Source organism: Eumetopias jubatus, unplaced genomic scaffold (genome assembly GCF_037043125.1).
Source record: "Eumetopias jubatus isolate StellerSeaLion01/CBP00866 unplaced genomic scaffold, mEumJub1_p1.0 scaffold_8, whole genome shotgun sequence".
Taxonomy (NCBI): Eukaryota; Metazoa; Chordata; class Mammalia; order Carnivora; family Otariidae; genus Eumetopias; species Eumetopias jubatus.
In genome coordinates, this window is record NW_028274814.1 from 52675476 (window position 1) to 52819654 (window position 144179).

Below are 144179 nucleotides of genomic sequence, written 5' to 3' on the forward strand. Positions count from 1 at the left end.
TTTCCACTCTCCTATTCCTGAAGTGGGAATGGAGGGAAGAGAATGAGGGCCCTTCCGAGAAACCTTGCAAGAGTAATTCTAGATCTCCAAGGACTCTGGGTATCAGTGTAGTCACTTGAGGAGGCTGCCAAGTGTCCCACCTTATTTGGTTAAATTATACTTATCTTTTAGGGTCTAGATGAGACCTGCCCTTAATTCTCCTCTGGACGGCGTGCTCCATGAGGAGTCTTCTCTGTTTTCATCACTTTTGTACTACCAGGTACTCTGCTTGACATATAGGCAGCCAATAGGGATCTTTGAAATAATTAATGTGAATGTGAATAACTGCACTATTTGAACCAGTATATTTGGACATTTCAGAGGGTTACTGGTATTTTCTAGATTTTGGTAGTTCAGTTATCTCAGAAGACTGGAGTTCTTGTCTTAGTCCTAGCTGCATCTTTACAAATCTGGAGATAGTGGGTTAGGAGGGAAATGTTACTATGCCCAAGTTAATACCCCTTACTGGGCCCAAAATTCAGGGACACGATCCGGTTTTAAGATACAATTTATTTAACTTTTCAGAGAGTTAGTTAAAAATTATTTTTGCACACATTTAAGGTCCTATTAGAGTGCTTTGGGACAACTTGAGATTTGACAAAGTCAGTAATCATATGTAAATTTTTGGTTATATAACCAACAATCCATTTCTTACACTCCAGATTCCTCAGTGACCATAAATGACTTTGAAAGGAAGAGTAATCCTCACCACCCAGTACAAGGAAATCTCCAATGGACACTTTGCACAGTGAAGATTAGGAATGGCTGGTAAATCTTTAATGGACAATTGGCTCCACTCTTCATGGGTTTATGAGAACAGCTGCACCAAGCTCACTAAATTGAAATGTTCTGCCTTCTGCTAAGAAGGGTCAACTTCTGTCTTTCTTCCTTCCTCTCTTCCTCCCTCCTTCCATTTCTTCTTTTGTTTGTTCCCTCCTTCTTTATTTTTATTTTCCTTACTACACTTCTACCCATCCTGTCTTTAACCTAGTTAACTAGATTTACACAGAGGTAATTCTACTTAGGATTGGCACATGTGGGGAAGGGAATAGTGCTTATTTCCTTTTATATAAAGTGTGTCCATATCCAACTCAGCAGTATGTAGGAGCTAAAACTTTTTAAGGTTAAAGAATACATTTCAAGAAAAATACCAGTTGTCTGGGATTTCCTCTGGACATACACCATCCTTTTATCAGTTACCAAAGACAGAGTTATTATGCATCCTGAGTCAAGAGAAAAATTTATCATGTGCATGCAATATTCCATCTTTATTAACTTGGGTTGATCACAATGAGACAGCACAGCCAATATGAAATGTGGGAGTTAGAATATGTCAGTCCTTTATCTTCGATTTGGGAAAGATTATTGAACTATGGTTTGAAATCTGGAGCTTCTTTCCCTGGGGAACACATGCATTCAGTTTTTTTTTTTTTTTCTTATTTCCTTTCCCTTAGTTTTGACAGTGGATCCTCCAAAGAGATGAAAAAACTGGATTATCAAGATACATTTCTTAAGCAAATAATTGTATATGTCACTGACATACTGATAGCATTTGTAGCACACTTAAAACAAAAGTTTTTAGTGTGGAATATTTTAAACACACACAAAAATAGTGAGGATGGTATATGCACCCAATATGCACTTTATGCACCCAATCCCAGCTCTAGTATTTATTAACTCACAGCCAAATTTGATTGATTTCAATTTTTACCATTTCTCCTCACCTTAAATTATTTTGAAGAAAATATTAGATGTCACAGCATTTCATCCACCTGTATTTTTATGCAGATATTCAAAATGATATGCATTATTTAAAAAAACCATAACATCATGTCATTATTATACCTAAAAATTAATAATAATTCCTAGATTATTAAATATTGTCAGTGTTCAATTTACCTCATTTTCCCCCCACAGTTGTGTATTGAATCAGGATCTAAATAAGTCCAAACATTGGAATTGATATGATTTTTAACTTTCCTTTTTTATTATGTTATGTTAATCACCAAATATTACATCATTAGTTTTTGAAGTAGTGTTCCATGACTCATTGTTTGCGTATAACACCCAGTGCTCCATTCAGTACGTGCCCTCTTTAATATCCATCACCAGACTAACCCATCCTCCACCCCCACCCCTCTAAAACCCTCAGTTTGTTTCTCAGGGTCCATAGTCTCTCATGGTTCGTCTCCCCCTCCGGTTTCCCCCTCTTCATTCTTCCCTTCCTGCTATTTTCTTCTTCTTTTTCTTCTTTTTTTTTTTTTAACATATAATGTATTATTTGTTTCAGAGGTACAGATCTGTGATTCAACAGTCTTACACAATTCACAGTGCTCACCATAGCACATACTCTCCCCACTGTCTATCACCCAGTCACCTCAACCCTCTCACCCCCCACCACTCCAGCAACCCTGTTTGTTTCCTGAGATTAAGAATTCCTCATATCAGTGAGATCATATGATACATGTCTTTCTCTGATTGACTTATTTTGCTCAGCATAACACCCTCCAGTTCTATCCACGTCATTGCAAATGGCAAGATCTCATTTCTTTTGATGGCTGCATAATATTCCATTGTATATATATACCACCTCTTCTTTATCCATTCATCTGTCGATGGGCATCTTGGCTCTTTCCACAGTTTGGCTATTGTGGACATTGCTGCTATAAACATCGGGGTGCATGTACCCCTTCGGATCCCTACATTTGTATCTTTGGGGTAAATACCCAGTAGTGCAATTGCTGGATCATATGGTAGCTCTATTTTCAGCTTTTTGAGGAACCTCCATACTGTTTTCCAGAGTGGTTGCACCAGCTTGCATTCCACCAACAGTGTAGGAGGGTTTCCCTTTCTCCGCATTCCTGCCAACATCTGTCATTTCCTGACTTGTTAATTTAGCCATTCTGACTGATGTGAGGTGGTATCTCCTTGAGGTTTTGATTTGGATTTCCCTGACGCCGAGTGATGTTGAGCACTTTTTCATGTGTCTGTTGGCCATTTGGATGTCTTCTTTGGAGAAATGTCTGTTCATGTCTTCTGCCCATTTCTTAATTGGATCATTTGTTCTTTGGGTGTTGAGTTTAATAAGTTCTTTATAGATTTTGGATACTAGCCCTTTAACTGATATGTCATTTGCAAATATCTTCTCTCATTCTGTTGGTTGTCTTGTGGTTTTGTTGACTGTTTTTGTTTTGCTGTGCAAAAGCTTTTTATCTTGATGAAGTCCCAATAGTTCATTTTTGCCCTTGCTTCCCTTGCCTTTGGCGATGTTTCTAGGAAGAAGTTGTTGCGGCTGAGGTCGAAGAGGTTGCTGCCTGTGTTCTCCTTTAGGATTTTGATGGACTCCTGTCTCACATTTAGGTCTTTCAACCATTTGGAGTCTATTTTTGTGTGTGGTGTAAGGAAATGGTCCAGTTTCATTCTTCTGCATGTGGCTGTCCAATTTTCCCAACACCACTTGTTGAAGACACTGTCTTTTTTCCACTGGACATTCTTTCCTGCTTTGTAGAAGATTAGTTGACCATAGAGTTGAGGGTCCATTTCTGGGCTCTCGATTCTGTTCCATTGATCTATGTGTCTGTTTTTGTGCCAGTACCATACTGTCTTGATGATGACAGCTTTGTAATAGAGCTTGAAGTCTGGAATTGTGATGCCACCAGCTTTTCTTTTCTTTTTCAACATTCCTCTGGTTATTCAGGGTCTTTTATGGTTCCATACAAATTTTAGGATTATTTGTTCCATTTCTTTGAAAAAAGTGGATGGTATTTTGATGGGGATTCCATTGAATGTGTAGATTGCTCTAGGTAGCATTGACATCTTCACAATATTTGTTCTTCCAATCCATGAGCATGGAACATTTTTCCATTTCTTTGTGTCTTCCTCAATTTCTTTCATGAGTATTTTATAGTTTTCCGCGTACAGATTCTTTGCCTTTTCGGTTAGATTTATTCTTAGGTATCTTATGGTTTTGGGTGCCATTGTAAATGGGATCAACTCCTTAATTTCTCTTTCTTCTGTCTTGTTGGTGTATAGGAATGCCACTGATTTCTCTGCATTGATTTTATATCCTGCCACTTTACTGAATTCCTGTATGAGTTCTAGCCATTTTGGGGTGGAGTCTTTTGGGTTTTCCACATACAGTATCATATCATCTGCAAGCAGTGAGAGTCTGACTTCTTCTTTGCTGATTTGGATGCCTGTGAATTCTTTTTGTTGTCCGATTGCTGTGGCTAGGACTTCTAATACTATGTTGAATAGCAGTGGTGAGAGTGGACATCCCTGCTGTGTTCCTGACCTTAGGGGGAAAGCTCTCAGTTTTTTCCCATTGAGAATGATATTTGCTGTGGGTTTTTCATAGATGGCTTTTATGATATTGAGGTGTGTACCCTCTATCCCTATACGCTGAAGAGTTTTGATCAAGAAAGGATGCTGTACTTTGTCAAATGCTTTTTCTGCATCTATTGAGAGGATCATATCAATCTATCACATTGATTGATTTGTGGATGTTGAACCAACCTTGCAGCCCAGGGTAAATCCCACTTGGTCATGGTGAATAATGCTTTTAATGTACTGTTGGATCCTATTGGCTAGGATTTTGGTGAGAATTTTTGCATCCATGTTCATCAAGGATATTGGTCTGTAATTCTCCTTTTTGATGGGGTCTTTGGTTTTGGGATCAAGGTAATGGTGGTCTCATAAAACAAGTTTGGAAGTTTTCCTTCCATTTCTATTTTTTGGAACAGTTTCAGGAGAATAGGTATTAATTCTTTTTTAAATGTTTGGTAGAATTCCCCAGGGAAGCCATCTGGCCCTGGGCTTTTGTTTGTTGGGAGATTTTCGATGACTGCTTCAATTTTCTTAGTGGTTGTAGGTCTGTTCAGGTTTTCTATTTCTTCCCGGTTCAGTTTTGGTAGTTGATACATCTCTAGGAATGCATCCATTTCTTCCAGGTTATCTAATTTGCTGGCATAGGGTTGCTCATAATATGTTCTTATAATTGTTTGTATTTCTTTGGTGTTGGTTGTGATCTCTCCTCTTTCATTCATGATTTTTTTTATTTGAGTCATTTCTCTTTTCTTTTTGTTAAGTTTGTCCAGGGGTTTATCAATCTTGTTAATTCTTTCAAAGAACCAGCTCCTAGTTTCGTTGATCTGTTCTACTGTTCTTTTGGTGTCTATTTCATTGATTTCTGCTCTGATCTTTATTATTTATCTTCTCCTGCTGGGCTTAAGCTTTATTTGCTATTCTTTCTCCAGCTCCTTTAGGTGTAGGGTTAGGTTGTGTATTTGAGACCTTTTTTGTTTCTTGAGAAAGGCTTGTATTGCTATATACTTTCCTCTTAGAACTGTCTTTGCTGCATCCCAAAGATTTTGAACAGTTGTGTTTTTATTTGTTTATTTATTTACTTATTTATTTATTTTTAAGATTTTATTTATTTATTTGACAGAGAGAGAGAGAGTGAGAGCAGGAACATAAGCAAGGGGAATGGAAGAGGGAGAAGCAGGCTTCTTGCTGAGCAGGGAGCCCGATGTGGGACTTGATCCCAGGACTCTGGGAACATGACCTGAGCCAAAGGTAGATGCTTAATGACTGAGCCACCCAGGCACCCAACAGTCGGGTTTTCATTTTCATTTGTTTCCGTGAATTTTTTAAATTCTTCTTTAATTTCCTGGTTGACCCATTCATTCTTTAGTAGGATGCTCTTTAGCCTCCATGTATTTGAGTTCTTTCCGACTTTCCTCTTGTGATTGAGTTCTATTTTCAAAGCATTGTGGTCTGAATATATGCAGGGAATGATCCCAACCTTTTGTACCAGTTGAGACCTGATTTGTGACCTAGGATGTGATCTATTTTGGAGAATGTTCCATGGGCACTAGAGAAGAATGTGTATTCTGTTGCTTTGGGATGGAATGTTCTGAATATATCTGTGAAGTCCATTTGGTCCAGTGTGTCACTGAAAGTCTTTATTTCCTTGTTGATCTTTTGCTTAGATGATCTGTCCATTTCAGTCAGGGGGGTGTTAAAGTCCCCCACTATTATTGTATTGCTGCCCATGTGTTTCTTTGCTTTTGTTATTAATTGCCTTAGATAATTGGCTGCTCCCATGTTAGGGGCATAGATATTTACAATTGTTAGATCTTCTTGTTGGATAGACCCTGTAAGTAGGATATAGTGTCCTTCCTCATCTCTTATTACAGTCTTTGGTTTAAAATCTAATTTGTCTGATATAAGGATTGCCACCCCAGCTTTCTTTTGGTGTCCATTAGCATGGTAAATGGTTTTCCACCCCCTCACTTTCAATCTGGGGGTGTCTTTGGGTCTAAAATGAGTCTCTTGCAGACAGCATATCGATGGATCTTGTTTTTTGAATCCAATCTGATAGCCTGTGTCTTTTGATTGGGGCATTGAGCCCATTTACATTCAGGGTAACTATTGAAAGATATGAATTTAGTGCCATTGTATTGCCTGTAAGGTGACTGTTACTGTATACTGTCTGTGTTCCTTTCTGGTCTATGCTGCTTTTAGGCTCTCTCTTTGCTTAGAGGACCCCTTTCAATATTTCTTGGAGGGCTGGTTTTGTGTTTGCAAATTCCTTTAGTTTTTATTGGTCCTGGAAGCTTTTTGTCTGTCCTTCTATTTTCAATGACAGCCTAGCTGGATATAGTATTCTTGGCTGCATATTTTTCTCGTTTAGTGCTCTGAAGATATCATGCCAGTCCTTTCTGGCCTGCCAGGTCTCTGTGGATAGGTCTGTTGCCAATCTAATGTTTCTACCATTGTAGATTACAGATCTCTTTTCCCGAGGAGATTTTTAACTTTCTTTTTAAAACTTTTACTCTGGGGCACCTGGGTGGCTCAGTTGGTTAAGAGACAGTCTTTACCTCAGGTCATGATCCTGGAGTCCCAGGATGGAGTCCTGCATCGGACTCCTTGCTCAGAAGTCTGCTTCTCCCTCTGACCCTCCCCACTCTCATGCTCTCTCTATCTCATTCTCTCTCTCAAATAAATAACATCTTTAAAATAAAATAAAACTTTTACTTTGTTTAGTAAGAAAACTTAACATGAGACTGACCCTGTTAACAAAATTTTAAGTGTTCAGTACATAATTGTTGAATATAGGTGCAATGTCTTACAGTAGATCTCTAGAGCATATTCATGTGTTTAACTGAAAGCTTGTGCTGATTAGTAACTTCCTATTTCCCCTTCCCTCAGCCCCTGGTAATCACCATTCCATTCTTTGAGTCCATGAGTTTGACTATTTTTGTTTTTTTCTCCCATTCTGTAGGTTTCCTTTTCATTCTGTTGATTGTTTCCTTTGCTGTGTAGAAAGCTTTTTAGTTTAATGTGGTCCCACTTGTTTATTTTTGTTTTTGTTGCCTGGTATTTATGCCATATCCATAAAATCATTACCCAAACAAATGTCATTAAACTGTTCACCTGTTTTCTCGTAGGAGTTTCACAGATCCAGGTCTTACATTTAAGTGTTTATCCATTTTGAGCTGATTTTTATGTATGGTGTAAGAAAAGGACTAACTTCATTCTTTTGCATGTAGATACCCAGTTTTCCTAACACCATTTATTGAAGACACTATCCTTTTTCCATCGTGTGTTATTGGCACCCTTGTCAAGGATCAGTTGATCCTAGATGTGTGGATTTATTTCAGGCCTCTCTATTCAACTTCATCGGTGGGAATACTGTAGTTTTGTGATATATTATGAAATCAGGAAGTGTGATGCCTCCAGCTTTGTTCTATTTCAAGTTTGTTTTGGCTATTTGTGGTCTTTTGTATCAGTAAATTTTATAATTTTTTCCCTATATCTGTAAAAGATTGCCATTGGTATTTTGGTGGATGTTAACGATTGATAATAATAAGCCTTCCAATCCATGAATATGGCATTTCTTTCCATTTGTTTATGTTTTATTTAATTTCTTTCATCAATGTCATGTTTCTAGTATACACGTCTTTCACTCCTTAATTAAGTTTTTTACTAAGTATCTTATTCTTTTTGTTCTTGTAAATGAGATTGTTTTTCTAATTTCCTTTTCAGATAGTTTGTTGTTAGTATATGAAACAGAACTAATTTTTATTTGATGATTTTGTATCCTGCAACTTTACTGAATTGGTTCATTAGTTCTAAAAAATTTTTTTACGGAGTTTTGGGGTTTTCCATATATAAGATCATGCCATCTACAAACAAAAACAATTTTACATCTTCCTTTCTGATTTAGATGACTTTTATTTCTTTTTCTTGCCTATTTGGTGTTGCTATGATTTCCAATACTATGTTGAATAGAAGTGGTGAGAGCGGGCATCCTTGGCTTGTTCCTGATCTTCGAGGAAAAGTTTTCAGTGCTTCACCATGGAGTTGGACTTTTCATACATGGATTTTATTTTGTTGAAATATTTCCTTTCTACTTCTAGTTTGTTTAGAATTTTTATTATGAAAGGATGTGTTGAATTTTGTCAGATGCTTTTACTGCATCTTTTGAGATAATCATGTAATTTTTATCCTTTATTATGTTAATGTGGTGTATCAAATTAATTCACTTTCATATGTTGAACTGTCCTTGTATCCCAGGGATAAATACCACTTGGTTATGGTGATCTTTTCAGTGCGGTATGGTGGATTTGGTTGGCTAGTTTTTTACTGAGGATTTTTGCATCTACATTTATCTGGAATATTGGCCTGGAATAATTTTTTTTTTTTTGGTACTCTTTGTCTGGCTTTGCTGGCAGGGTAATTTGGCTTCATGAAATGAGTCTGAACTGTTCTCTACCCTTCAAGGGTTTGAAAGAGTATGAGAAGCATTGGTATTAATTTTTCTTTAAGTGTTTGGTGGAATTTGCCAGTGAAGCCATCTGGTCCTGAGCTTTTCTTTGTTGGGAGGTTTTTGATTATTGATTCAACCTCCACACTAGTTATAGGTCCCTTCAGACTTTCTGTTTCTGTATGACTCAGTCTTGGTGGGTTGTATATTTCTAGAAATTGATCCATTTTCTCTAGGTTATCCAGTTTGTCGGTGTCTAATTATACATAGTGTTCTCTAACTTCCTTCCTATTTCTGTGGCATCAGTTGTAATGTCTCCTTATTTCTTTCCCAGGCAAGTGGCATCTACTTTACTGTGGAATTTATTGCTATGAACTCCCCTAAGTACTGCTTTTGCTGCATTCTCTAAGTTTGGGTATATTGTGTTTTCACTTTTGTTTGTCTTGATGTATTTTATAATTTTCTTTTTAAATTTTTTTTTGACCCAATGGTTGTGAAAGAGTGTGTTGTTTGTGTAGCATAATGTATAAAATTGTTGCATCACTACATTGTATGTCTGAAACTAATGTAACATTGTGTGTCAACTATACTTCAACAACAAAAAAGACCACGTTGCTTATTTCTTTAAATTTAAAAAAAATTTATATTATTATTATTTATTAGAGAGAGAGAAAGAGAGAGCACGAGAGTGGGGAGGGTCAGAGGGAGAAGCAGACTCCCCGCTGAATGGGGAGCCTGATGCAGAACTCAATCCTGGGACTCCAGGATTATGACCTGAGCCGAAGGCAGTAACTTAACCAATAGAGCCTCCCAGGTGCCTCATGTTGCTTAATTTTTACATATTTGTGAGTTTTCCAGTTTTCCTTCAGCTGTTGATATCTAGTTTAGTTCCATGTGGTCAGAAAAGATGTATGGCAAAACAGTAATCTTCTTAAATGTGTTAAGACTTATTTTCTGACTTAACATGAGATCTATCTTAGAAAAAGTCCCAAGTGCACTTGAGAAAAATAGTTTTTTTGCTGCTGTTGAGTACAATGTTCTGTATAGGTCCATTTGTCTACAGGTTAGTCAAGTACTTTATTCCTTATTGATCTTCTGTATGGATGTTCTATCCATTATTGGAATTAAGGTATTGAAGTATCCTACTATTACTGTATTGATGTCTATTTCTCTTTTCAGTTTTGTCATTATTTGTTTTATATATTTAGGTGCTCTGATGTTGGGTGCATAGATACTTATAACTCTTATATCTTTCTGTTGAATTGACCCTTTTGTGACAGTTTTTGCCTTAAAGTCTATTTTGACTGATATAAGTATAACAATCCTTCCTTTATTTTGGTTACCATTTGCATGGAATTTCTTTTTCTAATAGACAGCATATAGTTGGATTTTGTTGTTCTTTATCCATTCGGCTATTCTATGTGTTTTGTTTGGGGAATTTAATCTATTTGCACTTAAAGTAATTATTGTTTAGGAAAGATTTATTATTGTCATTTTGTCATTTGTTTTCTGTTCGTCTTTTAGTTCTTTATTTTTTCTTCTCCTGTTATCCTCCTTTGTGTTTTGTTGATTTCTGTATTGATACCTGTCTTTTGCTCAGGAAAAATAGAAGAGTTGAGTGAGGATGTGGTGGGAATCACCACACTGTCTTTCAAGTTCTTGATAGTGACACTAATTTCTGCAATTCCTTCAGGAATGTAGTATTGCTTTTGGTTTACTATTTGCCTCCATAGAGGCCATTCTAATGGATTCCATTTGGCCTTTCTCACCATAATAACCCTTATTCTATAGGTCACGGAGCTAATGTGGGCATTATGCCAGCTGCTAAGTATGTCTGTTCCAATTATTCATTCTGGAACTGGAGAAATAATCGCAGAATGGGCTTGGGGACCCACTGACACACTGTGAGATAGACCTAAGACTCCATTGATCATCTGGCACCTGTTAGTCCCTACTTTGTCTTGTGGGCCACAGTGATATTTTGGGTCTCCTGGAATGAGTGACGGTTCAAAGCCAGTATCCAGTAGTCTGCCTGATGTCTGATTATTTCCTTTCCCCCCATGTACAGGCACCCTGGTAAAAGGCAGTAGATCCCTTTTGGAGAAAGCTGGGAGGAAAATTAACAGTATTGCTTTTCTGTAGTGTACTGTGGTTCTTTCTCAAGGGGACCTGGACTCCCCTTCATCCAGGTGCTCTGGGTCTATAAACTGGCTCAAGCCTGAAAATTGACCAAATGGCTATGACTCTCTGTTTGATGATCCAAGTTAGATTTTTGTTCATTTGACCTAGAATTTTTCTGCTTATACAGAGTGAATAAAATTTGGTATTTCATGTCTAGGAATATCAATTCAAACCTCTTAGCTCATCTTTTTCTTGCACTACTTTGCCCAGCAACATTAGGAATAACCAGCCAATGTCATTTTATTCATTAGTTTTAAAAAATACTCAAAAATATCATTACAGAGTTACCTAGTTTCTTGATTCTTGTAAGTGGTTGATTAGGAATATCCCATGCAGATGTTTTGGCTAGGTCATGCTGTGTTCTCTTTACTATTGGAAACAGAGTCATTAGCATCTTTACATCTAGTCAGGTTAGAGAGCCAATTCCAGAAACTCTGGAACCAATTCAGAAAACTCATTCTTAACATCCTGTTCCTCTAGAACCACTTTTAGTACCAAAATCTGTATTAGTCAGGGTTCTCTAGAGAAACAACCAATAGGATGTACATATGGAGATTTATTATGAAGACTGGCTCACACAATTATGGAAGCTGAGAAATCTCACAACTTGTTGTCTGTAAGTTGGAGACCCAGGAAAGCCAGAAGCCAGTGGTATGATTCTAGTCCAAGTCCAAAGGCCTGGGAACCAGAGGTGCAATGGTATAAATTTCAGTCTGAGGGCAGGAGACCAATGTCCCAGCTCTAGACCGGTAGGAAGGGAATGAATCCTCCCTTCCTTCACTTTTTGTTTTATGCAAGCCCTCAATGGATTGAATGATGTCTATTCACATCGGAGAAGACAAACTACTTTACTGAGTCCAGTGATTTAAATGCTAATCTCCTCTGGAAACACCTTCATAGACAAACCTAGAAATAATGTTTAATCTGGGTACTTTGGAGCCCAGTCAAGTTGACACATAAAATTAACCATCACAGTTTCTTTCCATCTTATATACTGATTATCTGTGTGAATTTCTAACTCCATTTGTAATTCAGTTATGAGTACCAAGGAAGTGAAGACTTGCTAATTGTGCATCTGGAGAAATTCCAAATTCCATGAAGTGAAGACTTGTTATGATGAATCAACAGGGACTTTTTGTTCTGATAAATGAGATTTCTACTTCTCCATCTCTTCTAGCTCTCAAATTGGAAGAGTTCAGGGTCTGGTATCAAGGTGATTAGTATTAATAGGTAACAATTTTATTTGGAGTAAAATAAGTAGGAAAGACAGAATCTTTTTAGTTTTCCTGAAATAATGGTGAGGAAAATCATATTAATTAAAATATGTCTGTGACTGGTTTGGGGAGTATAGAAGATACCCAGTGAATAATTGCTGATTAAAGAGGAGGAAAAAATAGTAGCTGATTCATTTTTACTGATCATCTCTATGTCTGAGGGTCTTTGCCACATGCATTATACATGTTGACATACAAAGTATTGTGAAGAATATGTTCTTACCCTATTTTGCAGATGTGGAAACTAAGGCTCAGAGAGATTAAATGACTCATCAAAGGCTGTCCTGCTATTAGCATGTGGAGACTTAATTCAATTCCAGTCCTGATTTCAAAGCCTATGTATTTTTTACCCGACCAGCATTTCCAATGTATAACAAAGAAGATCAATGCTGAGAAGTAGTCTCTGAGTAAAAGATTGTGTGACTACATGAATTTAGAAAACTCTGGATAGGAAATTTGTTTCTTAGCAATTCCCAATGTATGTAATAAAGCTTCTGAGAAGTCCCGAGGAAATCAAACTAAATTGTTTGCTAAATCTAGCATTTGACTATGGACACTTTTGTTCTTTCATATTAATTCTTTGGAAAATCCATGGTTTACTGAGCTAGGCTAAGAGTCAAAAGTCATGGAAGCTTCAGTAGCTAAACAGGTGTTTATCTATGGGTAAGTTGGATCACCTCCTTCAGCCTGGATTTCCTCATTTATGAAATAAAAAATTGGCCAGCTATTTCATAACATCTTTTTTAAGTATAAATGATTGATGACTCGGATTCTATTTTTTTTTAAAGATTTTATTTATTTATTTGACAGAGAGAGACACAGCGAGAGAGGGAACACAAGCAGGGGGAGTGGGAGAGGGAGAAGCAGGCTTCCCGCCGAGCAGGGAGCCTGATGCGGGGCTCGATCCCAGGACCCCGGGACCATGACCTGAGCTGAAGGCAGACGCTTAACGACTGAGCCACCCAGGCGCCCCAGACTCTAATTCTTTTTTAACATTAACAAAATCCATTGTGCCTTGTATAGATCACCAGCAAGGTGTCTGAAATCTCCGTTCAGTTTCCTACAGGACACCTAAAATTCACTATGTACAAACATATTCATATCCTGTCCCCCCACCCTCTTGTATTTCTTTATTTCTCCATATATTAAGTGGCATTAATAGTCACTTAATTGCTTGTCAGGAACCTGTTGATGATCCTGGACTCCTTTCCCTTTGTCATTACAGATCCAATCAGTATTAAATGTGGTAATTAAATGTGTGGGTTTCAGTGTGAGACTCTAGAACTCCCAGTTCTAGTTGTAGGAAAATGGGCATGTAGCTTTACTTCTCTGTGTCTCAGTTTTCTTATGTAAAAAATGAACAAAATAATTCCAAGTTCATAGAGTTTTTGTCAAAAATACATGAGATAATTAAATGCACAGTAGAGATCCAATAAATGGGTTCTTCTTATTATTCTGCCTTTGAATTTCTTCTGTTCTTCTCCCCTTTCCCATCCCCAGTACTGCCACCATAACCTCAGACCTCATTATCATACCAATATTCACTTATAGGTGGTCATCAACCTGGGCTAACTCTTGTCTGGCTCCCACCAATTTAGCCTCTATATTTCTGATGAGCATTTTTTTTTTTTTGATTTACAAATCTGTCATATTATTCTGCTCTTGAGACTTGCACTCCAGTCCAACAACTGTCCCAGTCAAAAGTCCAAATGACTTGTAGTTCTCAGAATAAGTTGTGATGTTTCACACTTTGGTAATTTGCTTGTGCCACTTTCTAATGTTACCTGAAATGCTCCTGGCACTGCCCTTTGTTTGTCTAACACATATCTGTTCATCTTTAAACTAAAAATGTCCACACTGACGTTTCTGGTCCCAGATGAATTTCTAGGATCTTGCTACTTCTCATGCAGAGATGGAGACTATTACTTTTCTTTTTAAATCTAGGCAACACTTTCTGACATCCTCAACAAACAAAATCAGCATGGGCGATGCTGTGTAGCCCCTGAGGTCATAAAAGGCAATAGGGCTTATTCTTGGCTTTTTTTGTGTGTATGTGTGTGTGTGTGTGGGGGGGAATACTTGCTCTTGGATATCAGCCACCAAGTTCCAAAGCCCAAAGTAGTCCATGTAGAGAGATAACATGAAGAAGTCCACATGGAGAGGAAGAGAGGCTCCTAGCCAATAGCCAGCATCAACTGAGGGCTGGATCTCAATCTCTCTTTCTCTCTCCATATGTATGTGTGTGTGTGATATATATATATATGTATGTGTATATATATATATATATATATATCTCACACACACATACATTTTATATATATATGTGGTCTCTATATTCTCTCTATATATACATATGTATATAGCAAGATCAAGATACAATATATAGAGATATGATGTGTGTATATATATATATCATTTATATGTATATATATGTTTATCATATAAATGTATGCATGTATGTTTGTATATATGTGGAGACAATATATCTCCACAAAATATATCTGCACAAAAATCTCTGCCTTCATGGACCATATATTCTCTATAGCCTGTGGCCATGTGTAGGAAATAAGGATACTGTCGTAAAAGAGATGTCCTCAATGAAGCAAGAAGAGAGGAAACTATCCTTTTAGAGAGATTTACTCATTAATGTGAAAAATCATTTACAATTTAGCATGAATTAGAAGAGCAGGCTGGAAGGAGAGAAGCCCTTGGATTTTTTCCACCTGCTCATCTAGCCAGTGAACTTCATGGACAGTTATGCATTCAGGCTTCTTTGTAATTTAAGCCTTCTCTTGTGTGCTGCATATGGCGATCTGGGCTAGCCGTATGGGATGTGACTCCTGCTTCAAGAGTAATGCTGAAGTTTGTCGCACTCACTGCCGTGGTGGGAAGCAGACTGTTGTTGAAGCGTTATTATTAATGAGGATTACTGCTGGACAGCTTGAACTAGAGGATAATTTATTCTCCGTGAACTTCTAATTGCAGTAAAATGGTTCGTTCACTGCCACACTTGTCCATCTTGTTGGCTCCTGTCTTTCAGGCATGGTTGGCTGTAGTGAAGTAAGGCAGAGCTGCACAAGAAACAAAAGTCTGCATTTCTGGAGACACCGTGGAAACCGGTCAGAGAGCTTTAACTTGTGTAAGAGAGGCTTGGGAAAACGATGCAAAGCATTCTGGCATTCTCACGGGGGTGATAATCAATTCACAGGAACCGAGGCACCTACTACGCGCGATACATTGTGCCGAAATGGGAAATGAGTTTCCAGATGGCCTCTCACTGCTCTCGCTTTTGAAGCTCACACTTTCTCTCTGGCATTTCCGCGACAGAGCTCTTTCTCTTCTTTTAAAATGTAGCATACCCTTTCCTTTCTCTCATTTTGCTTCCAGAGATTGCTTTGCGAAAATGAAAACTGCCCATGATAATGACGTGTATACTTTCTCGGTGGTATCTTTGATGTTATGGTGGTTTCCTCCTGATTTTTGCCAAATTTCTGCCTCTCATCGTTTCCAGTTTTCTCCAGTTTTTATCCCTGGTAGAACGACTGCCTTGCTGTTTGCATAAATGTCATTAAATGTGCTCCTGACTTGCTGTTACCGTGGAAATAGAGGCTTGTCATAGACTCATTACTATATTTATAAAAGATTTGGTCACTTGTGGTTTCTAAGGCTTAAGAAACAACTGGATTCCCAGCCAATAAAATGATCCAAACCTGTCTAAGATGGATGGTAGATTAGGGTTTGGGTGCTATTATTATTTAATAGTAAGGTCTCTGAGTGGACTGTTGACAGGGTATCACCTGGGGAAGTGATCTTGGCTGTCAAATAGCATCCATTCTACTGTAGACCATCTTAATGGGACACTCAGCCAGAGGGGGGTGGGGGCAGAAAGAGACAGAGAGAGAAAGAGAGAACAAGAGAAAGAAAAAGACAAAGAGAGAGGGATAGGCAGAGAAAGACAGAGAGATTGAGTCTTGCCATCACTATCATTGATTATCTTTGACAGTTTCACACTTACTGGATAACAGGCCTGGAGGAATCCCAGGAAATGTCTGTAGAGATGCTAAGGAAGTAGAGAGCCTAGTTGACCTCAGGCTCCCATCTTGATCTAGCAACTAGTGCTTTATGTGAGGAACAGATGGCTTACATTGTGATTTAAGGACCACTGGGAAAGTAGCCATACAATAGTTATTGGATAGATGTACCTATTTACTGCCACAGAGCCTGAAATTCTGGCCTTGGAGTCATGCCTTTGGCTTTAAGCAGGAGACAGTAATTATTCCCAGAAGGGGAGGGTAGGAAGCACAAGTTAGGGGTGTTAAGAATTGCTCGTTGAGAATCATTCTAGCCATTACTTATGGAAGAAGTCATATTCTTACATGTCAGGACAGAAAAAGATTGGAATCCATTGGGCTAAGGCATTGCCTTCCCTGGAATCCCCCTGAGATTATATAAAAATCTACTGTAGAGAACAGCCTACTGGGAGGCAGTGTATCGAGAGGGCTAGACCTTGGATTTTGTAGCCAGACTCCCTAGGTCTAAATTTTTGCCCTGTCCATAGTGCCTGTATAATCTCTGGAAAGTCATTACCTTCTCTAGGCTTCATATTTTTTATCTGTAAAATGGATTAACAATTGTACTTAGCTCATAGGGTTATTGTGATGATTAAATGAGCTAATACATCAAACTGTTCACTTAAAGCAGTGTCTTACACTGAGCAAGTACTACAGGAGTCTACAGTTATTAATATTTTGGGGGGTAAATTTGTTTTTTTCCAATTGTTGTTTTCCAAGGCAGTTTGGAATTGACTGGAGCACATCCAGAGCATTTTGACGAAAGGAGAAGGAAAAGATGTTTTGAGCCCAAGATCCCCACCCCCCCACCCCAGTCACTCTGGGTGGCTCTTTTCAGTGGGGTGCTTCTGACAGCCTAACGGCCACGTAGGACCGTGCATGACCCCACAAAACCTGAGTGAGGGAGAAGAGATGTGAGAAAGAGCCCTGTTTTTTGTTAACCATTTTGTCAGGATCTCTAAGCCCGCCATAATCTCTCTTCTCGTTCTGTGTTTCCTTTTAGATGACGTAGAGAGCGATTAGTCTAAGCGGTTGGTGATGAGCCTGTGTTGGTGACATTGTGAGTGCTGTTTATAGAAGTTGCTGGCACTTTAGAGACAGAAAGACCAAGGTTCAAGTTCCGTCTGTGACGTCTACTCTCTCTGTGAGTCTTGATAAACCACTTAACGTGGTTAAGTTAAATTATCAAATGAGCTGCAATCCCTCATTTACCAAACGGGCTGCAATCCCTCATTTACCAAACGGGCATGCCAAAATGTGCCTACCTCCCAGAGGGGTGGCACTAATCAAATGTGATGATATGTGTGACAGCAACCTGTAAACTGTAAAGGGTGACATAGATGTGAGTTGTTATTATTCGTGGTTCCTTTAGTTTCCCTGTTCTCTACAAGCGGCCCTGCCTTTTAGCAGCACCTGTGTGCTGTCATCACTTGGCTGTTGATTTTATTTGAGGGCTTCACTCGTAAGCCTGTAACTGGTAATTGTACTCCGGCTTCTCTTGCCGTGGAGATGGTACATGCCCGTTGCTGGACTGGTTCAGGGAACCAATGCTGAAGCTCTGTTTCCATAAGACAAGGAATCCTGACAGTGCTCGGGAGGGGTGATGCTCTCTCCTCCAACTGTGAATCACGCCGTATTAAAAGGAAACTTTTTGGAATCATGAGCTGTTTTGGGGTGATACCGTTTCTCTGATGGTCGATAAAACAATTTCAGAAACCAAGAGAATTAGAGGTTGGCCAGGGTGGAATGAATGCTATAAATCAAGATTACCCGAGGGGATAGGAGAGATGAGGGGTTAGGTTGAGTAAGGGGATAACAAGGGGAAAATATCCAAGGAGCTTGGAAAAATTTACCAACGGGCAACAGCCGATTTTTGAGTACCATGGAAGAAAAATCATTCTGATGGAAACATTTTCACTAGCAGATTCATGTACTAAGATTATGGTTTTCTTAATTTTGCATACCGGCTCAATGCAGTGACATTTGGCTGCCTTGGATTGAAGTGTTACAAGAAAAAAAAGGAAGAGGAAAGAGATGTCACTGTCAGTTGTGGACAGAATCAGATGGGGTCAGATCTGTGCTCTGTGGGTCACAGAAAACATTTTCAAATACCTTGCCTTTCAGGTCTCGATCATGGACAAAAATAGAGCACAGAAGGTGCTTCTTAGGGAAGACTTCATTTTCCCGATCTTTCACAACTGAAAAGTGGAGCAAATGAGTATCTGGGTACAGACCCTTGGCACCAAGTGACTGGGAGTAAATGGGACACTGCAGGGACACAGAACTTTGCCCGCCACTGAGCATATTACCCGAGAAATACAGTACAGACCCAGCAGGCTTCTGCAAACAGCACATCCCTTTAAGTTAATTGGTGTTATATAGAAGCTGAAATGCTCCGCTTATTTACAAAGCTACAGATTTATGTAAAGCAAAACCAATTACACTTAATGCCTAAACTATTCCAGGTGCTCAATGATAATGTTGCTAGGCTCTAGAGAAGAGACTGCGGTGTGAATGCATCCTGTTCCGAATGGAGGCATGTGTAGTTACTGCAATTCAGCTAATCACAAGTGTCAAGCCCAATGTGAGAATTCTAAGCTCTTTTGGTGTTTGCTTTGGGTCAACTTTATAATTCTGTAGATCTCCTTTCATCTCTAAGGACGAGTGAAAGCATAATGAGCACTTTTTTTCCTGTTATCATGTAGAAATTAGGGAGATGAAGGCAAATAAAAAAAAAAAAACTACACACGCATCAAAATAAAACAGACCCTTATTCTAATGTTGAGAGAGATTGCCAGAGCTCCTCACTTGGATTAAGGTGAGGTGGTTAAAGGTTTCTTGATATTTTGGATGTTCACAAAACCCAAACTGCAAACGTGGCATTTGACATTTTGCCGCAAAGAAAACCTCTAAGACATATCCAGAGGTTGGCCTCACCATTTTGCCAGAGAACAAATACAAAAAAAGAAAGATTTGGAAAAGTTACAGGGCAAGAATTCATGTGTGCACGAGCTAGTCTTTTTATTTGTCTGCAAAATGAACAAGCAAACAAAAATTTGTTTGAGTAAGAGAAACACCTGGTGCTTTACAGCTGCTCTTTTGCAATTAAAAATGCATATCATATCTAATCAAGATGAATAAATCTTTTATTCTACAGATCTAAAATATTTTAGGTATACCCAAGGGAGGTGCTTAATTGCAGAACCATTTGCAATCAGGAAACCCACCTATCCTATCCACTATGAACTGTCCTAGAAAGCAGTGGTGCTTATACTTTAGGCAGTACAAGAATGATTTGGCTGTGTATGTTAAAACCACTGATTCCTGGAAAAAGAGTTGGTTAAAGCAGTCTTTGGGAGGGGCCAGAAAATTTTCCTAAAGCAGGTGACTCTCAACCAAACGTTGACAAGCACTGCTGCAAAGGCATGGGGCATAAGTTTATTTTATATTAGTTTATTATTATTATTTATTTTTATTTTATTTTTTTAGAGAGGGAGAGACAGGGAGTTGGGGAGGGACCGAGGGAGAGAGAGAGAGAGAATCTTAAGCAGGCTCCACACCCAGTACGGAATCGGACGCGGGGCTTGATCTCACGATCTTGAGACCATGACCTGAGCCGAGACCAAGAGTTAGACGCTTAACCGACTGCGCCACCCAGGCGCCCCAGTTCATTATATTTCATATGAGTTTCCACATTTCTTTGTTTATACAGAAAGAATTTCTTTTGGAAGATGATTTTGTGAATGGTTCTGAATTGGTAGCACTGCAGACCAAGAATGTCAATTAGGTTAGGGAAATGCTTTAAGCGTCTCTATTTGATTTATCACTTACCCTCTTAACACTCATTTCCCCTTCTCCAATTTTCCTTTTTCCTTTAATCATTCCTTCATTTACCTTTATTTTATAACTTCTTCAGTATGTGAATATTCTTTCTTTGTTAAGGACCTCAATTTTAGTTAACATTGCTTTTCAATTCGGAGAAAATTTCCTTAGTTCATATCCATAATGTAACATCAAGATCAGATACAGTAAAATGATGTATAGACTTATTATTTAGTCAGACATAGACAGTATATGCTCCCAAGGCCTGGCATGTAATAAGTGCTCAATAAATGTATAGAAAGGAGGAATGTTAACATACGATTATTTTGATTCTATTAGCACATTAGAACTAACAGTTATAATTTATATTGCTCTTAGTGGCTGAACCAGTATTGTAAGAAGTTGTAAAATATTGTAACATACATGAAATTGTCATTTTGTTGTCATGGAGTAATCACAGGCTTTGAAATTAACTGTAATGTATAATCTGTTAATGCAAAAGCATTAATAGGCACAATAGTTTACTAGAGGAGTCATATTAGTCTTTATAAATAAAGTACACAGGTAATACTTGTGAAGTCACGCCCATACATATTAGTTCTTAAACTAAAACGCATAAGATGTTCAGCTGAAGAAAACAATGAATACTTTGCTCATAAGACAGGTAGAGTCAAATATAGTTTCATAGGGCTGTCTCCCAAAGATCAATACTTGAAGAAAATTCCTGCGTACTGCCATAAAATTTCAGAGACTTTTCATGGAGGAGAAGTGTTTCTTCAAGATTACTTCCACTCATGTTCTGGGCATTAAAATGATTTAGATTACAATACCTAAAAAAGAAAGAAAGAAAGCTTTTTTTAGGACCAGATGTAGATGACTTGATAAATCATTTGCTTTCTTCCTGTGCTTGTCTACCTTTTATTATGGGTCCATAGATACTCGCACAACAGTGATGATTATTTAAGAGCGCTGCTCACCAGAACAGTCTTTACAGAACGACAAAAGGAGTTTTAGGACATGTTAAGGTGTCTCATAAGGACCTTTAGATGGCGCTCTTTTACAACCTGCAATGAGTGGGACAAAGAAACAGACTGGAAAGTCTGAAACCCTATCAACTTGACAGAGTTCATGGAGGCCTGGACTCATGAAATGCTCATCAGATGTACGAGGGATTTGTAAATTCAGTGTTGAACCTATGTGGAAAACACCATGGTCAAAGAAGAAATCCATGACTACATTTCTAGAATGCGTACTCTTTACTCCTGACCCGAGGAACACCTGGTCTTCCCGAGTGTCCTCTAAGGGCCAGGCACCAGGCTAGGCACTATCCCCGCCCTAACTTACTGAATGAATTCTCACGCTAACCCCGGAGGATGAAATTATCCCCATTTCACAGATAGGGAAACTAAACGTCTAAGAGGGTAAACAACTCCCTTGGGGTTCATATGAATAGTAGTCGCAGAGCCTCGGTTTGGAATCAGAGCTCCTTATCCAGAATCCTAGCCTTTTGGCCCTAAAAACATGACTCCTAAAGACGCACATTGTCTTAAACACCTTTGAGTCAGCTTCTGGAGGATTTGAATTTCAGACTGCTTTCCTCCCTGCTGTGTTCCTAGTGCCTTGACCAGTGCCTCATACACAGCAGATGCTCAAAAATATTTGTTGAACAAATGAATATGGGCTACAAGTTCAATTTTATCAAATACACGTAAGCCTCTGAGGTCAGACATCTATTTCTGATGTGTAAAAGTTTCCAAAGTTCAGTTTACCTTCTTTTCTCTCTCAGTATATTGCGCTAAAAGTATCTGTAAGAGAAGAACATGCTTGAATAACTGGTCTTTTGTCTCTGATTTATGTTGCTTTCAATAATTGTTACAGGTTATGCACAAAAGATTACTGGTATCACTGACAATATTAGTGCAATGATATCAACTTTAAGACGTGTTTTACAACATTGGGGGAACAGTGGTGTTACAAAAACGAACACCCCTTTGCTCTCCCTCCTTAAAACATCTGTAACATCTTTTTATTTTAGCATCTAATGTGGGATACATATTTATATTCAGCACTATAGAGATGTTTATATAATACTTTTCAGCTAGGGAAGCCATTTCATCTACCCACTTCCTTCACCCCCAACCTGGAGACCCTCAAGTATGACATGTTACCCTGGCCCTATTTCAGATTTGATGGAGGAGGACTCTCATAAAGACAGAGTCAGAGGTCTGTGTTTTGTTTGTTTGTTTGTTTGTTTGTTTGTTTTGGGGTATGTGTGTGTGCGTGTGTGTGTGTGTGTGTGTGTGTGTGTGTGTGTACAAATGAAAAATAAGTCTGGTCTGACATTAATAGATAATTCCTAACCATACTCTGTTAGATGATATCCCAGTGACCCTGACAAGATTTGTTTGGTTCTATGACCCACACTAAGATTGCATCACACTAATATAAAATTCATGGTGGAGCTGCCCTCAGGTGCCAACACAGACCAAAGGCCGCCTGTATATTGGTGAGGATGCTGTTTCACAATTAATATGCTGTTCTCAAAATTTTAGGGACAAGAATGACTTGGGATTGTCCTGCTCTTGATAGATTTGCCACTGTTATGTGGCTCTGAACACCACTGGGTTTGGTCAAAATTGGATGGTGACTGGATGTTTATCGTAATCAAGTGCTATCTGACTCCGAAATATGTTTCAATAATACTGATCCTAGAATACCTGTGTTTTCTCCTGTTTCTTTGACTACTTATTGTTTGTTAGTGTTTGACAATCACAATCAGAACAGAAATAAATCAGAATCATTCACTCCTCACTACAGACCCTGATGCCCTGCTACTGTAAGTTCCATATGATTTCTTGCCCTTCTGGCTTGGCCTGTCCCACCCTAATGGCCAAGAGATACCCAAGGTAATGTGTGTCTTTCTGTCAAATTTTTCAGACTCTCTTTTCTTCTGATATGTGACACCCGTTCTTTCCCTACGGAGTGGCTGATCAACAGGTGACAGTGGGTATGGTTACTTTAACTGAAGGGACTGGTTTCTTTCCTACCCACCAGAGTCAAGGGGTTGTCACAGAGCAGGTAGACAGCTCCTCTAAGGCACTTAGAAATAGCACGCTATACGAGAAAGTGTTCATAAACAAACACACATGGGTTTGAATCCTAGGTGTGTGAACCTAATCAACTTACTTGCCTAGATTCTTACTTTGGTTTTCTTATTTATAAAGTAAAGTGATAAGATTTAGGTAGCAGGGAGATGGTGGAGATTAAATGTCATTTGTGTGTCTTGCAGGCTGCGCAAGATACAGAAGTGCTCAATACTCGGAAAATTAATTTTCTCCCTTCTGCTTTGTTTTATCCTTTCTCTCTTTTTCCCCCCTTTCTTCAAAAAGTATACAGAAAAAGGGGGGAAAGCATAGGGAACTAGAGAAGATATACTAAGAATCAGATTTATTTCTAAATAAATCTACTATTACTTAGTCCCTTCTCATCTTTGGCTCCTCCAGTATTTGGTGCTTTGTACAATTTTATTCTTGCCTCCTTCTCTGCACCCCACTCCACCATCTTTCACTTCATTATAGTAATTCACATGTTCAACAATCACAGAGAAAAAATCACACTTAAATAATTTAACTTGAGCACCAGATATTAGCTCCATGTAGACAGGTACTCTACCCTCTTTGGTTCTATTTTTTCTAGTGCCTAGAACAATGCTTAATATATTGGTTGAATGAATGAATGAATGAATGAATGAGTAAATCCCTGAGCTCATAGTTTCTGGGTCCAGTGCTAGTTCGTCCATGAATTCAGCCCATAATCCTGGTCATCTTGGCCACACCTCTGCATGAGTCTAGAAGAATTAAAAGGAGGAAGCAGGGGGCATAAGGCAAAAAATGAGGTCATTGTTATTACTGTAGCTAAGATTTTTGAGCATTTTCTCATCCTCACAACAACTTTATGGCACAATTACTATTCTTATTATTATTTCATTTTACAAATGAAGAAATGGGCTTAGCAAGTTTGAGTATCTTGCTTACGTTTGTACAGCTAAATTGTAGAACTGGATTCACCTAGGCTAACTTGAAAGATTGCTTTTTAAACTACTTTGTGAAAAGACAAGGGCCCAATCTTACAGTGGGAGAAAAAGTAAAAGTTGAGAAACTGCAGGTTTATGAGAATTGGTAGATGGTCACCACTTATGTGTTTGGAGGCAATGGGTGGAGGGGAAAGATGCTTTGCCTTCACCTTCAGTTTTCATTGATGACTCTATTTTGCTACAAAGCTGAGGACATTCCTGTTGGATTCTTCTGCAAGACTCTCTGATTTGGTTTTCAATCCAAGAATGAGATAGGTATTTTAGAGAAACTATACGTTGTGGGGGATTAATTCACTAACTTATACACTTTGGAAGGTAAGAGATTTGAAAATTCCAGGGAGCCATTAAAACTTTTGATTTTGGGGGCACCTGGGTGGCTCAGTCGTTAAGCGTCTGCCTTCGGCTCAGGTCATGATCCCAGGGTCCTGGGATCAAGCCCTGTATCGGGATCCTTGCTCCACGGGAAGCCTGCTTCTCCCTCTCCCACTCCCCCTGTTTGTGTTCCCTCTCTCGCTGTGTCTCTCTCTGTCAAATAAATAAATAAAATCTTTAAAAATAAAACACTTTTGATTTTGTCATAATGGGATTTAAGCACCTCTCTCCTACACTGGACCCAAAAGCTCCAAGAGAGCAGGAGCATAGTAGCACTAAACATTTACTGACTTACTGACTTCTGGTCCTTCTAGTTTACTGCAGTACCCATCACACGACGGTGTTCCAGCAGAGATTTAGTCAATGAATAAAAGAATGATTTAGGCAAGGGAGAAGTGACAATGGTGGGATAAAATATGACTAAATAGATAAACGAATGGAGGAAAATGAGAAAAATAAATATGTCTGTAGTTTCCACAATGTGGTAGACATTGTGCTCGGCCCTTTACCAAAATTCATATCCCTAAAGCCCGCAGGATGTTGGTATTCTTGATTTTATTTTACAAGTATAAAAACAGAGGCTCAGAGAGGTTAGACAATTTGCTCAAAAGTACACAGCTATCCAAGAATATGTCAGTGAGAGAGAGAGGTAGGCTGGTGATGGATGGATGGTAGATGATACATATTAAGCCACGGAATGGTCTCAGGTGACTGACTAAATGATTTTGCAGTTTGTTATTGACCTTGAAATGGTCACTGCTAATTTAAAGGCCTGAATGGAATCCAAATCTTAAGCATCATTAGATTTCTAGCTATTTGTTTAATGGTATTTGCTTTTAATGATAATGACTCATTCATTCTTATTATCAATATGGTTATTTCTAATTCAAAAGTGGTACCATACAGTGGAGAAAAAATATCTTCCTTCAGAACATGTTTTAGAATCAAGTAAAGCACAATTTTATTATAAGGATCAATGGCAAAAGTGAAGTCTAAATTGAAATTTCTTGCTCTGAATAATCTGTTAAATTTCTCTAATATGCTAATTTGTCCAGTCATGGCATACAGGATTCCCTTTGGCTCAGTGATGGTTCCCAGATCAATATTTCATGGACTCAGAAATTGCTTGTCTTACCACACACTTACCTTTGTGAAACACTCCAGAATCCCAGGACGTTCAACAACGTTAATGATGCCAAAAAGAAGAAGAAGCTTTCTAAATTGCCTTTGTTTAATGTGTTTGGAAACCAATTGCCTGTTTGGAACAAATGTAATTGTTATTCAACTGCAGAGCTGTTAAGTTTCTGTGAATGTTTTATCATTCCGTTATTCATAGAGATTTATTTGCTTCAATAATATCTACAAAGCAAAAAAGCTCATCTTAAACTCATTGTCAAAATTCATTTAATTCTGTAATTAACAGTAAAACAAACAAAGCACCCCAAATATTTTGAAGGTCACAAAACCTGAATTTGCATAACACAATATGGGTTCAGAGGAACTGAGCTATAAAAGTAACCCTGATTATGCTAATTTACCAGAACCATGTATATATATCTTATTCATCCTTATATATCTAGTATCTAGAACAGTACCTGACACCATAGGAATTGTTCAGTAAATATACACTGAATGAATGAAAACTATTTATCACAGCCAGATAGTCTGTTGCATATTCTAATTGTAAGGTTAGTGACATAATAAACGTAGATGCCAGATGTTACATTATTTTGACAACTTAGATAAATCCAATATCACCTCATTATAATATCACAGACCCCACAGGTCAAATTACTTGCAATCTCTGGTTGACATGAATGTATTTTTTTGACCTGATAAGTAATGCCTTCAAATGAATACTTCTAAATAAGATACCCCCACTTTTTTATGATGTCAAACTGCTATATACAAAACTATTACATGAGTATATATGAAACTATTTAGGATTCAAAGTAATTGCTTTTATTTTGCTGCTAAATTTTGACTTTTGCTTTGGATCTTTGCTATAATTCTCTCTTTCCATATCCAAATCCATATCTATATATATCATCTCTATTTCTACACACACTCCATTTTCCTTTGGTGGGTTTGAGATATTATTATTTAATACATTATATGAGATAATGTATTATATATGCAACACTTATTTTTATGCAGTACTTTTAAAACAACAATGGGATCTTAGTATTAACAAATACAGATACATAGTATCACAGAATGTTAAAAAGATTGTTCAAAAGGCAAAATCTATCTTAAAGTTCTCTTAAGAGAACTTAAATTCAATTGCAGTTCTGAGTGGGCAGAATATTTCCAAAAACAAGTTATGCATCATGAGAACAAGAATTAATCTTCTTTGAGCAGTCAGATGCCAAAATTCTGGCATTTTTTTGCTTTTTGTAGGAGAAGATCCTACAGTGGGTTGTGAAGAGAGGTGAGAGACTAGAGCAATCAGTCTATGTGCCAATAGACTTGATCTTCAGTGCTATCTTTGGTACATGGGTTGTGAGTTGCTTCCTGAACTAGAAAATGGTTCTTGGCCTTTCCCTTGACAGTGCATACTTTTAAATGAGATTTGAATTAAATGCTCTGTTCAGGGTTGATCGTCAGCAAGTACATAAGTATGACAGCTGTGATTCATTGTGCCACTTCCCATTTAAAGCTGCTTCTCTTCTGTCATTTAACAATGATGATTATTATGGACCAACCATGAAAATTAGCTTGTTTTTGGACATATAATTGAAGTCTGGTATTGAGTTGAAAGCTATGTGGTAAGTTCTACTTCCCCATTTTATTAATTTATGTTCCATTACAATAGAAATGTATGGTGTTATTGCTATATTGACATAATGCCTTCATTTGATAGGAGTAGTTTCATAGAATGTTTCCCTCTGTGTCTGTGTATTGGGTCTCTGTAGCCTGCTGTGTGTGTGTGTGTCTCTCTGTGTGTGTGTGTGTAGAAACTACACATTTGATTGTACTTGAATGGGGGGAGTTGGGGGCAAGTCAAGATAAGGTGAGATAACATCACACATATTTTAAGGAAGAACTAAACCACCTTGCTAAGCTTATTTAAACAGTCTTATTTCCTTATTTCTCTTGAATTAATATCACAATCATATTTCTGTACTTTTCATTTCACATCTGCACTTTGCATGTGATGTGATTAGACCATTTTATCACCATGTTTCTCTGGCTAGACTAAGAGGAGTTTGTACAGAGTATGCGAAGCCTCAGAATTAACACAACACTAATCTTTCTTGGAGCATGAATTTTGGTCCACAATAAGTAATTGAAAAGGCTATCTTTATATTATAATAAAGTCAGATGAGGGAGAAGAATATAAATTTTGTAAGATCTTTAAAGGTAAAACAATATTTCTAAAAAAAAAAAAAAAAGTGCAATTACAGCAAATACCGGCCTATCCGGACACGGCCCCCGCTCGCCCTGCGCATGCCCGTGTGCTTAGAACTGTCACTGGGGGTATTGCGGTGGGCACAAATGAGAAGCGCTGTGACTTGGAACTAGGGGCGTGTGGGGTGATGGGAGGATGTCGTGCTGGAAAGGTTAAGGAGAAGCAGTGGGAATTTACAAGTAATACAAAACATTTTGTGAGTGGAGTTATTTAAAAAAATAAAATGAAATATTGCCATATCACCTATTCAAACTCCTGATAACATTTCTATAGTCTTGGATACCATTTTTAGTGTTCAGCTTCCTTCCTCATGCCAATCTTCATGCTATCCCATATTTTTGCCTTACTTAGCTATAATTTTACATTCCCTATGTAGCTAATGTACATGGTGAGTTCCAAGGTAAGGAGAACAATGACCTGAATTGAAAACATGGAATACACACTAGCATCAAGTTGGACAGAGAGATACTTCATGAAACCTAAAATTTGTTCTATTAATATAGAGATTATCAGTCTATGTAAAGAGATAGCTTTGGGTGTGAAGAGACATAGAAAGAGCATGGGATTTGGAGGCAGAGAGACTTTTGAAGTCAAATATTGTCTCTGTTATTTAATCGTTTTGTTTTGGGGCATTTGCCCAATCGGACCACTTCAGCCTCGGTTTCTCCTCTCTAAAATGACAACACAACCTTTCTCACAGAGCTGTTATGAGAAGTAAAAGAGATAATAGTTGTCAAGGGTTGGACACAGAGGAGGCACTCCATAAACTCTAGATTATCACCACCCCCCATGCCTTAGAAGTGGCTCATACAAAATCATGTAGCCTGAGCTTGATCTTGGACCCATTTCCTCTCAGATATTTCTTCATGTGCCAATTTTTTTTTAAATCATTATCCCAGGACTGGTTGTAAAATGTTCCATTTAACATTGTCAGTTGACTCAGCTCTTAGGTTCTATAACTTTATTTTAGTAGCTTATAAACTTTTATTGTCATAATTCACATTTGTGCATTTTTCATCTGACATTTCTAGTAGCTGATTGAAATCTGGGGCATCCTTGCAAAAAGAGACAAAGAGAAGACATCAGGTCTAGAATGGGATGAACTAAACTTCTCCAGATCTTAGCTTGGATGGGTAGGAAGGTTAACAACACGAGAAAAAGTGCACCACGTAAACAGTGGGGAACAGTAAGTGCCATATGTTAATACTCACAGTGAACCCTAGTCAAGTACTTTAATAGTATAATCAGCCTAGTTAGTAATGAGTTTTGGACCACTGAGCAATAGAACATTCACAAAATATTTTGCATGGCTCAGAAGTTCTCCAAATATTTCTTGTTCAGTTAGATCTATTTGTTCATTTGAAAATCATTTGTTAAGAAGTTTTCATGTACCAGGAAACAGGCATTCCAAGTTGCTTAAGAAAAGGAGCTCATAGATTAGTAGGGGAGACATGCAAACAGATAATTTTACTCTGGAGTATTAGACTTTATAGATACTAAGTAAAATGTTCCTATTTATTTTAAATTATCATGGTCATCTTAGAAACAAAGGGACAGTGGAATTATCTAAACTAGTTCTTGTATTTTACAGATTAAAGAGAGAAGGCTCGGAGAGGTAAATAGAGGCATTGCTCAGTAGAACCTTCATCTTCTTACAACTGTGTTGCTAAAGCCCCCACTGATGCTAATAGAACTATGTTACTACAAACAACACAATGTTGCTAGTATGAAAGAGGAATATACTTTATTCTTGTCCCATATTATGCCTTACATTGTAAGGCCCCAAATTTCATGTGCTGCCCTCATGTCTTTGAGCTTCACAAAGCCCCAAAGTCCTAACGACATGGTTCTCTGCTCTTTCAGATGCACTCCCCACCCAATGGGAAGTCCTCCCCACCTGGCTAGCTCCCCTGTTAGCCAGACCACCTGCCTGCTCCTGGTCCTCACCCTAAAGTTTTCAAACAGGCAACCACATCCTCCTGCAGGACCCAGGAGTTGCCTCCCTGTTTTGTTCCTACCAAGCCTGCTCTCCACAGTCCCTTGTTTACTCTACTCCCAAGTGCAGCCCCCAGACGGCCCTGCATGGCACGTTATCTTGCCCTGGGCTGTGAGTATATGTGACTAATAAACTGCTGTCAGTACATCGCTCGTGTCAGGTGTCGTATTTTCAGCCATCTTTTCTTATTTAGGTTGAGGATCCCTTCCACACCAAACAGGTGAATAGGGGGTGATCAGAACATGCCCCCACACAGAAATCAAGGTCAGTTCTAAGCAGAATACTGGCAGCTGCTGTTACTCTAATTCATAATTACTGCTTTGAGGAGGAGAAGTAGCAATTCCATATTCCATTCTAATCAGTACCCAACACCAAGTACCTCTGCTTCTAGTACCGCCTTAAACCATAAGACAGGAAGTAGGGGGAGTGTGACCATCAAGGTGCACTGCATTCAGGTAGCATAGCTCCCAAAGAAAAGCATCATGGGACACTACATCAAAAACTATTGGTGTAATGTATGGTGATTAACATAACATAATAATAATAAAAAAAAGCATCATAGATGAATGTGAGTTTTAGGGAGCACCCGATAGTCATGTATGCTTGAGACCAGTTTACAATCACATCATTTGATTAGATTGTTGGACAACCAGGAAACAGTGTAAAATTCTCACTCCAGCCCAGCAGTCTGCTCATGATAGTAACTTGGGGTTTTAATGGGTGCACTTTCACAGAAGACTTTATTAAAAGAAAGGAAAGTGACAGAGGCTAAGGGAATCCACATACATTCTTTATTGCTAAATACTGCCTCCCAGTAAATCTCTTCTTTCAAAGACGACTAAATACAAAAACTACCCTGCAATCCAGTAATCACACTACTGGGTATTTACACAAAAAATACAAGAGACACTAATTCAAAGGGATACATGTACCCCCATTTTATAGCGGCATTATTTGCAATAGCCAAACTATGGAAGCAGCCCAAGTGCCCACCAATAGATGAATGGATAGAGAAGATGGTGTGTGTGTGTGTGTGTGTGTGTGTGTATGAACATTACTCAGCCTTAAAAAAGAATGAAATCTTGCCATTTGCAATGATATGGGTGGAGTTAGAGAGTATAATGCTAAGTGAAATCAGTCAGTCAGAGAAAGACAAATGATTTCATAGACATATGATTTCACTCATATGTGGAATTTAAGAAACAAAACAAGTGAATAAGGAAAGAGACAAACTAAAAAACAGACTCAACTCTAGAGAACAAACTGGTGGTTACCAGAGGGGAGGTGGGGGCATGGGTGAGACAGATAAAGGGGATTAAGACTACACCGATAGAGAATATCCTTTGATATTATCTTTATAAACCTACAAATATGCTTAGTAAAAAATAAGAGAGATTCATATGAAGATTATGAACAAGATAAAATATGACTGTCTTCTGGTGTTAACATTGCTCTGAAGTTCTATGTCCTGGTAAGATGCAAAACATAGGAGTTAATATTGGAAAAAAGGATTTTAAAAAAATATATTTAAGATTTGATAATTTTGCTGTAAACTGAAAAAGATAAACTAAAATGCTCTCATAAATTTACTAAGAAAGTTTAAGAAGTTGAATGCAAGGCACAGACATAAATATTAATAATCCCCCTATATAATAGTGATTATGTCAATGAGTTGTAATGAGGGAAAAGGAGTCGCTTCATAACAGCAAAAAGAAAAAGAGCATAAAACACCTACAATAAGTCCAACAAGAAATGTTCAGGATATATACGAAGAAAAGAAAATCTTACTGAACCGAATTATTTAACATTGAATAAATAAAAATTTATGTTATATACTTAGGTGGAACACTAAAGATTATAAAAGCTTTATTTTTTAAATTAAGTAACAAGTTTTACTTATTAAAGTAAAAATGAGATTTGGGGAAAACTGATAAAATGATTCTAAAATTCATCTGGAAATATACACTCTAGGAAATAAGATTTTTACAAATGAAGACTAACCATAAGGAGAAGTATGATTAGCAATAGTTGATATGTAATACATCTCATAAAGTTGTAATAATTAAAAACAGGGTGATGCTAAGCTAAAATCAAGAGGCAGCTGAAAGGTAGCCCTGAAACAGCCCTAGAATCTCCTAAGAATGAAGAATATATTAAAGTATATATTACTGATTAGTTTCATTCTGCTTATCCTATGGCAGTGGAGTATTTATGGCTTAACTAACTTTCACAACAAATATCAAGTTATGCCCTGAAATTTGGTTATTTGAAGGAAGTAAGTGTTTACCTAACACATAAATAAAGTTCACATGGATGAGACTATTATATTCAAAATACGAAACTACTGGAATTTTCACAACCACAGATAAACGCAATGACCTGAATCACAACGAAAAAGGTTGATAGATTTGATTACATGTATCAGCAAAACTTGTGCAAAACAAACTCATCTATGAAATTAAAATGCTAACTTAAAACTAGGAAAATATTAGCAATATATCTGACTAAATGATAATATCCCTAAAGTTAAAAAACCATTTAAAATCAAAAAGAAAAAAAGACAAATAGACCAAAAGAAAAATGGGCAAAGAATATGATCAAGCATTTCATGAATGAGAGAAGATAAAAGTGTTCATAACATGAGAAACTTCAATTTTCCATTTTGAAAAATACTAATTAAAGTAATAATGCAATGTAATTTTTGCCACTCATATTAACAAAAATCAAAATATGATTATACTCAGGGCTGCAAGTAACACATTGAGACAAGTATTATTCTACTGCAGTGGTGGCATAATTGATGCAGACTTTTAGAAAACAATTTCTCTTTACTTCCCAATAGTCTTTAAAATGTTTATCCTTGTTGAACAAGTAATCCCATTTCCAGGATTTAGAAATCTTTGAATTTGAAATGACATGGAAATATGCTCACGATACTTTTAAGGGGAAAAAAGTGGGAACTTGTTACAATTTTTTTATTGAGCATTCAGCAGGGCTTATTCAGAACCCAATTTTGTATAAAATCTCTCTACAAATTTAATACCCATGCACACATGCACACAAATAAAAAAAATATTGGGAAAGAATTTACCCAAATAATAATTGCCATCATCTTGTTGGTCTTCCCACCCCCCCCCTTTAGAGTTTGGATTTATTTCATCATATATTACCCTTACAACAAAAAATAATCTTTTAAAAACATTTCATCAAGCACACTTTTGTAAAACTCTGACTTCTCCAAATCATTTCTGGTTTATGATAAAACAACGGAAAAGGGTGGTTTTCTATCACAACCTACTCTTCTTCAGCAATTGAAGTATTGAATAGCAGCCTTGATGCTGTAACTCGGAAGTTACGTGCTATTTATAAAACCGTCCTAAGATACTATTTTGGAAGTCATAACATCCCAAGTAACAATAACCAGTCTATTCTGAAACCTAAGATTCACTCCCTTCAGTGATATGTCACTATATTCCATACTGAAACCCTAGATTTACCGAATATCTCAAATATACATGCATTATTTTAAGTGCTACATCATATTGCTTTCGATTAGAGGCAGGTTTCTGCTCTTTTTGGAGGAAGATTCAGTAGTTCCCCTTTTTACTAACACTGTTTTATTTTGAATGTAATGGAACTTCGAAAATATTAAAATGTGCCTTTCGGAATTTCTTCAAATGATAGGTGGGCACAGTGAGCCATTATTTCCCCTCGGACTTCGTTAGATCTATTTTTTTTAAGTTATTTTTTGTAATGCTGGTGATCTCGCAAACGTCCAAAATTGTTGAGACAGAACTGAAATGGGTTTTATACCTTACTTTATCCCTCGCTTCACTATGTGCGAAGTATGTAATTAAAAACGTGTAACAGCCATTCTCCAGGATGGACGTGCCTCTGTGCCACGGGAAATAAACTCTGGTGCAGCAAAAGGAAATTGGGAACCAGGAATCCACCCCTGCTGTAAGATTTGGGCAACTTCTATAACTTTCTCTGATCATTTTCCTCTTACTAGTGACGGGGCTACAAACATCTACCCCCGAAGAACTGTTGTGAAGATTTAATGAAATAATATCTTTGCGAAATACATATAGCAAGATCTGCATATAACTGACACTTAAAATATGTTAATTTCTTTCCTTCCTCCTTTCAGTAACCTGATTTAAATGCTTCATTTGAGATTCACAGCTCTCCTACCTGAGTTAATTTTTAAAACACAATAATTTTCATGATACTGGAAGGAAATAATATCTAACAACTATACGATAACTTTGGCTTTTCTACCTCTTTTTTGTATTTGTCTAATAAGTGCCAAATTACGATTACCCTCAATTTACAGATGAGGAAACAGAGGCACAGAGAGGCTGAACTGTTTGCCTAAACTCAGGCAAAGGAGACAGAATAATTATTTGTTGATTGAATGGGTGAACTGAAGTTGGGCCCCAAATCTGCACATGCTTGATACCTTGCTCTCATAACAATGTCTGCATCGAGACTTTAATTTGCATTTGTATTTCCTGGGAATTGTGGACAAAAATGAAGTTAGGTTGCTGTTTCCAGGAAGGGACACTGTGTCTTTCAAAAACTGTAGAGAAATCTCCATGCATTCTTCACCTGAACTGCAGAAAGAACAAGCATGGGTGATATTTGGGATAACAGGCTTTCTTGAAAGGGTGAGTTCATTCTCTTGAAGAGCGCTGGGAGGTAAAAACCCATCAAGATAGTGTGTTCTCGTGATGATTTCAATGAATTATCATGTAAATGAGTTTTAGAAGAGAGGTAATGCTTTGTGATAATAGCCCGATAATGCCATTAGCTATGAACTGTAATTGTAATAGCATTAGTCAAATGAATATATCTGATATTAATTTTAGTGTCAAATATTTCTATAAGGTTCTTCTTGTTAATTAAACATCAGCCTTGGTATTATTAATTCACTATCTGGCCATCATTGACACATAGTAGGAACCCAATATATATTTGTGAACTGAATTTATAAACCAACCTCGAAGTGGAGCTATTTAAAATAGTAAAATACTGAGTTTAAATAATATCATGGATATAGCAGGAACTGATTTTGCCCAAAATTTGCTTATTTGTACAATCTGTTCTCTAATTTGTAACTCTAGTTAGCTAATATTGTAGACTTGTTTATTTCAGAATTTGAAAAGATATCAGCCCCCCTCTCTTTTGCATATTTGCAGGGAAAGTGCATAGAAGATTTGCTTCACATTACTTTAATTCAAGAGCAGAGTTTGTGCCTTTCTTCTTGTGGTCTTAAAACCATTTAAAAAATCTACTGGACAGGGGGCGGAGCAAGATGGCAGAGGAGTAGGAGACCTACATTTCGTCTGGTCTCAGGAATTCAGCTGAATAGGGATCAAACCATTCTGAACACCTACGAACTCAACAGGAGATCAAAGAGGAGAGTAGCAACAACTATCTGAACAGAGAAGCGACCACTTACTGGAAGGTAGGACGTGCGGAGAAGTGAATCCGAGGCGATATTCGGGAGGATAGACGGCGGGGGACGGGCCTCCGTCGGCCGCTTCTGGCAAGTGATAGAGTCGCAGAGCACAAAATCGCAACTGTTAGAAGTCGGCTCCGCTGAGGGACGTCGCTGCAGTGGCTAAGCTGGGGGTGGAATCCTCCCGGGACAGTGTGGTCTCAGGACCCTTGGGGTCACAGAAAGACCGGGGGTGCCTGAGTGCGCCAGAGCTCCCAGGTATCGGAGCAGGGAAGCCGCTGCAGAGATGGAGCTGAGGCACGGGCTCTCAGCTTGGGGTTGCCATAAACTGTGATCCGCGGCCCAGTCGGGCCAAGGCTCCTGCAGCAGGGACCCAACAGGCGGCAGATACGGGGAGACTCCCCTCTTGCCCTGGGAGGAGTGGTGCGGGAGCGCACCGCAGGCATCTGCTGGGTTTGGAGACTCCACACGGGGTCGGGTGCCAGAGATAGCAACGCTCGGACACAGGCCGGGTGAGCACGGAGAGTGGCCGGAGACCGGGGACAAGGGAGTGACTGCTTTTCTCTGGGGGCGCACTGAGGAGCGGGGCCCCGAGTTCTCAGCTCCTCTGGGTGGAGATTGGGAGGCCACCATTTTTGCCCTGGTCCTCCAAGTCTGTACGGAGAGCTTGCAGGGAACAAAAACTCCTGAGATCAAACCCGAGCAGCTTGCTTAGCCCGGACCGACAAGGGCGGGGCAATTCAGCCTCCGGCAAAGACATTTGGAAACCACAGCAACAGGCCCCTCCCCCAGAAGATCAGCACGAACAGCCAGCAAGCCAAGACCAAGTTTACCGATCAAGGAGAACGGGAGAACTCCAGCGCTAGGGGAATACTGCACATAGAATTCATGGCTTTTTTTTACCATGATTCATCAAAGTTAATTTTTGTTAACTGTTTTTTTTTCTTTTTCACTTTTTCAACCAACATCTTATCAATCTCTTTTTAAAAAAAAAACATTTTTTATTTTTCATTTTTAGAGTCATATTTTATCCCTTCATAGTAGTTACCCTAATTTTTGGCATATATATATAAGTTGTTCTCTCTTTAAAATTTTGAGATACAGTTTCTTCTAACAGATAAAAATATACCCTAAATCACTAGTGTATGGCTCTGTTCTAGTCTCCTGCCTGATCACATTCTCTCCCTTTTTTCTTTTTTCTTTTTTAAATCTTCTTTCTTTTTTCAAACAACTTCTGATCTTATCAAGTCCTTTTATAAAATCTTTTATAATTTTCATCTTTACAGTCATCTTCTATCCCTTCATTGTATCAACCCTTATTTTGTACATATATGTCTTTCTTCCTTTAAAATTTTAGGAGGTACTTTTTTCTAACAGACCAAAATACGCCCAAAATCTAGTGTGTGGCACTGATCTGTGCACTAGCCTGATCATATCTGATCACATTCTGCTTTTTTTGTATTGTTCTGTTTTTGTTTTTATCTTTTTTTTTTCTCTTTCTTTTTTCTTTCTTTCCCTTTCTTTTCCCCTGGTTTCAGGTCTTTTCTGATTTGTATACAGTATATTTGCTGGGGACATTGTAAACCTGTTAGCATTTTGTTCTCTCATTCATCTATTCTCCTCTGGACAAAATGACAAGACGAAAAAAATCACCTCAGCAAAAAGAACAAGAGGTAGTGCCGTCAGCCAGGGACCTACACAATATGGACATTAGTACGATGTCGGACCTAGAGTTCAGAATCATGACTTTAAAGATACTAGCTGGGCTTGAAAAAAGCATGGAAGTTATTAGAGAAACCCTTTCTGGAGAAATAAAAGAACTAAAATCTAACCAAGTCAAAATCAAAAAGGCTATTGATGAGGTGCAATAAAAAATGGGGGCACTGCTAGGATAAATGAGGCAGAAGAGAGAATCAGTGATATAGAAGACCAAATGATGGAAAATAAAGAGGCTGAGAAAAAGAGGGAGAAACAACTACAGGATCACGAGGGCAGAATTCGAGAGATAAGTGATACGATAAGATGAAACAACATTAGAATAATTGGGATCCCAGAAGAAGAAGAAAGAGAGAGAGGGGCAGAAGGTATATCGGAGCAAATAATAGCAGAGAACTTCCCTAATGTGAGGAAGGAAACAGGCATCAAAATCCAGGAGGCACAGAGAACCCCTCTCAAAATCAATAATAATAGGTCAACACCCCAACATCTAATAGTCAAACTTACAAGTCTCAGAGACAAAGAGAAAATCCTGAAAGCAGCTCAGGAGAAGAGATATGTAACCTACAATGGTAAAAATATTAGATTGGCAACAGACCTATCCACAGAGACCTGGCAGGCCAGAAAGGACTGGCAAGATATCTTCAGAGCACTAAACGAGAAAAATATGCAGCCAAGATCACTATATCCAGCTAGGCTGTCATTGAAAATAGAAGGAGAGATAAAAAGCTTCCAGAACAAACAAAAACTAAAGGAATTTGCAAACACGAAACCAGCCCTCCAAGAAATATTGAAAGGGGTCCTCTAAGCAAAGAGAGAGCCTAAAAGCAGCAAAGATCAGAAAGGAACACAGACAACACACAGTAACAGTCACCTTACAGGCAATACAATGGCACTAAATTCATACCTTTCAATAGTTACCCTGAATGTAAATGGGCTCAATGCCCCAATCAAAAGACACAGGCTATCAGATTGGATTCAAAAAACAAGACCCATCAATATGCTGTCTGCAAGAGACTCATTTTAGACCCAAAGACACCCCCAGATTGAAAGGGAGGGGTGGAAAACCATTTACCATGCTAATGGACACCAAAAGAAAGCTGGGGTGGCAATCCTTATATCAGACAAACTAGATTTTAAAACAAAGACTGTAATAAGAGATGAGGAAGGACACTATATCCTACTTAAAGGGTTTATCCAACAAGAAGATCTAACAATTGTAAATATCTATGCCCCGAACATGGGAGCAGCCAATTATATAAGGCAATTAATAACAAAAGAAAAGAAACACATTGACAACAATACAATAATAGTGGGGGACTTTAACACCCCCCCCTCACTGAAATGGACAGATCATCTAAGCAAAAGATCAACAAGGAAATAAAGACTTTAAATGACACACTGGACCAAAAAGACTTCACAGACATATTCAGAACATTCCATCCCAAAGCAACGGAATACACATTCTTCTCTAGTGCCCATGGAACATTCTCCAGAATTGATCACATCCTAGGTCACAAATCAGGTCTCAACCAGTACCAAAAGTTTGGGATCATTCCCTGCATATTTTCAGACCACAATGCTTTGAAACTAGAACTCAATCACAAGAGGAAAGTCGGAAAGAACTCAAATACATGGAGGCTAAAGAGCATCCTACTAAAGAATGAATGGGTCAACCAGGAAATCAAAGAAGAATTTAAAAAATTCATGGAAACCAATGAAAATGAAAACACAACTGTCCAAAATCTTTGGGATACAGCAAAGGCAGTCCTGAGAGGAAAGTATATAGCAATAGAAGCCTTTCTCAAGAAACAAGAAAGGTCTCAAATACACAACCTAACCCTACACCTAAAGGAGCTGGAGAAAGAACAGCAAATAAAGCCTAAACCCAGCAGGAGAAGAGAAATAATAAAGATCAGAGCAGAAATCAATGAACTAGAAACCAAAAGAACAGTAGAACCGATCAACGAAACTAGGAGCTGGTTCTTTGAAAGAATTAACAAGATTGATAAACCCCTGGCCAGACTTATCAAAAAGAAAAGAGAAAGGACCCAAATCAACAAAATCATGAATGAAAGAGGAGAGATCACAACCAACACCAAAGAAATACAAACAATTATAAGAACATATTATGAGCAACTCTATGCCAGCAAATTAGATAACCTGGAAGAAATGGGTGCATTCCTAGAGATGTATCAACTACCCAAACTGAACCAGGAAGAAATAGAAAACCTGAACAGACCTATAACCACTAAGGAAATTGAAGCAGTCATCAAAAATCTCCCAAGAAACAATAGCCCAGGGCCAGATGGCTTCCCAGGGGAATTCTATCAGACATTTAAAGAAGAATTAATACCTATTCTCCTGAAACTGTTCCAAAAAATAGAAATGGAAGGAAAACTTCCAAATTCATTTTATGAGGCCACCATTACCTTGATCCCCAAACCAGACAAAGATCCCATCAAAAAGGAGAATTACAGACCAATATCCTTGATGAACATGGATGCAAAAATTCTCACCAAAATACTAGCCAATAGGATCCAACAGTACATTAAAAGGATTATTCACCACGATCAAGTGGGATTTATCCCTGGGCTGCAAGGCTGGTTCAACATCCGCAAATCAATCAACGTGATACAATACATTAACAAAAGAAAGAACAAGAATCATATGATCCTCTCAATAGATGCAGAAAAAGCATTTGACAAAGTACAGCATCCTTTCTTGATCAAAACTCTTCAGAGTATAGGGATAGAGGGTACATACCTCAATATCATAAAAGCCATCTACGAAAAACCTACAGCAAATATCATTCTCAATGGGGAAAAGCTGAGAGCTTTTCCCCTAAGGTCAGGAACACAGCAGGGATGTCCACTGTCACCACTGCTATTCAACATAGTATTAGAAGTCCTAGCCACAGCAATCAGACAACAAAAAGAAATCAAAGGCATCCAAATCGGCAAAGAGGAAGTCAAACTCTCACTGTTTGCAGATGATATGATACTTTATGTGGAAAACCCAAAAGACTCCACCCCAAAACTGCTAGAACTCATACAGGAATTCAGTCAGGTAGCAGGCTATAAAATCAATGCACAGAAATCAGTGGCATTCCTATACACCAACAACAAGACAGAAGAGAGACAAATCAAGGAGTCGATCCCATTCACAATTGCACCCAAAACCATAAGATACCTAGGAATAAATCTAACCAAAGAGGCAAAGGATCTGTACTCAGGAAACTATAAAATACTCATGAAAGAAATTGAGGAAGACACAAAGAAATGGAAAAACGTTCCATGCTCATGTATTGGGAGAACCAACATTGTGAAGATGTGAATGCTACCTAGAGCAATCTACACATTCAATGGAATCCCCATCAAAATACCATGCACTTTTTTCAAAGAAATGGAACAAATAATCCTAAAATTTGTATGGAACCAGAAGAGACCCCGAATAGCCAGAGGAATATTGAAAAAGAAAAGCAAAGCTGGCGGCATTACAATTCCGGACTTCTAGCTCTATTACAAAGCTGTCATCATCAAGACAGTATGGTACTGGCACAAAAACAGACACATAGATCAATGGAACAGAATCGAGAGCCCAGAAATGGACCCTCCACTCTATGGTCAACTCATCTTTGACAAAGCAGGAAAGAATGTCCAATGTAAAAAAGACAGTCTCTTCAACAAATGGTGTTGTGAAAATTGGACAGCCACATGCAGAAGAATGAAACTGGACCATTTCCTTACACCACACACAAAAATAGACTCCAAATGGTTGAAAGACCTAAACGTGAGACAGGAGTCCATCAAAATCCTAAAGGAGAACACAGGTAGCAACCTCTTCGACCTCAGCCACAGCAACGTCTTCCTAGAAACATCACCAAAGGCACGGGAAGCCAGGGCAAAAATGAACTATTGGGATTTCATCAAGATAAGAAGCTTTTGCACAGCAAAAGAAACAGTCCACAAAACCAAAAGACAACCGACAGAATGAGAGAAAATATTTGCAAATGACATATCAGATAAAGGGCTAGTATCCAAAATCTATAAAGAACTTATCAAACTCAACACCCAAAGAACAAATAATCCAATCAAGAAATGGACAGAAGACATGAACATTTTTCCAAAGAAGACATCCAAATGGCCAACAGGCACATGAAAAAGTGCTCAACATCCCTCAGCATCAGGGAAATCCAAATCAAAACCTCAATGAGATACCACCTCACACCCGTCAGAATGGCTAAAATTAATGTCAGGGAATGACAGATGTTGGCGGGGATGTGGAGAAGGGGGAACCCTCCTACACTTTTGGTGGGAATGCAAGCTGGTGCAACCCCTCTGGAAAACAGTATGGAGGTTCCTCAAACAGTTGAAATTAGAGCTACCATTCGATCCAGCAATTGCATTACTGGGTATTTACCCCATAGATACAAATGTAGGGACCCGAAGGGGTACGTGCACCCCAATGTTTATAGCAGCAAGGTCCACAATAGCCAAACTGTGGAAAGAGCCAAGATGTCCATCGACAGATGAATGGATAAAGAAGTGGTGGTATATATACACAATGGAATATTATGCAGCCATCAAAAGGAATGAGATCTTGCCATTTGCAACGACGTGGATGGAACTGGAGGGTGTTATGCTTAGTGAAATAAGTCAATCAGCGAAAGACATGTATCATATGACCTCACTGATATGAGGAATTCTTAATCTCAGGAACAAACTGAGGGTTGCTGGAGTGGTCGGGGGTGGGAGGGATGGGGTGGCTGGGTGATAGACTTTGGGGAGGGTATGTGCTACGGTGAGCGCTGTGAATTGTGTAAGACTGTTGAATCACAGATCTGTACTTCTGAAACAAATAACGGAACATATGCTAAGAAAAAAGAAAATGAAGAAGATAGCAGGAGAGGAAGTATGAAGAGGAGTAAGTCAGAGGGGGAGAGGAACCAGGAGAGATGATGGACTCTGAAAAACAAACTGAGGGTTCTAGAGGGGAGGAGGGTTGGGGGATGGGTTAGCCTGGTGATGGGTATTAAAGAGGGCACATTCTGCATGGAGCACTGGGTGTTATGAACAAACAATGAATCATGGAACACTACACCAAAAGAAATGATGTAATATATGGTGATTAACATAACAATAAAAAATTTAAAAAAAATCTACCGGACAGCTTCATCACCTCACTGGACATCTGAATACCACTGGACAAAATCATGCTTTCAGTTATTTGGTGTCACTCTTCATGACTACCAATATCAACTGGGCCTTCAACACTGCCAGCAATCTTTTTTTTATTATTATTAACATAATGTATTATTTGTTTCAGGTGTACAGGTCTGTGATTCATCAGTCTTACACAATTCACAGTACTTACCATAGCACATACCCTGCCCTATGTCCATCACCCAGCCACCCCATCCCTCCCACCCCTTCCACTCCAGTAACCCTCAGTTTGTTTCCTGAGATTAAGAGTCTCTTACGGTTTGTCTCCCTCTCTGGTTTCACCTTGTTTCATTTTTCCCTCCCTTCCCCTACAATCCTCTGTCTTGTTTCTCAAAATCCTCATATCAGTGAGATCATATGATACTTATCTTTCTCTGATTGACTTATTTCGCTTAGCATAATACCCTCTAGTTCCATCCATGAAATGAAATGGCAAGATTTCATTTTTTTGATGGCTGCCCAATATTCCATTGTGTCTATATACATATATATCTGACATCTTCTTTATCCATTCATCTGTTGATGGACATCTAGGCTCTTTCCATAGTTTGGCTATTGTGGACATTGCTAACACTGTCAGCAATCTTAATGACTTCTCTTCTAAATCATCTTTTCTTTCTCTTGCGATAACACTGCTCTTCCCATTCCTCATTTTCATCCGAACTCCCTTTTGCTCTCATGAATGGCTCGCTGCCTACTTCATAAAGAAAACTGAGAGTTTTGAAAGGTAACTGCCAGTATCTTTCCAATACCAGAACCACACCTCTGTTTGCCTGGGCACCCATCCCTCCCATTCTCTCTTCTGCATGAGTGCAAGAAAGAAGCATCCGCCCCCCCAGTAAGAAGTCAATCTCCCTTCTTTCTCTTGCATTTTTATCTTCTCCATCTACACCAGATGTTTTCGTCAGTTAAATATGCTCAGTAGCTCTCAAAATAAAAATGTATCTCGAACTCACACCTAACCTCCCAGATAAAATATAGGACTCACCATTGAATTTGAATTTCAGAACAACAGTGAATTATTTTTTTAGGATAACCATGTCTTAAACATTGCACAAATCATTTTTTTGGTGTAAAGTGTGTTCACAATATTGCACGGGCCATGCTTGTACTAAAAAAAGTATTCATTGTTTACCTGAAATCCAAATGTAACTGGGTGTCCTGTACTTCTATTTGCTAAATCTGTCAAATCGACCCAGATTCCCATCTAGCCCCCACTTTATCTCTTAAATCTTCTTCATTGCCAAGGTCCTTTAAAAAGCTGTTTGAATGTGATACCTTTATTTACTCACTTCCTAGATGTTCTTTACCTGGTTTTCATTCCCTTCTCACCACTGAAATGACTCTTGGTAAAGTTGTCAGTGATCATACTGTTTCTAAATCTACAGATATTTTCCATTCTTCATTTTACTTGATCTCACAGTAGGATTTTACCTAGTTTATCGTTTCCTATTTGAAACAATCCTCTCTTTTATCTTTACTAAATAGATATATGCTTATCCTTGGCACAAAAATAGCATTGGAACCCACAGAAGTGAATTGAATTACCTAGTGTGAATATTGAGAATGAGGACAAAAAGGAGCCCAGTACTTAGACTGGAAAAACCCCATGTTAGGGGCGCCTGGGTGGCTCAGTCGTTAAGTGTCTGCCTTCGACTCAGGTCATGAACTCAGGGTTCTGGGATTGAGCCCCACATCAGGCTCCCTGCTTGCCAGGAAGCCTGCTTCTCCCCTTCCCACTCCCCCTGCTTGTGTTCCTGCTCTTGCTGTTTCTCTGTCAAGTAAATAAAATCTTTAAAAAAAAATTTATTTTTAAAGAAAAACCCCATGTTAGAGTTTAGATGGAGGACGAATGGCCTGCCAAAGAAAGAAAAGTAACAGCCAGAGAAGTGGGAGAGAACACACACACACACACACACACACACACAAACACACACGTGTGTGTGTTTCTGTGTGTATGCATATCTAATTCTATCTAGAATTGTATGTTTTCAATACAAAGGAAGCTCCACTAAAGACATGGGTCCATGAGGCCAAGAAGAATCTCAGAGTACTGCTTTATTTCATCTCATCCCAATCCAGACCTGGAATTAAAGCTGAATAGGATACCTGATGTCCTCATTTATGGAACACATTCTTTTTTGAAGAATATTAAAGTGCTACACCAGATCATCATATCCATGATAATCCTAGCCCACTTGGAAAAAGTTGAGATCCCACTCAATTTACAATAACAACACAAATCATTATTTCTATGCACTTTTATTAACCTGATGCTTTATATCTATTTCCTCTAGTCCTTATAGAAATCTTAGAAGTTATCAGTGACACCATTTTAGAAAAGGAGAAATTGAGACTCAGAAATTTTAAGTAATGTGCTCAAGATCTCACAGCTTGTTAAGGGCTGAGTTGAATTTGAATTCAGGTTTGTCTGACTCAAAAATCTGCCCTTTCTACGTCTTGTGAGCCAACAGCAGTGGATAGTTGCTTTCCATAGTCTAAGGGGTATTTTGAATTCTGCTGTTATGAACCCTGAGGCCTCTGAGCAGCTCCAAGGGTCTGTGTGGGGCCAAAGTTGGGCCAAAGACATTTTGCTTTGGATCTTTCAATTACCTGCACATCCATAACTAAGATGTCACTTTCTACTGAATTCTGTTTTGTCATTTTCGTCAAAAGGTAAACTGTGTAGAATGAATTATATCTGAGATTCATAACCTCATTGCACAAGGAACATTCTGAATCTACTTCTGACTGAAGACCGTGAGCAGGATTTGCCTTCGAGAGTTGGTGGGGGCCTGTCAAGTAAGCTCCAGAAACACTGGCATTAGACCAGTTGATAGGCAAATAGAGTATGGCCTGGCTGAAAGTAAATGATGGGGTAGCAGGCTACTTTCCCCACTTAGGTCTAAAAATCTCCTCTCAAAACCCAGATGAGCCTGAACCTGAGGCACTGGTGTAAATTTGAAGAAAATATCTCTGAAAAAATAGGCATGGACCCATGGAATCCGGTTAAATAGCTTTTCAGGTGCATAAATATTTTCTTTCAAGTTTACTGCAACTGTAAATTCCTCCTTCAAGAGCAACTCGGTGATTCATGCTGGCATGGTTGTCAGTGGTCTCAATAATCACAGATATTCAAATGAGGAATGTAAAAGATCACATTTTTAATTTAAAATGATCTTGATGGGAATCAAACAGCTAAATTCTTTGCTCCTTTCCTGAATTCTGGGAGGAAGGACTAACAGGGACAAGAAGATGTATTCCTTCACTTCTTGATTCTGCCCAATTATCCTTTTTCCCTCAGACATTTTGCTTTGGATCTTTCAATCACCTGCACGTCCATAACTAAGATGTCACTTTCCACTGAATTCTGTTTTGTTATTTTTGTCAAAAGGTAAGCTGGAACCCATGAGTGTGAAAAAATTGATCTGGTTGCTAATGGGATATAGTGGAAATAAGCAGTTTGACTGACTTCTTCACTCCCTCATATTAGCATTGCTACTTTTAGAGAAACTATTCCTGAAATGATTAGTGTAGGAGGATGGGTTTAGTCTTGTATCTTCTCCTTTAAAGCACTCAGAGTTAGAGATCCCAGAAGGATCAGTTTTCTCACTTGTACTGAAAATGTCACTCTAACAGTTATTTGTCTGCACAGTGAAGTTTTGAGAAATCTTTTGAATTTACCGCATTCACACCATTCTCCATCATGGTGCTAAAAATGACTAATGCGGCTTGGAGACTGGGAGACTGTGAGAGCCGATCATCTATCCCAATCATACACCAACACTCTCACACACTCACATACACACATGCTCAGCTGACGTGAATCCTTAAAGTTTTAAAATATCTTATATGCTAAATGGAATGTGGAGGCGTGTGGGATGCTTAAGTACATAGTTACAGTGTTGGTGTCACTCTGGTTGATTCTGCCAAAAAAAATTGGTCCGGTTGTTTGACTAAAAGACTCTTCTTGTTTTTAACCAAAGGGGCCACTATAATATGTGACTTAATTTTCTATTTAAAAGAATCTCTGGTATGAAAATGATCAAATACATTATTTAATTTTATCTTCTCATCATCTCTGAGAAAAGTGGAGTACAGCATTCCCCCCCTTTTTTTTTAAAGATTATTTATTTATTTATTTGACAGAGAGAGACACAGCAAGAGAGGGAACACGAGTAGGGGGCGTGGGAGAGGGAGTGGGAGAGGGAGAAGCAGACTCCCCGCTGAGCAGGGAGCCCGATGTGGGGCTCGATCCCAGGACCCTGGGGTCATGACCTGAGCTGAAGGCAGACGTTTACAACTGCGCCACCCAGGTGCCCCTAGCATTCCCTTTTTCAAATAAGAGGAAACAGTCTTAGGGAAGATGGTGATCTACCGAATGTCATGTATACAAAGGATCACTCTTTTTTAGGGGCCCTAATTAGTCACATAAGCCAAGTTAGGGTCACAAGAACCAAATCCCTTAAATAAATGTCATTTCCTTTCTTGATGAATGCTATTCTGATGGCTAAAGGGATTTTCACAAACACAGATATATCCTTCTCCCAGAAAAACATATGACAAAGTCTCCTGTGACATCATTCAGGGAGTGATGGAGAAGTGCATGGGCTGAATGATGGTAATTAGATGAAGTGGGAGCTGATTACATCCAAAAGGGGAAGATTAGTTGATAACTGGCAGTGAGTGAGTTCTCTAGGAACTTTCCACAAGGCTCTATTTTTGGTCCTGTCCAATTCACCAATTTTGTCAATTACCTGGAAGAAGTCTAGGAACTTGCTTACTAAGTTTGCAGATGACACAAAGCTAGTAAAGAAGTAAAGATTAGTAATTCACTGGGTGACAGAATCAAGTTTTAAAAATGTCTGTTATTTAAGATGATAAGTTGACATTTATCAAGGATAAAGATAAAGCCTTGCATTTAATTAGAAAAAAATTGTGATAGGATGAGTGAAACTGAATTGAGAGCAACTGTTAAAAACAAAATAATAATAATAAAGCCTCAGGTTTTAATTGACCATAAGCACAATGCAACTACTGAAAAAGTCAACACAATCTCTCAGAGAGAGAGAGAAAGAGAGGGAGAGAGACATCAGGTTGATAAAAGTAACATCTTGAGTATTGTGTTTAATCCTAGAAGCCATACTATTGGACCATAGCCATCTCTACTGAGCACTTACTGTGTGTCTTAATTACTTAATTCTCATAACAGCATGATGAACTATATATTGTTATTGGCATAGAAACTGAGAACACATACCTAGACTGTCTGGATTTGAACATTGTACCTCACTGTTTCTCTGAATATTTCTCACATGTTGCAAAGTTGATATGTGAAGAAAATTAGACTTATTCTGTGGAACATAATTATCAGCATATGGGCAGACACAGGTTACATTCAAAGCGGAGAATTTTTCTGGGTGTTAGGTGATGCTGGTACATCTAGTTTTGGGTACAATGTTAGACTAGATGGCTTCTGCCGTTAACATCCAATTGTAAGATTCTAATTTATTGGGTGTTTGCTTTGGCAGCACATATAATAAAATTGGAACGATCCAGAGAAGATTAGCATGGCCCCAGCTTAAGGATGTCACTCAAATTTGTGAAGTGTTCCATAATTTTGAGCACTGGGCGTTATAGGCAACTGATGAATTATTGAACTCTACATCTGAAACTAATGATCTACTATATGTTGGCTAATTGAATTTGAATTAAAAAAAAGATTCTAATTTATTGGGAGAAGACTTAATGTAACACAGTATTATAAACATCAGCAACAACAAAAATCTTTTCTTAAAAATTTTTTATTGTTATGTTAATCACCATACATTATATCATTAGTTATTGATGTAGTGTTCCATGATTCATTGTTTGTATATAACACCCAGTGCTCCATGCAGAACGTGCCCTCTTTAATACCCATCACCAAGCTAACCCATCCCCCCACGCCCCTCCCCTCCAGAACCCTCAGTTTGTTTTTCAGAGTCCATCCTGTCTCCTGGTTCGTCTCCACCTCCGATTTCTCCCCCTTCATTCTTCCCCTCCTGCTATCGTCTTCTTCTTCTTCTTTTTTTTCTTAACATATATTGCATTATTTGTTTCAGAGGTACAGATCTGTGATTCAACAGTCTTGCACAATTCACAGCGCTCACCATAGCACATACCCTCCCCAATGTCTATCACCCAGCCACCCCATCCCTCCCACCCCCCCCAACTCCAGCAAACCTCAGTTTGATTCCTGAGATTAAAAATTCCGCATAAAAGTGAGGTAATACGATACATCTCTTTCTCTGACTGACTTATTTCGCTCAGCATAACACCCTCCAGTTCAATCCACATCATTGCAAATGGCAAGATCTCATTCCTTTTGATGGCTGCATAAAATTCCATTGTATATATATACACCTCCTCTTCTTTATCCATTCATCTGTCAATGGACATCTTGGCTCTTTCCACAGTTTGGCTATTGTGGACATTGCCGCTATAGACATCGGGATGCATGTACCTCTTTGGATCCCTACATTTGTATCTTTGGGGTAAATACCCAGTAGTGCAACTGCTGGATCGTATAGTAGCTCTATTTTCAGCTTTTTGAGGAACCTCCATACTGTTTTCCAGAGTGGCTGCACCAGTTTGCATTCCCACCAAAAGTGTAGGAGGGTCCCCCTTTCTCCGCATCCCTGCCAACATCTGTCATTTCCTGCCTTGTTAATTTTAGCCATTCTGACTGGTGTGAGGTGGTATCTCATTGAGGTTTTGATTTGGATTTCCTGGATGCCGAGCGATGTTGAGCACTTTTTCATGTGTCTGTTGGCCATTTGGATGTCTTCTTTGGAGAAATGTCTGTTCATGTCTTCTGTCCATTTCTTGATTGGATCGTTTGTTCTTTGGGTGTTGAGTTTGATAAGTTCTTTATAGATTTTGGATACTAGCCCTTTAACTGGTAATGTCATTTGCAAATATCTTCTCCCATTCTGTTGGTTGTCTTTTGGTTTTGTGGACTGTTTCTTTTGCTGTGCAAAAGTTTTTTATCTTGATGAAATCCCAATAGTTCATTTTTGCCCTTGCTTCCCGTGCCTTTGGCGATGTTTCTAGGAAGAAGTTGCTGTGGCTGAGGTCGAAGAGGTTGCTGCCTGTGTTCTCCTTTAGGATATTGATGGATTCCTGTCTCACATTTAGGTCTTTCAACCATTTGGAGTCTATTTTTGTGTGTGGTGTAAGGAAATGGTCCAGTTTCATTCTTCTGCATGTGGCTGTCCAATTTTCCCAACACCATTTGTTGAGGACACTGTCTTTTTTCCACTGGACATTCTTTCCTGCTTTGTCAAAGATGAGTTGACCATAGAGTGGAGGGTCCATTTCTGGGCTCTCGATTCTGTTCCATTGATCTATGTGTCTGTTTTTGTGCCAGTACCATACTGTTTTGATGGTGACAGCTTTTAATAGAGCTTGAAGTCTGGAATTGTGATGCCACCAGCTTTTCTTTTCTTTTTCAACATTCCTCTGGCTATTCGGGGTCTTTTCTGGTTCCATACAAATTTTAGGATTATTTGTCCCATTTCTTTGAAAAAAGTGTATGGTATTTTGATGGGGATTGCATTGAATGTGTAAATTGCTCTAGGTAGCATTGACATCTTCACAATGTTTGTTCTTCCAATCCATGAGCATGGAACGTTTTTCCATTTCTTTGTGTCTTCCTCAATTTCTTTCATGAGTATTTTGTAGTTTTCTGAGTACAGATCCTTTGCCTCTTTGGTTAGATTTATTCCTAGGTATCTTATGTTTGGGGGTGCCATAATAAATGGGATCGACTCTTTAATTTCTCTCTCTCTCTTGTTGTTGTTGTATAGGAATGCCACTGATTTCTGTGCATTGATTTTATAGCCTGCTACTTGACTGAATTCCTGTATGAGTTCTGGCCATTTTGGGGTGGAGTCTTTTGGGTTTTCCACATAAAGTATCATATCATCTGCAAACAGTGAGAGTTTGACTTCCTCTTTGCTGATTTGGATGCCTGTGATTTCTTTTTGTTGTCTGATTGCTGTGGCTAGGACTTCTAATACTATGTTGAATAGCAGTGGTGATAGTGGACATCCCTGCCGCGTTCCTGACCTCAGGGGGAAAGCTCTCAGTTTTTCCCCATTGAGAATGATATTCGCTGTGGGTTTTTCATAGATGGCTTTTATGATATCGAGGTGTGTACCCGCTATGCCTATACTCTGAAGAGTTTTGATCAAGAAAGGATGCTGTCCTTTGTCAAATGCTTTTTCTGCATCTATTGAGAGGATCATATGATTCTTGTTCTTTCTTTTGTTAATGTATTGTATCATGTTGATTGATTTGCGGATGTTGAACCAGCCTTGCAGCCCAGGGATAAATCCCACTTGGTCGTGGTAAATAATCCTTTTAATGTACTGTTGGATCCTATTGGCTAGGATTTTGGTGAAAATTTCTGCATCCATGTTCATCAAGGATATTGGTCTGTAATTCTCCTTTTTGATGGGGTCATTGTCTGGTTTGGGGATCAAGGGAATGGTGGCCTCATAAAACGAGTTTGGAAGTTTTCCTTCCATTTCTATTTTTTGGAACAGTTTCAGAAGAATAGGTGTTAATTCTTCTGTAAATGTTTGGTAGAATTCCCCTGGGAAGCCATCTGGCCCTGGGTTTTTGTTTGTTGAGAGATTTTTGATGACTGCTTCAATTTCCTTAGTAGTTGTAGGTCTGTTCAGGTTTTCTATTTCTTCCTGGCTCAATTTTGGTAGTTGATACATCTCTAGGAATGCATCCATTTCTTCCAGGTTATCTAATTTGCTGGCATAGAGTTGCTCATAATATGTTCTTATAATTGTTTGTATTTCTTTGGTGTTGGTTGTGATCTCTCCTCTTTCATTCATGATTTTGTTGATTTGGGTCCTTTCTCTTTTCTTTTTGATCAGTCTGGCCAGGGGTTTATCAATCTTGTTAATTCTTTCAAAGAACCAGCTCGTAGTTTTGTTGATCTGTTCTACTGTTCTTTTGGTTTCTATTTCACTGATTTCTGCTCTGATCTTTATTATTTCTCTTCTCCTACTGGCTTTAGGCTTTATTGTTGTTTTTTCTCTAGCTCCTTTAGGTGTAGGGTTAGGCTGTGTACCTGAGACCTTTCTTGTTTCTTGAGAAAGGCTTGTATTGCTATATACTTTCCTCTTGGGACTGCCTTTGCTGCGTCCAAAAGATTTTGGACAGTTGTATTTTCATTTTCATTGGTTTCCATGAATTTTTAGTTCTTCTTTAATTTCCTGGTTGACCCATCATTCTTTTGTAGGATGCTTTTTAGCCTTCATGTACTTGAGTTCTTTCTGACTTTCCTCTTTTGATTAAGTTCTAGTTTCAAAGCATTGTGGTCTGAAAATATGCAGGGAATAATGCCAGTCTTTTGGTACCGGTTGAGACCTGATTTGTGACTTAGGATGTGACCTATTCTGGAGAATGTTCCATGGGCACTGGAGGAGAATGTGTATTCCGTTGCTTTGGGATGGAATGTTCTGAATATGTCTGTGAAGTCCATTTGGTCCAGTGTGTCACTGAAAGTCTTTATTTCCTTGTTGATCTTTTGCTTAGATGATCTGTCCATTTCAGTCAGGGGGGGTGTTAAAGTCCCCCACTATTATTGTATTGTTGTCAATGTGTTTCTTCACTTTTGTTATTAATTGCCTTATATAATTGGCTGCTCCTATGTTAGGGGCATAGATATTTACAATTGTTAGATCTTCTTGTTGGATAGATCCTTTAAGTAGGATATAGTGTCCTTCCTCATCTCTTATTACAGTCTTTGGTTTAAAATCTAATTTGTCTGATATAAGGATTGTCACCCCAGCTTTCTTTTGGTGTCCATTAGCATGGTAAATGGTTTTCCACCCCCTCACTTTCAATCTGGGGGTGTCTTTGGGTCTAAAATGAGTCTCTTGCAGACAGCATATCGATTGGTCTTGTTTTTAAATCCAATCTGATAGTCTGTGTCTTTTGATTGGGGCATTTAGCCCATTTACATTCAGGGTAACTATTGAAAGATATGAATTTAGTGCCATTGTATTGCCTGTAAGGTGACTATTACTGTATACTGTCTGTGTTCCTTTCTGGTCTATGCTGCTTTTAGGCTCTCTCTTTGCTTAGAGGACCCCTTTCAATATTTCTTGGAGGGCTGGTTTCGTGTTTGCAAATTCCTTTAGTTTTTGTTGGTCCTGGAAGCTTTTTATCTCTCCTTCTATTTTCAATGACAGCCTAGCTGGATATAGTATTCTTGGCTGCATATTTTTCTCGTTTAGTGCTCTGAAGATATCATGCCAGTCCTTTCTGGCCTGCCACATCTCTGTGGATAGGTCTGTTGCCAGTTAATGTTTCTACCATTATAGGTTACATATCTCTTCTCCCGAGCTGCTTTCAGGATTTTCTCTTTGTCTCTGAGACTCGTATGTTTTACTCTGAGGGGTGTTGACCTATTTTTATTGATTTTGAGAGGGGTTCTCTGGACCTCCTGGATTTTGATGCCTGTTTCCTTCCCCAAATTAGGGAAGTTCTCTGCTATAATTTGCTCCAATATACCTTCTGCCTCCCTCTCTCTTTCTTCTTCTTCTGGGATCCCAATTATTCTAATGTTGTTTCGTCTTATGGTATTGCTTATCTCTCGAATTCCACCCTCTTGGTCCAGTAGTTGTTTATCTCTCTTTTTAACAGCTTCTTTATTTTCCATCATTTGGTCTTCTATATCACTGATTCTCTCTTCTGCCTCATTTATCCTATCAGTTAGCACCCCCATTTTTGATTGCACCTCAATAGCCTTTTTGATTTCCACTTGGTTAGATTTTAGTTCTTTTATTTCTCCAGAAAGTGTTTCTCTAGTAACTTCCATGGTTTTTTCAAGCCCAGCTAGTATCTTTAAAATCATGTTTCTGAACTCTAGGTCTAACATCATACTAATGTCCGTATTGAGTAGGTTCCTGGCAGTCGGTCCTACCTCTTGTTCTTTTTGTTGAGGTGATTTTTTTCCATCTTGTCATTTTGTCCAGAGGAGAATAGATGAATGAGAGAAGAAAATGCTAACAGTGTAACAACGTCCCCAGAAAATATACTCTAAACAAATCAGAAAACACCCGAAGCTGGGGGAAAAGAAAGGGAAAGAAAGAAAAAAGAAAAAGAAAAAGATAAAAACAAACAAAAATGGAACAAAACAAAGAAACCAGAATATGATCAAATATGATCAGGCTGGTGCATAGATCAGTGCCACACACTAGAGTTTGGGTGTATTTTGGTCTGTTAGAAGAAAGTGCCTCCCAAAATTTTAAGGAAAGAAAAACTTATATATGTACAAAAATAAGGGTTGATATGATGAAGGGATGGAATATGAAGGTAAAGATGAAAATTATAAAAAAAAATTATAAAAGGAATTGATAAGATAAGCAGTTGTTTGAAAAAAGAAAGAAGAGGATTTTAAAAAAAAGAAAAAAAAGGGAGAGAATGTGATCAGGGAGGAGACTAGAACAAAGCCATGCACTAGAGATTTTGGGTATATTTTGATCTGTTAGAAGAAACTGTATCTCAAAATTTTAAAGAGAGAACAACTTATATATATGCTAAAAATAAGGGTAACTACTATGAAGGGATAGAATACAACTCTAAAAATGAAAATTAAAAATGTTTTTTAAAAAAGGCATTGATAAAATGTTGGTTGAAAAAGGGAAAAAGAAAAATTAAAGAAAGAAAAGACAGTTAAAAAAATTAACTTTGAAAGACTAAAAAATCATGGTAAAAAAACCATGGATTCCTTGTGCAGTATTCCCCTAGCTCTGGAGTTCTGCCATTCTCATTTGTCAGTAAACTTGGTCTTGGCTTGCTGGCTGTTCTTGCTGATCTTCTGGGGGAGGGGCCTGTTGACGTGGTTTCCAAATGTCTTTGCCGGAGGCGGAATTGCCCCGCCCTTGTCGGTCCGAGCTAAGCAAGCTGCTCAGGTTTGCTCTCAGGAGTTTTGTTCCCTGCAAGCTCTCCATACAGCTTTGGAGGACCAGGGTGAAAATGGTGGCCTCCCAATCTCCACTCGGAGGAGCCGAGAACTTGGGGCCCCGCTCCTCAGTGAGCCCCCAGAGAAAAGCAGTCAGTCACTCCCGTCTCCCCAGCCTCTGGCCGCACTCCGTGCTCACCTGGCCTGTGACCGAGCATTTCTATCTCTGGCACCTGACCCGGTGTGGAGTCTCCAAACCCAGCAGATCCCTGCGGTGCACTCCCGCACCGCTCCTCCTGGGGGAGGAAGGGGAGTCTCCCCGGATCTGCCGCTTGTTGGGTCCCTGCTGGAGGAGCAGTGGCCTGACTGTGCCACGGATCACAGTTTATGGCAACCCTGGGCTGAGAGCCCACGCCTCGGCTCTGTCTCTGCAGCCAGCTTCCCCGCTCCGATACCTGGGAACTCTGCCGCACTCAGGCACCCCCGGTCTTTCTGTGACCCCGAGGGTCCTGAGATCACACTGTCCCGCGAGGGTTCCACCCCCAGCTTAGCCACTGGAGCGATGTCCCTTAGCGGAGAAGGCTTCTAAAAGTTCTGATTTTGTGCTCTATCACTTGCCAGAAGCGGCCGACGGGGGGGCCCCCTCCCCCGCCGTCTATCCTCCCGAATATCGCCTCGGATTCACTTCTCCGCACGTCCTACCTTCCAGAAAGCAGTCGCTTTTCTGTTCAGAGAGTCATTGCTCTTCTTTTCTTCAATCTCCTGTTGAGTTCGTAGGTGTTCAGAATGGTCTGATCCCTATCCAGTTGAATTCCTGGGACCAGACGAAATCCAGGTCTCCTCTCCTCTGCCATCTTGCTCCCCCTCCCTCAACAAAAATCTTTAAAAGAATAAGCAAGTTGAAATAATTAGTGGTAATTTAAATGGTGTTCTCTTGAATACAAGGTTAGAGAGCACCCCACTCACATCCATGTGGCTAAGATGTCCTCGCCATTTGTCTTTGGTAAAGTCTGCCAAAATCATATAGACTTTGGTTTGTCCATCTTTTATTATATCTAGAATATTATCAATAATATCCAACATGCAGACCCCCATCCGAGGAGGTTGTTTTTCAGAACTAACAAGTGTCATTAAAAGGTCCTCACCCTGGGTGACTCCTAAGAGCTGTTTGGTGTATTAAAAGCAATACTAATGTTGATTTCAAAACACCAAAAGGGTGAGATCTCTGTCAGATACTAGTTGTGATGACTCAACCACTTTGCTTTCTTTTTTCTGTTTTAATTATTACATTTCAAAAATAAGGATAACATTGCCTTTATATGATTGTTGCAATAAATGCAATGATGTAAGTAAGAGTTCCTACCATATTATTCAGATTCTCAAGAAAAATGTAGGTTTTCAAGGAAATGGATTGCAAGAATAATTGTGTGTAATAGACAATTTGCCTGGCCTCTGTCCTGGGTCCTGTTTGGTAAACACTAAACCCTTTGAGTTTCCTGAGTAATTGGAATGTCTTTGTTATTCATGGTGGGCCTCTCCAGCCCCACCTGATGGTTATACTAATGAGATGACACAGAAGGGGCTGGCCAGGCAGGAAGACCAAGCAAGTGATTAGAGGGTCGAGGCTTTGAGCCATATGATAGCCCAACCTCCGGAGGGAAGAGGCTGGAGACCGTGTTTAATCACATGGCCAATGGTTCAATTAACCCTGGTATATTATATATATTATAAAATTTATTTTATATATATATATATATATATATATATACACCTTTTTTTAGGTATATTATAATTCTGCACCCTGAAGTTCAAGTAAACTTCCCTAGTTGGCCATATTCTGAGTATTGTCACACATTGTTGTGCCAGTTGGCCACTGCATCCCTGAGGATGAAAGTTTACTTTTGGAACCCTTTATATCTTGTTCTGATTTGTATTTTTTTGCTACTATAAAGCTTTAATCATAAGTACTGTGCTTTCCTGAGTTCTGTGAGTCATTCTAGCAAATTGTTAAACCGAAGCGGGTCTGTGGGGACCTCCACATTTATAGTCAGCTTATCAAAAGTGACAGCATTCCTGGGGAACCTCTGAACTTGTGGCTAATGACTAAAGTGAGCACAGTCTTGTGATGCTTGGCCTAACTGGATACGTTCCCCAAACATACATAGGGAAAATTTAGATTTATATAAAAGATGAACTGATAGTAATATTTGACTTCATTGTTCTTCTAGAATATATCAAATGTGGTTTGATTATAGACATTTTTAAAAGCAAATTTTCAGGGCACCTGGGTGGCTCAGTTGGTTAAGCGTCTGCCTTCAGCTCAGGTCATGATATCAGGGTTCTGGGATTGAGGCCCAGCATCAGGATCCCTGTTCAGCGGGGAGCCTGCTTCTCCCTCTGCCTCTCCCCCCTGCTTGTGCTCTCTCTCTCTCTCTCTGACAAATAAATAAATAAAATCTTTCAAAAAAAAGAAAGCAGGTTTTCAGAAACATCTTCACTGGGTAACATTGAAGAAAATAAACATATGCTGAACACATAAGATGTTTAAGTAGAGATGTAGGTAAGACTTTTCCAGGTTACTTTATAAAACTCTAATACCAGTGCTTTGTTCCTTTTTTATACATAAAGAATCTAACCACCAGAGCAGTCAGCAACTTGCTGCCGTTCACACAGTTGTTATGACGGTTTGAATTTTCGTCCTTTGAGAAATGGAACCATATCTCACAAATTCCATGCAGTACAGAGCCTGGCACACAGTAAGTATTCAATACACACTTATTTTGCTTTCTCAGTTAACTAAGACAAGGGCAATAATTTATCTTATTAATGACCATTAATCATTATAATGATTAATCATTAATCAATCAAGGATTGTACATTTGTTCTCTAGAACTCTACTCCACCTATCATCAAATTTATCATTCTTAATTTTATTGCTTCCCTACACCCCTGGAAATTTTGTGAGGATTTGGAAGTGTTTATTTCCTTGTCATGGTATCCCCAGTGTCCAGTGTGGTGCCTGGAATGGAGTGGGTCATCCACAAATATTTTTTGCATGAAGATAGTGTTAAAAAGAGTTTCTCACTCATAGAAGTTAATTTTTCCGTAGTTTGAAAGTAAGTAAATTAAATCTATTACAGGAGAACACAAACCAACACTTCCTTTACATTATTTTAAGTGCACAACTGTAAGTACCTTTGAAAGTAGAGAATAAGCTTGTAGTATTTTCATAAAATAAGCAAAAGTAAATTTAGAAAAAAAAAGTTAAGCCATGTTAACATCTTAGAACAAATAAAGGAAAAAGCCTGTAGATCTAAAATACAGCCAAAGACATTTCACCATGACATCTAATCATTGTCATCTGTCAATTTTTCTGTCAGCACATGTGTGAGTACTACTTTTTTGTTGCACGTGAATTTTTCAGATGGGGTGTTTCTCCTGATCAGTTTCTATGGGAAAAATTTTCCAAGACGATTTGCTATTCAATTCACAGTCTCTTTTTGATTACATAGACATGATTTCTGGAAAATCACAGGGAAAAAAGATCATCTACATACCCCATTCTCCTACATTTCCACAGGACTTACCTTTTCTGAGGATTATCTATGCCAACTATGAGGCATTGTTGAATATGACCTCACTGAAAGATCTAATAAAAATATAATGACCGATTTGTTTTAAAATACCCTAAAGAAAGACAGCAGACAGGGTCTCATGAGAAGTGACATTCTGTAATTACCTCTTCCTATCAAAAGAAAAACAATTCCCAGAAATTAATGAATACAGCAAGAGTCTATTTCCTATCTTAATTCTATCTTAATTGCAAAAGTGGATCAATTAAAAAAAGACTACACTGGCAAAGCCCTTCTTTTAAGATTTTGTCTACCAATTCTCTAGTCATCAAATCAATATATATACATATATATATACACATACACACACACACACACATATATATAAACATACCATGAACCTATTTTTTACCTTCTGAGATGAGATATACCAACTCCACCAGCAATGCCCCCATGAAACAACCAAATCCATTGAACAGTGTCAAAAAATTCATAGAGGTTCCTCTGATGGTATTCGGAACAAATCTATGTATTACAGAGACTGAAAGGAAAAGAGGAAGTCAAAATTTAGAACATTCTCTGTAAAATACTTCCATAGATGTTATTCAAATTAGTGTTGATCATACCTCAAAGAAAGTTTACTGATAAAGGCAAAATTTGGGTTGGACTTCGTTAAAGTTACTATAATAGGACATACTATGATGTTACAATTTACATATGTCTCAAAGGAGTAAAATAGGGGCGCCTGGGTGGCTCAGTTGTTAAGCGTCTGCCTTCGGTTCAGGTCATGATCCCAGGGTCCTGGGATCGAGCCCTGCATCGGGCTCCCTGCCCCACGGGAAGCCTGCTTCTCCCCCTCCCACTCCCCCTGCTTGTGTTCCCTCTCTCGCTGTGTTTCTCTCTGTCAAATAAATAAATAAAATCTTAAAAAAATAAAATAAAAGGAGTAAAATATGGCAAAACATACTCTAGTACAGCTACGGGGAAAATTTAATTACTTGGTGGTTTGTGTGTCCCAACATAATTCATCCAAATTTCACCCCCATTTGAATATTTCTTATTAGTTTTGGGTTAGGGTGAGGCTTGTACTAGGTAATATGACAATCTAGTAATATGGTCTATGATTCTGTGATTCTATGTAAATCATTAGTTTCCCCATAGAAAACTTGAATTTATCATATAAAATTAACATGGAGGTTAAGAGGATGTGTTCTGGAGTTAGACAAGATTTTGCTAAAATCTCAGGTCAACTATTTACTACTTCTGTAATTTTAAGTAAGTTACTTAAACTTTCCAAGCCTCAGTGTTCCTCTCTGTAAAATGGGAATAATATCATCACTCACTTGCAGAGGTGCTGTGGCTCTTACTTGCTATAATGTATGTATAATACTATAAAATATGTAAAATGCTGACTTGTAGGAACTGAATCAGGTTGGCTATTTTTTTTTAAAGATTTTACTTATTTATTTGACAGAGAGAGACACAGTGAGAGCAGGAACACAAGCAGGGGAATCGGAGAGGGAGAAGCAGGCTTCGCATGGAGCAGGGAGCCCGATGCGGGGCTCTATCCCAGGACCCGGGATCATGACCTGAGCTGAAGGCAGACGCTTAATGACTGAGCCCAGGCGCCCCATGGTTGGCTATTTTTAACAGTATTAATCTTACCAAGTCAAATGGCTCCTACTTGTGCAAAGTCCCTTACATGCATTTAAATTATCCTATTTAAGGAGAGCTTACCTAAAGAGAGACTATAGTTTAAGCTTTGGGTCTCCAAAAAGGTTATCTTCCTTCCCCCAAGTCATTGTTGGGGTAAGGGTGGCAAGAGGTTGAAAAAAAATCATGGAGGAAAAAATCTTTTTTTAAAAATTTCAATTACAAATAATTTTTTTGAACAGACTCTTAATTATAGAGAACAAACTGATGATTACCAGAGGGGAGGGGTTGGCGGGATGGGTGAAATAGGTGATGGGGATTAGGGAGAGCACCTGTGATGAGCACCAGGTGATGTATGGACTCGCTGAATCGTACACCTGAAACTAATATAACACTGTGTGTTAACTAACTGAAATTCAAATAAAAACTTAAAAAGCCCCTCCCCCAAATTTTTCTGGTATCAGACATAGATGAAAATGAGTATATCCGATTTTGTACATATGATACTAACTGTATTAAAATATGCATGGCAACCTTAGGAGTACATGCTAAACTATTTACAACATTTATCATGATATGATATCTGGGATTTGCTTCAAAATCATACAATGAGGAGAAAGAGTGTGTGCAAGTGAGGGTAGAGATGAGACAAGTTTGGCGGGCTTGAAAATTATTGAAGCAGGAACATGAATACACAGCAGTTTATTGCACTAATCTCTGTCTTTTGTATTATGTGCGGTGAAAAATTAGAAGGAAATCCATAAAATAACAGGAACAGTGTTAGCTTTGAGTGGTTGAATTATTGGATTTTTAATTTTCCTTCTCCTTACTCTTTTGTACTTTGCAAATTTGTCTACAGTGAGAGATCATAAATAAACATTAAAGTTCATTTAAAAAAGAAAAGCGGTGATAGAAAACCAATATACCAGAGAGGCTAAACCTTTAGTTTCCTTTTCTTTTTTTTTTTTTTAGACAAGGGGGGACAGAGGGAGAGGGAGAGAGAGAGAGAGAATCTCAAGCAGGCTCCACGCCCAGCACTGAGCCCAACTCAGGGCTCGATCTCATGACACTGAGATCATGAGGTGCGCTGCAATCAAGAGTTGGATTCTTCGGGCGCCCGGGTGGCTCAGTTGGTTAAGCGACTGCCTTGGGCTCAGGTCGGGCTCCCTGCTCAGCGGGGAGTCTGCTTCTCCCTCTGACCCTCTTCCCTCTCGTGCTCGCTATCTCTCATTCTCTCTCTCAAATAAATAAATAAAATCTTTAAAAAAAAAAAGAGTTGGATGCTTAATGGACCGAGCCACCCAGGTGTCCCTTAGTTTCCTTTTCTAGAAAGAGATCTTAATATCACCTCCCTTCTCTCAGGAAAACGTCACCCCTGGTTTACCTGCCCTTTACCCCAGAAAAACTGCATTTGTTCAGCCCTTTTAAATAAACTTACTAATACGTGATGTAAAGGTATTCATGTGCCTTCCTAGCATTCATTTAACATTTCTATTTTGGTTTCTGCATGTCCTCCACGTGTTTTTATTTATCATCCAATAAACATTCAAAGGAGTCCCTATCTGTGCTCCAGGAAAGGGGCTGCATGCTGAGGCTGAGGCTGAGGCCACCCTCCGCTCAGGTACTGGGGCATCTGTCTTAGATTTTCCACTCTGGGCAGGCGGAGAGCAGAGACATGCACGGCGTTAAGGGCAGTGCTAAACAGACAGTTAATACCATTAATACCATAAATACTTATTGGAGGTGAAGATAATGATGGAGATAAATAAAATACTGTGGTGAAGGGCTTCAAATATCGGCGGCAAGGGGCCATGGGTACCACAACTCTCTTGTGGAGTGCAAATCACCCACAGGAGCCCGAGGCCAAGCTCACAAGTTTTTTTTTCAGGGAGATCTGGAGGACAATATGAGGGAAACGCTGAGGAGGTTTTGGGAAGAAATGATTCACTGTTATAAAAAGGATTTGGCTTATGAACTTACCTTTCTATAAATATGAGGAGACAAACAATGGGCAGAAAGACTAAGTAGGCCGATTTCTTTCACTGAGAAAAAGCAGAACGTACAAGCCCATTATTACTCTGCTAGTTAATTATTAATCCTATGCTTTTCTCTTGCTAGAACTTCTGGTGCGGTATATAATTCATGAATGCACTTTGCCAGCTCTCTGCCTGCTGGTTAATCTCTCTTTGGTGTCGTTTTAGTCGTTTTGAAAGCTTCTGTTTCCCTTTTAGAGGACTTAGCTTTTCAAGTCCTTGGATCTCCATGTTCAGGCACCGGCTTGCATGTTCCTATCTCTTTCGACTTTAGTGATCATCAACCTGATTTTTTAGGCTCTGTGGTACTTCTTTTTGCACATAATAGCATAGATAGTATCCACAAGTCTGCCACTATTCCAAAATTCTCATTTTACCATGAAGACACAGTAAAAAATATTCAGTGTGTGTGAAAGCTGGTCTTGCCAAGGAGAGCAGAAATGTGCCTCCAGGTGGAGGCTGGTTAGTGTTTGCAAAGATGCCCCATCACAGCATCTGTGGAATCTACAGACCATGGGGCTATAACCACCTTCCTGAGGCCCCTGGTACTGGGGACTCATCGCTGAAATTTCTTTTTCTCCAACTGTTCTTAAACTGTTAGATGTGCTTATTATGTTTGGTGAGAAGTTATTTCGAACACGTGTAAGAGAAGTACCTCAGTCCCAGAAAACGGAACTTTATCCTATTAGCCATTTTCAGGTCATCATTCCTTCCTCATCCCTAAAAGCTTCAGCTTATTGTTTCTGATTATATCAATATTTTTCGATGGTATCACCTAATACTTCTCTTTTGGGCAGGCATCTGTTAATCTCCAGGACATTTTCCTCTGTTATTCAAAGTCATCAGCTCGTCTCTCCTCGTCACAGTCTCCAGTTCTATTCCTGCCTCAGTTCCTGGCAATTTTATCATATATAGAGATCACCCTTCGAAACTTCCACTCTGCTAGATCTTGGTTTCTCAGTTCCTTGACCTTCTTTCTAATGCCCTCATCTGCCACTCTACCTTAGCCACTCATTACCATGGTCACACCCTGAACCTTGTCCCTCAGACCAGGACTTGGTGAACTACCATCAGGTAAGGTTCAGCCTGCCACCTATTTATAAATAAAGTTCTACTGGAACACAGCCACACCCATTCATTAGATATGCCTATGACGGCTCATATACCACAATGACAGAGTTGAGTAGTTGTAACAGAGACTGGTGTGAAAAGCCTATTTACTATCTGACGCTTTTCAGAAAAAGTTTGCCAACCCTTGCGCTAGGCCAGGAATTGTAAGCACTCCATAATCTCAACTTTGTGCATCCCCCTCTGACTACACCTTCCTGTCTTCCCAGTTTACCGCCTGCTACTCAACCACAAGAATGTTTTGACTCCTTCAGGACCCTCCACTCTATCGCTCCTTTCATTATTCCTCTTTCATGAAGAACATAAAGGTATGCTCCTACTACTCTTTTTAGCCAAGTTAAGTTCCATAGTCAATTGTTATGATCATATTCTTTCACATACCCTCATTCCCTTGCCTTTCTCCTGCTTTCTGGAAATTGATTGACCCGACAATTCACTCTCTGCCATCTCTGCTCCTAGATCCCTGCAGCCTAATATTCCTGGAAGAAACACACATAACCATGTTGACCAACTCATTTTAAATTCCTGACCACACACCTCAAATGGTCTCCTAATGCGCCCTGGCGATGTTCTATATCTCCCTAGTGCGTTCACTCTCTCATTGTCTTAGACAACAATTTCATACCTCTCCCCTCTCCTCAAACCCCCCAACTATACTCTCCCATCCTCACTCAGAGCTCATGGCCTGACATCCTACTTCACTGAAGAAAAATCAATCAGCCAGAAGAGAATTTCCACAGGAATCTTCTTGCCTATTTATGCACTCATGAGTTTCTGCCCTCCAAACTGTTACCATTGATAAATCATCCTTGCTACTATCTAAAGCCACATTCTCAACTTGTAAATTAGATCTCAAACTCTCTTCTTGCAGTAATTTCCCCCTCCCTAATACCATCAACTTTCTCTCTCTCTCTTTGTTTAAATTTTCCCTCTTTTTGAATCATTCCCACCAACATGCTGTATGTGCCATTACCTTCCTTTCTCAAACACAAATAAAAACTTGTTCTTAACTCTATTCCTTTGTCGGCTACTGTCCCATTTCTTTGTTCTCTTTTGCAGCAAAATTCTTACGATAAATTATCTGTAGTTCTTCTCTTTCCATTATCCCTTAAACTCATTCTAACAGGCTTTAGAGCATTCCCACATCCCACATAAGAAAGCTCTTTTCCAAACCGCCAATAACTGCCAAATTGCTCAATCCGATGGTCAATTCTCAGTCCTCATCTTGTTTGACGGTATTAGCAACACTTGACGCAGATGAACACTCCTTCTCCTTGATACCATTTTTTCATATGACTTCTAAGATATTGCTCTTTTGGTTTTGCTTTTTCTTGCTTGTCACTTCTTCTCTCTCTTTGTAGATATCTCATCTTCTTTTAATGTCTTAATGATGATGTGCTTCTGGGTTGAGTTCCTGAATCCTCTTCTTTGTCTACACTGACTCCCAATGTGCCCCAACTCCCTTGGTGATCTCAATTAGTCCCGTTGCTTTAAATACCAATGATATGGTTATGACTCTCAAGTTTGCTATATCCCCTAGTTCAATATGAAAATACATACTTGGATATCCAATTCCCTATTTGTCACTTCAATCTGACACATTATTCATGTCCAGAACTAAACTGGTGATTTTCTCCCCAAAGCTTGTTCCACCTGTAGCCTTTTGTCTCTCTGTAGGTGGCAACTCCATCCTTCCAGGTGCCCAGGTCATAAACTTTGATGTCAGCACTAATTCTTCTCTTTTTCTCATATCCTATTGTTCCTTCTTCAACATATAACTAAGCTTGGATTATTTCTCACCACGCACACTGCTGCTCTCCTGGTCTGAGGCGCTCATTTCTTCCCTTAATTCATCAATCTTCTGTCCTTGTCCTCATTGTAGTATAGTCTTAATCTATTCTTTGCCTCAGGGTAGTATGTTCTCCACAGCAGAGAGACGGGTTCTTTAAAAGTGTAAGTAATATTGTGTCATTCCTTTTCCCATTTCTCTCAGAGCCCAAGTCAGAGTCTTTACAAGGGCCACTCTGACTCATCTCTTACTAGTTTCTCTCTTCCTCACTCTCCTCCAACTTTGTGAGACCCCTTCCACTTCATTGCCAGATATACTCCCATCTTTGCATTTAAGGACTCCATTGCTAACAGCAATGTGTGGCTGACTCCCTCAAGTGTTTCAAGTCCTTGCATATTACCTCTCACTGAGGTCTATCCTGATCTATCTCTTAATGCTGCAACCTGCTGCCTCCTATGCTTGGCACTCCTGAACCCCTTACCCTGCTCTATCTTTTCCTTTTCTCTGGTACTTATCATCCAACATGTTCTGTAAGTTATGTATTACATTTATTGTTTATTATCTTTCTCCTTTTGCTAGAATGTAGGTTCTACAATGGCAGAAATTTTCGTCTTTTTTTTTAAATTGATTTGCCGTAAGGTTCTAGAGTAGTGTTAAGCATATTGTAGATACCAACACAGTATTTTTTGAATAAATAAAACAAACACAAGTTATGAGATAGCTGGAGTATACAATGCTATAATTAAGACATAATTTGAAAAGTTTTCTGTGTGTGCGTGTTTTTTTCTCTTTCTTATAGATCATCTCCAAGGTATAACATGACTTAGTATGGTCAACAATGTCCACTGAAATTTGGGGAGTAATCCACTGTGCTTCCTTGCTCGATGCCATTAGTGTAGGACATTGTCAGTAATTTCAGTGATATATTTTTATTGTATGCACATAGAAATAGCTATAGATTTTATTCATTCGTTTATTCAGTATATTTATTAGTCATCTGCTCCGTACCTGCACTTTTAAGGAAGGAAGTACATTAGAACATAAGGATGGACAATAAGAATAAGAATCTTGACTTAAAGATTGCACATTCTCACTGTAAGAAGCAGGCAGTAAACATACACATATAAATAAGATAATTGCAGGTCCTGACAAGTGCTATTAGAAAAAATGGAACAGGGCAATGGAGCGAAAGTGATAGGTTCACCTGGACACCCTCTCTGAAGAGATAATCTTTGAGAAAATTTGATGCTGAGAAGAAGCCAGACACTTGAAATCAGAGGAAAGGGGATTCTAGGTAGAGCGAAGAGCAAACACAAACTCCTTGGGATGAAAATAAGTTTGACCCTTTAGAAACACAGAATGAAGATCATTTAATTTCTAGTGGAGTGGTCAGAGGGAATAATGGTATAAAACGTAGTTGGAGGCCAAACCATGTACAGTCTTATTCACCATCTAAGGAATTTGTCTCCAAAATCCTATTGAGAAATCAGAAATTTCTTTTGGAAAGAGCATGATGGCTGCTTTGAAGAATGGACTCCTGGGGCAGGAGAATAAGCAGGGAGACAAGTTAGGAGGCTCTGACAGAATTGGTGTGATAATGGTGACCACGTAGACTGGCAGAGAGCAGAGAAGATAGTGGGACACAGCCAGATTGAGATTACATTTCAGAATAACGACTAAGTCTTGCTGTTGTGTTGGAGGTGAGAAGTAAGGGGAACAAAGGGATTTAGGATGACTCATGTGAGAAAGACACAGTTTCCCTCACACTACCAGGCCCCTGGTGTTCAGCTTGTGGTAGGTGTGGTAGAAAGAGCTATGAGCAGTACCTCTGTGCTTGAGTCCTGAGTCTTGCCCTATTCACTCATGTGAAAGATTTGAATACTAATAATAGCAGCACACATTATAGTTACTAATTATTGAGTGATGTCTATATACTAGATACTCTGCTTTTTCCTCTACATAAAATATTTAACTTAGTCCTGACAACAATCATTCCCCATTTTATAGATGATGAGAAAGGCTCAGAAATGCAGAATAATTTATCTAGAGTCACACATTTAGTCAATGGCAGAACTGGGGTTAAAGCCCTGGGTTTAAACTCGTATTTGTCTGATTTTAAGACCATAGATATTAACCACTGTGCTGTACTGTCTCTCGGAAGAGTAATTCTTTTTTTTTTTTGTCTATTTGTTTGTTGGTTTAGTAATTCTTCAGTTTACAGTTCAAAACACGCTTCACATGTTGTCATTTAATTCTCAAAGAGTAGTCCCCATTCTGATTGATTCTTACACTGCTGCTGTGATATAAGGAAGAATTTTAATTATTTCCATTTTAAAAGATCAGAAAGGTGAAGCTTAGAGGTTACATGAATTCTCAAGGTCACAAATGTAGTAAGTGACAAAGCTGGGAATCAAAACAAAGTCTTCTGGTCCCTACCCCATGATAAATAGCAGATAAGACAATTGACTTAGTTGGATGTTGGTTTCCTGATGGGTAAGTCAGGGAAGGGTAGACCAAGTGGTTTATATTACATGATCTGCCTTTTTAATAGTCTATGGTTTTAAGTACCACCCTGGCTTTTGTATGTTGAACCACTATTGCTAGGCTGGCTGGGAATTTCCTGACTGCATTCATTCATCACCTGCATTCATTACCTTGCTTCACTTCTAGCCTACACAATTTTGGCTACTTCCAACAATTTTTGGGAAATCACATCAGGGAAGTCACAAACATTTGTGTAGTGACATTCTTTTATAGTTCTTTTGTATTTCTTGTAGTGTCAAACATTGATAGCCACATCTTAGAATCTCATAAAACAATTTATTTATATAAAATGTATTGAGTGGAATGATTTAAAATTATAAAAAGAAGTCTAATACAGGGGCGCCTCTTTGGCTCAGTCAGTTAAGCGTCAGACTCTTGATTTTGGCTCAGATCATGATTGCAGGGTCAGGAGATTGAGCCCTGAGTCAGGCTCCTCACTCAGTGGGAAGTCTGCTTCAGATTCTCTCTCTCTCCCTCTCCCTCTGCCCCTCAACCCCGCTCTCTCTCTCTCTAAAAAAAATAAATAAGTCTCTTTTTAAAGTTTTTTTTAAAGATTTTATTGATTTATTTTAGAGAGAGAGAGAGAGAGAGAGAACACGAGAGCATATGGAGCAAGAGAAGCAGACTCCCCGTCAAGCAGGGAGCCCATTGTGGGACTCCATCCCGGGACCCCAGGATCATGACCTGAGCCGAAGGCAGACGCTTAATCAACTGAGCCACCCAGGCACCCCAAATAAATAAATCTTCTTAAAAAAGAGGTCCGGGGCGCCTGGGTGGCTCAGTTGGTTAAGTGACTGCCTTCGGCTCAGGTCATGATCCTAGAGTCCTGGGATCGAGTCCCACATCAGGCTCCCTGCTCGGCAGGGAGTCTGCTTCTTCCTCTGACCCTCTTCCCTCTCGTGCTCTCTATTTCTCATTCTCTCTCTCTCAAATAAATAAATAAAATCTTTAAAAAAAAAAAAGAGGTCCAATAGACATATCTGATTATAATTCCATAAACTTTCTTTTTCTTGTCTTTTTTTTTTTTTCATTTTTGAAAGGCGGACTGCCACATGCAGCACCTCATTTGGATGTGTCTGGAATCTTGGAAACTTGGCTACCCTACATTCTCCTACAAATGGATGCTGAGAGCTTGTTTGGAGGTTCTAGCATTGGAATGCAGCTACTCATATACCCTTGACTGAAGAATGTTCCTCTTCTATGGGGTAAGTCATCTTTTTCCACCTAGTGTGCAGCTTTGGGAGGGATGCACATTTGGTGGTGAGGGAGGAAGGGGACACCTGCCTAGCCAACCAGATTAGCTGAATCAACCCTGAAGATCAATGGGGTGACAGATGTCACAGTCAGATCACATTCACATCCTACACAGACTTTATTAATTGCTTTTATTTTTACCTTTTCCAATGAATTGCTTTGGTATCATATGTGTATATATATGTATGCATATATATGTATATCCTTATTAAATATGTATATTTAAGGAATTTGGAAATAACTGAAGATAATAGAATAACTGAAGATTTTGGACAAGTGAAATTATCAGAACTGTCATTTAAGAGGATTACTCTAAAGGTCATGTGCTGGTTGATAGGGTGGGAGAGAGAGCGGAGGTAAGAAGATAGGAAGTTAAAAAATAATCTTGGTAAAGTATAAAGAGTTACAAGCAGGGCTCCCACTGCAGGGAAATATAAAGAAAGTGAAAAATAAGATGCAATAGATTACACTGATAAATACACACGCGCGCGCGCACACACACACACACACACACACACACACACTGTTGTATTGCAAGAGTCATTAAACTATCTTGATGAATTTTAAAGTGGCTAGTTTAATTAATATCAGCAATCTAGATGATCCAGAAAACCCTTGATATTTAATAAAGTTATTTTGAACCTGTCTTATGAAACACTAGTGATCACACTTAATTTAGTATAACTTAATTTAAAGACATCGAGTGATCTGGAAAATTGACTCAAATTTTCATTTCATTTGCATGTTTATACACTCTCATAGTACGTTATAAATGTCATTTTTGGAGGGAGTGTATATGTGAGTTTATCTATGAGTGAGAGGGCGGGAGGTGGGAAGAAGAAAGAGAGGAGAGTTTTCATCTTAGTGTATTGGACTTGTCTTCTCGGTTTTAGCAGTTTTTTCCTCCTGTTGTGTATTTGACCAAATAGTTACTGCCTTTAACTAAGTTCGTAAATCTTTCCTTCCGTCTACATTCAGGTAGAATTAATAATTGTTCTGTATCTGGCAGAGGAATGAAGAGAAATTAAACATTTTTTTTTTTTTTAATGAGGGTGATAAATAGGCTTGTTTTGAAGCATTGTGGGAAATCTCCAGGGAGTGAATAGGTCACCAACGGCTTGAGGTGATGTGTTCTGTGTAAAGACTCAATGTGTTCTTACATGCGGTGATGAAATCGTTTACTCACAGGCTGGGTTGACCAGTGTTTCAGCCACTCCAAGCAAAACATACTGAAGAACCAGGTGGAAACAGGGCATGGAAGAAACGGTGAGGACTTTGCCTGAAAGAGGCTGCTCCACTGGAGGGAAGTGTTTTCTGTGTATTTCAAAGAAGCCAGCTACCATCACAGACAACGCAGCAGAAAGATTTCCAGCGACTGCAGGAAAATAATGCAGACAAAAAAGAAAGAAAGAGAAAAAGTAAAAGCCCCAAATCAGTGTAATAGGCCATAGCATTTCTTATACATTGACACTGGGGGATGTTTCCTCAGTGTTTTTTGCCCTGGGAATATTCAGGTGCCAGCTAACTCTGTTATCTGACTATCCTGTGCTTTGACTCTGGTCTCTCAGAAACAGCTGTACTGATGCCTTATTTCCCAACTTACTGCATAGAGGGCCTCTGGAAAGTTAGTTAACCTCATGATCACTTTCCTCAGCTCCAAGATGGGGTTAATGATGCTTACCTTTGTAGGGCGACTATGAGACTTCAATAAGTTACTGTCCTGGTATTATTATAACAGCTCCTGGTGGCAATAGGGAGCAATTATTGAAGATAAAGCAATAGTTTTTAATTTTTGTCCTCAGATAAGATATATTATTTTTGATAACTTTTTAAGATTTATATGGCTCAAAAATAGTTTGGGGGAAATGTAAAACAAAGCGATCTCTTCACAAGGTTTTAATCATTTAAAAATGGTTTGACCTCAGTGAGATACCACCCCCTCACACCAGTTGGAATGGCCAAAATTAACAAGTCAGGAAACGACAGATGTTGGCGGGGATGCGGAGAAAAGGGCACCCTCCTACACTGTTGGTGGGAATGCAAGCTGGTGCAACCACTCTGGAACACAGTATGGAGGTTCCTCAAACAGTTGAAAATAGAGCTACCCTATGACCCAGCAATTGCACTACTGGGTATTTATCCCAAAATACAAATGTAGGGATCCGAATGGGTACGTGCACCCCAATGTTTATAGCAGCAATGTCCATAATAGCCGAACTGTGGAAAGAGCCAAGATGTCCATTGACAGATGAATGGATAAAGAAGAGGTGGTATATATATAATGGAATATTATGCAGCCATCAAAAGGAATGAAAGCTTGCCATTTGCAACGATGTGGATGGAACTGGAGGGTATTATGCTGAGTGAAATAAGTCAATCAGAGAAAGACATGTATCATATGATCTCACTGATATGAGGAATTCTTAATCTGAGGAAACAAACTGAGGGTTGCTGGAGTGGTGGGGGGTGGGAGGGATGGGGTGGCTGGCTGATAGACATTGGGGAGGGTATGGGCTATGGTGAGCGCTGTGAATTGTGCAAGACTGTTGAATCACAGACCTGTACCTCTGAAACAAATAATACATTATATGTTAAAAAAAAAAAAAGAAGAAGATAGCAGGAAAGGAAGAATGAAGGGGGGGGATCGGAGGGGGAGATGAACCATGAGAGACAATGGACTCTGAGAAACAAACTGAGGGTGGGGCGCCTGGGTGGCTCATTTGGTTAAGTGACTGACTTTGGCTCAGGTCATGATCCTGGAGTCCCGGGATCAAGTCCCGCATCGGGCTCCCTGCTCAGCAGGGAGTCTGCTTCTCACTCTGACCCTCTTCCTTCTCGTGCTCTCTATCTCTCATTCTCTCCTTCTCAAATAAATAAATAAAATCTTAAAAAAAAAAAGAAACAAATTGAGGGTTCTAGAGGGGAGGGGGGTGGGGGATGGGTTAGCCTGGTGATGGGTATTAAAGAGGGCATGTACTGCATGGAGCACTGGGCATTTTGGCAAACAATGAATCATGGAACACCACATCAAAAATTAATGATGTAATGTATGGTGATTAACATAACATAATAATAATAAAAAAATAAAAATGGTTTGAAATAATTTGTATTATCAGTCCTCAGTTTTCTGACATTTCTCTGATCTTTGCCGAGAAATATAGACTAGAAGCTTCTGTCTAGAAAAAAAAATAGTAAAGGTGAATTAGCTAGATAAAGAATATAAATGGAAACAATTATTCAAAAAGTCATCTCACTCTTCTTTTCATTTTACTCTTGAGAAATTATCTAGAAAATTTTGGTTGAAAATGAGTAGGGATTTTGTTATGATTTTGTTACAGTTTATATCCACTGCAACATTCCATTTCTCAGTTTATCATTCATATTATTGGACTTAATCCCATCGCTAGAGCAGAGGCAAACTTGAGCTTGATGGAATTTACTTGAAATTTAGAGATAGTCACATTTTGCTAACTTGCATAAAATTTCAGATAAGGCAAAGCTTTCAATTCAAAAAAATCAATCTAATGTTTAAATAGCTTAGTGTTTGTTTTGGTTGATAGAGAAACTGGTAGGTAAATTTTTTGATTCTATCTCAGTATTTAAATGTATCTGTAAAGTCTGCTCTTTACTGAGTCTCTAAGAAATAGAAGTTGTAAAGAAAAGGGTGGAAATCTGAATAACAGAAAATTTGAGGAATTTTTTAATTTATTTTTATTTGAAATTAGGTTCCATAAAGGCTCATTCAGAGTGGGGTCGAGATTTTGGTTCTTTAAACAGCTCATATAAAAAATTTGAGTTTCAATATTATCTACTTTTAAGATCATATTCATAACATAATTGCATTTATTTAGATTACTTGGCACATTATAGGCTCATCAGAAAAAGAGCTAATATGTCAATTCAATTTAGTATTTACTCTCTTCCTGCTCTATGCAAGGCAGTCTGTTAGGCACATTTGGAGATATAAGATTAAAAAAATATCTGTTCTCAGTCATTGCAGACTCCTATTGTATTGGGGAATCTAAGAAGAAGAACTTTCTAGCTGGGGAGGTGAGAGAAATAATTTTATGCTTTAAAGAAAGAAGGGTGTCCATATGAAGAGGTGAAGGCAACATCATTGGCATGAGCAAAAGCACAGAGTTGTGAAAGAATCAGACATTTTCAGAATAGTGAGAAACAAGTTATTTGGGCATCGGGGGACAAGATAGATTGGGGCCAGATCATAAGAGCCATTTAATATATTTTTAGGAATTTGTAAATTGCTCTGAAGATAATGGATTCACTGAAGATGTGAGACACAAGTGAAATGATTAGAACTGTTATTTGGGATGATTATTCTAAAGGCCATGTGCTGGTTGATAGAACGGGAGAGATAGTGGTGGTGGGAAGATAGGAAGTTAAAAAATAATCTTGGGGTGCCTGGGTGGCTCAGTCATTAAGCATCTGCCTTCGGCTCAGGTCATGATCCCAGAGTCCTAGGATCGCACCCCGCATCGGGCTCCCTGCTCGGCAGGAGGCCTGCTTCTCCCTCTCCCACTCCCCCTGCTTGTATTCCTGCTCTCGCTCTCTCTCTCTCTCTCTGTTAAATAAATAAATAAAACCTTTTTAAAAAAAATCTTGATAAAGTATAATGGGGGCCTAAGTTATAGTCATGGCTCCCAATTCCAGGAAACATAAAGAATAGGAACTTAAGATGCAATAGATTCCACTGATAAAAGCATAGCAAGAGCAAGAAGGAAGCAGATATTAATGTTGAATATAAGTCCAGGTGACTGGAAAGATGGTAGTGGCAATAATATAAATAAGACCCAGTGAATCATGGAACACTACATCAAAAACTAATGATATGATGTATGGTGATTAACATAACATTAAAAAAAAAGACGCATGATAGGGAGAAAATCAATTTGATTTTGAGTTGAGGTAGAGGCACAAAGAGATAATTTAAAGAGAAGTACTCAGAAAACAATTGAAAATGTGAATCATAGGTCAGAAGATGGGTTGAGTCAAGAGATAAAGGTTAATGAATCACCCATGGAATAGAAATTTAAGGACAGGTGAAATTAAAAAATGATGGAGAGCGAGGGAAGAGAACATCTAAGCAACGCTTTTAAACATATTTGCATTTAGGGGCAAGAAAAAGAGCTAAAACCATGAAAGAAAGGTCAGAAAGATAAATAATCTCTAAGGGAGGTTTCCAAAGAGGTGGTTACACAAAACAGAACTTTTGATCTTTCCCATAGTTCTTCTTCACTCTTCCCCATCTCCTCCAGTACCTTCGCATACTCAAGGCAGAAATCTGGGGTCCTCTGTCTTTCCCCCATCTCCAAATATATTCTTAAGTTATCCAGATTCTATTTCAAAATATATTGTGAATTAACCTGCTTCATTTTATAGCCACTGCCATCGTTCTAGTCCAAGTCATTATTATTTTTAACCCAGACTATGTGCAATAACATATTTAATGGTCTTCCTGTTTTCACACTTGCCCACCTGTACCCTAGTAAGCATCTAACAGTCAGGGAGATCTTGTATAAATGCAAATTCAGTGTTACTCTTCTGCTTAAATTCCTTCTATAGGTTGGCATACAGTTAAGATGAAATCCCAAATCTTTACCATGGCCTTTATGATCTTATCTGTCCTTATCATCTCACTCTAATTGCTTGCTACTTTCTCCTCTCTGACCATTTTTCAGCCATATTATTTTGTTTTTTCCTGACTATCTTAAATTCATTCCCACCTTAGAGCCTTTGCTTTGCTCTTCTGAAACATTTTTCCCTACTCTTTACCCACCCACACTCGCCATTGATAGTCAACATATTACTGGAAGTCCTAGCCAGAACAGTTAGGCAAGAAGAATAAAAGGTATCCAAACTCATCAAGTTGTGTACATTAAATATGCACAGCTTTTGTAGATCAATCATACCTCAATAGAGTTCTTTTCATTATTTTTTAAAAATATTTTATTTATTTATTTGCCGGAGAGAGAGAGAGAGGGAGAGTACAAGCAGGGGGAGTGGCAGGCAGAGGGAGAAGCAGGCTCCCTGCTAGGCAAGGAGCCCAATGTGGCATTCAATCCCAGGACCCTGAGAATAGAGTTGTTTTTTTTTTTTTTAAGAGACTTATTTTGGGGACACCTGGGTGGCTTAGTTGGTTAAGCGACCAACTCTTGATTTCGGCTCAGGTCAAGATCTAAGGGTGGTGGTATTGAACCCCGTGGCGGGCTCCATGCTGTGGGTGGAGCCTGCTTGGGATTCTGTCTCTCCCTCTGCCTCTCCACTCCAACTTGCTTGCATGCAAGCGTGCTCTCTCTCTCTCTCCCAAAAAAAATTTTTTAAAGAGACTTATTTGGATTATTTTAGGAGTTGAATTGTAATCAATAGGAGTTGAAATACACAGAAAATTGAGAGGAAGTTATATTTAAAAAATAAAAGAAAATTTCTCTGATTGAGAGAACAGTGAGAATACCTTTGAAGAGTGCAATGGTTGAAAAGACATTTACTAGGGCACAATAAAATGGCACCTTAGAATATCACTGATAGAGAGACTGCTCCAGTTAGGAAAAGAAGTCATAAATGGGAAAGAGCATCAGAAAGGCACTGGGCTTTTCAACAGTTTTCAAGTCTGTGGATTTTATTTTATTTTATTTAAAGATTTTATTTATTTATTTGACAGAGAAGGACACAGCGAGAGAGGGAACGTAAGCGGGGGTAGCGAGAGAGGGAGAAGCAGGCTTCCCACTGAGCAGGGAGCCCGATGCGGGGCTTGATCCCAGGACCCTGGGATCATGACCTGAGCTGAAGGCAGACGCTTAACGACTGAGCCACCCAGCGCCCCAGTCTGTGGATTTTAATCAGAGCAATAGCTTCAAAATTATGAAGAAAAAATATTTTCAACCTAGAATTCTATGTACAATCAAATAATCATGTGTAAGGGTAAAAAGACTTTCAATCATATAAATTCTTGGAAAATTTTACTTCCCATATACCCGTTCTTAGGAAGTCGCTAAAAAATAAATGATAATGAAAGAGGAAGTCAAGAAAGAAGAAGAGGTAATTAGAGATCTAACAAAAAAGAGCACCAGGCAGCCAATCTAGAGGACCATCATGAAGACAGAGAACAAGGGCATAGAAGTCTGCAAGAAAATCTCCAGACGAAGAGGAGCCTCCAAAACATTATCTTATGTGTTTTAGCATTGGGACAAAACTAGGGATAGTATGGTGAGACTGGTAGAGCAGTTTGAAACTTAAAAAATAAACAATTTTTTAATTAAATAATTGAGAAAAACCACATACTTTTTAAGTACAGAAAATAAATTTTTATATGAAAAAATTGAATCAAATTCTTTGGTTTTGCCATGAGTGTGTGTGTGTGTGTGTGTGTGTGTGTGTGTGTGTGAAACTGATTGCCAATTTAAATAAAAATATTTCTATAATCATATTATTATTATTTTTTAAAGATTTTATTTATTTATTTGACAGAGAGAGACACAGTGAGAGCAGGAACACAAGCAGGGGGAGTGGGAGAGGGAGAAGCAGGCTTCCTGCTGAGCAGGGAGCCCAATGCGGGGCTGGATCCCAGGACCCTGAGATCATGACCTGAGCCAAAGGCAGACGCTTAATGACTGAGCCACCCAGGTGCCCCTATAATCATACTATTTAATAGTATTAGACAAACAACATTTAAAATTTGAAAATGATTTGCCTCTGGGAACTATGACTGGATGGTGGAGAAAGCCAGAGCTGGAGACCATTACTTACTATTGAAAGGCTTTCAGCATTTTTTGTTTGCTAACCTGTTTCCTGAATCTAAGATGAATTCAACTATAAGAAGAAACATGTTTTTATGTATCACCGAGAAAGGAAAAAAGGGCTGCCAATCCATTATAACATGTAACCCAATTTCAGAGATGAATTTCTACATACTTATAGGGTTGCTATGGACTGAGTTATGTTCCTTTAAAATCGTATGTTGAAGTCTTAACTCCCAATGTGACTATTTGAAGACAGGGGTTTTAGAGAGGTAATTAAGGTTAAATGAGGGCGTAAGGGTGGGGCCCTAATTCAACTGGACTAGTGTTCTTAGAAGAAGAGGAAAAGACACCATGTCTGTGCATGCACAGAGGAAAAGCCCTGTGAGGATCTAGCAAGAAGATGGTCATCTTCAAGCCAAGAAGAAAAGCCTTAGGGAAAACCTAGTCTTCCTACGCCTTGACCTTGGGCTTATACCATCCAGAACTGTGAGAAAACAATTTCTGTTGTTTAAGTCACCTAGTCTGTGGTATTTTGTTATGGCTGCCTGAGCAGACTGATGCAGGTATGTTCAGGCATTACATAAAAATTAAATTGTACAGGGGCTCCTGGGTGGCTCAGTCGGTTGGGTGTCTGCCTTCGGCTTGGGTCGTGATCCCGGGCTCCTGGGACCGAGCCCTGAGTCAGGCTCCCTGCTCGGTGGGAAGCCTGCTTCTCCCTCTCCCACTCCCCCTGCTTGTGTTCCCTCTCTCGCTGTGTCTCTCTCTGTCAAATAAATAAATCAAATCTTTAAAAAAAATTAAGTTGTACAAATCGCACAAACTATATTGTCCACGATAATCATATGAACTGTAAAGAAAGTGTTGAGGTAGGTAAGAATAAGTTTTCAAACTTTCTCGTTTTAGAATTTGAATTCTATGAGAGTGTTCTAATATGTCCTTCATCCTAACTAATTTAGGGTAATCTAGATAAAAAAATCAAGTCCACCGCCTCACCCCCCTTTTTTTGGTTATCACCTTGTACTATGTAAACAAGGTTATATTTTATTCAGAGAAGTTTATATCATTAGAGGAAGTAGCTTAGACAAGATATCACAATTTCTTTTTCTGTAAAAACCCAATAATAAACATTTTTGATTTTGTGGGACAAAAGGGAAAAATTTTGAAGATACAAAGATAATTCATGCAATAAGAGATAGAATATGTTTTTTATGGATGAAATTCAAAATAATAATACTTTTGGGGAGGTGATGGAATTTCACTTAACTGGTGTTTAAAGTTACTCCTTCTTATCATCAGATCAAGAGCAAACGTTCATCTGTGAAAATAATTCTTAGTTTGCCGGCCGTGTAAAAACAAATGGTGGGCCAGATTTGGCCCTGGCTTAGCCATCAGCTTTTATTGCATACTCCTGAATTTTAGCTCTGAATGGATGAGAAATAGTGGCAGTTTTTCCTGGGCTCCTGCTACCCATACACAGCATGAAACATGACAGAGCAGTCTCAATGGCCTCTTTCTCTGTCCTTGATACTCAGACGGTAGTCCCTGACCAGCAGCATAGGTATCACCTGGGAGCTTGCTAGCCCTGCAGAATCTCAGGCTCCACCCTAGAAGCCCTGAATCAGATCTGCATTTAAACAAGAAGCATCGGAGATTCCTGTACACATAAAACTTTGAGAAGGACCACTCTGGCATAAAGCACTATGAGACCTAATCTAGCAAAATCCAGTGCAAGACGGTTCTCCAGACAAATTCAAGCGAAGCGCAAATATTTAACTCACTTACCCAGATCTTTTAGGGCAAAGCATATTTTTACCTGAAGGATCTAGATAACTACATTTGCTTTTTATTTGCTACTGCACTCTGATGCTAGTGAAAAATGACTTTCTTAAAATTCAAAACAAAGTTTGATTCCAACCTAAATTTAATCCATTCCATTTTTATTCTTAACTTCTATGAGATCATAACTTGTCCAAAGCAGAGCGCAGTTTATCAGAAGGTACACATTTTAAACTTCTAGCAGATTTGTATTTACAAGATAAAGCACATGGTTCCAAAGGAGATATATTCGGATAAATAATGTATGTTTTAATATTGGCTGTGCGGTTGTAGACAAGTCCGTAAGAGTCTTGAAGCTCTTACCATTTATTCTATTACCCTGCTGTGTAATAATTTTCCAAATTAGACCACAATGAAATAAAGGAAAGTCAGAATTTATTCAAACATTGCCATTCCATATTGAAGCAAAATATAATACTAAAAAACAGATATGTTAAGATTCTTCAGTTATTGGTTAAATTTACTGACTGAGAAAACTATGTTTTTTTTTTTTTACGGGTAGTCTGATGTATGAGTCTCTGGTATGTAACACAACTGTGAGTATGAAATTCTGTTGAGCCATGATCCATGATTTTGGCCAATTCCCAGAATAGGAAATTTGCTCATGTGAGAACATACGGGTGTCCATAAACCACTTTCACAGAGACAGCTATGATTTTATTGTCATATGTATCTGCTGCCTTTGCAGAAGATATTACTTACCCACTACTAGAATGGCATGTTTTTTACTTTCATTGTTCCTATTAGTGGTATGTTCCTATATTTGAACTGAGCTATACATATTCTGTCTTTTGTTTCTCTTTAGACCACTGGAACTCATTTCAGGAGAGTCAACTTCAGTTGGTGTTTTAATTTCTAAATATGGAGCAGGTAACTCATTTACATAGAGATCAGATACACAAGTGTATCTATAAGATATCAATTATTGCTTCAGTTGGTGTACTAGTTGGTCTACTTTACCTCAAATTTAATCCATTGTTGATGTCCACTTTAAAAATAAGAACTTGAGGGCGCCTGGGTGGCTCAGTCGTTAAGCGTCTGCATTTGGCTCAGGTCATGATCCCAGGGTCCTGGGATCGAGTCCCACATCGGGCTCCCTGCTCTGCGGGAAGCCTGCTTCTCCCTCTCCCACTCCCCCTGCTTGTGTTCCTGCTCTCGCTGTCTCTCTCTCTGTCAAATAAATAAATAAAATCTTTAAAAAAAAAATAAGAGCTTGGGAACACTAATGTGCTTTTATGAAACAAATGAACAATCAAATGAATGAATGGTTCAGGCTAGATATTTACACATTGCTTCTTTAATATTTACAGTTCCTTCGATCAGATATTTTCAATGGGTATGCACTGTGATTTTTTTTGGAAAAAAAATGCGTCAGTTCTAAAACTGTAATGACCAAAGAAGCGGTTTTGCTAAAATAATTCTTTTCTTTCTTTTTAAAAATTTTTACTTATTCATTTGACAGAGAGAGAGAGAGAGAGAGCATGAGCAGGAGGAGGAGCAGAGAGAGAGGGAGAAGTGGACTCCCCACTGAGCAGGGAACCTGATGCGAGACTTGATCCCAGGACCCTGGGATCATGACCTGAACTGAAGGCAGACGCTTAACCGGCTGAGCCACCCAGATGCCCTAAAATAATCCTATTTTCAATGAAGGTGATTGGACCCTTGACTCAATTTTTAATTTATTAAGCACTTTGGCTCCAATCAAAAAAGGAACCTTTTTTTTAAGATTTATTTATTTATTCTAGAGAGATAGAGAGAGAGCTTGTGCGAAAGGGGGGGTAGGGGCAGCGGGAGAGAATCTTCAAGCAGACTCTATGGTGAGGGTGGAGCCCCAGGCGGGGCTCATTCTCATGTCCCATGAGATCATGATCTGAGCCAAACCAGGAGTTGGCTGCTTAGCCGTCTGAGCCACCCAGGCGCCCTCAGAAAGGAACCTTTTATCAATGCCAATTATTAGAACAAGTATAGTTACTGGTTACGTAAAAAGTTACCAACACCTTGGTTGTCCCTTTATCATAAAGGACTTGGGGTTACAATTTGAATTTTCAAGTTTTTATTTTAAAGAGGAAGGCTTGGGAGATATTTGAATATACTTCATCCACATTTCAATTTAAATGTTATTTAAAAACCAAGATAATTGCTACCTACTGTGATATACACTTCTGCTTTATGCAAGACTTAATAACAATCTTAATTAGGCTAATTTTAGTCAGATTAATACTTGTGTATGTCAGCAGTAACTACTAAATACCACATACTGCAGGATTTTAATTAACATTAAGGAAAGGCAATACTCCTAGTATAAACATTTTTGAACTGAAAAAGGCTAAAATGAAGTATGTCCAATTATGACAGGATAAATCGCAATATCACTGATTTTACATTTTAGGTGAATTAAGGTTGACTTTTAAACAGATAAATCTGCTCACATGTAATGTTAGGAAAATACAGTCTTGATACAACTCTGAGCATAGCAAGCCTTTGCCTTTCACAGTTCTGGAAGGTTTGGAGATTCTTTATAGTTGGTACTGTGTTATACTCTTTGATTTCTTTAGGCGATAAAGTCAAGACTGTCCTATCTTGAATCAGAAACCCTTCTCTCGTTGCATTGTTTATGAGCTAGACAGAAAAAGTAAGTTTATTTTTTCCTTTATTAAATTTCTAGTTTGACCAACTGAGTAAGATTTCCCCATCCCTCACTCTTGGCCTGGGCTGTGATTATCCATGTCAAACACTAGGCATTGGCACTGTCTGCACCATCTGCCTCCTGAAACATGACAGTCCCTGGAAGGGGGATGATGAATGTGGAAGAAAGTGGGGGGTCTAAGCAGTAACTGCCTGTTGTAGCAACGAAAGGATTTTTTTTTTTTTATTCATTGCAGAGCCTTAATTAGAAATAGTAGTAAGGGGGCATCTGGGTGGCTTGGTCAGTTAAGCATCTGCCTTTGGCTCAGGTCATGATTCCCAGGGTCCTGAGATCCAGCCCTACATTGAGCCCCAAATTGGGCTCTCTGCTCAGGGGGGAGTCCGCTTCTCCCTCTCCCTCTGTGCTCTTTCTCACTGTCTCTCAAGTAAATAAATACAATCTTAACAAAAAAATAAAAGAAATAGCAGTAAGGATTCCAAATTATAATGATAATTTATTTACCTACTATCATCTAACAATTACTTTTCGCTGGTAAGTGGAATAATAATAATAATAATAATAATAATAATGCAATGGTCTTAGAATGAGAAGACCTGAATTCAAATGGCATTTATTCTCTTTTAGACCCTTGACCTATTAAATGACAGTTTATTATGATGCTAAATGGGATCTGTATAAGAAGGCGCCTAGGTTCAAGTTAGGAACTCATAAATATTTGTTCAAAATTTATGTACTTATATACGCCACTCACATTTTCAAGGCACTTGGGTTCAAAGTGAAAGGAGATTTTAATATTGGACTAATTCAGTTATGTAAATTACTACCAAAAAATACCCTAAGTCTGTGCTTGTATGTCCTGATGAAACTTGTTAATCTTCCATAATCATAAACGGAATATGAAGAACTGAAGCAAACATCTAGTTTTAAAAGATGCATATCATCACACTTTTTTTATATTCCCATAGCAAAATATTATGCAAATAAATGAACAAGTATGTAAATGAACAAATGAATGGAGTCTGGCTTAGAAACAACTGAATTCAGTATTCTGTACTCAGAGGAACATAGCTCAGTTTTTTTTTTTTTTAATGAGTCTAGATTTTTCTTTTTCCTGTCCAACAAGTCTGTTATCATTCTTGAAGGGGAATATTTAGTTCATATATATGAGATATGTTAGGTAACTCTGCCTAACTTTCCTCCATCCAGAAAAAACATACCCCTTTTAAAGAATAGAAAGGATTTTAAATATGTAAGAGTGGAGAATTGTCCAAGAAAAAGTTGCCCATATTTAAAATGAATTTCAGATATCTTATTCTCAGGGAAGACTTCTAATGGAGTTCTTTCAGCAATGCTGTAGAGCATATTTTCCTAAAATGGCCCAATTTAAAAAAAATAGTAATTAAGCATAATTTGGGAGCCCAGACTGGATTTCCATTATACTGTACAAGACTGCTGAAGTTTTTGGCATTTTGCAATATAAATTACCCCCATTTTGTCCTGCATTCATTCTGTTTTAATAGTGTACTTGCTGGGGGTGCCTGGGTGGCTCAATTGGTTAAGCCTCGACTCTTGGTTTCAGCTCAAGTCATAGTTTCAGGGTTGTGAGACTGAGCCCTGCATCAGGCTCCACACTCAGCACAGAGCCTGCATGAGATTCTCTCCCTCTCCCTCTGCCCCTCCCCATGTGGGCACTCTCTCTTTTTCAAATAAATAAATAAATAAAATCTTTAAAAATATAGTGTGCTTGCTGAGGGCATGTATGATGTCTTGCTTTTTGTTTATTCTTGAAATAGTGTTGGGCATTCACTAAATATTGGTTTTAGAATTTTTACACTGGCAGACCAAAAAGCACTTTTTAAGACTTAAGGATTGTCAAAACCTAGTAAGATTTATAGTTTGCCTAAACCAATTACGATAAATAATGTTGGGGTCAGAGGCTTAAGAACTCAATCAAAAAAGGTTATTTGCTAAAGACCTCTGTAATTGGAGATAACAACATACACTGAGGTAAGTTTAGTCACTTTGAGTTCTTTCCAAAAACAAATCTACCCTGTGATGTGATCTGAGGTGATCTGGTTGATGGCTTTGGTAACAAGAAGCATGCTCCCTAAAAATAACTTCTACAGAGAAACAGCCCCAAAAATGTAATAATGGGTTACTAAAAGGCCGTGTGGTCTCCACCGATCTCTAAAAGAGACGAATTAAGTGTAAGAACAGGTTAAATAAGAGAAGAGAATCTTCTAGATGTCTGACCCTATTTCAACAGAGTTATTTCTCAAGAAGACCATAAGACATTAGGTTATCATAATATGATATTTCTAAAGTGTTTCAAATTCCCTTTGCTTTCTGTTTATGTCCACCAATTAGACCTGTTCCCTACACTTGATGGCTCAATACTAGTTAACATTTATTAGAGCTTTCACTATGTGTCTGGATTATGCTCCAGTCACGGATGTCATCCGGAGTGATTTTGAAAGTCTTCCAGAACAGCGGGACCCCAAATTGGTCGAGGGTATGCCCCTAGTGAACAAAATAAGTGAATTAGAAGACGAGGAAGGTTAGGCTGCTTTTCAGGGTCATGCAGCAGGAGCTCAGCAACAGAGCAGAGGCTGAGGCCCAGATCTCTGACTCAGGTTGAGCGTGGTTTGGCTGTACCAGCACTTGTCCCCTGGTCCATGGCGGTGCCTGAGGGACCTCGTCCAGGCAGAGGCAGAGTGTGAGCAGAATGGACTTCAGTTCCTTCTCTCCCATTGCAATTGGAGAAATTTTATTTTATGGTCTATTGCTTGTGTTCTGAGTACGGTGACCTAATTTCTTTCCCTTTCAAAAATGAGAGTAGAGCTTTAGTGGTCCCACCATAATAAGAAAGCAGCAATTATGTGAGGTAGAGGATGTGTTGACTAATCTTATTGTGGTAAACACTTTGCAATGTATACTTGTATCAAATCATCACACCATACACCTCAGATTTCCACAATGTTAGATGTTAATTAAGCTGGAAAAGCAATAAAGCTGGGAAAAAATGCTTTAAATTACTGCTATATACCTTACTTTATGAATAAGTATTATATAGAAACTCTGAATCACAGTACTAATTTTTGGTAAATTTGCTACTGGTTCAGAAGTTAATCCCTCCCAAGCATTATTTTCTGGGTTCATTAACCTGTGTTAATTCTTTTTAAAGATTTTATTTATTTATTTCAGACAGAGAGAGAGAGAGAAAGAGAGAGCATGAGCACAAGTGGTGGGGGAGGGACAGAGGGAGAGGCAGACTCCCGGCTGAGCAGGGAGTCTGACACGGGGCTTGATCCTAGGGCCCTGGAATCATGACCTGAGCCAAAGGCAGCCGCTTAACCGACTGAGCCACCCAGGCACCCCAACCTCTGTTAATTTTTAAGAACACACTCAGCATTGTCTTAGGAGTAAGGGAAGATAGGCTGCTTGGTAGTACCAGAAATTTCACCGGGTCTTTACATCAGCTGTGTCCTCTGAGGAAGCATAAAAGGATGGGAAGAAAATGGGCTGCTGATATCTGCGTAGAGACTTGAGGAACTGGATGTTATTCTGCTCAAATTCATTTTCTTCCCAATTTGTCAAAATGGGTCTCTACTCCAGAACATACAGCTAGCTTAGATCTTAGCAGACTTTTTTTTTATTTTAAAATGTTGCAAACAATTCACTTGAGATGCTAAGTTGTACTTACTAATGCATGCCAACAGAAATGATCCATCTCTCTTCGAGGGAAAGAGGCAAGTGCTGAAATACTCTATACAAGGCGCCAGAATTAATAGTGGTAGGGTGCTGACGACATTCATTACTGCAACTGGCAGAAGAAATCCATCCAAATTCCGGTTGGAATTCATGGTCTGCACATAATATCCTGAAGGAATCTGTATTTGAGGGGGAAGGCAGCCAGGCATTAAGAGAGTGGCTTAACTCTGGAGAAAGAGTTGTAGCAGACGCTTCGCCCCGTGCAAGTACTCTGTGACAGATGATCAGAATGCTCCCCAGATCTTCAACATCCCAATTATGAGCTGACAAAGGGCAGTATGAGCTCTGTTCAGTCTATTGACAATACTGCTGATTCTTTATGGAGGAATCTTTTGTCATCCCGTCTAACTTCTTAATTTTCCTATGGAAAGTAAAGGTGACCCTAATTTTGTGCTTAGGATGACACATAAGAAATCAAATAACTGACTAAAAAAGTACAACTTTGTATCTAAGCAAACAGACTTTTCCCTGAAACAATAAGTTGAAAACCAGTAGAAAGTATTAAGGATGTTTGTTTTTACCCTGATGAAAATCATTGGGGGCTAGAAAAAATCCTTTGTATAGCATTTAGTTTGGTGGCAAAACAGGTAGGAATGATTTTTACTAAGAAGAGGGGCCCAATGTAGCTACATAGTACTTGTCATAGGTTGTCTTTGTTGGCTCCTTGGATAGGCTTCACTTCTAAAATGAGACAAATAACACGAAAGAAGAAAAACAAAATATACTTGTGTTTACACTCTTGTTTTAAACTAAGTGTGTGACACTAGTGGACCATCAAGGAAACTGTGTGAAAAACGTTTGCATAATAAACTAACAGATAAGAAATGAAAACCTAACAAACAAAATTCCCCCAAAGCCAAACAAAGAAAACCGCTATCCCATCCCAGACCCTCAGTGTAGTGTCAGAATTTCTTCATTTTTTAAAATAACCCTAATCCTAACTAAAAGTGTAACCTGAACTTGAGCCTCTTCAAGTATGCCAAACCTCTTGTTAAAAAGCACAGTGTCACAGGAACGAGGGCATCTCTTTGCTTTTCTAGTTTGTGAACTTGGTTGCAATCACTCATCATTATCACTCACAGTGCATAGTATTTCTTTAATTTCCAGTGGAGCACAAAACTGCTAAGTCACTTGGAAAGGAAGTCAACCTGAGTCTTGTCCTTAAGGAATGGATTCTCCAAACCATTTTTTCTTGCCGTGCGTGCACTATGTTTGGATTTCTGCCTTATCGCCATATTGGGAGAGCAGCCCTGCTCAAATATCCAGATGATAACCCTGTTTGAGACTTTTCACCAACTCCTCTGTTATCAACTGTACAATTTGAGAGGGTATAAGAAGAGTCAGAGTCGTAAGTATAGTTGTCAACGAGCCCACCACTTGTAAAATGAGCCCCTTGCTGTGTTAACTACCTAAACCCAGGAATGGACTATATCTTCACATTCTATCTATATAAAATTTGTCCTGGTGTTAATTCATCTTCCAATCTTTAATGTGACCTTTAGGATTATAAACAAGGATTGCCTTGGTTGGGTGCAGATGGCAAGACTGAAGGGAACATTAGCTAGTTCTGCCCTACTTCTATAAAATTATTAAGCATGTATCCTCCAATCAGAGGAAAATGAATGATGTTTTTTTAAAAAAAAAAGTGCTGGCAGCAGATCCGCTCAAAGACTAAAAGGCTCGCAGCATAACTTGGAAGTTTCTGTTACTGATTTCAAATGAGAATTATTGTTAATAGGAATAAAGTTATTATCGGCATGAATCACAGACACAGAAACCTGTTAACTTAATAATGTGGCAAATGTACTATTAATCTTTAGTGAAGCAATATTAATATATTGCCTAATCTAAGAAAAGGCTCCAGTGTCTTGAAAGCTTGAAATCATTTCTGCTTCTGCCTCAAGTTCTGAAATCATCCCCTTTTAAAATTTTAAATACTTTTATTTCATACAAGCCTCTGAGTATTCAGAAATAATTGCTGTCAATAGAGATTCATTTTCACCTTTGAGTGGCCAGTAATGTCAAATGGCAACATCATCCGCCTTAATATCAACATATTTTAAATGTATGTCTTGGAACTGAAGGTCAGTAATGGCTTCTAAATTTAAAATATGGAATTCAAGGATGTTTTATTCTTGGTACTTTGATCGCCTTTATGCTGGTGATTATTTCATCTGAAGGTAAAAATCTAATTTCAGCCTTATCCCATTGGAAGTTTCTTCTGCCTCCCTTGAGAAGTACATTCTAAATTTTTTCTTTTTTTGGAATTTTCTGGCATTACATTACTGTGTATAATTTTGGAACCTATATGTCTGTATCAGGGATTTTTAACCCAGCTGCAAGAGAGGCATTGTGGGTAATAACAAACTGTGGGTGTTGATAACAGCCATATATTAGCGGGGTGACTGCAAGCAAGTTACAGTTTACTTCATGTCTCTGAGCCACAGATTTAGGATCATAATAACAGCCATGGTAAGTGTGCTATGGGGATTAAGTTAGATACTATGAAGTCATCTTTTAGGAGCTATGACCTGTATAAGTGATCAAGGATTAGTAGCTTTTGTTCTTTGCAATACCTGGGCATCTAGATTTGGTGAGATAGTTAAAATTCAGTTTATTGAAATTTATGGTAATTTATGTCAAATTAAAAAATTTATGACATTTTGCAGAAAAGACTCAAATTTAGTCAAAAGAAATAGCAAGTGTCACTGCATTACGAAGATAGAGAATCAGTAATTTGTGCTATTTGCACAGAAGGTTCAAGGCTAGCTATGGACTACTTAGTAATTTTGTCCTTATTATTAATTTTGCCCTTTTAAGATGTTCTTTATGACTTTAAATATTATATATATGGGTAATATTTTTGTGTTTTTGTGCCGGCTCCTACTGTGGAGTCAGGAGAGATGTTGAATCTGCTAAATTAACCTAGCTTTCATGCAGTGTTTACAGCAAGGGTTCTTGGCAAACTTTTTTGCAAAGGACCAGATAGAAAATATTTCCACATACTGATTTTATTGCAACCACTCAACCCTGCTGTTTTCATGCATCAAGGAGACATAGTATGAGAAATAAACAAGAATGGCTGTGTTCCAATAATACTTTATAAAATATTTTTCTTTTGATTTTTTTCAAGCGTATAAAAATTTAAAAACTTTTTATCTTGCAGGACATGCAAAAAAAAAAAAAAAAAAAGCAGCAGCAAGCTGGATTTGGCCGGAAGGCAGTAATTTGCTGACCTCTGGTCAGTTAGAGCAGGCATTGTCCTAAGAGTCAGCAGGTAGATTTGTTTTTCCTCTCACTATTATTAACTGTGTGACTTAGCTATCCCTTCCAGAATCACTTAATTTTTCTGAGCCTCAGTTTCCTCTTCAACAAATGAAGTAGTTGAGTAAGTTAATCTCTAAGTTTCTTTTTAGCTCTATTGCTCTGAGGTTTACGAATGTAACTCACTCATTAGCCATCTAAATTCCAAGTTAGCAGCAAATATAGTCCTGAATTTCTTCAAAGACTTTATAGTCGCTTATATTTCTTCGTAAGTTTGTCTTTGACCATTATCATAGTAAAATTGTTTTTTGATCACATATATTTATAAAAGGTACTTTGGACTTGCTGTTTTACCTCTAATTTCTCCACAGCATAGGGACTGATTCACCAAGAAACTAAGGGTGGGTAGGGAAATAATCACTTGTTCATTAGAACATATACTTGAGTACAGGGGGTGGTACCTAAATCAGTCAAGTTAGCTACATGTTAGTACTAGATTTTAAAGGTTTAATGAAGGAGGAAGGCAAACCTTTGGCTGAAAAAAAGGTTGGATAATTGCTCACAGATCTCATATTTTTGTGCATTGCTCTTATACCTTGTGACTATGCACTCTGAAATATCGTCCGCATCTTCTGAAAGACATTTCCAGTTTTACAGGAGAAACAACACACTGGGTTCTCCTCAGGTATGTTTTGCCTGACCCCACTTGTCTCTTGAAATTAGAGCCTGTAATGATGAGAAACATTTATAGGATAACTGCCTGACAAAGTGTACGAGAAGAGTTTGATGGGGTGAAAATAAATATTTATTTGTAATGTTCACATAAAATCATTTTATTATTATTGGGGCAGTACTCATTACCCTTCCTTACCTGCATAATGCATATTCTGTAGAGGAGCTGAAAAATGAAGAGAGGGAGAAGGGTGAAGAAAAATTTTGTATCTTCTACGTGGAGCTCACTATAGCAACCGCCATTTTTTTTCTTGGCATGGTCTAACCAGCTTGTCACATCTCCAGCAAGACGGCAATAGCGCAGACAGCATATTTTCAGTGCATTAATAAACACACCAAAGGTTGTCAGGAGGGAGCAACCTGCAAATAATTCGAGATATTATGTATTAGTAAAGGAATTGTTCTTCAATTTTCCGAGATGTCCATCAGAAAGATGACAATTGCAAGGATGAAGGACAGTAAAGTGACTGAAAAGGTTTTAGTACCCAAGAGGCTGAATTCAAAGGAACATGCTTCTGACAAGGGTTCTGGCATCCTGGTGACCAGCCCAAGGTAGTGCCTGACAGCTAATGTAAAAAATGAAAAAGGTAAGATCAATGGGAACATATTAAAAAGGAATGAAAGGTGACAAAATAAAACACCAAAGTAAGAAATTCCACAATCTCTTAGAAGTCTAACTCATTAGTGAATAAGACAACCAGAACTTTATTTTACAGTCTTAACACAAAGGACTGGTACTATTTCTTAATATAAACGGTTAAATAAATAATCCTCACTTGTCAGGTAGAGGGTGGTTTCTTATTTTGACATGGAGATGAAGCGTGATATATTCTCTGCTTTGACGTTATCCTTGAATTTCAGACGTAAAGTTAAACTTCGAACTCTTCAAATGACTTTATATGTGTTGATAGTGTCACTAAAAGTTGAGATTGGATTAGCTGGCTTTTGACTTTTCCAGTAGATTCCTCTGGGTTTATATGGCTGTCACTTAAGCATCCGAAGCATTTTATTGCTTCAGATGTTAGCAGTTACTTACTGCTTGTGATTTGCAACCTCACTATTGCTTCTTTTATGATTTTTCAGATTCCACCTTTTCTTTGACTCCATTAGGACTTCCTGATACAATGACAGATAAGGGACCCCCCCCACCACCACTTTGAGTTAGCAGTTCAGCTGTGCCACCATAATTGTTACAATTTTTCATAGTACTCCCTTGACCAAATAAATCCTTCCACAAATTACATAGACACCAAACCATGGTTGTAGGATAAATGGTATAATAAATGTAAAAATGTTTGAGTTTCTCCAAGGAAGACCACTGTAGAAATTCAAAGTATAGTCTGATGGTCATTTTGTTTATGTTCAAATTTCCCATAATAAAATTCTCCATGAAATATATTCTAACCAAATTCATATAAATGTGATCAAGTATTGGTTTTTATATTTAAATAAAGAATATTTATTAATATTTCTTTTTATGGTTATAGAGTGACTATATTGATTTGATCTCTTTTAAGAGTTGTAATAGACCTATTATGTCAGCCTTTGATTAATTGAAGAAGCTGGGGGCCTGGTAATTGAATATGGAACCTTTCACCTCTAAGTCACTGAATCAAATCCAACCCAAATTGGTAGTGACCAAGAGTGATTATAGCAGTGGCTCTTTGGTGGCCTCTGTGAAGTGTGTTGAGGTCAAGTGGAAGTATGTCAGAATAATTGCATCTCCTATGGGTTCATACCTGTGGTCACTATTGCCTCTCCTTAGTCACTATTGCCAGAAAAGCTCAGGGACTGAGAATGCCAAGGGAACAGAAGCCCGTGTGAGTGGTTGTGTCTCTTAGGAGAGAGGAGGGACATCTTTCTATTATTGCGGGAAGAACTGCCCTATTATGAGACTTTCCTAGCTATTTCAATTAGTTTACTTAAGACTTTAGTAAAATGAGAACTGAGAATGCCTTGATGAACAGTCTGGAGACTGAATTTGAACAGGTCTGGGCTAGGAGGCTTAACTTCCTGACATTTCCTTATGATCTTGTCTCTGTTGCTCATCAGTCTGTTCTCTGCTCAACTTTTGCAAAACAGTGCTGTGTAGATGGGAGGGTTATTACTGGCATTAATCCAACTTACTCTATGCTTTCGAATAGGCTTTATGATGAGGTGATCACTATTCATAGGATGAAGGACTATTTCCAAAGGTATTCTCCCCAATTTCCCCTCTCCTTTTTTTTTAAATTCAGGTGCTTATAACGAATACGTGTTTTGAACCCATCAGTCTGTTTTTGTTTAAGCGAATCACTATTTGTTGCAAGATGAATTATTATCTACTCTTAATGCATGGTAAACTGATACCTGCAATCTTATTAAATAGTTAAATATCTTTATCATATTATTTCTAAAGAGAAATAGTTTAGATTATTGCTTCTTAAACTAGCTGTGTTAAAAAAACTTTTTTTAAAAAGTCTCACAATAAAAAATTTTTTTAAAAAGTCTCAACCATTATGGCCAATACATTTTTAAAGTAACCATAAAATGTAATACCTAAAGAATAAAACAAAGACATATAAAATATAAGTCCTAATATTTTTATTATTAGATTCAACAGACATAGAATCTAACTTTCTGTAAATGTTTCTACATGTTTTCTCTCAGTGTCTGTATTTATTTTGTTGCATATCAGTAACAAACAGTTCATTGATCAGCACTGCTCCATGGATCAGGCTTTGAGTAGCATTGGCTTCAACTGAATACACACTTTGAAAAATGAATTTTATTTAAACAAGTAAAGTTATATCTGATAGGGTGATATGAAACAACAAAAACAAAATGGTTAAGATCAAGAAATGATTGAGCATGAATGAGGTCTAAAATTTTAGCTAGGACAGGGAGGGCACATAATTGATTCCAAACAAATGTGAATAAGCAATCATTCATTCATTCAACACACTAAGTACCTACTATGTGCCAAAGGCTTTTAGGGCCCTGAGAATATAATAGTGAACAAGACCCACCCATCCCTGAGTTTTCTTTCTGGCGGGGGAGACACTAAACAAGCAGAAAAATATTAGGCAAGTTCAATGATGAAAGCCAAATGGACTGGTAAGACAGATACTCATTATGGGATATAGAGTATAGAGGGAGCAGAAAGAGCCGAAATTAGAGCTGCGGATTGAATGACTGCAAGTAGGCCAAAGACATGGAGGAAGCATATGCCAGGCATGTCAATAGGGTAGAAATAAGCTGAGGGGCGTCTGGGTGGCTCAGTCGGTTAAGCATCAGACTTCAGCTCAGGTCATGATCTCAGGGTCTTGGGATCAAGCCCCTGGTCAGGCTCCCCGTTCAGGGGGGAATCTGCTTGTCTCTCTCCCTCTGCCCCTTCCCCTGCTTATACTCCCTATCTTTGCCTCTGTCTCTCTCTCAAATAAACTAAAATAAAAATCTTAAAAAAAGAAGAAGCTGAGAGGGGTTCAGGATCCATAAAGGCCAATGAGGCAGTACCTCAGTTAGTAAGAAGATTGGAAGGAGGTGAGGTCCAAAAGTTGGTCAAGGATCACACTTCACAGGCTGAAGTAAGGAGCTTGGAGTTTGCCTTCAGTGTGTTATGGGAAAGCATTAAGAAATTTTATGCAGAGGGGAGATATTGTAGAATGTATACATTTAAAAAGCTACTCTTGAAGTCTGGTAGTGGTGTGGATAATAGGTTTTGGAAAACAAGAGGGAAAGCTGAGAGAGGGCAAGCGATAGTGATGACTTGGAATAGTGATAGCAGTGAAGAGAAGTGGACAGAATGGCATGTGTGTTTGAACAACCAGTGGAATTTTATGATGGCGGTGGGGGGTGGAGTTTAAGAAATGAGAAAATTTGAGGATGACTACTTATTTTTCCCTTAAAAATACTGGGTGTTGGTGATATACACTGAGGTGGAAAAGACAAGAAAGGGGCTGGGTTGCAGCTGGGTGAATCAGGAGTTGGGTTTGGTCAGGTTAAGTTTGAGAGGACCATTAGATAACCAAGTTAAAATGTCGATGCCCGTCTTCAAGAAATGTATGAAAAGTTCTTGTCTTCTAGTGGCATGTTTTCTGTTCTTTTCATTTTTGAGCGTTTATACCTTTTTGTCCTTGTATTTTTATTTTAATGAGGTTTTGAAAGGTAGCATTAAACATGTGTGGTCAATCCATGATTTGAAGTCTTATTCCTAAATTTATATATGTATATATATGTATATATATATATATATATATATATATATATATATATATATATATATATGAAGGGAGAGGGGAGGTAAACTGTGTAGAAATGTTTTAAATTGAAAAATAAAAGTTTTCTACCATAAAAAAAAATGTTGACTAGAAGTTGGATATATGTATGAGTTTAAAGGTGAGGTCGATATGAACTTGAGTGTTTGGTATATAGTTGACATTAAAAGTGGATTAGAGATTACTTAAGGAAAGAGGGAGTGAAGAGATGGGGTCCAGGGAATGAATCCTAGGGCTTCACATCAGTTAGAAGACTATCAGAGGAGCAAAGAGAAGGACTATCAAGGAGATTGAGAAGGAGTGGACAGTGCGCTATATGGGTTTTAAGTCAGAGGGAAAAGAAGGCAGAGAAGTAGTAATCCTAAATTGATCAGCTGACCTGGGAGGGCATCACAAGCTAGTTGGAGAGGGCAAGAAAAGGAAAGGTACAGTCAACGGCCTGCCCAAGGAGAGCAGCAATTGCCCCATCAAACCGGGGAGTTATCCCTGAATGTTAGGAGAGATACCCTGTTGTAAACATCTCCATCTAAACATCACACCACCTCTGTGGATTAATCCATAAGACTTAATAGAAAATTCATGCCTTCTGTACAAATAATTTGGGGTATCATGTAGACTTCTCTTTAAAAAAAAATCCATTGTCATTATAATTTTCAAATTGCTTTTCTGCACCAGGAGCAGAAATGGGAAGTTGAAAAAAAAGAAAGGAATGAAAACGCAACTGAGACTTCAAGCTCTAGTTTAAATGTGCATGGCAAACACACCAGGCGTGCACATTTTAAAATAAAACAGATGAGCTATTTTAAATGTTTTATTGCAAAACTTAAAGATTGTAGCTATTACTATTAAAAAAAAAACTTTAGAAAGCAATTTTTCTATTCTTTTACCTTTAAGTCCTTGGCTCTGATGTTCTGCTCCTCTGACCTTGATCTAATCATGAATATCTATGCTACTTAATTATAATAAAAAAAGCCTACATTGCACTCTAGATGGTAGATGCACATTTTTTCTTCTTTGGTCACCTGCCAGTTCTCAAAATTATAGCAGTGGGAAGAAATGCAAATGAAGGCCGTGCTTGACAGCTAAACATAATGGAATGCATGGTCCACATTTGAAAAGTTACCTTAAAATAAAAGGTAGCATATAAAAAATCATTTCTTTAAGGTCACCTATGGCTTTGAATTACAGCTTTGAGGAATTTCCAATTTAGTCATCAGAGAGGAAGAAGCCAAAATAAGGATTATATACTTTGCTAGAGGGAAGGCAGAGTTTTACTTCATCGTAGCTGGGTGATCTTATAACTTGGAAATGGAAAACAAAACAAAACTGAAAACTACGAAGTATTCAGTTTATGGAGTATTGTGTAAAGGAAACAACTCGGGAACATTTTCTATTATACTTTTAATTACAACTAATAAATTTTTTTCTTGTGAATTTCCAAAGAAAGATTACTTCATCATATGTTAAAATATGTAACATATGGACTACAATAGGTTGGTGGTGAACAGTTGATTATATATGTCTGTATTACTTTAAGAATTGTATTTCTTTATTCAGATAAATATATTCTTAAGTAGGAAATCGGGAAGTATTCACAAAACCCCAGAATTATGTGCTAATTACACACTCCAGAAATGGCTAAAGTTGTCTTTCCATGAAATTTTATGCTTTACAGTTTTCTCTTTTTTGCTATGCGGGCTGACAAAGACCATCCCTCAGATACCTTTCTGCATATTGAACCCATTCCACAGATTGCCAGGAGGATGTGCACTGCTTAGCTGTGATCCACAGACCACAGAGCTCTGAGAAATGGGGGCAGACGCTCCTATGGATGGAATTTTCCATGCTTTTGAATGTGCTGTAATAAAATGAGCTCTACACTGGGGTTATGCGTAAGTGATGAAGCACTGAATTCTACTCCTGAAACCAATGTTGTACTGTATGTTAACTAACTTGAATTTATTTATTTTATTTTTATTTATTTTTAAATATTTTATTTATTTATTCATGAGAAACAGAGAGAGAGAGGCAGAAGCAGAGGGAGAAGTAGGCTCCCCACAGAGCAGGGAGCCCGATGTGGGACTCGATCCCAGGACCCTGGGATCATGACCTGAGCCGAAGGCAGAGGCTTAACCGACTGAGCCACCCAGGCGTCCCTAAGTAACTTGAATTTAAATAAAAAAAAAAAAATGAGCTCTAGCCTGAGAAAAATGAGGCCTGGTTTCTGGTTCCATGTCAGTCGTTTTCTGTGAGGTAAGTCATTTAGTTTAATTATGCTTTGGTTTCTGCCCTGAGTTTACCAATAACAAACACTGAGCATTTGCCATATTCCGAGCATTTGTAAGACAATGGAATACCTAATTTTATCCATAAGTAGATCATTTCAACATAATATAGTAGATCAAATGGCAAAGATATCCTGAAGTTGCCAGAGGAGCAGAACAAAACATATGGAGTCTGAGCTATAAAAGGATTCACAGTACCCTTTGTCTATGATAAATTTGCAAATATTATTCCCCATTTGTCATATATCACGGTACCCTTCCTACCTACTTCACAGACGGGAGGTGAAAGTGAAGTAACATTGGTGAAGGTGCTCAGCTGGTAAAAATACAACTCATCGCATCACTCTTAGTGGTAGTAGTTGTATAGAGAGGTAGTAGAGACGGTGTGGTAAAAAGAAAATATATGAGAAATTAAGGTCAGAGTTAGACAAGATAGATTAATAGACTGAGCAAAGGAACAGAGTAGAAACTCCAGAAACGCAAGTGTCTGTGTACAATGAGGTTGATATCTCAAATTATTGGGGAAAATACAGACTTTTAAATAAGTGAGTTTGCATAACTTGATAGTTACATGGAAAAAAGATAAAATTGAGTTCACTCTTTTTTTTTTAAAAGATTTTATTTATTTATTTGACAGAGACAGACACAGCGAGAGAGGGAACACAAGCAGGGGGAGTGGGAGAGGGAGAAGCAGGCTTCCTGCAAAGCGGGGAGCCCAATACGGGGCTCGATCCCAGGACCCTGGGATCATAACCTGAGCCAAAGGCAGACGCTTAACGACTGAGCCATCCAGGCATCCAAAATTGAGTTCACTCTTAAAACCAATTTTACTTTTCAAAAAAGATTTCATTAATTCATTAATTTGAGAGAGAGCAGGTGGAGGAACAGTGGGAGCGGGAGAGAGAGAATCTCAAGCAGACTCTGTGCTGAGCATGGAGCTCGATGTGGGGCTTGATCCCACAACCTGAGCCAAAATCAAGAGTCGGAGGCTTAACCGACTGAGCCAGCCAGGTGCCCCAAAACCTATTTTAATACAACTTCCGAATGGGTCAGAGATGTAAGGGTAAAAAAAAAATGAAAGAATATGAATACTGAAAGAAAATATGAGTGAGTATCTTTATAATCTGGGAGTAAGGAAAACTATTCCAACATAATTCAAAATCTAGATGCAATTAGGGAGAAGATTAATAAATTTTATTATAAACATAACCCCCCACCAAAAGGGACAAAACAAACTTAAAAATCTTGTGTGTAGAAAAAAAAACACAAGAATCAAAGTTAAAAGATATATGATAAATGGGGAATAATATTTGCAAATTTTATCATAGACAAAGGGTTAACATCTACAATATAGAAAAATCTTCTAAAAATTGAAAGAAAAAGTCCACAATCCTATAGAAAAAAATGGACTAGTGTACGAACAGGTAGTTCACTGAAAGAAATACAAATTGTTCTAAGCAATGAAAAGAAGTTCAACTTTTCTCATAATAAGAGAAATGCCAATTAAAACTTTTGTAAGGTACCATTTTCCACCCTCAAGTTGTCAAAAATCCAGAAGTTTGACATTACTGTGTTGGAAAGACTATGGGAAAACAGGCATTCTCGTACATTTTTGGTGGAAACACAATGGTACAACCACTATGGAAGGGAATTTGCCAAAATATAGCAAAGTTGTGTGTAGATTTACTTTTCGACTTAACAATTCTACTTCTAAGAGTCTATCCTAAGCTAGGGAAAAAAATGCAAAGAGAGGATCATATCAGGCTCTTCATTAGAATCAACCTAACATAGCAAAAGCAAAACAACTCAACCTGAATGTCCGTCAATATGAAGCTGGTAAAACAAACAATGGTTCATTACCCAGTAGAGAACCAGGCAGCTATAAAAAGGAATGGGGCATATTTTTATATACAATTATGAAGCAATCCCTAGGTTACATTAAATGAGAAAAGTAGGTGAGAAGAGTGAATAATATGCTATTGCTTATATAAGAAGGGGAGAAAATACATACATGGAGACATATGCACACACACATAAACGATTTTAATATTTTCCCTTATTACATAAATTGGAAAGATAATTCTTTAAAATATGTAAATAGACGCCTAAGGGAATAGGAGAGGATATAGGAATATAAAGAGACTTTGTTTTCTACATGAATTTTAGATACATGAAACTATTCCCATGACTTAAAATTAAATTTTAAAAATATGTCTAAGTATAAAGACAAATGGAACAAATACATTTAATTGTACATAAAGTTAGTGATATAACCAGACAGAGAGAAATTATAATAAGTAACTTTAGAACATAATAATTTTGGTGTACACTCCTAGGCATTATAACATAAAGGAAAAAAAAAAACCCTGCAAGGATTTTGAAACTGTTTTCAATAACCATACTGGGGGTGCTAGTGTCAAAGACTACTGAGTCTTCGAGAGAAAGCAAACGTGTGGCTGTATTGCTGTCATTGAGAACTGGGATTCTTGGCCTGGGAAGTAGGAGGAAAAGATCTGAGTTTGATAGGATAAGGCAAGATCATTCGGCACTGGTTTTGATTAGGGTATTAGTATAGTCCAAAATGTATGTTATCCTAGAAAGAAAAGAAAAAAAACACACATTTTCTAGCTTTGTGCACAGAAAAGTCCAGGAACTATGATAGACTAAGTAGCATCAAGCATCCCCATAGCTAAGATTATAGTCTCTAAATACCAATATCCATGGAAAGGAAACGCCATTTTTTTTTTGGAGAAAGATGATTCCAAGTTCAGGGAAGGAAATGATGACCATAGAATATGCTGTTATACCAGAAAGCAAGAAAGCCACTAAAGACAACAGAGGCTTGTCTGAAGGACTCGAGTCAGACACTAGCACAAAGAGGACCTCACTGCCCAAATATGGAACAGTTTGAGCGTCGACAACTGCAGTGGATCAAAACTTATTGAAAATTTTAAGTCCATAAATTAATAATAATAGTTTAAAAAAATCATCCAACAGGTCACCTCTGGAAGATATTGTATCTCGACTCATTAATTTGAAAGTCTAAAAAATAGAGGAAAAGAATTAAACATTTGTCTTCTTTTTCTTATATAAACTATACTTCTGTGTAACTGAGTAGTTAATGAGGAGTTATTTCTCTCTATAGAATTACTTCAGCTAATAATGGAGGAATAAATATAGACTATCACTGCCTTGCAACCCACAGTGGAGTATGGACTTAAGCAGAAATTATAGTGGGTGCTGATACTGTAAAAACAGATAATCAGACATCTCTCCTCTTCATTGAAGTACATAAACCATCTATGAAGGAATTATGTAAAAAAAAAATCTTAATCTGATCAAGCATCTAGGTCTTTCAGATAATTAAAAGGAATTAAGAAGGAGAAACACCTGTTGCGTGACAACATGTGGATATAATCAGTGAAATCCAGACTATGAGAAATGCTCTGTGGAATGTTCAGACTTCTTTAAAAAAATGAAAAAAAAAACCAACAGAAATGAAAGAGGAATATAGATGATGTAAGGGGCATATCTGCCATTTGGAATGTATGGACCTTATCTGGATTTGATTCAAATGAAACAAAATACACAAATTTAAAAAATGGAAACAGATTTTAACAGTGAGCAGATACTCAATGGTATTAAATTCTCTCTCTTTCATTGTGTGTGTGTGTATGTAATAATGACATTGTGAATATGTTTTTTAGAAAAGTATGTCATTTACACACTTGCACACAAATGAAATACTATCATATTTATTTTTAACTTTTTAATTTTTTTAATTTAAATTTTAGTTAACATATCGTGCAATATTGGTGTCAGGAGTAGAATTCAGTGATTCATCACTTACATACAACACCCGGTGCTCATGCCAACAAGTGCATGTTTTAATACCCATCACCCATCTAGCCCATCCCCTACCCATCTCCCTCCATCCACCCTTAGTTTCTTCTCTATCTTTGTCTAAATACATGTTTTGTTTCCTTTCCTCCTTTTTTTCTTTTCCCCCTTCCCATATGTTTATCTGTTTTCTTTCTTAAATTCCACATCTGAGTGGTATGGTTGTAGGGTATTTGTCTTTCTCTGACTGCCTTATTTCACTTAGAAATGCTATAATATTATATTATTGCTTCAAAATTACCAGGTGGGATGGGGAGAGAGTGAGTGGAGTTGATGATAGTTGAAGCTGAGCGTGCATACATGATTTTTTTTTACTTTTGTTTTTGTTTAAAACATCCAATTATTAAACTGTTTTGAACAAGGGAAACGTAAAAGATGTTACAGATTGTTGATATTCTTGCAGATTTTGTTGCTCTCAAGCGTAGTAGCTAGCAAAATCCCCAAATTCTGTGAGTTGAAAGAGAAGTTACAGGGGATCAAAGATGAAGATGATCAAGTAGATCAAGAAAACCATAAAAATAAAAAAATTAACGTGAAGTATGATTTACTTACATTTTTCTGGCTGATAAATCAAGTTACAGTGCATCATATGAAGAGTTATCAAAGCCATAAGTGTAGACATAAAAGGAATGAGTAAAACCAGGGCCCAGGCCCCTGAGTGCTGGATGTAAGATATTCCCAGAAAGACAACAGTTGCTTTCAGGTTCATGATCCAACAAAACCTGTGATACACAGACAGACAGAAATAAAAAGACCATTCAGTTACTTCAGAGAACAATTGCTAATTTTAATGCTTTGATATAAATGTAAGCTATGAGGTGGTGGCCTGTTAGCTGAACTAGAATTTGCGAATATTGTTTATTAGACTTCTTTTTTTTTAAAAAAGTGTCGTGGTACTAGAGAAGCCATAGACAATACTTAATCAAATATGTCTAATGAATAGTACCTATAGCAGTAGTCTGGTTTGTAATTTTGGGGACATAATCTATGTCTCTCAACCTTTCACTGGGTCTAAATCCCTGCTATTAGAATCCCATTGCAGAGGAGGGGTCTTAACACTAATTTTACAAATTTATTGAGGTTAAATTAAATACAATAAAATACCTGCTTGAATATATAGTTTTATGAGTTTTGATAAATTTTTCAGTTGGGCAAACACTAATAGATTATCACTAAGGTTTAAAGGGCCTACCTGGTTAGATCAGGCCCACCCAGGATTCCAGGATAATCTCTTCTTTGAATAATTTAAAATCAAATTATTAGAGACATTTTTAAAAAAAGATTTTATTTATTTTAGAGAGAGAGAGAGGTAGAGAGAGTGTGCGAGTGGCAGAAGGGGCAGAGGGAGAGGGAGAGAGAGCCTCAAGCAGACTCCCTGCTGAGCAAGGAGCCTGAGGGGTTCGACCCTATGACCCTGACATCATGACCTGAGCCAAAAGCAAGACTCGGATGCTTAACTGACTGAGCCACCCAGGTGCCCCTAGAGACTTTAATTATATTGCAAAATCCCTTCACTTTTGCCATATAACAACATAATCAGGGGTTGATATCCTGTTGTCTCTGCCATATTCTATTGAGAGGAGGCAGGTCACAGGTTCTGCCCAGACGCTAGGGGATGGGTCTGTCAAGAGTGTGACCACTCAGGCTCATCCTATGGCATTTCCTCTGCATGTTCTAATTATTCCATTCTTCCTTCTTTCCTTCCTCCCTCCCTTCCTCTCTGTCTCTCCTTCCCTCCTACCCTCCTTTCTTCCTTCATTCCTCCCTCCCTCCTACCCTCCTTTCTTCCCTCCCCTCCCCTCCTCTCCCCTCCCCTCCCCTCCTTTTCCATCCCTTTGCTTTCCCTTCCCCCCTTTCCCTTCCCTCCTCTCCTCTCCTTTCCCCTCCCCTCCCTTCCCCTTTCCCTTACCTTCCTTTTTCTTTCTTCCTCTAAGTGAAAGAGGAAACAGAGTCAACCGGTAAGAATGGCTATGGGGAGAGGATATTGAAGGTTTGAGGAGAAAAGAGGTTTGAACTCATTTAAAGGAGGAGGAGGAGAAAGATTGTATACCGGTTACTTGCTAGGTAATGCTAAGGGGCCACTTGAGGTTGGTCATGAACATAGGTGCTTGGCTGATTCAGTTGCCAGAAGCCTGTGGTTCTTAATCTCAGGGTGGTGAGTTCAAGCCCATGTTGGGTGTGGAGTGTACTGAATAAAAAAGTACTCTTTTTATCTGGCTTCTTTCATTTAGCATAATTAGTTTGAAATTGATCCATGTTTTTTTTCTTTTATCAGTTCATTCCTTCATATTGCCAAAAAGTATTCTATTACATAAATATAACACAATTCATCTATCTATTTATCTGTTGATGGACAGTTTTTTCAACTTATGGCTATTACAAATAATGCTCTTATAAACATTCACGTACCAGTCTTCATATAGATATAGACTTTCATTTTCTTTGGGGGAAAAAAACCTAGGAGTGTAATGGCTAGATGGTATAGTAGATGAATATTTAACATTTTAAGAAATTTCCAAATGGTTTTCAAGTAATTGTAACATTTTGCACCAAGTGCAACCTGTGTATGAGAGTTCTAATAACTCCTTCGAATATCTCTAATACATTTTGGCCAACAGTTGGTATGATCAGTCTTTAATTTTAGCGGTTTTAATAGATGTGTGTTCGTATCCTATTGTGGTTTTATTTTGCATTTCCCTAATGACTATATATCTTCTTTGGTGAAATTGCTGTTCAAAACTTTTGCCACTTTAAAGCAAAACAAGGTTGTTTATTTTCTTTTTATTGAATTTTAAGAGTTCTTTATATATTCTGGATGCAAGTCTTTCATCAAATATATGATTACCAAATATTTTCTCTCAGTCTGTGTCTTGTCTTTTCATTTCTTAACAGTGTCTTTTGGAGAGCATAAATTTTTAATTTTGATGAAGCCCAAATATTAATATTTTTTTCCCTCTTAAGGATTATGCTTTTAGTGTTGTATCTAGGAAATTTTCCCCTAACCCAAGGTCACAAGAATTTTCCAAGTCTGTTTCAGAGAAGATATTGTAGCACTGGAGACCTGAACTGATTCAATTGAATTCTCACAGCTGTGTTATTGCAGAGCCATGAGTAGGAACCATCTGTCCTGGTGCAGCCTCTAAGAAGAGGTTAACTTGAGTATGTGTTCTTTTTATACTTCTTTCCAGGTCTAAGTTCATGACACCACCATTTCCTCATTAATATAAGCTTTAACATTTGAAATTACCTTTCACTCATGCTTCTCACCACGTTTTATATATTATTAATTATAAATATTGTTTTTTCTCTTTGGAATGGTGCTCAAATGACATGAATTTATGGGTTGTGTGGGTGGGTCAGTTGGTTAAGTGTCTGCCTTTGGCTCAGGTCAGGATCCCAGAGTACAATGGGAAGCCATTTGAAGGCAATTGATTATGGGGCTGAAATGATCTTTTTTTTTTAAAGATTTTATTTATTTGACAGAGAGAGAGAGCAGGAACATGAGCAAGGAGAGTGGGAGAGGGAGAAGCAGGCTTCCCACTGAGCAGGGAGCCAGATGCGGGGCTCGATCCCAGGACCCTGGGACCACTACCTGAGACGAAGGCAGACGCTTAACGACTGAGCCACCCAGGTGCCCCTGAAATGATCTTCTTTTACATGGATAAAAGAAAGGATTATTGTTTCAGATCTATGCACAGGGCCTGGTAAGGAGACCAATCACAGCTACCGTAGTCTGGAGGAGAGCTAGGAGTGAACTGGAGTGGGGGTAGCAAAATCAAGGGAGAGAGGGAAATAGATGTGTGATGTATATTTGGAAATGAGACATGTGCTCAGCTAGCCTTGCCCCTTTGCTGTCTTATAAACATGGTTGCTCATTTCCATCCCTATAACTTTTTTTTGACTCATAAAAGTTTATTTAACAAAAAAGTTCAATATGAAAATGCACACGACCTGATTTCTACATTGTAGTAAGACAGGTATTGTGGAGAGGAGACACGTGGAAGCAGTTGATTTCTTCTGATGAACACGCCCATTATTTATACTTGTTCCAAGGCTTCTAACATGATGATACTGTTTCCTCCTATCACCACCATTCCGATATTGTTCTATGGCCCACTAGTTGCCATCTCCACACATTCATCTATCACAAGATTCATAAACAGATCAAACCCCCACAATATTCCTTGGATATGTCTGCCACCATTTAATTTCAATGATAATTTCTTGTCCATAAATTTTTTCAACTCGGGAGGGTGAGCTTTGCTCATGGTGTCTACTCGGCGAGCTCAAAGATGCCTCCCTATAACTTTTTTTTTTTTAAAGATTTTGTTTATTTATTTATTTATTTATTGAGAGAGAGAGTGAGCCCAAGTGCGGGGAGGGACAGAAGGAGAGGGAGAAGGAGACTCCCTGATGAGCAGGGAGCCCACCACAAGGCTTGATTCCAGGACCCTGAGATCACGATGTGAGCCTAAGGCAGATGCTTAACCGTCTGAGCCACTCAGGTGCTCCCGTATTTATACCTTTTCTCACTTAACTAAAGTCCATGTCAAGTCTCTTTTCCTTCATTCAATATTCTCTTGAATAGAAATTCTCTGAACTTCTAAAACAATCCGTGCTGCAATGATTTCACTTTTGTCAGTTTTGTCTTCTCACAGATTGTAAGATCCCTGACAGCAACACCTTATTCTTTGTCTCCACAGGACATAACATGGTTCTAGGCCCACCATATAGGGATAGTAAATAAGTAATTGATGAATAACATGGCATCTCATAAAAACCAAGTGATCAACCAAGGACATACAAAAACAAATTTTCAATAATTGACCTAGGAAAGTAATCAAACATCAAACATGGCCATGCTGAGGAAACTGGTTTACTATAATCCACTACCAGAAACTTGTCACAGTGCAGGCGAGACACAAAGCTAGAGTTTTGTAGGACAACTGGATGAAGTTCCCAGGCTCAGTCTTGGGTCATCCTGTTATGCTGTTGCAAGCTGCATGCTTGAGTTGTGGCTGAAGCAACTGAGAGAAGCTGGAGCTACCTCAGTGTTATAGTTCTTTCAATCTGTAGGAAACTCTTTTTTTAAATGTTCAATATTGCTGAGAAAATCCAAGAGGACGTTGTCTGGCTCCTCAGAACACCACATGGTGATGTAAACTAAATCGCTCTAAAGAGGGTCAAGGAAAATTACAATTATTCCAAGACTTAAATCTTGTGAAAGGTAGTTAGAAACAAAAGAATTATAGTGTTGACTAGCTATATATAGGAAGAGATTTCACACTAAGTACTAAATGTATTTTAACAAATGCCATCCAACCTATTTGATTGTGTAATTTTCTGGAAGAATTACCTAGTACAGGCATGTTTTCTATATGTCTTTATTGATCCATGGACAGGATAAGCCATAGATAATTAAAGGTGAAATTGTATATGTATCAACTGTAAAAAAATAAAAGAAATAAAAATCCACAGTCTTCAAACTCACCATTAAGACTCCTTTCATCTCATAGCTCACTAGCAAATTGAGTATATAAAGCACCTCTCACACAGAAAGTCAGAGAGCAAGGCACTAAAGCAAAATAAATACCAGTGATTAAGGAAAATTGAAAGCAGCCATAAAAATATGTTTCTTTAGTCTACTTTTAAATACAGACTGGGAACTGCAAATAACTGGGAGTACATATAAGTCCAATTTTTTTGTTTGTTTGTTTTCGTGGGTCTATGGTATTGAATACAAATAAGGAAAAGAAACTTGTTGCTGCAAACCTCAGCAATCCTTTTGAGATTATTTCTTTTAAACATTCGCCTTAACTTATTTAGTAATCATGATTAAAGTCGCTCAAATACTTTGTTATTTCTTAGGCTGCCCCATTTTGACATACGTGAGTTATTTTCAGTGATTTTAGGGAAAATGGTTTAAATTGGCTTTTCTTAACCCAAGAAGATACCAAGAGGAAAGGCAAGCTCTCAGGTCTCTGTGGTTGTAGTGGACAATGTACAGAGTTCAGGGAGAATATTTTATTTTGCACTGAGCAATATTGAGATAATTCACCAGGGGATTTGTGGTTCTTCAATGGGATAAAATTGAACTGTTTAGAAAAGTCAAGGAAACACTTGGATGCTGATTTCCTGGTGGATGGTGGTTGTCAATGGTTGCTTTTTTTAGCATAACCATTGACCCATTGAAGTACTTCAAAGAATACTCTGGTGGCCATGAATTTGAGAAAGAAGAAGCAAATGGAAATTTTGCAGTTCTAGATACTTTTTATCTATAATTTTTTTCAACACTGCAGTTAAAGAAAAGGCATTTAATAAAGGAAGAGTGTTGGTTTTGGTGAATAGACAGCACGATTAAAGTAAAAAAGTATATTTTTAATTAAGAAATTTAGGAGAATGTCTCACTCTTTCTCTCTTGCTCTCCTTGCCTTTGCTTCTTTTAACTTACTCTCATTCCCTTTCTCTCTTGGGTCCTCCCTCCCCCCTCCTTTTTTTGCCAACATCCTAACCCTAACAGTTGTTCCTGTATATCATTTTCTTATTTCCTTTATTTAAGATTTTTAGACCACTGCATGTTTACTGATGAAAGTAAGTCCCTAGTCATGTACCTACCAAGTTGAAAAGCGACCAAGCAGGGCTTAAGAAAAAGAAGGAACAGTAGGACATGTAAGAAATTTGCCTTTCTTTCTTTTTTTCCTCAATTTTCTTTGGTTTCCACAATTATATGTTGGAGAGGAATTCTGAGTGTATTTCCCGGAAGCTTACAACTTTGGCAAAAGTAAAGAAGGAGGTGTCTGTTGTATTTAGAGTGGGTGGGAAGCATTTGTTAAGCTTGGCTAGAACCCATGCAAATAGAATTTTGGAAGGTTTAGTGATTTTTTTTTTTGTTAAAGCTATTTACAGGCTATTCCTCAGTATGCAACTCAGATGATATTTTGAGTATTAATACAATTATTCCATGAACTGCTTTCATTTTGTTGGCTGAAATGTACCTTACAAATTATGATTTTACTATTGCAGAATTAAGTAGATTCATATTTCATTTCTCTTCTCAAGGATTAGGTAGAATTTCTCAATCAGATAGATTTCTAAGTATGGTGAAAAATAGCTATGAATTGTCAAAACTTTTCAAAGTTGCCTAGCATCTGGTATGTGCACTCAAACAATGTTCACTTCCATTTCTTTTCAAAGTTATCTCTAGACCACCTTAGTATCCCCTTTCCTTATATCTCTGGAATTGTTTTCAAAATTCTGAAGCACGTGATAAAAGTGGTATACATTTCCCAGCTATGCTTCCAGGAAATTCTGATCTTGGAAGTTGTGGGTGGGGTCTAGGAAACATTTTAAAATAAAACCCTTAAGTGATTCTCAAAATCAGACAACTGCTTGAGAGTAGTAGTTCTTAAACCCGACTACTTAGGCAGCTAAAAAAAAAAAAAAATATTCCTGGTCTCTGGATCTCGCCTCAAACCAATATATATGGAACCTTTGATGCCAAGGCCCAGGAATCAGTATTTTTAAGAGCCCTCAGTTGGCTTTTATGTCCATCTAAGATTGAGACTCGCTGCTTTCAAGCAACACTCAAGTGAATATTAAAACAGCTTCTGAAAAAACATTCCGTGGGATAATAAATTTTTACCTTTAGTGTTTCCTTAAGAAAAAGCTATTAAATTCAAGTAAGTATTAACATCAGAATATTTTAGTGTGAGACAAATATTATGTAGAGTCAGTCTGAGTACCAGATATTCAAAATTTCTGGGATAGAATAAGTTAGTCTCCAGATTTTTTTCAAGAACTCTACCAATATTCTATTTGGACTTTTAAATCATGTATAATTCACTCTGGTAACTAGTTAGGAACAGACTATGATATGCAGATTGGATGCAAATTACCAGGTGAAGTAAGTAGAGAAATGTGGAAGCAAGATTTGAAGTTAATTGCAGTAGAATTTAAAATTATGGTTATAGACAGACTTAATTATCCACCTTTCTTTTTGCTTCCAGAAAAGATACTGCACAGGTGTATTTACCTAGAAAATCTCCAGTGTGGTGACTCTTAATTGCACACCTCAGATTTTGGAAAATGCTGGAAGAGCCAGGTTCTAATCTAGATAACGGCACAAGGATGTTGGAAGATTATTATGCCTCTTGATTTTAGGGAGTTTAGTTTTATTCTTTCAATAAGGTACATAGTTGAGGAAGATCCAGTACCAGATGGTAATGTTGGCTAGGAGTGGTTTTCTCACCTACATTTGGCAGCTCTACTCGGAAGTGGTGTTTCAATGTTCGAGACTTCCAGTCTATACTATTTAACATAATCACTGGGAAGCTTTAGGTGGTATAGATGCAATGACACATCTCATTAAAGGTCCTGTAACTAGGAACATCTGACATCTGTGCTGAAAATAGAACTGGATGCAGCCTTCAAGTGGTTACAGATTCAAGTGGTATGCTGTTTTTTAAGATACTACTGAAATTCATTATATTAACGAAGCTTGTATTTTCTAGAGGCATTTTTGACATGGAGAAATAGATTTTAAATTAAGGCACTGCCCATTTAAAGATGGGCTCCTCTTAAATGTGTTCCCTCTTGCCCAGAATTTAGACAATGATTTTAGCTGATTTGTCATTTAATAACAATAGCTACCCTAATTTGAATACCTATGATGTGCTAGGATACTTTATATATAAGCTATAAACCGCCGTCCAGTTTATTCCCATTTTGTGGATGAGGGACTGGTACCCAGAGAGGTCAAGGGACTTGCCAAAAAGTAGAAAACTCCTGTGACAGAGTCAGGATCCTTTCAGCTTTCTGGCTGCCCCGTAGGGTCTCTGTCCATCTTGCCACCCACCCTGCAGTACATACAGCAATAGAGTTAATATTCTTTTCCATAAATTACAAAAAGCAGCTACCCATAGCAGTTTCCCTGTAGCCTGGTACTATAAACTTAACCCCACCCCCGCCAAAAACAGAAACAACCAGATTCAGCCTTCAAGAAGCTTACTATCCAGAGAGTCCTTTAGCACATGAAAGAGTAAGACCTTGATTCCTCATGCACAATTCTAGGTGCTTTTTTTTTAAATTAATTAATTAATTAATTAATTAATTATTTTTTAAAGATTTTATTTATTTATTTGAGAGAGAGAGAATGAGAGATAGAGAGCACGAGAGGGAAGAGGGTCAGAGGGAGAAGCAGACTCCCTGCCGAGCAGGGAGCCCGATGAGGGACTCGATCCCGGGACTCCAGGATCATGACCTGAGCCGAAGGCAGTCGCTCAACGAACTGAGCCACCCAGGCGCCCTTTTTTTTTTTTAGATTCCATTTATTTATTTGAGAGACAAAGAGCACAAGTAGAAGGAGGGGCAGAGGGAGAAGCTGACTCCCCACTGATCAGGGAGCCCAATGTGGGGTTCCATGGGGCTCAATCCCAGGACCCTGGGATCATGGCCTGAGCTGAAAGCAGATGCTTAACCGACTGAGCCACTCAGGTACCTTACATTTCTAGGTGCTTTAATGTTAGGTTTTAAAAATTCTGCATGATTCTTTTCTTTTTTTAGAGATTTATTTATTTATTTTTTAGAGAGAGAGAGGAGAAAGCACACAAGTGTGTTGGAAAGGGGCAGAGGGAGAGGGAGAGAGAGAATCTCAACAGACTCCCCACTGAGCAGGGAGCTGATGTGGGCTAGATCTCTTGACCCTGTGATCATGACCTGAGCTGAAAACCAAGAGTCAGATGTTCAACCAACTGAGCCATCCAGGCACCCGTGCATGATTCTTTTTATTAGAGATTTTAGTGAAATTAGGAAATAATAAGACACATTGAAATGTGCTCATCCTAAATTTGGCCTGGCTCCTCACTGCTGCAGAAATTCATTTTCACCCCACTCCCCATCCCCCCTTTAAAGACCTAAAGTACAAACCCATTGGGAGTCCCTCCCTTTCCCAAAGGAAATATTTCATTCATATAATGTCTCCTTTGTAATCAACACTGAGAAATGTCACTTTGATTAAACACAACTCTGAATGACTAAGACCACAGTACAATAAATTCTCCAGAGCTATCTCTCAGAACAACTGATTGCTCTCCAGTCTTAATCCTCCAGAGTCTTATTTAATCAAAATGATGTTGCTAATTAAGGATTAAAACCTCCGAATAGAATAAAAAAGAAGGATTTTTCTTTCTCCTTTGGGCAGGTCAAGGAGGCAGAATTTGCTATAAGGAAGTAAAGAGTCCCTTCCACCTTTGGTAAAACTGCATTATTTTCTGACATTTTGGACTGAATCCAAAATAGGCCTGAGTGCTTTGTAATATTAATATAATTGGAAGTGGGGGGAGAAAGAAAGAAAGAAAGAAAGAAAGAAAGAAAGAAAGAAAGAAAGAAAGAAAGAAAGAAAGAAAGAAGAAAGAAAGAAAGAAAGAAAGAAAGAAAGAAAGAAAGAAAGAAAGAAAGAAAGAAAGAAAGAAAGAAAGGAAAAGAAAGAAAGAAGAAAGAGCAAGAAAGAGGGAGAGAGAAAGAAAAGGAAAGAAAGAAACTGACTGCCTTGGGTAGTTATATATACAGAGATTATTTATGCTACACTTTTTCATTTAATGCTTTAAATATGAATTTTCTTTAAACGTTTTGTCTGATTCTGTCTGTGCCTTGATTTCTTCCATTGCTAACATTGCTGGAAATACAGAATATTTAGAAAAATGTTGACAACTCATTTCACAGAAAAGAGGGAACAAAAGAATATTCTCATATCTACTTGACATTCGCTGATGAATAATAACAACAAAATACTCTACCTTAAGATTGAAATTTTTTTTTGAATTCGTATTTGATAATAAAAATTGGTTCCTTAAAACCACATAAAACTGTGTAAGAACTCACTGGGAGGAAAAAGATTCACAGAAAGGCAGTTTGATTTTCATGGAATATAAACTCTTTTAGGTGTTAAGGGTGAAGTGGATGCCAAACAGAAGTGCTGGCTGATGTTTCAACAAATTGTAAAATACTTTTTCTGTCCTTTTTTTATCTTCTCTCTGCACTGTCCTGTGAATTTATAATCTCTGCCAAATTCGCCTCTTACGGTGTAGACAGAACTAATAACAGCTACCATTTATGATCCCCTACTATGTGCCAGATTCTCTGCCTGCAAGACACACATTATTGCCTCTAATAAAACCCAAGAAGAGGTATTATTGATAGCCCTTCACAAATGATTAAACTGAGACTTATAGAGAAGATCAGATAGCTCGTGTTAAGTAGAGTCGAGGCCTATTTGGCTCCAAAGCCACCTTCTATTCAGTATGACAAGCCAGTGTCTGTGCCTGACTCATAGGCCCCCCGCACTTACTGGCTGAATCCTGTCCCAGGCACTGTCACGTCGTCACTTGACCCAGGCCAGTCAATGACAAACACCGAATTACTACCATCAAAATGGGACGAGAGAGCAAACAATGAGAAACCCCAGAAGGGAGAGGAATGTCATAAGGCTCATTTCACTCCTAGCCAGTACAACTTACCAGTTAAAAAAAGACATTTGTTTCTGGGATCCACGCTCCTGAAGGTTGTAGGCACCCGGTGGACAAATGATGGCTCTCATTCCTCCTGTACCAAGGCAGATGGCCAACAGGGCTGTGTAGAACAGCCTCTTCTGCTCCTCCTTTGGTATATGGTTAATCATGTGGTGAGTGCCTATATAGAAATCTTCCAAGGGAAAAGCAACCACGGATAACAAAGCAGTGCCTGTAGATAGAGAAAAAAGGAGAATAAATATGGCACAGACCAACCCAATCACCAAACCACATTATAAATAAGGTTTTTCCTCTGAAAGGAGCATCATTATGGCATTGTCTTCTTGAAATATTTGTTAGTCACTGCGATTCTGGAGACAGCATGATTTTTCTAAACATGAAATTTTTCTTCACTCTGTGTTTTAATTAATCCAGGGGCCTAGGTTTTCCCCTCTTCAACTTGACCTATCTTCTCCCACAGAGTGTATGAGCAAGTCATGTCCATTTTAACAACATTTGGATATAGATCATATAAGAAACGAGAGATGCCTCTAATCTCACCCCCCAGAGAAAGCCACTGTTAGTAAGGGTTATTTGTTCTCAGTCACTAGAATGATAGAAAACTCAAAGATCTCAGACTTGTCAGGAGCCTGTTAAAGAAAATGTTTTACGGAGAACATTATCATAGCGGTAAGAAGAACACAGATCTCTGTGCCTTTTCTACTTCTCTTTCTCCTTTTCATGCCCTTTGATTTCTTTCACTTCTTATGGCCCTGAGCAGAGCCATCTTGGCGCACACAGAGGTGAGGTGAGGTGGGTGATTCAGTAACGGGCAGGAGGAGGAGCAGGGAGGACAGGAAGGGACAAGGGATGGGGGTCCAGCCTCTTCTCACTTTCATCTCAGCGGGACCACACTCGAACACTTTCCTTGTTTAATAGAAATTACGATTCAATTCCATACTTTTGTGCAGCTCTTTAAATTCTGTAAAACATTTATATGTATTATATTGTTTCATCTTGGAAAAACTTGGTGATGTCAGAAGATAGATTTTCTTATTCCAATTTTCCAAAAAAAAAAAAAAAAATCCAGGTTCGGTGAGTTTAAGGGACTTGCCCAATGTTACAGAGTAACCCAGATATAATCTGGGCTTTACTAATTTAACATTCATATTTTTCATATGATTTTTTATACGGTGGCTGTATGTGGTTAGTTTTCTCAATTGGACTATAAGTTCCTTAGAGGCAGAAATTGGGTCTAATGTTTTATCTCCCTTACAGTGGCTTTTATAATCTGAAGAATATATGCACTCAATATGTGGTAACAAATTGATTTACCATGAGAGCCAGTCCTTTAAATTACTGAGTTTGAAATGTTTCAATTTAAGTTGGGCCAGATATGATGCCAACTACTTCTCTCTGCCACTCGATCCTCCTCGTCTCTGGAAGTGTGATGTGAGGCCTGGCGAGGCTAAGGGCTATCCAGAGGGGGTGGGCAGAGGAGTGACTTCTTGCAGCAACCATATACTTAAAGACAAAGCACTCTTAGTAGTTCCTTTGTGTAAATTAGAAAGACACCCTACTTCCATCTTTTGAGGAAACGTCATAATATACTGATTTCATTAGATCAAAACTTTGTTTTTATCTGTTGTAAAATTGAAGTAATAAAGATACAAGTCTATGACATGTATGAGAGGAAGTCTCCTCTCTGACGTGTGCTGTATTGTGTCCTCCAAAATCAGCACACATACTTGGTAGCTCTGTATAAAACACCAGGATGCGTCATATCCTTTGCTGGGTGGTTGGAGTCCCCTGGTGTGCTCTCCAGGAGCTAATGAGTCCATCAGAGAAGACAGACATTCAGGTGGAAATTAGATTATGATGTGGTAAGTGAAATTATAGAGGTATGATTAGAATGTGGTTGAGCAAGGTGGGTCTTGAAGGAAGGACAGGATTTTTCAAGTCTTGGCTATGGAGTAGAAAGATAAAGGAAGGTTGACAATTTCCGGCATAGAAAGAAAGCGTAAGTAGAGAAGTAGGGTAGGGGATTAGAGGCAAGCAAAAGTTCAGCATGGTTGAGGTCATATACTGAGACAAAAGTCTGGAAAGATAAATTTGGGACAGATTGTAAAGGTTCTTATGTACTAAACTGGATTTTGTTTTTTAGATAATAGAGCCGATATGTAGATTTATTCTATAGATTTATATAGCTATATATAGATTTATTCTTATTTATTCTTAGTGTTGTTAGTAGAAAGGTATATGGATTGGAGTCATACTGACCTCTGATAGCCCAGTAAATAGGCCATTGTGATGGTCAAGAAAAAGAAAACTGCATTTTTGAGCTAAGGGTTAACATTTGAAACAGAAGACATATTTTTGATAGAACCTCCGATACTCAGTGACTGGTTGGAATTTGATGGCAGCCGTGAGTGGGGGGCACAAGGAAATGGCTTTTCATAAGAAAATGAATGGATATGGAGTTGATTTAGGTCTTTTATTTGTCAAATTCTAAAACTGGGACTCAGGCCTAGTCTGATGGGTTATGCAGGAATTTAGACTGATAGGAATTGCCATGTTAAATAAGAAGTTGCCAAGTGCCATGGGTATGGCCTGTTACCAAGACAAGAAGAGTAAATCATTCAGACACTTGCTTAAATGTCTTCTTATCAGAAAACATTCTCTGATACAGAACAGCAACCATGTTTCTGTCTAGTCTGCCCTGTCTCCCCCTTACCCACCTATATTTTTCATTGTAACACTCCTGAGCACCTGACATAATATCATTTGCTTGTTTATTTTCTCTTTCCCACACTGGAAAGTCAACTTTGGCAGACAAGAGACTGCTTTCTTTTCTGTTGCATTCCCAGATCCTGGGATAAGGCCAGAGTGGTCACTGAAGAATATTTGTTGAATGTTGACTGAATATTTGCCATGCCGTAACTTCATTTTTACTTAACAAAGCTGACGCAGTAAAGAGTTATAAGTTTGAATCACACTCTAACTGATGAATGGTGAATGGTAATTTATCACCTGTCTGAAATTGGGGGATATGTTGAATACCCGATATCCACCCCTTCCTCATTTATCTCCTCCCATGTCCCCCCAAACCTGCATTTCTGTTACATTTCACAGTATCAGTGAACCACATACTAGCTTCCTAAGTTCCTCAGCTCAGAAACTTGGAGTTAATTTTTGTTCCTCCATCATATTTGTGCTCTTGTTTAGTTGCCAAGTTTTTATGGTTTTCCACATGGTCTGTCCTGGATTGACACTTCTCCTAGACCGTCCTCCTGAGATGTTCTGGTCTCCCTCTATTTAACCTCTCACTGTGGTTTCCTATCCTCTTTATTGAAGAAAAACATTTCCCAGATGTTTTTCATATATCTTCAGTGACTCCTTGTTGTCCAGAAGAACAACTTGAACTTTTTAGCCCCAAATTCTAAACTGTTCATCAACTTACTTTCTATACCTTATCAAACAATCTTGATATTTCCCCAACATTTCCCAGGATCACTTCACTCCCAAAGTTTTGTAGATACATTTATTTTTCTCTATGTAAAGAAGTTTAGTGTAACATTTGGATTCACTCATTTATTTAGCATGTAGCCATAGTTCATAATATAGAAATCACACCTCCATATACAATCTTACTCTATGACTAATTAAAAACCACCTTTTGATGAAAACATTCTTCAATTATTCTACCTGAACTTCAAAAACCTTTTTAGCACATTTCATCTTAGTTGTGAAGCAAATGAACTTCATGTTTCACATAGAATTTGTCATGAATTTGGGCTTGGGGTAGGAAGGGGGAAAAGGAGGGTGTTTGAAGGAGTACAGAAGACAGGTATGTAAAGAGCTAATTACCATAAAATACAATCAGTACAACAATATAGGCATCAAAGCATCCAAAGCATCCACACACACACATATGCACATACGTTTACTAGCGTCCTTCAAATGATACAGAGAACAAAGTAAATTGAAACAACATTCTTACTTCATTTAACACATTTTACACTAAGAGCAAGATTAGGATAAGAGAGAGTAAAAACTCTAACAAAAATCTATTCAATTAAGTTGCAAAACGATCCAGTCAGAAGAGGTCACTCACCTAGAAAATGTAGACATAAGCAAGCATATACCAGTTTGTTTCTTCCTAGACAGACATCAGCAAGCCATCCCACAAACATAGGGCTAAGTATTGAAGTTCCAATAAAACACAAGTTCAAAATGGCTGCCTGGTAATTGGGATAGCCAAGCTTGACAGTGCAAAAGGGGATCATATTGCAGACGACTTCAAAGAAAGTGAACCTCTCACACATCTCCACCAGAAGCAAGCAGATTCCAACCCGAATTTTTTTCACGTCGCATGCCGAAGCAAAATAACCAGTATGTCTTAGAGTTTTCTCCTTCTCAGGGCTGTGATGTAAGAATACTCGCTCATCCATTGTTTTAAAGTCTGTAACAGGCATGACTACCCTCCTTGAATGCAACTTATGTCAGTGTTTTGAACTTGGTGATTTTTTTACTCCCACCCTTCTAATGAAAAAATAAGTAAGATCTTTGCTTTGAATTTCACAACTCCATGCTAAAGTTTCATAAGGTTTTTTGCACATTAACGTGGGGGAGCACAGGAGAGGAGACCCAAGTATTTAAATGTTCACGGTAGCCCAGTGTAGCCAAATCTGATGTGTTTGTCTAATTATTTAGAGGCTAGTTAGGCTCTTCCTCCAAACTTATATTGTATTACATGAATCCTGTTGCATACATGTGGAAACTCATCTGCCTCACACTGATAAAGGTTTAAATACTGAGGCAAAAGAAGCAGTTTTTCAGGAGAATTTGAGCACTAGATCAAGAAATAATTTGATTCTAATAATTTCTGATACTTTAATTAAACAAGCCAGAACAGCACCGAGAGATAAAGCGCGAAAGGAAATCTGTTTTGAGGGGGCAGGATCTTATCATTATTACATTTCTTGTTATTTTTGGTTGGAATTCTGATAAGAAAGCTAATTAGGTAACAAAAGTGCTAGTACATTTAGGTAACAAGCAGAGTTTGCAAGAAAGTAATTTAAGTGCACTAATGAAAGGAGAAAATATTAAACAAAAACCCTTTTCCTTTAAGTTGACCCCATGCTTGTAGAACAGCCTCTTGGAGGAAATCGGAATCATAGGTGCTTTTTGACTCCTTATTATTAGTCAGCAGCAGGGACGCAGCAACAATTTTACACATGCTTTGGGGAATATTGGATCTGGTATCACCGTGACCCTCCTCTGGCTGGGTGAATGGATGTTAGTATTCTATTTTGGAAAGCAGGAGGGCATCAATTAAACTAAAAAAAGCAGCAGGAAAAGAGAACACTTGAACACTTAGGGATTTAGCTGCAAGGACATAGGAAGACAAGCAGATGGAACTATTGGTTTAAAGTCATAATAACACACAAGGAGTGAGTAAAGGAATGTTAATTTTATGTTGGAGTCAGAAGCAAAAGACTGATAAGGGTTTTTGACTCTGATTCTTATCTTTTGACCTGAGAGATTGGGAGCAAACACTTTGCTTCAGTTCCTTCTAATAGTTTCCTTCTATTTTCGTCTGCTCAGCACCACTCCCCGCTCTTCGGTAACAGTGCCCTATTTTTTCCTTTGTGTGGAGTGATCGTGTAATTTATTATTTAAACTTGGACACTTCCCTGAGTGAAAATGAAGCTATTTAGAGTTATTCCTGAAAAACAGATATAAACTGGGACCATCTAGGGCAAGCCCCAACAAACGTCTTACCGTTGGGCAATAACTTCCTTCTACTCCGTGAGATCCTGGTGGGGATTTCTTCTGGCCAAAGGAATCAACACATGGTCCAAGGCAATCCTCTTATAGTTTCTCCCCAAGAATTTTAATCATGAGTGGAATGACTCCAATTTGGACATGGAAGCTGAGTCATTCAGATGGCAGCTCTCAGAAAAGGGATTTTTCATGAGGTTCTGATGGAAAATTCAGTGCTATCTTGATTCTTATCCTTCAGGAGACATGATTAGTTTTTCCTTTGTAAAGGACTCCCTTTCCAATCAAGTTTAGTTTGACTAAGGTAGCCACGTTTGATTTCTGTGGTTGACAGAGAACCCGAAGTGATACTTTATGTTGTCTGCCCCAGATTCAGGGAAAGTTTTTCTCCAGCCACTGGGTATGTATTTAACCGGCACCTGACAAAGGACTCTTGCAGGGTGATGTCATAAGTAGGGTAGTCCGAACTCTTTGCAGAGCCTGGTGATAAGCATGTTTGAATTCTTCAACTACCGCGTATATCCTTGTCCCCAAACAGGCCACAGGTAGTGGCAACCTGTGGTTTGGAGATGGTTGAGTCAGGGAGAGAAAGAGCATTTGCCGAGTCGAGTGAAAGCAATAGGAAAACACCTCTTTTTTATTGCCATTTCTCAATACCAAGCTCAGAGGGAGCGTAAAGGACAAATACCAGTTCCACTTGAGAATAACATTTGGCAAGGAATATTGAATGCCATCATCTTTACCAACAGCCTTGAGCCCTTGAGTGGGGGCTTATGCATCCTTTAGCTTCATGCAAACTTCCCCCCACCCCAAACCTCAGCTTGTTCTTTTTCTCCCTCCATCTCCCTTAATAAAATCATATTTTTCCTCCATTTTAAGAGCAATACCTATAAGACTGGATCCAATGTAGAAAATATGTAGAAATAGAAATAAAGTGAAAGTTTTTGCAGAATTTATTTTGGTGTTTTCCCCCATGTGACTATTTTTTATTAATAGACTTTAAATATTTAGATTATATAATTATATGCAACTACTGCATAATGCATTTTCTTTCCTTTTTGTAGGTAATTTAACACTCCATTATGAAGTCTTTGTGAACATAAATTTTTATGGTTGTATTAATAGATACATCATTCACTTAACTATTTCTCCATTTTTGGTTGGTTACATTTGTCTCAGATCAGTTATAAAACAGATGTTCTTCAACTTTTGATTATACACCCACATCTAAAAGAAAAAAATACCTTTATAAACAATGCTGGAGTGAGTAAATTTGTTCATAAAACTTCCCCCATTCCCACATTATATTCTTTAAAAAAATTTTTTTTAAATTCCAGTTAGTTAGCATACACTGTAATATTCATTTCGGGTGTACAGTTTAGTGATTCAGCACTTAACATACAATATCTGGTGCTCATCACAAGTGCCCTCCTTAATCCCCTTCACCTATTTAACCTGTCCCCCCACCACCCATCTGGTAATCCTCAATTTGTTTTCTATAGTTAAGAGTCTGTTTCTTGGTTTTCCTCTCTCTTGTTTCCTTCCTATGATCATTTGTTTTTTCCGCAAAAGCCAAATTATGTAAAGAGCCCAAACGTCCATCGACTGACAAATGGATAAAAAAGAGGTGCGCGCGCACGCTCACACACACACACACACACACACACCCACACACAGGCACACAAATGGAATATTACTCAGCCATCAAAAAGAATGAAATCTTGCCATTTGCAACGACATGGATGGAGCTAGAGAGTATTATGCTGAATGAAATAAGTCAGTCAGAGAAAAACAAATGCCATATGATTTCATTCATAGGTGGAATTTAAGAAACCCACGTTATATTTGTAGGCTAGTATTTTTTTTTAAAAGATTTTATTTATTTATTTGTCTCAGAGAGAGAGACAGAGCACAAGCAGGAGAGTGGCAGGCAGAGGGAGAAGCAGGGTCCCCGTTGAGCAGGGAGCCCGATGTGGGACTCGATCCCAGGATCCTGGGATCATGACCTGAGCTGAAGGCAGCCGTTTAACTGACTGAGCCACCCAGGCATCCCTCGTAGGCTAGTATTTAACAGTATTACTGAGTTAAAATGTGGGAAAGTTTTCAGGCATGTTGATGTAAGTCAAATTGCAATACAAACTTCAGGCATTTTTTTTTTTTTTTAATTGAAAAGCCCATGTTGTTTTTGGAATGCAAAGACTATACTGAACACTAGAATTTTTTTAGATTTTATGTACTTATTTTTACAGAGAGAAAGAGAGAGAGAGAGAACAAGCACAAGCAAGAGGGAAGAGCAGAGGGAGAGGGAGAAGCAGGCTCCCTATTGAGCAGGGAGCCCGACGTGGGGCTCGATCCCAGGACCCTGGGATCATGACCTAAGCCAAAGGCAGACACTTAACCAACTGAGCCACCCAGGTACCCCAACACTAGAATTCTTCACTGGCAAAACAGAAGTCATAAGTCAATGTGTGGGGTAATGTTGACGATACTTACAGGTATTGGAAAATGTATCTTATTTAATATGGAAAATTAGTCAGAGGCTCCTTTGATGAACTAATGATCCTCCATGGTTTTTACTAAGCAACCAGAGCATGAATGCATCAGATCCCATGAGGGCTGCAGGAATGTACCAGAAATGGAAACCCTGCGTTTATGGAGGCCATTTTTAGTAATGTAGGATTATAAAGTATTTTTATAATCTCTAAGTTGATTATAAATTTTGAGAAAACTGTAGTATTTTCTAAAATGGTTTTACAATGTGTTACTGTAACACTTTCAAATTTTATGTACATTTGTGGAATGACTTTTCATAGGTCCTCTAAACACATAATAAGCATTTTTTTAAGGGAAGAGCTTTCCTAGCTCAATAATTCTCTGTATATGATAAGCACAAAGGTCATTTGAAGATATTTATTCTTTTAGGCCTATCAATTCCATTCTATTCCATTGACTATGAAGTTTGGTAAAAAACCTGGTTTGAGCATTGTCAAGAACATGAAGGACTGGTCTTAACTATAACTTAATTATTAAAATTGTGCATCAAAAACTTGTTGGAGTGAAATTTTTGTTTCATTTGGAAATGCAAAGGTACATATCAGGCTGTAGTTTTGTTTTAGGAAAGACATTCTCTGTGTTAATCCTTACTCTTTCATTATACAGAGGCTCTGGCAATTGTATGTATTTTTACCCCTATCCTCCTATCTAGTGCGAAGGAGAATTACTTCAGACTGCAGCAGATAATAGCTCATACCATCCCAAGTACACAAAAAATGTTCTATTCTTTTTCTGAGGATAACCAAGAATGAAGGCTGCTGTACTCTTAAGGGGATTTCCTTCCATACCACTCATGACTATTATGAATTTTGCTATTGTACTGAAATCTACATAGAAGGTATATTTGTATAAAGTAAGTAAGATGAGGGTGATTTATCACAGGTACACTATAATAATTTTATGTGTCAGCTTGGCTGGGCCACAGTGCCCGGATAATTTGGCCAAACAATATTCTGGATGTTTCTGTGAAGGCATTTTTGGATGAGATTTACATTTCAATCACTGTCTTTAAGCAAAGCATATTGCTTTATCCAATCAATCGAAGGCCAGAATAGAACAAAAGGCTGACTCCCCCGAGCAAGAGGTGATCCTTAAGGAGATTGCCTTTGGACTTTCCTGCAATATTGGCTCTTGCTGGTTTTCCAGCAGACTGCGTTTGGTCCAGAACTGTAACTTTTTCCCTGAGTCTCAAGCCTCCCAGAGTCCTCAATCAGATTTTGGACTCATGAAACCTTCACAGTCATGTGAGCCAATTCCTTAACATAAATCTCCTACTGCATAAATGTGTGTCCTTTTGGCTCTGTTTCTCTGGAGAACCCTGACTGATAGACACCATCCATACCATCCCTCTTTTTCTGTCTTTTCTTTCTGTTTTGATCATGAAGGAAAAAACAAAGACGTACTTAAGAATATGGAATTGATAGATCTCAAATCTGTATGTGTAACCAAGACATTTGTGCTGAGTTTCAAAACTGATGGACATCTCCATCTAGATTTCTACTAAAAAGTCAAACTCATCACATCCTATGCTAACTCATCATCTTCTTTCCAGGTACCTTCTTTAACATCACCACCTACCCAAATATTCAAACTGGGAAACTGTGAGATGTCTTAGACTCTTTCTTTATTGTTTCCTTACCTATTTTGTCTACTTTTTCACAGAAAATATTTACTGAGTTCTTACCACATGCCAGGCACTATCTAGACTTTGAAAGCAGGGAAATCCTGTCAATTCAACCTTCTAAACATTTCACAAACCCAGCTTTTTCTTCTTCACCTTTTCTACTCTGATCTAAATTTGAACTTTTAACCTTTCTCCCTTTCTCACTGCCTCCAGTATGGCTTCCTTTGATCTCAACCCCAGTCATGTGTACGTTATTTTCACCTATTTCCCATATCTGTGGACTCTCTTGCCCTCTGCCTGTCCTGATTTTTTCATCTTATATTGTTTCCTTAGTAGTATTATTTAGAATGATTTGTTCTTTAAGATCAAGTAAGTCTATTTAGCAGGAACCTTTAAATTATTACTATAAGTGGCATCACTTGCCATAATAACAGGTAAAAATTAATATAATAATCCTAATTAAAAATAATAGCTAACATTTATTAAGTGCTTTTTTGGGTCAAGCTCCATTCTAAGAATTAATTCATTTATCTTTGAAACTATTTAATGATGTAAATGCTATTTTTATGAACCCCATTTTACAGTTATGGAAACTGAGGCACAAAATAAATTAACTTATTCAAGATATTTAATTATACAGCAGAGACTTCAACCTAGGTGCTCTGACTCCAGAGCCTACACTTGAGATGTTTTTTCTTTCATATAATAAAAATATGGAAAGATATTATGTAAAAAAACCACTTTTTCCTCCACAGAATTCTACATTATTTAATGTCCAAACTACATATCACCTAAAATCATTTCTAATTCCAAGGTATTAGGAAACATTCTTCTATGTAATTCTCCCTAAACCCACCAGAAACTTTTTTTTTTTTGAACTTGATCAATTTGCTCCCATGCTTAAAGTCTGTGAACAACTCCTTTAGACTAAGATATTAAATTAAAGATCCTTTGCTGGCACAGAGGGCCTCTGATGATCAAGTTGCTGCGTTGTGACGAGAATCTTCCCTCGCCAGTCTGCCATGGAGCTGGATGACATGCTCACGGTTCCATGAGCCATGGAGCTGGATGACATGCTCACGGTTGCATGAGTAGGCTATGCTCTTTTATCTTTTCATGCTTTTCACATGCCATTTCTTCTGCCTGGAACACTTTTCCTCTCAGGGAGCCCCTTTTCATTCCTTAAAACTCAGCATAAGTATCACATCCTCAGTAAAGGCTCCTCTGATTCTCAGATAGTCTTTTCTGTGCTCTTAAAACACTGTATCTCTTTCTCTCTTTTGATACATATACATATATTAATTAGCTTGCATGACTTTTCCTCACTGACTGTGAGATCTTGGAGAACACGAGCAGTTTCCTACTTGTTTTTACAGCTCCACTGCCTAGCACACTGCCTGGAATGTACTAGTGGTTTCAACATGTGCCTAGGGGCTGAGGGTCACTGTGATGTTTGCCATATTCAGACACAAATAACCTTTATTCCGTCAGAGTTCTGCAAGGAGTGCTATTCGTTTAGTTTTTCCCAGTCTGCTACCAGGATCTTGACTCTAATAACTGGGTAAAATCCAGTTATTAGATTGATGCCTATATATTAAAACATTTTAAATGGATAAATGCATAGTTGACTTCCTGAACGAATAAATGAAAGAATGGTTTAGGATTTGATGTCCTTGGGACGTTATGAAGGAAACAAGAGCATTCCTCTGCACCAGTGGACCTTATCTGACCATGACCAAATATTTATTAAGCACCTAGTAGAAGCCAGGCCCTGAGGATCCCATAATGATGAAATACTAGCCTTGGCTTTCTGGGGCTTACAATGCAATAAGGAATATCAACAATCCAGCAAGAACTACGGTCCAATGAACTGTGTGCCATGATGGAGGAAAAAGAAAGGGCCACAGAGCATACAGCAGGGCTTCTGTCCCAACCTCAACAAGTTCACAGAAGGGTTCCCATTGAAGCAACATCTCTGCTTGGGTTCTTTTGAGGGATAGAATTCAGCTTGGAGAAAATATGTAAGGTGAGGGTGCTCCTAACAGAGAGCATTTTCTCTGTAATATAGAACGTTTACTCTTGAAGGACCTAAGAAGTTGTTTTTTTGTTTTGTTTTGTTTTGTTTTTTAATGGTTTGAGGCAGGAGCAGATTCAGAAGATCTGGATCAGGGAGCTACAAGGATTTGGGGAGACATGAATCCTGAAGCTGAAAAGATAAAAAAACAGATCATGAATGGCTTTATGAGACAGAATTTTGACCAGTTCTCGAAGTCATTTTTCTTCCATATGCCGGACTTATCTAAGTAGAATGAATTTCTACCAAAAGCAAGGTATAAAGGACTAAAGCTTTTCATACCAAATTATTTTTTTTTTCTACTCAAGATCAGAAGTATGGGCATGCGTTAAGAGGTACTGGCAAGACCCAATAATTTCTAGATACTTCTTTTTCTCACCACCACCACTTAGAGTACTAATATAGCAATCTAGGGAAAATAAATGGAAAAAAGTACTAGGGTTTGATAGAAAATCAGACACAGAAGCTTTAGGGCCCCTTGGTTGTGTGGCATGAGGAAATAGGGCATTAAGGATGATGTACAGCCTTTTACTGTAGACATTTCAGTGGATAGTGGTCTTATGCAGCACAAAGGAAAAGATCTGGGGTAAAGGAAGATGACTACTATGTGACAGATGGAGTTTGAGGCCCCAACATCATATTCAATAGGCCATGAAAGAGGGGAATCAAATTCGCTTTCTTTGTGCATGTGGAAAGGAGTTACTTCTTGCTTTAAGCCCAGGTGAAAGGTATTCTCCAGTGAAACTTTGTGTAACATTATTAAACATTCCCGAAGCAAAAGAAAGCTTAGAACATGGCTTTCTAGTCAATCACCTCTATTGAATACCATTCAAATTTCATGAGAATTTATGGGGCACCATGCCACCCCCAAGGAAGGGGCCTACAGATGGCTATCGGAGACTGTAGCCAATGCTAACGTAAACTGTAGAACAACAATAATCTTTTTTTGAGGAAAAATTAAAGTTTTTATTAAAATAGGAAAATGGATATGCTTTAGTCGTTTTAAAATTAATTACAAAATATGAATCTAATTTAAATTTCTTTGAGTCACTTCCTCTTATTTCTCGGAGTAAACTAAACAATGTGGCTGTTATTTTAACACTAGATTATATTTTCATTAAAAGAAAAATGAAAGCAGTTGGATCATGTACTATGTTAATCAACGAGAAGGTGAAACTAATTCCCTGTCATTCATCTCAGATTTGGGTTTTGCCTGCACCAATTTTGGGGAAAATATGTAGGAGGAAATAATTAACTTCTATAGCACTGGTCTTGAAAACTTAAAATAATGATGAATGTTAAAGCCCCTTCCACACCGCTCCCCCCCAGCTCTTAAACCAATCATTTGCTTAGAATATGAGCTTGGCCATAAGTTAACAGACGTGCTTTAAAGGAATGATGACTCTCTAAGCAAGATGTCTTACCATTGGTGGGGGAGTATTGGAGATGGTGGATACACAGATAGGACCGGCGGTATCTCATTTTAGACACCCATAATTTTAGACCAACTATCCTCTAATTTCAAATTTGTATGATTTTAGATCTGGAAGAGGGCATTTTGGCCACACTCCTTGTTTCACAGTGTTTTACAACTGAAGGTCTGAGAGGTGAAATGACTGGTCTAAGCGATTTTAACTAATTAATAGCCTGTCCTGCCATAAATTCATGTCCTTTTGCTGCCAGTCTAATTTTATTTTTATAACATTGCAGTTGAGTAAAAGTAAATCTTAGAGCTTTGAAGTTTGAGTACTTTGAAAATTAGAAACTGACCTGGAACAATAGAACTTATGCTTAATCAAATCTGCAATATTGTAGAAATGCTTTTAGACCCAGTTCTTCCACTGTCTACACAAATGTGTACAATAAAATTTTTAGGACCTCCATGTTCTTAAACAGTGACTAAGGGCCTTGGAATAGATGAGATTTAAGGCCCTTTCTGGTTCTCTGCTTCTAATTTCCCTTGCTAAAGACCTTGGAAATTTACAAGAAATATATCCTTTTCACAGTAGTAATGGAATTGTCTTCCTATAAATTTTTCCTTTTGTATATGTAAACTATGCAGAGGGCATAAGTAAGATTTAACTATTTTAAAAGATACAATTACCTTGGTTATGGCTAGATTTCTGTTTGTGGTACTGTCCCTGTGGATCCAATTTGAGAGGTGGGGAAGGTGGAAAGCAAAGGAAGAGCTACTACATTGCTCTCTTTCTCTGGACCCCAGAGTTAAAAATTATTATCCCTGGTCTTTCAAAATTTATACAAGAGAAAAAAAAACCAGAAAATTAAAAAAATATTTAGCTATAAATAGCTCTTTGGTTCTGATTTTATTGTTTTTTCAAACTCTGCAAATTTTATTCTGGGGACTTTATTCAAACACATGTAAATACCTAAGCTAAGCAGTTTTTCATACTTTCAGAGCTCTTGCATTATTGCACCTGTATGACGGCTTTATAATTCAGTAGTAATTGAACAGCAATTATTTTTCATGATGCATGTACATTTTTATATCAGATTGTTGGCAGATATTCTTTATGATGATGTCGTTTTCACTCATGAGGAAATTAGAGCGAGTTATCTCATAGAGTGAGAGGTCTTTTTCTGACTCATTTCCTAGCTCTTGATATGGATTTTAGAAGAGTTTTTGTATTGTAAAACAGCATCCACAAATGGGAACAATGTTATCTGTGAATCCATGGAGGGTAAGGGGAGTGTTGAACTATTTTATAGGAAGAGTAAGATCCTGTCTGTCTTGTCCATATGACAGACTCTGATACTAAACTCATATATTCAGCTATGTATATATTTAGATTATAAAATTCCAAGAGAGCAAAGACCAAATCTTTTAAGGTTTTCACAGTATTTGCTTAATATAGGTCCTCAAAGGACAGACTGACAGAATAACTTCCTTGATAGTTTGGCATAGCACAAGAAAGCAGAGGACTGGTATGGTTTTCCAGTGAACTCAGGCACCAAATCAACTCAATCTAGAGCATTAAGGACCAATAAAAATTTAACATTTATTGAATACTTGTATGTCAGGCATTCTGCTTGATGCTAAGGATTCAAGGGTGAATAAGATCTGATCATTAACCTTCAATTTCCTCCAATAAGTATATATTTTAGATATGCCATATATATATATATATACACACATAACTATGAAAAGATAATTCAACTAAGAAATATTTATTTAATATTCGTTTGTGCTAGAAAACTATAATAAGTAAAGAGGACTCAGAGAAAAAGACACAGATCTGGCCTTCAAGGAATTCATAGTCTGGTGGTAGAGATTGAAATAAAAATAAAATCAGAAAACAGTGACAACAGTTCTTATAGAAGTATGCACAGGGCACTATGGGATAAGGGATAAATACACCTTAATGTGACTGTATACAAAAGGCTTTCTGGAGGAGGTGTGCTTGAATGAAATCTCAATGGAAGAGCAATGGGTCATCTAGGCCAAGAAAGAAAGGAAGTGCATTCTGAGAAGAGGGAGGAGTGAGCCACAGGCATTGATACATGAAGCCAAAGAACTGCAGATATTTTGATAGTACTGAGCACAGTGAAAAGAAGGTGTAGCAAAAGATAAGTTAGATGAGGTGAAATTGTGGAGTCTTTTGTCATGATAAAGAGTATAGATTTTATTCTGAACTTAGTAGAATGCCATCAAAAGTTTCCACCAACGGATTGATGGAGTCAGAACTATATTCTAAGGAGCAATGAGGAACATTTTTCTAGCAGCAATGTGAAGAATTAACAGGAGTCCATAGAAACTGATTAGTATAGAAACAGTCTCGGTGATAAGTGATGAGAGTCTATTTAAGGGTATTTTTAAACATGTATTTATACCAAGATATTTTTTGTTTCAGTGTGTGGTATTCTTCATTTGATATTAAATACATATTAGTAGTAGTGGCTGGGGGGGGTGCCCATTCATGTCCAGTGAACCCAGAGCATCCTGCACCGCCCTTGACAGACGGCAGAGGGCGCATATCCACTGAAACACTGAATTGTGAGCGCTCTGTGCTGAGCCCAAAAGCCAACAGGGGGCAGGCAAACTCACCATTACTGAGCCGTATGGAGCACCTGCACATTCTTTTGGAGGACTACAGTGTATGCTCAGTGAGGAAAGAGCTTCATTTCCTCCAGACCTACTACAGAGATACCACAGTTGCTACTGGACAATGGGAGGAGGCATTCAGTTTGGAAAATTTTCCCTGTTCCCATTCCAACTGATGAGGTGGCTGTGTGTTTTGGGATGTCCAGGACTTTGTTTTTTGTACTGAAGTATAATTAACATACAGTGTTATATTAGTTTCAGGTGTATGATATAATGATTCCACATTTCTATACATTACTCAGTGCTCATCACTAGTGTACTTTTAATCTTCTTTATCTATTTCACGCATCACCCCACCCACCTTCCCTTTGGTAATCACCAGTTTGTTCTCTGCATTTAAGTCTTTTTTTTTTTTGTCTCTTTTGTTGTTGTTCATTTGTTTGTTGGTTTGTTTTTAAACATGTGAGTGAAATCATCTGTCTTTTGTCTTTCTCTGTCTGACTTCTTTCACTTAGTATTATACCCTTCAGGTCCATCCATGTTGTTACAAATGGCAAGATCTCATTCTTTTTTTAATGGCTGAGTAATATTCCATTATATATACTACATCTTCTTTATTCACTCATCTATGAATGGACAGTTAGATTACTTCCATATCTTGGCTATTTCAAATAATGCTGCAGTAAACATAGGGGTACATGTAGCTTTTTAAATTAGTGTTTTTGTTTTCTTTGGCTAAATACTCAGTAGAGGAATTACGGGATCATATGGTAATTCTATTCTTTATTTTTAACTTTTTAAGAAATCTTCATACTGTTTTCCAAAGTGATTGTACTAATTTGCGTTTCCACCAACAGTGCACAAAATTTCCTTTTTCTCCACATCCTCCACAACACTTGTTATTTCTTGTCTTTTTGATTCTAGCCATTCTGACAGGTGTAAGATGATATCTCATAGTTTTGATTTGCAATTCCCTGACGAATGGTGATGGTGAACATCTTTTCATGTGTCTATTTAAAGGTGTTTTAGTGGGGATAGAAAGCCACAATAGTGAGCTATGAAAGAGGGAAAATTTACAAATATTTCTGGCTGATTTAAATATCTGTGACAGGAGAGGAGAAATCAATTTTGACTCCCAGGCTTCTGGCTGGAGAAATTTCACAATGATATTTCCTGAGACACAGGTTGGTGGAGGGTTGTGGTAGGAAACTTGATGGGCTTGAGGAAAATAATGAACTAAGTTTGTTGTGAGGCTTTTGAGAAGCCATGGATCATACAGAAAAAGATATCCAGTATATTCATATTTGAAGTTGTAGAGGCAAACATGGACCAGAGACACAGACTGAGTCATCTATTTACTGATGCGAGATGGAAACATAAAAGTGGTTGATGCCATTCAAGAAGGGTGGGGAGAGAAAAACAAAGGCAATACAAAACATCTTGGAGAATTTTAAGACAGAAAAAGAGTTGTGTAAGTGGAAACATAAGAAGAAAATGGGTGTGGCAGCAAGGATGGGATTGCCCAGTAGATTTAAAAAGTACTGAATGTCAAATGTCAAGTTAGATAAGAAATAAAATGTACTTTATGTGACTTGATAATATCTTTGATGAGGAACCAATTTCATTCGTACATTAAGTGCTATACTGAAGGTGTTTTCAAAGTGCTCAAAGCATGCTACTTGATGCCTATATAAGAGGTGAGGTGAGGAGACAATCCATTGACATTTGAGCTAGACCTGAAGAAAGTAGGAACTTGCCTTATGGAAAAGGTGAAAAAGAATTCTATCCAGAGTATGAGCAAAACCCTGAAGTCTGATAAACCTGGAATATTTGGGTCACTGTGTAGCTGGGAATAACCTGATCTTCCCTCTTCTCCAGGTCTCCAATTTTCCACATGTGCCACCCAACCTGATCAAACTGAAGCAGAAGTCAATTGGTAAGGGAGCTTCAGAAACAGAATTTTCAGAGGGACACCCCAGTGATACAGAGCCAACTAGGAGAAAAGCATGGAATGAACGAGTAATAACAGAGATGGATGGAAATAGTATCTCAAAAGACATGTCTTAGGTATTGATGACCAAATATTCTGACTGGTTGGAATGGGCCAAGGATACAAAAAAGGTGTCTTAATTCCCCCTTTCCTGGGTCCCCCTACACATGTGGGTGAATAATGTTTGACTGGATGGAAAATACAGAAGAAAGAGCAGGTTGGGACCAGATATTGAGCTTGAATAGAGGCATATGGTTGAAGTTACTAAGAAATATTCAGATATCAATAGAAGAAATATGAGCCTGGGGCACAAGAATATGAGCCATAATGATGTTGTTTTGAGAATCATCAATGTGTAGATCATCATTAGAGTGAAGAGAATAGATGAGGTCATCGAGGAAAGGTGTGTATAGATAGAAAAGACCACCAAGGACACTTCCTTGTGGGGGCTTGTGCTTTCATCAACCATCCACCATCCTGCTAGATACTGATGTCTTTGTTGCCAAGGGTATCCATGGTAAGAAGTTTAGTGAAGTGAAAGACTGAGGTTATTCTAATATTGCTAAGTATTCTAATATTACTTTTTAAAAAGAACTTCTAGTACTGAGAGAAAGAAAAGCTTAGATTGTTTAATTCTTTATTTGCTTGTATTTTTAATGTTTTTAACAAAAATAGCCACACAGATGATTTCAGTTGACTCATTTCACTTCATCATCTAATTTCCAAATACTTCCTTTTTTTGGCTTGTGTACTTATAGTCATACCCAGTTAATCTGCTTTAAAGAATCTACTTTGGGCCTTACTTTGGCCACCTCTACTGAGAGAAATCAATGACTATTTCCTGAATCTCTTTGTGCTGCGCTGACAGTCTTCATTTAACACCCAGAGAGCACAGAACATTTAGTTGTTGCATTCCCTTACATTTGCAATTCATTTTCTGTGTCAATTCATGTGGCTGATATTATAAAAATCATTTTAAACCTAGTTTAACTTTTCTTTTTTAACGTTTGGCTTATTCATAATTTTATGAGCTATAAATTTTATTGCATTGTGAATTGCCTTTCCCATCTGCAGATAACTCTGAGGAAGCCCTTGGAGGAATTGCTTAGGATGTGGTAAAAAATGAAAAGAAAGAGACTTCTGTTGTGATTTGGTTCATGTTAGGCCAAAATGTATCCTTGAGTAGAAAATGACCAGGAAGGAAAAATTTGGGCTCCATAAATCTAGTTTTATTTGAAGTATTCACTCTAGCTGAACAGGTAAATGCTGTCCACAACATGCAAAATGAATATGAAATTTAATACAATTGCATGGTTTACTGAAAACAATACCTCTAACTAATTTGTATAAAGTCCTTCTCAGCGAAAGATTTTCTTCCGTGTGAATTAGCCAGATAAGCTATCAACAAGAACTAAAATGATGAGAATATGCAAGTTTCTGTGTGTGTGTGTGTGTGTGTGTGTGTGTGTGTGTGTGAAATATTGTCTTAGTCTTGGTACAGTTAAAGCTGGAGTTATTATGATCATACCAAATATTTATTGAAGGTTTTGGGATTTCCACACCCATATTTTATTATTAAGGCAAAGGCAGAAATATGTAGAAGAAAAATTATACTGATTGTTTTCATGTTGGGTTTATTTTTATTGACAGAGTCTAAAGGAATCAAAGGGTATTAAAAAACAGGTAAAATGAATTTTGAGTCCAAGTTCACTTGGTTTGTTGTTTTAGCACAAAAATAATTTTATCTGATCACTAACTATTTAAACTTACTGTTTTTATATTTCCAATAATGTATAATTATTCCTCTAGAGGGTTTGGAGAGGTCCAGTATCAGAGTATTAAGAAGTAGTAGATCTTAGATTTGAATATTGCTCTTCTGGCTCAAACCTCACTCTTTTAATTTTGCTGCCTTGTAGACACTGTCTGTCCATGATACATATTTTCACCATGTCCATAAACACCCAACATGTCACCAGTGTAAGGCCTTTTCCTGAGCTTTTTCTTCTGTCTAGAATGCTTTTCCCCTAGATACCCACATGTCTAACTTCTTCAATCCCAACAAAACCTTGCTCAGATACCATCTTCTCAATCACACAAACACTGAGCTTCCTTTTTAAAATTGCTTTCTGTTTCCCCACTCACACATTAGGGGACCAACTTGTCCTGGTTTGCCTGGGATTTTTCTTGTTTGAACACTGCAAGTCTCACATCCTAAGAAACCCCCTCAGCCCAATATACCTTACTCTGCCTAAGTTTTTTTTTTCCATCCATCCATCCATCCATCCATCCATCCATCCATTCATTTATCTATCTATCCACACAGATACCACACAAACATGTGCGCGCACGCACACACACACACACACACATTTAATTGAGTATTTCCCTATTGTAGAATTAAGTTACATAATAGCAGGATGCTTTGCTATTCCCCCCGCCCCCCCGGAAACATTCAATGGCCTCAAAGTAGTGCTCAAAGAATACTTGTTAAATGAATGAAAAAATTTATATGTCAGGGCAGATTAGTAAAAATTAGAATAGAAAGGCCATGTTGATATTCCATCTGTTCAAATAGCTACCAGAATACGTTCTGATTTTTATCATTTTCCTAGCTTGTTCTTACAGGTAAACTCTGTGAGTCAGAGTTTCCAAATGTAATGCCTTAAATACTGGTAGTTTGAACTGAAAATTGAGATTTATATAATGAAAATGCTGATTCATATCAGAATTGTGCTACAGGATAATCAGATTGGATAGAAACTTTCAGTGTGTCTCAGTCTGTTGGAGACACTGTTAGAAAAATAAAGAAAAGAGACGGAAATAATGGGCCTAAAAGAGCATTATAGAACTTGCTTGGCATCTAACTTTAAAGAAGGCATGGAACAGTAAGTACTAGCAGATTTAGATTCAAATTCAATCAACCAAAATGTGCTTAGGCACTTTTATATGTAGCATACAGATATATGTTATCTAGTGAAACAAACCAAACAAAACAAAGCACCAGAACAGAAATATAATAAACCTGGATATGTTTTAGATGGTGTTGGGGAGGAAAATTTTTCATTTACGTTCAAAGATTCTTCCAGCTTGTCTAAGAATTAAGTTGACATGAGACAGACTAACAGAAAAAAAAAATCACATTTAATTTCACGTGTATGGGATTCCCACTTACATTAGGGGTTCAAAAGCAGAAAGGCAAAATGAGGTATATACTGCCATCCTGTGCTAAAGAATGGGACAGGGGCCTGGGGCTTCAAGGGGGGAGGAGGGCAATTCACAGGGCAATAAGAAGAGCAGATGTTTGGTAATTAGGTGTTCACGCTGCCATACAAATGAGTCACTCCGATAAAATTTACCTCTGATAATAATTCTAACTCTGGAAAAGATCTCCAATTTATATTCCTCTAGGTACTAAAGGGAGGGGCAAAGGTTTCTCTTGGGACCACAAGATCTCCATTTGAGCCTTCAGGTCAAAATTATCCACATTTTGGGGATTCTTGCTCAGAATACCTTCCGTGGCATCAGTGGGAGTACGACAAGTAAAAATGAAGACATTAGCCCAGGGAAATGGCATGATTTACCAGCATTACTCAGAGCGTCTCTCCCTACACATCTTTATTATGTTTTCTTTTTAGCTTATGTCCTGGCTCTGTGGCTAAGCATTGCTACCTTTCATTTTTCCCCTGCTCCTTTCTCAGTTAAACTTCTGTGGTTTGGGGTATTTCTCCTCTTTCACTATCTTTCACATCCAATCACTCATCAGGCTGTACCCTTTTTAGCTTCAGATATTTTTCAGATTGTCTCCTCTTTTTTATCCTCAGTGTTCCTTAATCAGACCTTTATTATCCTTTGCCATAATTATTGTAAGAGATTTCCTATTGATTACCCTGTCTCTACTTTGGTGACGTTACAATCCTTTCTCTATTTAGCTGCCATCGTCCTCTCTTTACCCTGTCACTCTCCAGGATGAATCCCTTGCTCCCAAAGAAGACTCATATTGCTCACCATAATCTGGCCTCTCCTTCTCCCTTCAGGGCTCTCTCTGCTTCAACATCGAATTCCTCAGAGTTCCCAACACAGGTATGGCCTTACTTTCTTTCCTTTGGCCCATGACGTTTCCTATTTTGTGAATACTACCCTCTGCAGTTGGCTAAGTTCTCTTCACATTTCCCGATTTATTTCAGCTTTCCTGTCCTCTAGGAAGATGTCCTTATGCTTCTGTCCATGGCAGGTGACATGTTCTTTCTCTGTGCTTCTATTTCACTGTACTTCAAGATCTTACATTGTTACTATTTATAGCTCCTTTGACCACTTTGTCCTTCTCTCTTGAAGACATGGATGGAGTCTTAGTCCTCTTTAAATTGACAGCATCTGGCAAAGTGCTTGCTGATAAGACAACTGTTTATTGAATGATTGAATAAATGAATGAATGTTTATATGGCTTCACTCTTATCAGCATTACATCTACAGGCACGCTGGAGTCATTCATTGATCAGCAATGGACTTCGTTTTAACTCTCTTTTCAAAGGAATCTCTTTGGTTTCTCTCATTCTTTTACTTCGACACCTGACCAATGAGTCACACCTCAGCTGTAATGAAATTTTCCTTCTACTGCCAATTCTCTGTTCCTCATGGAAGGATCCATGTTAAAACTTTTTACTTTATTCCCTTCAGACTATTGTAATAGTTTTTTGGCTGGTGTCCCAGCACACATAATTAACAGACTTCAGTTGGTATGAAATGTTGCTTCTAAAATCCAATCCAACACTAGATCAAATAAGCACATAACTCTGGTTTTTGTGTCATCAAAATTAGAGATGGAAAATTATTATTAGTTCCGCATAGACCCATTCCTCTGGGGAATTAAGGCGAAATTATTCCCCTCTGGTGTTTTGTCCACTGAGTTTAAGTGAATCAAGCAACAGGTCCTCTACTATTTCCCTTGGGAGATTCTTTCACTGTCAAATAGAAATGATTAAAAAGAAGAAGAAAAAGACTAAAAAAAAAAAACACCCTTCAACTTATATTAGGTTTTCTTAACTTTTCTCTTTCTAGCCTCTGCTCGGTTGCATTCTGAAGCATCTGTACATGATGGAGTGTATCTTTTGGCCAAAAGGTTTATTTTCCTTTGTGATGCTCATTGAAGGCATTGCTTTTATAATGACCCATTTAGTCCCAGTCACTTGGAAATGAGTTAAATACTGCCTCCTTCACACAGTCTAAATTGGTTTAACATCTTTCAATGCAAGTTATTTGTGTAATTCCCTGCACATGCTAATGTGTACACCTCAATCTGACTGCATAGGCATCAGGTCCAAACAAATGATTTCAGGGGCCCAGGAGTGAATTACTGTATTGATCTATTAAATAGACTTAAAATGCTTGTTTGAATTTGGAAGTCACTTGCAATCAGCCACATTTTAGTGAAAGGTTTAGTCTAGGAATGACTTAGTAGGAGGAGGCAAAGCCATTGCCTAACTACCTCTAGGGATCAGTATTCCAAGAAGTTTCCCTGAAGGTTTTGGTGACTAGCAGGCTTTGCTATGAGACTTGATGTCAGTTTTCTCCATTAAAATAATTCTTGAAATCAGATTATGGTCATGGGGGAGAATTGTCCCATGAAAATCTCTCCACAGTTACAATTTACATTCATTAGGGAGGACATTAACACAGGGGAAAGGAAACTTGCTGGAATCTGAAGCTAAATGGACTTCCATTGAAATACCAATTCTTCCACTGTCTAGTGAAACATTAAAAACGTTATTTGGCTTTCTAAATCTCTGATTTCTCATTTAAAAATTGGGAATAGTAAAATAATACTTAAGTGATTGTTGTGGGGATTAAATGAAATAACATATGTAGTATATCTTGGCACATGGTAGACACTCAATAAAATTTTTCTTTCTTTCTTCCCTTCCCTAGTCTTGTTAAGAAGACTATTCTACTATATAAATCAACGAAGATGTGTTGGAAAATGTAGATAAACATCTGCGATAAATTTAATATATATTTTAAAGAGATAGGAAATCAAGGTACAGTTTATGTTTAATTATTGATAAATTACCACAAATGTCATTAAATCGAAAGTTCCATATAAGTTTAAGCTACTACGGCTACTGGTAATATAATGTACTTAGTGATTCATCACATCCCTTAATAGCTTCCTCTTCACCAATAAAACCCTTTAAACTTTTTTTCCAATGTATCTTTGTATAGCCTCAAATATTATTTGGGGCACCTCAAACTTGCCTGTTTGTGTCAATAGTATGTAAATGTATCATTATAAAAAGTCATCTCATATGTTCTGGAGGCCTTTTTCCCCCCTCTTATTTACAATCAATAATAATAATTTTCACTAATATTTTAATCAATAATATTAATTAAGTTCTTGGAGCAAGCAAAGTGTGTGTGTGCGTGCATGCATGTGTGTGTGTGTGTGTGTTGTTTTGGGGGTGCACAGGAGTGTTGAGCAAAAAGTTGAAGAAGGAAGCGTTATGCCATTTAATTGGATCCTGTCTCCAAAGCTTCCATCACCCTCCAGGCTGGTTTTTGAGGTCCTTGAAGCTTTATTATTTGTTTTGTGTTACGGTGTATCTTTCTTCGTTGCTTAAGTAAAAGACAGTGGATTCTTTGGACTTACAATGTGGGTGTGGTATGGGGGGTGCAGCAGAAGTGTCCCAGCCTTACACTACCAGATGGATTTCTTGCTAGTCTGGGCCAAGACTGTAGGAAGCCAGTTTGATTAAGGTCCTATAGGAAATCCAGGAGAGGATAAACTGCTGTGTGGGTTGTGGTCGTTAGTACGTGAGCTATAAAAAAGCTGGTGGTGTCAAGGATTTCTAGATTGTGTTGCAAGCTAAGTTATGATTCAGTAAAGAGAATCCATCCTTTTTTCACTCTCTGATTTGTTTTCCCACCCCAAAAAAGTTTTTTTTTGCTGCCTTAGCATTTAAGTTGCATGTTATATTTTAAGAGGTTTTCTAACTTTTTTTTCCTTAAATAACTCTGTGAGACAGATCAAAATCAACCCTGGTTGAAGAAAAATAGTTCCTAGAGGCAGATGTTTACTTTAACTTGTTTCTACCTAGAAATAAGCTCTGATCCCATTAAAAGAAGTGTCACAGCAGTATTAATTTGGTTATTTTTACATAAATCTGCATTAATATCCAAGATCCTACTCCAGGTATGCAAAATAAAGTAGCATTAATTAATTAGTGCTACCTCTGTCAACCACATTCAAGCCCAAGATTCAAAGCGTGAAAGTGGCTGAAACACACAACAGGTATATAAACCAATTAGTGCTAATTCATGCTTAGAGGAGACGCATAAAGCAAGTTTCCATACACGCACACACAAAGGAGGATGTCGCAAACAGATACCCTCATGTTTGTAGGTGGAAACAGGACCACACCTTTTCCACTCCTCCCTGCCCCTCCCATCCCAAAGAAACGCGCCGCAGATAACAAACACACACAGGCTGGAGGGACAGAGAGCCTTTGTCAAGAACTTAATAAAGCTCAGATATACAGTTTTTCAAATTGTATTATTTTAGTTTTTAAATATGCCCCACTCTCAAAAACTCAGTGCAGAATTAAATGAGGTGGGGGTCGGGAGATGAATTGCTCTCCATTGGTATATTGTGGGGGTGTGGGGGGTGGTTCGGAGAGGGACGCAGAGGGAAGGGAAAGACAAGGAAGGAAGGAGGCAGCAGCGACGAATTCTAAGCAGTAAGCAAGACAGAAATCCTCCAACGGCTGTCTATATACTTTGATTCACTAGAGCAGACAATGTTACACGGGGAGAGATTAGAGAACAGAAGAGGACAACACTTTGGGAAGAACTGTAATTTATGAAAACAACAAAGAAAAAGTGCCCGTGAAGGAGATTAAAAGCAACTTTTCCTTTTCCTGAATATCCTCCACCTTCTTAACTTTCGTAGTAACAACACAGCACATAACTCAAGAGTGTGGTCATCCCCATCCTGGACCATCGTTAACACCTTTTCTCTGAGGTCTGGACTTTGGAGAAAAGTTAGAAGCAACTTAACTTTCACCAATGGGAGAATTAAGAAAGAGCTTGTATTAAATTCTCATATGAACATTATACAGCAGGTAAATTGAGTGAACTAGACCTACATTTATTAACAAGGAAAAAACCTCAAAAACGTAAGGATGAATGGGGAAAAATGTGCAAAATGATATATCCAGTATGACACCATGCATATAAAGTTTAAAAACTAAAAAAAAAAAAAAAAATTAGTTATCGTCATGGATACATACATAGGAATGGGAATGATAAGCAGGAATTTCGGAATAGAGGTTACGTTCAGAAAGAGTAGAGGGAATGGGATTGGGTAGAGCTGATACACGGGCTACAGCTCTGTCTACAATACCATATTACTCCCTTTCTTTTCTGTAAGAATAGAACTTCCACCTGAGTTTAAAAGGGCACTTGGCTGCCTAGCTAGAGATTATGTTTTCTGGTCTTTCTTGCAGCCATTGTATGCTCATATGACTAAGTTCTTGGTAGCGTGATTAGAAGTGATGTGTGTGACTTTCCAGTCATTTCCTTAGAGGAAATTGCTGTCTCTGCATCTTCTTCCCCTTTCGTAAGTGCTGGAATATGGGCATAATACTGGTAATCTACTCTCAACACTGAGAACATGGACAGTACACCGGGGCAGGGGTCCTTGGGCCGATGGCCTCATCTGATGCATATAATAGTAATTCATTAATGTTCATTCTTATGTCTCATTTTGTTGTGTGAATACACCATGGTTTATCCTGTTGATGGACATTGAGATCATTTCCTGTTTGGGGCTATTAAGAATATCCTTATATAAGTCTCCTTCCTCAAAGATTAGAGTTTCTCTGTGGTATGTTCTGTCTTTAGTCTGTTTGGGCTACTATAACAAAAATACTGTAATCTGGGTGGCTAATAGACAAACATTTATTTCTCACAGCAGGCTGGGAAGTCCGAGATCAAGGTGACAGCAGAGTCAGTGTCTGATGAGGACCCAGCTTCCAGATGGCCATGGTTCCTCTGGCTCCTCACATGGCAGAAGGGGCAAGCGAGCTTTTTCTAGTTGCTTTTTAAGGGCCCTAATCAGTGAAGGATCCAGACTCATGACCTAAATCACCTCCCAAAGGCCCTGCCTCCTAATATCATCAGCTTGGGAATTAGGTTTCAACATATGAATTTGTGGGAGACACAAACATTCAGACCATGGCATATATATTTAGGAATGGAACTGATGAATCATAGGATATGTCTATGTTCAATTTTCCTTAGTACCATCAGAATAAACTTTTTTCTAAGTGGCTGTAACAATTTAAATCATCACCAGCAGTGTGTCAGAGATACTCACCTTGTTTTTGATTAAATTTTAATTTTTTAATTTATCATCATTTTAATTTTCACAGTATCAATTATTCACTTTTTTACTGTGATCTTAGTTTACATTTTTCTGATTACCAATGAGGATAGGGATTTTTTTTTTTTTTTTTTGCAAAAGGGCAGTGCTGTTTTTATTCAACTGTCTTATCACAGAACTACCAGAACATATATGGCAGAATCAGGAAGGTCCCCGTCCTGGCTTCGGCGAGAGCAGGCAGCATCTCTCTCCCCGCCACAGCCCTGCGGGGACAGTCACCTAGTGCAGGACAAGGCAGCGGGTGTAGCTCTGCACAGAGAGCCTGGCCTGAGAGGGGGAGTCTGGACTTGGCTAATATTGTCCACTCTGAGCACCATACTGCAGCTTTTAAATAGCAGGACATCCTCCTGCCCCACTACCGGGCCCTCAACAGGACTGTCCAGGAACCTTCTGCCCAGCAGACCAGGAGGGTCGTGAAAGGAGGTGACCACTCAGAGGGAGATGGGCCACCTTGGAAACGGTTGGGGGAGGTACTTTTCCCCAACACTCCTGGCGGGGGTGGGGGGGGCAGCTGTCCCTGGGCTAAAGTTCTCAAGGGGAAGCAAGGCTGAAAGCAAAGCTGTGGCAAGCCCGGAAGGGACACCAGACTTCCTAAGAACCTAGGGGTGTGGGGAGGGGAGCCCTGGGAGGCTCAGACGTGCTCCGTGGGGCCGGGGCCGCCGGCATGGGAGTGGGCAGGGGCCGCAGCCTGCAGGGGGACAGCGCTGGGCTCCGGGGACGCCAGCACAGGGACCGAGAAGCCATCTGCCGAGTCTGTGTCGAGGTCCAGCCTCCAGTACGCTTTGCACAGAGGCAGGTCATTAGCTTCCACCACCAGAAACCCAGGGGCAGACAGGAGCAGGCAGAGACTGACGGAAGCCGGGGCGGGGTGCGGGGGCGGGGAAGCAAGATAGAAGCAGAGTTACGAAAACACAGACCACACCCCAAACCTGCCTTTCCCCTCCTCTTCTCTGTGCTAGCCCCTCTCTACGCAGGCCTGGCTGGGGCGGGGGGGGGGGGGGGGGGCGTCTGGGGCTGCCCTTGCTTCAGGGTCCAATACAGCATCCTACAGGAGGGGCCCTTCCAGGACCAGCCACCAGCAGGCTCTGTGACCTTGGCAGGTCCCTCTGACTGACCAAGTGTATTTCCCGACTGACAGCCATAAGGCTGAGCCAGCCGGTGCCGCCGCCTCCTATCCTGGCTCCAGCTGTCTAGAGCTCGCTATGGTCTCTCCCAGTCACTACACTTTGCGAGGACCCCAACAGCAGATACCCCGTCTTGTTTTTGTTTTCGGGTTCTCCGCCCCGCAGGGACTCTGCTCGAATCAGGACAGAACCAGGGGCCCTGGTGTTCTGTGCGGCACCACTGTACCAGCTGTGCGGCCGACAGGCCCGCAGGCCCCCTGAACTCAAGTCTCCCTGCCTCTAACACAGGTCAGCAGCGTTGGCCTGCCCAGGCACGGGAAGGCGGGAGTGAGGATGCAGGTGAGGAGTATGACTCACTACGGCTGTCCAGGGGTGACTAGAGCTCAGAGGTCCCACACCTATCTGACCCCAACCTCCCTCCCTCCCTTGCTTCTTCTGCCTTCAGTGGTTTGGGCACAGAGCGGCATCCCAAGGAGAGCAGAGGGCAAGAGGTAGAGAAAGAGCGAGTCACGAGCAGAGAGCGGGCGAGTGTGGACACTGGCATGCGGGGCATGGCAACCTGTGTTGGCTTTTGGGGAGGGGCACAAAGCCCAGCAGCCGTGACTCAACTGAGCCCTGGCCTTACACAGGTATTTACAGACGAGGGAGGAACTCAGCCTCCTAAGGCACCAGGGACAGCAAAGACCCCCCTGGGTGAACCAGAGACTGGCACGGCAGGACGTGGGAAGCCTGGCCCTCAGGCCCCTGGGTTTCCTGCAGTTTTGTCAAAGTGACTTGGGGCAGGTCCCTCACCACCACCCCTAACCCGACCCTCAACTTCGAGAGGCAGGACTAAATTGTCCTGTAACCACTCAGTCCACAAGCCTGGTCCTTGGGGGCAGCAGGAAACAAACATAGGGAGGTGAAGGGATTCTGCAAAATCCACGGGGCTGTGAACCAGGTCCCTGGCATGGTCTGAGACACAGACAGCACCCCCACCCCAGGGACCCACTCCAGACCCTTCTCTGAAGGCCTGGTGTGTACGAGGTGCTTGCCGCCATGTCTGCTGAGCCGATGGGTATCAGGGACGAGAGGTGGCCCCAGAACCCTCTGGAAAAGTCTGGAACCACTCCGGCTGGACAGTGGTACTGTCCCTTCCCATAGAGGCCAAGATGGCCAGGGACAGTGAGGGCTGGCATTGAGTACAGGGCAGGGAAACCAAGGCCCAGACCACAGACCATGCTGGCTCTGGGCATCTGTGGCCCCAGCATGGCCTCCACGGGGCAGAAAGGATCACTTGAAAAAGCCACCACAGGAAGGACACATTTGTCTGGGCAAGGGCATGGGGGGGCACCGCTGCGTTTGAACAGAGACTTGACTTTCTGAGCTAATGGGGACAAAGGTATAAGGCTTCCCTGTCTCCAGCTTCAGTTCCCCCGTGTATATTTATTACACCTGGACTCTAATTTCTCAGGACCCCTTGGGCTCAGACGTCTCAGGTTTCAGGATTCCAAGTGGTGCACGCGGGCTGGGGTGACAGGTCTTGCCCACTGCTGTATCCCTGGGGCCCAGCATGGGCCTAACATGTTGGCAGGCTCTGGTCTGTGAACCATGCTGGGCTGAACAGGAACTCAGTGGTCTGGGTACCCCAGGCCCAGCTCTCAAGGCCATCCTCTGCTCGGGTTTCTTCCTCCTTCCCACCCCCACACCACCGTGGACCCTGACACACACGCTGAAGATTCGGGGATACGCACATGGAACTGCATCCCTAGGCAAGCACTGGCATCCCGCACATTCGGGGCATGAGCCTGGGCTGCCAAGAGAAGCTAGCCCAGGCCTGGCTGGAACGTTTAAATATTGACCAAGAGAAGCACACAGGCCCAGAGTGAGGCAGTCGGCAGCCCCAGCACAAATGCTTGGCTCTGCCCTCGGTTCTGGGGCTTGGCCCACCAAAACCCTGAAGTTCTGTGACTTTCATCCTGCTGCCCAGGGCCTGGCAGGCTGCGTAAATTGTCCATCAATCGCTCTGACCGTGAGCTCTGCTCTGAAACCCAGGCACGTGTCTGTGCTGCCAAGACCAGGAAGGGTTTGCGGAAACGGGGCCTTCGGGCCCCCCAGCTGTGCTCTGCGCAGGGTCCAGCCCTATCGGTACCTGGACGAGTAATACTCTTCCTCTAGCTCATACAGGTCGATGGAGATCTCGTCCCGCAGGGCAATGAGCTTCCTGTCACACTCCTGCAGGGCTCGCAGCTGCTGGTTGCGCTGGTCAATGGCCTCATTCACCGACGGGAAGTCATTGAGGATGAGGAATTGCTTGAGGTCAGACACCAGTTTCATCAGGGACTCACCGGCTCGGACAATGTTGGCAGCTCGAACGTGCATCTTGTAGTTGTCCTGCTCGCCCTGAGTGGCCCTTGACACTTGCGTCTCGTCCTCGATCTTGGCGGTCTTGATGATCTCGGTGAAGTTGTCCATGATGGACTTGACATCTCCTTGAGCCGCTTGTTATAAGACTGCAGCAGCATCTCCTTGCTCTGCGGCAGGGCTCTCTGCTGGGCCATGGCGGGGCCTCAGGCAGCGCGGAGGCGGCACCCTCTGCTCCGTAGCCCCGGAGGGCCACCGCGCCCACAGCCGGCTGGCTCCGGGGGGGGGGGGGGGGCTCGGCCGGGACCACCCTCCCTCCCCCCGCGCGCCCACGCGCTCCGGCAGCGGGATTTTTTTTTTTTTTTTAAGACTTTATTTACTTGACAGAGCACAGGGGAGCAAGAGCAGGGGGAGGGGCAGAGAAAGAAGGAGAAGCAGACTCCCTGCTGAGCAGGGAACCCCGACAGGGGGCTCAATCCACCCTCCCCGCCCAGATCCTGGACAGGAGTCCCGAGTCCCAAAGGCAGACACTTAACCCCCTTAACCAACTGAGCCACCCAGGCACCTCCGCAAGGATAAACATCTTTGCATATGCTTGGGGCTATTTGCCTTTGCTGGGAAATGCCCATCCACATTTCTGCTAATTTTTTCTATCGTGTTGTCTTTTGCTTATTGGTTCTACATATAAATCCTTTGTTAAAAATATGTGTAGCAAAAGTCTCCTGTTCTGTGATTTGTCTTTCTTTTTTTTTTTTTTTAAAGATTTTATTTACTTATTTATTTGAGAGAGAGAGAGAGAGAGCATGTGGGGAAGAGCAGAGGCGGAGGGAGAGGAAGAGAGAATCTCCAGCGGACTCCATGCTGAGCACAGAGCCCAACTAGGAACTGGATCTCACTGAGATCAAGACCTCACCAGGAACCAAGAGTCAGCCACTTAACCGACTGAACCACCCAGGCACCCCTCTGTGATTTTTCTTTTTAACTCCTTATGTCTTTTGATGAATTCAAGTTTTTAGATTCAATGTAGCAATATACCAATATTTTACTATATGGTGTGCCAGTTTTATTATCGTTTAAGAAATCCCTGCGCTCTGAGGTTGCAAAGATATTCTATATTTTATTCTATAATTTCCATAGTTTTACCTTTCATATTTGCCTTAAATCTACAACTAGTAACTGATTTTTGGATATGATATGGGTTAAGAATCACATCTAATTAATTTCCATGTAGATAACCAATTGTCCTAGACCCACTGATTTAATAACACTTATTCTCCACCCCCCCCACCCCCCCACTGATCTCTAATTCTTGCTCCAGGTTATTTGTGTGGGATTATTTTTGGAAACTATCTTTTCCACTATTCTACTTATTTAACCCCATGCAAATGCCACATGTTCCTATGATAACTTTAATGGAAGTGTTGGTGTCAGGATATATCTCCTTCTCCTCTTCTAATGGAAGATTATTTTAAAAAGTCTTGTTTCTTTGCTATTTTATCTTACCTTCAGAATCAGATTGTCATCTTGTTCCATTGTATTTGTAGATCCCATTGTTCTTATAGATTAATCTGGGGGATAATTTTGGCTCCTGTTCTCATTTTGTTTTTAAGTTTAGGTAAACACCCTTCTTTTGTATAACTTGATCATAAGCCTGACTTTTATACATTTTTGTTTTATAGAGGTTATAATCTTGATTCAAAATTAAACAGAGCAAGTAAAGAGGTAATGGGTAAAAAATGGTTTAAAAAAAGAAAGGAAAAGAGTTTTGGTTGTTGCTTAAAGGAGAAATTTATACATTCAGGAAAAAAAAAATACCTTAGATGGAAACAATGGAAGTGCAAGTCCTAAAGGAAAAACGTGAGGAGCAAAGCATGTGCTTGATCTTGAAGAGCGAGGTAAGGAAGTAGAAGCCATGCTGGCTACCAGCTGGCCCAGATTGGTGTAGGATGGCTCAGCTGCATTTTGGAGCACTCCCTGAGGGAGAGAGCAGAGGATCCTGAGGTAAATACTGAGGGTGGGAAAGAATGAGTTCATTATGTAAATAATAGTTGCAAGCCAGATGTTCATAGCTTGGGTATACCTTACTTGCCTAAGGCAGTTGTACAATGCATTTTGAGCAAGTTTTCATATCCTCAGGGGCCTTGCTATCAAATTCCAAAATTACTCCCTCTCCTCAGACAGCTTTTCTCACAACTGCTGAAAAAAGAAACTGTTAGGAGGCCTTCACATTGAGGAAATGCTGGTAAAGTGTGTTGCATGCAAACAAGAACATAGTGGGAATTGAGCAATTCAGATAATTATTGTCATGAATGTTGGACTGTGTAAGAAAAAAAAAAGAAAAGATCTTGCTTTTCCGTGTTTGTATACTGAAGTACATAAAATGAAAAAAAAAAAAGAATGCCATGAACCTAATTTTTTTAAAAAACTAAATAGGCTTTTAGCTGCTCAGATCCCATAAAAATCAAAAGGACAAATGTGACTTAAACTTGCTTTACTGAAGCAAATTTTCACAACCTGGCATTTAAAGTGAGCTTTGGGGCTCTCAAATAATCCCACAGGCATGTAAATCTGATACTATATCTGCATGTAAGTATTCTGCTCTGGGATTTGGAATCCCAATTGGCAACCTGGGAAAACCATATTACTTACACTTGGTCAAATAGTCTCTAATTAGTTCTTCTGACCCTCTTGTATACTAATAAATGGCCCATTACAGAACATTAAGACTGAATTCTTTCCATTAAAAATGATTTCCTTGCTAGTGAACATGATCTAGGTTTAATGTACAATGTTGGTTAACATTAGATTGTTCTAATGTACAGTGAATGCTTTCAGTATGAAGTGATTGTAGCACTAATTAGGCT

At 38.7% G+C, this 144179-nt stretch overlaps 1 protein-coding gene, 1 non-coding gene and 2 pseudogenes across 3 annotated transcripts; 1 reads left to right on the plus strand and 3 right to left on the minus strand.

Moving 5' to 3' along the window:
• Positions 1-20838: 20838 nt before the first annotated feature.
• SLC15A5 (solute carrier family 15 member 5) lies at positions 20839-114805 on the minus strand. Of its 2 annotated transcripts, XM_028119678.2 has the most exons (9): positions 114445-114805; positions 110340-110562; positions 99379-99548; positions 88525-88745; positions 84322-84508; positions 69568-69756; positions 58393-58521; positions 25768-25876; positions 20839-20986 (listed from the first exon to the last, which is right to left on the minus strand). In XM_028119678.2, exons 1-9 carry the CDS (start codon positions 114803-114805, stop codon positions 20839-20841), a joined length of 1737 nt encoding a protein of 578 aa, XP_027975479.2. The 2 variants fall into 2 exon arrangements, with proteins under 2 accessions (XP_027975479.2, XP_087881685.1); XM_088025559.1 differs by lacking the exon at positions 69568-69756.
• Positions 47950-48056, plus strand: LOC114221749 (U6 spliceosomal RNA). The gene has a single exon (XR_003611801.1). It is a non-coding gene; the product is annotated as a U6 spliceosomal RNA (small nuclear RNA).
• Positions 102864-103094, minus strand: LOC114221611 (small nuclear ribonucleoprotein G pseudogene; annotated as a pseudogene).
• Positions 114806-141093: 26288 nt separating the features above from the next.
• On the minus strand, positions 141094-141512 carry LOC114221728 (mediator of RNA polymerase II transcription subunit 22 pseudogene; annotated as a pseudogene).
• Positions 141513-144179: the final 2667 nt, after the last annotated feature.

Bases quoted from the DNA above. Each gene is read 5' to 3' on its own strand.
- SLC15A5 (XM_028119678.2), bottom strand. From the start codon at position 114,805: ATGCCTGTTACAGACTTTAAAACAATGGATGAGCGAGTATTCTTACAT. The intron at 69,757-84,321 runs GTAAGTACAACT...ATTTTCCTGCAG, and splicing joins ATTTCTGTTGGCATGCATTA to TCGCTGGAAATCTTTCTGCT. The intron at 20,987-25,767 runs GTAAGTGTGTGG...TTTCTTTTTTAG, and splicing joins TTCTGGAGTGTTTCACAAAG to GTATTGTAATCTAAATCATT.